Here is a 144,179-nt window from a genome sequence, read left to right as displayed (position 1 = left end):
TACATAGAGAGATAGATCCCTTATCATTTAGCTACAAAATAGCAGGTCAGCACCTGGAAGCAGTTAATTCCATAAATTATCTGGGAGTACGCATTAGGAGTGATTTAAAATGGAATGATCATATAAAGTTGATCGTCGGTAAAGCAGATGCCAGACTGAGATTCATTGGAAGAATCCTAAGGAAATTCAATCCGATAAAAAAGGAAGTAGGTTACAATACGCGTGTTCGCCCGCTGCTTGAATGTTGCTCACCAGAGTGGGATCCGTAACAGATAGGGTTGATAGAAGAGATAGAGAAGATCCAACGGAGAGCAGCGCGCTTCGTTACAGGATCATTTAGTAATCGCGAAAGCGTTACGGAGATGATAGATAAACTCCAGTGGAAGACTCTGCAGGAGAGACGCTCAGTAGCTCGGTACGGGCTTTTGTTAAAGTTTCGAGAACATACCTTCACCGAAGAGTCAAGCAGTATATTGCTCCCTCCTACGTATATCTCGCGAAGAGACCATGAGGATAAAATCAGAGAGATTAGAGCCCACACAGAAGCATACCGACAATCCTTCTTTGCACGAACAATACGAGACTGGAATAGAAGGGAGAACCGATAGGGGTATTCAGGGTACCCTCCGCCACACACCGTCAGGTGGCTTGCGGAGTATGGATGTAGATGTAGATGTGAGAACAGTTGACTCGTATCCAACTCAACTTAAATAGTAGTGGCGATATCAATGATTTCATGCATTCACACTCACTCTCACGATCAGAAACTTGTGATGAAAATACCAATTTGTGGCGTCTTGGTGACTTTCATAGGGAACAATACTTTACACCAAGACATGACACAGAACACTCCAGCTCTCACTGAACCGACAATTTAGATTATAATCATTTTCTTACTGCTCGTAAATCCAAATTTTTTCGGAATTTTAGCAATGACGTCCACCGCCAAGCCTGGTTGGATCAATTTTTTTGTCACAAACTGGAATTCATGTGTGGATGTCTCGAAAGCGAGTCAGCTGTGAGGATCCCGATTATAATCATAGATTGTCAATGCGAAGCTGATTTTTAGCACGCTTTCCCGTCCAAGCACTGGTCGCAATCCGAGTTCTCTAGCTCAGACTGTTATTTTGAGGAGATGTTACGTAGGAACCAATATCTCACAAACTCATACAGTCCGTCTGAGTTTATACGCATTTGCTGAACAAAATTGCCTTCACATTTGCGTCACGTACTATTAGCAGGAAGATGCAAGGACGACCTAGATACTGTCCAAGGTTTGCCACAAGAACTGGAACTAGACACCGATAACCGTTATTACTAGAAAACATGGCAACAGTAATCGTAACTCGCGACATTCATTTCCGCCGTAGGAAACGAATGACGAACGCTCTCGCAGAACTCGTTATCGCAGAGACAATTATAGACAACAAAACGGGCACCGTCCGTACGATTCACACTGACAAGACTGAAACAATTATCGTAACAGAAGAAATTTCCGTAATAACGGTCATGATCACAGTAATCGACAGAGCAGAGACTATGCAAAGAAGCACAGACACTATCACAGTAACCACAACAACTACAGACACAGTGAAAATTCTAACGGATGCGATTCTGGTAGATTATGCCCACATAACTCATGGCAGAGCAGGAATTGCGGAGGCAGTCATCAAAATGTGCAATATTATAAAACAAATAACAGACAACAATACAGGCAACGTTGGCAAAACGCTAGCAGATCAAGTCCGCCGCGCCGCGTTTAGATAGTTTAAGTGAGACCACCTAACCTGGCCAACAATCAGTGGAGTGTAAATAATACATAATACACTCCTGGAAATGGAAAAAAGAACACATTGACACCGGTGTGTCAGACCCACCATACTTGCTCCGGACACTGCGAGAGGGCTGTACAAGCAATGATCACACGCACGGCACAGCGGACACACCAGGAACCGCGGTGTTGGCCGTCGAATGGCACTAGCTGCGCAGCATTTGTGCACCGCCGCCGTCAGTGTTAGCCAGTTTGCCGTGGCATACGGAGCTCCATCGCAGTCTTTAACACTGGTAGCATGCCGCGACAGCGTGGACGTGAACCGTATGTGCAGTTGACGGACTTTGAGCGAGGGCGTATAGTGGGCATGCGGGAGGCCGGGTGGACGTACCGCCGAATTGCTCAACACGTGGGGCGTGAGGTCTCCACAGTACATCGATGTTGTCGCCAGTGGTCGGCGGAAGGTGCACGTGCCCGTCGACCTGGGACCGGACCGCAGCGACGCACGGATGCACGCCAAGACCGTAGGATCCTCGCAGTGCCGTAGGGGACCGCACCGCCACTTCCCAGCAAATTAGGGACACTGTTGCTCCTGGGGTATCGGCGAGGACCATTCGCAACCGTCTCCATGAAGCTGGGCTACGGTCCCGCACACCGTTAGGCCGTCTTCCGCTCACGCCCCAACATCGTGCAGCCCGCCTCCAGTGGTGTCGCGACAGGCGTGAATGGAGGGACGAATGGAGACGTGTCGTCTTCAGCGATGAGAGTCGCTTCTGCCTTGGTGCCAATGATGGTCGTATGCGTGTTTGGCGCCGTGCAGGTGAGCGCCACAATCAGGACTGCATACGACCAAGGCACACAGGGCCAACACCCGGCATCATGGTGTGGGGAGCGATCTCCTACACTGGCCGTACACCACTGGTGATCGTCGAGGGGACACTGAATAGTGCACGGTACATCCAAACCGTCATCGATCCCATCGTTCTACCATTCCTAGACCGGCAAGGGAACTTGCTGTTCCAACAGGACAATGCACGTCCGCATGTATCCCGTGCCACCCAACGTGCTCTAGAAGGTGTAAGTCAACTACCCTGGCCAACAAGATCTCCGGATCTGTCCCCCATTGAGCATGTTTGGGACTGGATGAAGCGTCGTCTCACGCGGTCTGCACGTCCAGCACGAACGCTGGTCCAACTGAGGCGCCAGGTGGAAATGGCATGGCAAGCCGTTCCACAGGACTACATCCAGCATCTCTACGATCGTCTCCATGGGAGAATAGCAGCCTGCATTGCTGCGAAAGGTGGATATACACTGTACTAGTGCCGACGTTGTGCATGCTCTGTTGCCTGTGTCTATGTGCCTGTGGTTCTGTCAGTGTGATCATGTGATGTATCTGACCCCAGGAATGTGTCAATAAAGTTTCCCCTTCCTGGGACAATGAATTCATGGTGTTCTTATTTCAATTTCCAGGAGTGTACACAGCAGTGACTCGCAACGCCGGGAGCTGACGTCATTATAGACAGGACCGGAAACATCGCAACCGAAACAGTGAACTACGTACGTCTTGAAGACATTAGAGATATTTCATTACAGGAATCAGTTAATACACGGAAAGCTATCGCTCATCCAGCGATTCATGTTCCTTTAGGTAAATCACTTTATTTGCTATTCTTGATTCGCGGAGCCCCATATCTGTGATAAGTGAAATTGCATTCAACAGATTTGCAAAGACGACAGGCTGCTCCACGTTATCTTTACGTTATTTCAGGAAAAGTGTTGACGTACGACATCAAACTTCTTTGGATTTCTCATGTCAAGGCTATAAATTTCTAAAGAGTTTCTTTATTCTATCGCCTTTGTCGACAGAAATAGCATAGCATTTACTAGTAGAGGTCACAAATAAGATAAATATTATGACTAATAAGAGAATTACCAAAAATGAGTGTAAGTAGAGAGGAATATCGTATTTATCCACCGACACTGAGAAAGCGCCTTTTGAGAAATATGTCTCCCCTGTGTGGGAATACACATAATAGATGTACGAGTACAGGTTGCAGGCATATGGATGACGATATATGGAAGTTTGGGTCAGGCCATGAGTCGTGCTCGGACAGCCAAATGGTAAAGCAATCGCTCGCGATAAGCGGGAAATCCGGGTTTGAGTCCCGATTACGATCCGGCACAAATTTTCATTATAGTCATTCCATTATACAGCTGGTAGTTTTCCATATTCGCAACTGCGAATACATTTCATATAAAGCAATTTTAAACTTTAATAATGCTCAGACAATCTTACAAGTTGAAAGCACGTCAGTTATTCTGAAATATATAGGTAGGATCTCAAGACAAGATGAGGAAGTGGTGTTTATGTAGTTGTGATGACATTTATGAGAAAGTAGATACACACAGTTTGATGCAAGAGAAAACAGACGAAGTAGAGAGTTGAGTTGGGGGAAGAGATCAAACAGCTAGGTCATCGGTCTCATCGGATTAGGGAAGGAAGTCGGCCGTGCCCTGTCAAAGGACCCATACCGACATTTGCCTGAAGCGATTTAGGGAAATCACGAAAAACCTAAACCAGGATGGCCGGACGCGGGATTGAACCGTCGTCCGCCCGAATGCGAGTCCAGTGTACTAACCACTCCGCCACCTCGCTCGGTGACGAAGTAGAGCATTGCACAGATACAGACAGGAGGAATCTTTTTGACACTTTGCGTTCACACTCACTTGTTTTTATTCAACATATAGGAACTACAAAAGATTTACAGTACACGTTTCAAGGCAAAGGTCACAACAAATTTTGTGTTAAGCCATAGGTATCCCAGCGTACGACAGATAGCAACTGAAAGTTGAAATTCAGTAAATGTTACAGCCCGGTGTCATAGAACTGGCAGCTAGCCCATACAACGGCCCATTGCACACACTAGAGAAAAAGATGCATAGATCAGATTTGTATTCGATTTCAGCCAAATTAACAACATTATCTTACTTGAGACAGAAAGACCTCAAACCTTACATGATTTACTTCAGAATTTTTATGGTGTTCAAGTTCTGTCTTCGGTCAACTTGAGAGGAATTTTCTGGCAAATAGAATTACACCCATAGTGCAGAATATGTACTGCGTTTCTCTATCAGTTTCGCAAATGACCGTTTGGTCTTAACACTTCTTCTGCCACCTTCATTCGTAGTTTAAACTCCATCTTATCCGAGTACTTGAAGCGACACATTACTTCATACGTTTATGAGAACCTCGCAGCTGAAAGATCTTGATCAAAAAATAAACGTATCCCCAGTAGTTTGCTACAGATTTTTGGAGAATCCGGAATTACCGTCAGTCGGGAAAAATAAGGATTTCGAAAGAACAGAGTGAAATTTCTAGAACACATCATCTCGACTGGAGGGATAGAGCCTGATCCCGAAAAACTTGAAGCAATCAGAGCCATTCAAGTTCCTACCACCCAAAAGATAAGTACGTAGCTTCCTTGGTTTAAAAACCATTTATCGCCGCATCTTGAGTATCAAAGTTCTTGCCACACCATAACTTTCTTCTGCTACTGCTAAAAACACAATATGGCATTGAAAAGAACGGGCAAAAGTAAAGTTCCTAAGTTTGAAGGATGCACTTCTGAATGCTCCTATTCTTGTCCATTCAGACCACTCAAGCGATTTGTGCTTGCTACAGATTCATCAAAGACTAGGTTGAGCCCTCATCTATCCAAAGAAATTGTGTAAAGAAGTATAGCATTCGCTAGTTGTGTTCTAACTAAATCGGAAAGAAATTATTCGGCAACGGATCTAGAAGCTTTAGCAATCATTTGGACATTTTCCAAATTTCGTTTGTTCTTGTTTGGCAAACACACTAAAGTCTACACAGATCATCGTGCACTACAGTTTTTAATGTCTTCAAAACTGCATCGTGATTGATCAAAACTTTGGGCATTGAGCCTTCATGAATTCCATTTTACTGTAGATCATATTCCTGGCTAACAAAATGTTGTCCCTGACACTTTATCTGGTGTAACCATTGGCTTAGAAAAACGTAATACACAAACAACTCTTGAGAACAGATTCAGTATACGGTATATACAGAATGTTGCTTTTGAGAACTTTACTGCTTCCTCTTTAAAAGATATTACACAGTAACAGGTTAAGGACACTGTCTGGAGAGACCTGGAAAATAAGTGGCACGACTAAACAAACATGAAGATAAGACTGTATTGCCTTGTACACAAGAGCATTGTCTTTCAGTAACGTACTATGAGTGACTCACTTTTGGCCTTTTGTATTCCTGGTGATTTCGTAAACAAACTCATTTGGTACACGCATCTCGGTTACGCTCATTTTGGACCACGTAAGTATTTCAAAAAATTCTTCACAGCCTGTTACTTCAGTGAAGTAGAAAAGACAAAAGTTTTATCTGTTTGCAAACTGTGTCAAACAATAAACCCATCTACTGTTACACACCGTGCACCACTATTTCCCATCATTCCTACAAAGTTAAAAGAATTAGCAGCTGTAGATTTTCTACGCCCAGTCGTAAGAACTCAGAGTGGATTTTGGTATGTTTTTGTTGCTGTAGAGCTGACTTCTAAATTTGTCTCACTCACCCCATTATGGAGCGCCACATCACATGCATATATAAAATATTTCCTACGTGAAGTTGGACATGTTGACAAGATAATTTCAAACAATGGTTCCCAGTTTCGGTTAGGCATGTGGGCAAAAGTTGAAGAAATCAAAATGAAACCCATGTTCATCTCTTTCGTTTGGCCACAAGGTAATCCTCCTAAATACCTATTGCGAGAAATCAATAAACGTTGCTGATTGTACTGTCTCTGACAATATCAGAAAAAACAGCCACCAGACCAAATCAGAGAGCTTATGTCATTTTCTAATACACACGAACTACATCATAAAGAGGTAATAGACTTAGCAATAAGTAACATCGGGAAAGCTGCAGAGCGAAAGAAGAAGTTGCAACTGTCAAAATGCTTTACATTGTTCAGAAACTACTTGTAAAATTCCATCCTTTGTCACGCAAAAAGAAGCATATAACTCTTAAGGTCTTCTTGGTGTGCAATGGACTTTACAGAATTCGTCGAATAGCACATGACAATGCAGCTGAAGTGGAAACAATAAGCACTAAAAAAGTAAAGATTTCTTCATACAACAAATATAAAACAATTTGTAGAATAGAGATTTTTGTGTTTTGGTCAGGTATTATCTTCTTCAAAACTACCTCAAAACTACCTCAAAACATTACTAGTATGCCATATCGTTTTGACATACGATGTTCTTTATGATGTTTTGTGATAATTTCCTTTTACTTTGCTGCATATGACATATGAGAGCATTTCCTGTTGAAACACTTTTTTCTTCTGTAACTAACTACACACTTTTTTTATCTTCAATTCAGATTTTGACAAATATGATGACATACACATATGTTAAAACGACTATGGCTATTATGCATATAATCCAGATTTATGAGACATATTTGCTCATGGAACTGCACTGTTTAATGATTTTTTTGCTACTATATGATTACACTGAGCAGAGATGGAAAACACGAACGAGAACATTATTGATTGAAATATACGTGTATTTCTGTGGTAAAATGAGTAGTTTCGTAAACAAAACGCTGCCAAACCATAATGCCTTTTTCCCTTCTTTCCGACTTTTAGTATTGATTAATTTTCTTGCCACGGATTAGGGTAATGTTGTGAAATGTACCTAATTTTGTTGCATAACATAGCTAGTGCCTTATGTGAACATCTGCATCACACTGATATCTTATTGCCATTTTATGATGAGATTGGTGTCTTGGATTTCTGTGACGACTTACTTTGCTTTGGATGCTGAATTGTTTTTATGATGAAACTTTTTGTGTATGATTTGTCTTAGCTTAAGAACATGTACTTCCTTTTGTTTACTGATTTACCATAAAGATTTTTTGCTGCATGTACGATACCATACTTTGCTGTGTTGTCTTTCTGATGAAATATTTGTCGTGTTGACATGTGTATGATAATGTATTTGTTGCATTGCTTTTCTGATGAAGTAGTTTTGTGAATATATGTATATTATGGCGACTCATAAACTTAGGATAAGCATTTACTGTTACAGGTTATAAACAAGGTAAATGTGATGACTAATGAGAGTACTATCAAAATTGGGGGTAAGAAAAGAGCAAATCGACAATATAGCAGGTTCACCCAGAAATGCGAAAGAAATGGGTACAGAAAGATGCATGTAGTAAAATATGTAAGCAGGGAGGTCAAATAAAACTGCATATATGCTTTGGTTGAAGAAAGACGTTGACAGCAATGTGGAAATAAAAATGATTGTAGGTAGGTTGAATAATGGTTGTATTATGTGGTTATGATGATTTGATTGCGAAATATTTGAAGAAAGTTTGAATATGATGTTTTCACAAGCAAATTGAGATAAAAGATATTATGAGAAAAGTACGAGGTTTCAGTGAAAACAAAAGTTCCTAAAGTATGTATACAGTACAGAAGTTAGAAAGCTGATCATTACGTCAGAGTAGTATAATCACAATAGAATAAAATACCACAGAGACTGAGACTTTGACTCTGACGTACACTCAGTTCAATTTCCTTAACCTTTACACGAAGTGTGATCCATTTGTTTGTTTGTTTGTCCTTTATTTCTGATCTATACACCTTCTTGCTCTTACGTTGTGTGTATGTTTTTCATGTATGTATTTTTATTACCACTGTTCCTGTGCTTTATATGTTAATCGTTTGTTCTGTGTAACAAGACATTTTCTGAATGATTAAGTAACATAAGATCTCTTATTGTGTGCACACTAGATTTATCTTGTACATTTTCACGGCCATTTTTTACCATTAGAACATACTAATATTTTGTCAGTTGCTCCACTTGTTAAATTTTACTTTTGTATCTTGTAGAATACTGCGTACTTATTTGTGTATACAAATGTTTTCTGATCACACTGATTTTTGTAATCCATAAATATTCAGGTTTTGTATCTTTTGCTTCATCTTACATTTTCACGCAACGCTCTTGTACTATTTCACATATTTTCTAGGAATAAGGTCATATTTTTACTATACATGATTGCTTCATATTGTTTTGCTTACTTCACGTAGATATTCATAGTTCAGATTTTTGTAATGTATTGTGAAAGAACCACACATTCAGTGAAGTTGCGAGAGGTGTAACTAACTTTAGCACACACTTAAAGAAAATATTAGTAGTGAGTGCAAAGGTGCACACAAGACTTCAAATGGACATAAGAGTTGTCAGTGAAAAAATACTTCCCTGTGTCCACTCGTATTTGATTCTACATTTATAACCAATCTTCAGAGTGTTGCCAGTGGTGGATAATCAATTGCCATTCTGAGTGTATCTCTGATACGTCTTCATAAAACCTTCAAGAAATATGTCAATATTGTGCTAGTTACATTCCTCTTTTTAGCCACGGCATTAATGACAAGATACATTAAACAATATCTTCGTTGGTGCTACGTGATGCAACATTTTGCCTTCAATTGTATTCTCATACTAGCCTCAGTATTAATGAAATGAGACATTAAAGCAAATCTTCGATAGTTATAAGTGCTGCAATATATACCCACAATGTACAAAGCTCGGCAAATAGTGTATGTGCTCCCTCCATCTGTAAAGAAAATCTTCATATATAAAACACAACTAAGAGCTTTTCCTTGCACATTTTGTAACGTAAAGTGCTAACACTTGTAATGTTCTTTATAATTTCATCTTATTTTACACACTTCTTTGTAATTAAAAAAAAATTCGTTGTTCTTGCCTCACCACAGCTAAGACAGTCCGTAAGAATATTTTTCTGGGGAAGAAGGGGTAATGTCTCGTTTTCATATGTTTTCTGCCACTGTAAATAATTCACCTGTACTGTAATGGGACAAAAATGCATGAGCGCGCTGCACGAGTAATGAGTAAGATCCTTAAGTGTTGAATGAAATTTACCGTCTGCTTGCTCACTAGTCACATGTGAAGCGCTGGAGCATTCTTCTTTTTAGGCATACTAGCGAGCAGTTCAGCTTTTAGAAAAGGAGATTTGAGATTTGTAAGTCTGAGAGAAATTACCTAGAATGCTTTACTATGGAGATGAATACCTTTTTGTAAGCAAATGTTACTGATTCTATTTATGGAAAAGATTATTTGGAGAAATTTGTCAACGTAACCAACGCCTGTGCAAGAACGGAATGTCTGTTTGTCAGGACTATTAACTGAAGGGAATCTTTGTCCCTAAGAAATCTATTAACATTCAAGATTAGTGCTAATTTGTTCTCTTTGTTCTCATTACATCATAAATAACACAACTGGTTGGAATGTCTGTGATTTTTATTCTGAGAGAATTTTGTAACTGTTGGGGTCTTCTTGTGTTGTACAATCTTTTTGACAATAATCAGAGTTCAATTTTTTTAAAAAAAAACATCTTTCTTTAAAGTAAAACCCCATCATTCTTAGTAAAGTTTTGAATATTTTGGCACGTGTACGTTGCACTTTAGGCCATAACAGATGGTTCCTGTCTCGTAAACAAATTAAAAAAAAGTAAAAATAAAAAATAAAAAGTATTTGCAGTTTTTGCTTAGCTACTTCATCTGCTGATTTATATTAGCTTTCGAGAACATCACGACACCAGACACAAAACAACATGCTGAGTGCGATGTAAGACACTTTTATTTCAGGGCAGTTCTCACTTTGCAAGCATATGAAGAAACACTTCGCAGCCAGAATTACCAGGTGTTGTGCTAAAGAAGCAGATTAAATTACAGTGGACAGTGTAGGTGATCTCAACAGTTATTTTTCGTCTGAGTAGTGCATTTTTTTATTTTTGTGGACATACCAAGTCAGAAATTGCACTTCACGTCTCGCAGTTTTCGTAATTTTCTTCACTACTGAGTTCCAGTTAAATACTTTTCACTGAGTACACTATTAATTAGGCTTGCCATTTAATTGTATTAGTTTTCATTACTGCAAATCAAGTATTTCAATACGTTTAAAGTTTGGTTTCACGCCACTGTTCACGTGCTCAACAAAGTGCCAACCAGCAGTCCGTATCGCTCAGCGGGTGAATACGACATCTAAAGTACACGTTAGGTGAAAGTTTTTATGTGGAAATATTTGATGGCAGTTATTTAGTAACAGGGATTTCAAGATGCTAAGCTGGAATGATGAATGTTATTTCACCACGATAAACTGAAGGCGGAAACTGAAGATAATATGAATAACTGAAACGGCGTTCGTTCATTGTTCATCTAGGTATTAGTGTTCATCTAGGTATAAGATACACTATGTGAGATAATCCCCTAGGACACGGCACTGATCCTCTCTGTGTTACGTCAGAACGTTCTTTCAGCGTCGTAGAGGCGGATAGGTATAGTATTGTTTGATTACTGAATGAAGGGGCCATTTACAGTAGAATGACCGCACAAAACTAGTCGTACGAAGTCCAATTGCTAGACAGATTCATCGTAAGAAGCCTCATGAAATCTAGTTCGCTCCATAAGGAGAGTCAGTCTGGTACTTGAGTATGGTTCATCATTCTGGGACTCTTACCAAGTGGGTTTCAAATAGGAAATAGAGAAGATACACAGAACACCAACAGGTCTCGTTAGGAGGTGTTTCAGTAAGTGGGAATCCGACACCCAGAATCTCAACCACTTCTGTTGGCAGACGCTGCAGAACACCAACAGGTCTCGTTAGGAGGTCTTTTAGTAAGTGGGAACGCGACACATAGAATCTCAGCCAACTTTATTGGCAGGCGCTGCAAGAAAGACGTTCTGTATTACCGTGTGGGTTAGAGCTAAAATCCCGAGAGCATTCTTTCCTAGAAGAGTCAGTCAGTATATTGCTTCCTCCTACCCGTATCGTGAACGTGAACATGAAATTAGAGCGAGTCGACCTCACACAGAGGCTAACATCAATCGTTTTTACCGCCAACCATTCACGATTGAAACAGTATAGGGGGCAAGAGACATTGATACATAAAGTAGTCTCCGGCACACACCGTAAGATGGGCTGCGGACAATAGATGTAGTTACAGATGTAGTTGTAAAAGTATCACATGCAGACAATGCGAAAGTTACAGGCCTGTTTTAATGTCTGAAGAGCCAACGCAAAAAAACTTTAGTCACGTGAAGCATAACATCCGAAACCAAATTCGGGCATTCATTAAGAGAGATTTAAAAAGGCGTAATTTTGCGAAATGGAAACTTCAGTGAGGCAATGACGCCATTCATCGGTCTATGAGGCTTAGGAATGTAAATGATGTGGGCCGTCGGATCTAAAAGTAATGTATAAGCCGTCAGTTGTTACAAAGCACATCCGCTGCTACCCTGGCACAGACGCCAGTAATATAACGACCCGTCGAGACGCGACTGGACATGGTTTTCAGTTTCGTGTTGCTGCCCAGAAGGTACAGGACGATTGAGTGATGTCGCATCGTGTAGTTCGGTTAACGCAGTCATTGGAAAAGTGCAAAGAAGGTTTATGGATTCATGAGTCACTGTACATAACGCGGCTGCTGTCAGATGGACTTGTGTGATCCATAGTGGATGCCTGCATGTCCTTGAGTGGTGGTGATCTCTATTTAATTATTTACTTACTTTTTTGTTTTGATCACAGGCTGTTTATCTCGACGCCTAGAGAAAAGAAGACATGTACATATAAAACATTTTACATCAAAGCAAACATCTCACAGTACACAGAGCTGGAAATTTTTATTAGTATCATAGCGCTGACGAACAGAATTTAATGATTATTGCTCCACAGTTCGAAGAAAATCAATCTCTTTTTTCCGTTGAGCCCGCAGCATATTAGTTCAAATGGCTCTGAGCACTATGGTCATCAGTCCCGTATAACTTAGAACTGCTTGAACCTAACTAACCCAAGGACATTACACACACCCATGCCGAGGCAGGATTCGAACCTGCGACCATAGTGGTCGCGCGGTTCCAGACTGAAGCGCCTAGAACCACTCGGATACTACGGCCGGCCCGCAACATACTATTCGTCATTATAAGACATAATGAAAATGAAAGTTCTGAACCAACCTGCAGTAAGGTAAAGTTTCGGCTAAATTGCCAATTTCATTCGAGTGATGTCTAGTTTGAAGTGACGAACATATTGTATCTACAGTAAATTTCTTCTGTCGTGGTAAGTGTAACATTTTTTGTAGTTACACAGCTTAAAAATATGTTTTTAACAGATTTTTAAAGTTCAGCATTCTGACTGAACTGTCAATATTTTGATATTAAAGAACTGTCAGAATACTGAACTGTCAAATTATTTGTCAAAAAAGTGTTTTTTTAAGCTTTGTATCTACAAAAAATGTTACACATACTGGGGCTTGACAGAAAAAAAATTACTGTAGATGCAATATGGTCGTCATTTACACTAGATGCCACTTGAAAATGACAGCTCAGCCGAAACAGGGCCGTTGTGTAAAACATGAAATATATTAACTTGTTGCAGCTACTTTTGGAGCTTTCATTTTCATTCAAATCAGTCCCGTTTACTGCAAGGGCTACTCAAGAGCTTTAAATTTCTACTGCAAGGGCTACTCAAGAGCTTTAAACCTTTGTTATTAATTAGAACATCAGTTACGTAGCTAATCAGCAGTTCAAGCAAATCGTGCAACAGTTTCCATGTTTAAGGAAGAAAGGAACATATCTCTGCTATCATAGAATCATAACTACACGGTGATTAACTATTGATATGGGATCGAAAGGAAATCACACACTCTAATTTGTTTCAGAGCTGTCGCCTTTGGTTCTACCTGGTACTACACCCAGAGCGCACAGATGGGATAAGATAGCACCTCTGTTCACGCTGTGATTTGGTGCGCCACAGAGCACCGAGACGGTCCATAACCGAGGCTAACTAAAAATACTGTGCGGGCGTACATTGTTGCCGTCGTTGCCGTCCACTCCACACCGCACCCCTCCCCTCGTCCCGAGTGGCCGGCCATTGACGAGACGACTGTTGGCCGGGTCATCGGGTTAAGGAATCTCCGACGCAGCAGCACAAAAGCCCTGCAGCCCAGCTGGCGCCACGCCGCTGCTACTGCCACCTCCTCCCCACTCCCGCGCCTGTGATGACGTCAAAGTGTCGCCGAAAAACGTTCAGGTATGCCGTTGCGAAAATCTGCACAGGCCAGGTTCAGGTGAGGTCATCAGCGGGATCGACTCTGCAGACTTTGTCGAGGGAGAAACAAACTCTCAAACCTTTCCAACCTTGCACATTTCCTAACTTCTCTTCATAGTATTTCTCTTCAAAGGTCACGTAGTACTAACTCTATTCCCCTTCTGTCACCTCGCAAATACTGTTCAGTTGTGTCATATCAAATCTTTTCTGTAACTCTTCGCTTCATCATCCTCTTCGATTATTACACATCCGCTATTCAGATTAGTGATTCTTCTGAAGTGCATGTCCAACGTCTTGGACCTTATGGGATCACCCAAAGCTACAAAGCTATTATGTTTCATTGAAGTTTCCAACAGCTCTCATTTTATCTCCTTCTTTTTCTTTCTTAAATCCATTTTGTCCCTGGTCTTTTGGTGATGTCACTCTGACACTACTTTTCATTTGCAATCTTTTTTTCCATATTAGTTTCTACTGAAAAGTCTAATGGACTTACATGAGCCGCTTCTGAATCCTCTTGACCCGCTGGATCCAGGTCGTGGTTTTGAGTTGTTCCAGGTATATCGCAATTTTATGAGTGAGTCTTGTTGTTGGGAGTCCATGGACATGCTCTCAAAAAATTTCAACTTTTTCTGATGTCTGCCACGAGGTTCATTAATTTCGCGGTTGTTTTTCAGGATTTAAGTTATAAACATCTTCTTTTCTTTTCCAGCCCACTACCTTTCTTAGAACGTTGCGTTATTCTGTTAGGGTAAGTTCTACATCATCATTTCTCTGTGTGACGTTTTCTAGCACATGAACTTTCAGTCTTGATAACTGTGGCCTGATTTTCGTCTGCATAGACTGTTTTTTGTATTTGTTTGTAGATTTTCTACATTTTAAGGTAAGCTTTCCAACGTTTTCTCATGCGAATTTTCTGCGTCATTTCCTTGTAGGTTCAAGGATTTCGTCTAAATACTGAAATAACGTAATTCTCTCGATTTCTCCATATTTGTGACCAGTTTTTGAATATAATACTTAGAGCAAATGTACTTGGTTTTTGGTAGGGTATTTCGAGGCCAATTCTTTCGACGCATTCCTTGAGAATTTCCTTCTGTTTGATTGCTGCCGTCTCGTCGTCTGCTAGTACTACCACATGGTCTGCGAAACGTAGTCAAGAAATCCGTATGTCATTTTTAGGTCGTTCCAAGTCGCAAAAGTTTCCACTACTTTCGATTTTTCCCCAATCTCGGAAAATTTTGTCCAGCGCCAGATTAAACAGGATAGGAGGCAGATCGTTGCCTTATAGAATACCGGTTTTGATCAGGCATGGTTCTGACACCTCACCCATAAATTTTACTTTAGAGGTTGTATTGGTCAGTGTTTCATGAAATTTAGCGTTTTCTATCTAGATTTGTTCTTCAAGAGGTGATAAAGAGGATCTGACTACCAACTGAATCATACGCCTTCTTGAAGTCCTGAACACTTTGTATTTGAACGTTGTTTTTAAAGTAAATATTTGTTCTATCCAATTTCGAGCAGTGCGGAAGCAGCTTGGTATTATGTGTATATACCTGCAAACGGAAATCGTTTTCTACCTGCCAGAAAGACAGACGTATCTATGAATGGTGATTGATAAACAAAGTTTTGCAACAGTTTGAAGTTTTACTTTTTTAAAAAAGTGCTTTGCTATATCCATCCCTTCCTGTCCCAAGAAATTAACTTCTCCAGTTGGCTCAGATCCTGGATGCGCTCTAGACCTGATGTTAATTTCAGAAATAAAGCTTTCAGTTATTGCCATGGGTTCATTTTGGTTGTGATGCTGGTGACCAAAAGAGATAGATAAGAAGATGTTACATCTATTCTAACACAAAAATAGGGTTAGGAGCTGACTATATATATAACGATGCCATGAGGAAGGTTGGTCCAAATGGCTATGAGCACTATGGGACTTAACTGCTGTGGTCATCAGTCCCCTAGAACTTAGAACTACTTAAACTTAACTAACCTAAGGACATCACACACATCCATGCCCGAGGCAGGATTCGAACCTACGACCGTAAGGGTCGCGCGGCTTCAGACTGTAGCGCCTAGAACCGCTCGGCCACTCCGGCTGGCCCTGAGGAAGGCTAAGTTGTGGATGGTCGTATACGACTTCCATCATTGTTGGCCGAATACTTCTGTGACAGATGCTAACAGAGTTTTTATGCTTAACCTGTCACTGAACTTCGAGACCTTCTTACAAAACTGCAGAAAATACCATTACATTTGCGCCTAATGAAACGTCTCTTTTTGTCAAAAGGAATCTTCAGTCGCACACCGCTCCTAGTTAACAAAAAAAATCAGTCACTTGTATATCATTTGGAAATGCAAACTAATATCATTACATAACAGACAGTTGAATTCATTCCACTAATTACGGAAAATTCACTTATTCACTGATGACAAAGATCTTCACAAGTGTCAGAGAGACGTAACTTCAACCAGTGTTTAGCATCAGTACTCATTCTACCATATTTACTCGGCTTGCGTTGCTGCAGTACTTTCTGTACACACAAAACGTCAAACTGTAGTGACTTTAATAAGTTCTGTAACTGGCTGGATGACGTGTTTCACGTGCTGGCAAAAAGTGTCGACTCAAAAGACCCGTAAAACAAAACCATCTCCTTCCTGATATGTGCTTTACTAACTTCATCGATGATTTATGGAGCCCTGTTCTGACAAATATGTATTTCACTTTAGTCGTGTAGTAGGACCCCACAGCAACATATTGCCGGTGACGAACTCATATGCAAGTGATAAACGTAAGCGAAACTTGCTGTGTAAATATGATTTTCTTCAACGCAATACTGAAATCCATGACATAAACGTTGCTTTAGAGTGCCATACATGATGATAAGAGAACGTGATGGTGGGGGTACTCTTCGACAGTAGTTTACTATCTTGGCTGAACGAAACTGGTACACTGTTATTAATAACCCATCTTCGGGATACATCCGGTGTAAATTCTCAAAATACAATGACTGACAATATCTCTACGACCATTAAGTTTCAAGAATTCTTCGAAGTAAGGAAGGCAGAAGACGACATCAGATTAGACAATAATAGAGCAGTAACTGAATGTCCCGGTTTCCAACGAACCACCGTGACATTCGCCTTAAATGATTTTGGTTGCTGGTAGCCTAAATCTGCATGGGGGTACTGGGACCTGAACTCGAGTGCTCTCGAATATTAGTAAACTGTGTTATACCCAGCGGCCCCTGCTCGGTGATTGTTCCTAATCATACTACACATGTCACTTACCTAACGTGAACCACGAGAGTCCCACAACTATTTCGTTAGCTTGTTGCAGCAGTCATAATTAATGGTCTGGAGACTCAAAATAACCTGGTAGCCAACACTTAAAGACCACATTCAAGCCGATTATCACTCAGTGCTCTTACTGTAGTTCTGCGCCAGTAAATTGGGTGGATTGCTCTGAAAGTTAACTTACTTACTCATACTGTTATACACGTGTGTAATAAATTCCGTGACTCATTCACGATGCCACACTATTCACGTGTTAGTCTGTACTGTATACAGTATATACAATCTAACTTCTTAGTAACCACATGCGCTTTTATAGACCGTTCGGGTTAGTGGAAAACTGTGTTTTTAGCGGCGAGAGTCATTGGTGCGCTTTAATGAACAACAGCATTAAGATAGTGTGACCTATACTACTAAATGCGAACCAGATGTTGTTAACAAAAATTTCGAGAATAGTTCTCAACGGATTTGTTTCAAATATTAACAGGGTGCTCTAACAAGGATTCTGACGGACACACAAAAGTACTTTTCCCAGCATATATATATATATCAAAAAGAAGCTGTTCGACATAAACGAAAGTTGAGAGCCGTGTTTCTACAATTGAAAGAAGATGTCTGTTCAAATTTCCCGCTATTATGAGGATGCCAATCCTTTGTGTTTTAAATATACACTGTAACGGTCGTGAGCATTAGGTACCTTTGAGAGTCGACGTGGTACACCGATGTTAATCACGAAAGCTTCTAAGGCGACAAAAACGCCACTTCACTGAGTCCGAATGGAGTCCCGTAATACGGCTACCAGAAGCTGGAGGTTCAATCTGCGATATTGCAGAGAGACTTGGCAAGGATGTAAACACTGTATATGATAGCTGGCAACGGTGGTCACGAGAACGTACGGTCGCAAGAAGACCGGACACAGGTCGGCTACGTGGTACTACCGAGAGGGAAGACCATCGCTTTCGGCGTATGGCTCTGGCGCGTGCTAGACACACTCGGCCTACATGTGGAGTTATGGTGCAGGGTGAGATTTCATACAACAGCTGAACTCTATTGGTTATCCCAAGTACTCTGATACCAAATTTGTACATCAGTCTGATAATTCTGACTGTAAATTTGTACTACAATCTAATGAGTCAGTCTGTTGTGCTGTCATTCATGAACGGCATTCCAAAGGGTGTTGTCCAACAGAATGACGCTCGCCCACAAAACGCTGTTGTAACTCAATATACTCCACAGTGTGTCTATATGTTGTCCTGGCCTGTTGGATCGCCAGATCTGTCTCCAGTCGAGAATGTATGGAACACGATCGGACTACATCTCCAGCGTTATCCACGAACAACATTAAATGTCCTTGTTTTAACGAAGTGCAACAAGCGTGAAGCTCCATCCTACAAACTGCTGTGTGGCACGGTGGTTACACCAATTACTCATATACCAGCATTTCACATTTCAATGGCTTACCTCGTGCTTGTATTCCCGGAAGTACATTACTCTACATTAATTTGTATTTGGTATTGCGATCTTTTTTCCGTCTGTGTATCTATAGTGTAAGCGTTATTATCAAAACTCTCGTAAGGTTCTGGAAGTCATACTTCAAGCTTAAACATCATGCTCTGAGTAGGTCCTTACAGTCATGCAATGCCTATTACCTATAATATTACAAAAAATCAATCAGAAGACAGTACACATCGTGTCCAAGTTTTCGATAGCCATACTACATAGTGTAAGCGTTACTATCAAAACTCTCGTAAGGTTCTGGAAGTCATACTTCAAGCTTAAACATCATGCTCTGAGTAGGTCCTTACAGTCATGCAATGCCTATTACCTAAAATATTACAAAAAATCAATCAGAAGACAGTACACATCGTGACCAAGTTTTCGATAGCGATACTACGAACTGCTGTGTGGTTGCATAAACTATTACATAAAATTAATCCGAGCATAATACGCATCGTGTCCTTACAGTCATGCAATGCCTATTACCTATAATATTACAAAAAATCAATCAGTACACAATACACATCGTGTCCAAGTTTTCGATAGCCATACTACATAGTGTAAGCGTTACTATCAAAACTCTCGTAAGGTTCTGGAAGTCATACTTCAAGCTTAAACATCATGCTCTGGGTAGGTCCTTACAGTCATGCAATGCCTATTACCTAAAATATTACAAAAAAACAATCAGAAGACAGTACACATCGTGACCAAGTTTTCGATAGCGATACTACGAACTGCTGTGTGGTTGCATAAACTATTACATAAAATTAATCCGAGCATAATACGCATCGTGTCCTTACAGTCATGCAATGCCTATTACCTATAATATTACAAAAAATCAATCAGTGCACAATACACATCGTGTCCAAGTTTTCGATAGCCATACTACATAGTGTAAGCGTTACTATCAAAACTCTCGTAAGGTTCTGGAAGTCATACTTCAAGCTTAAACATCATGCTCTGAGTAGGTCCTTACAGTCATGCAATGCCTATTACCTAAAATATTACAAAAAATCAATCAGAAGACAGTACACATCGTGACCAAGTTTTCGATAGGTCCTTACAGTCATGCAATGCCTATTACCTAAAATATTACAAAAAATCAATCAGAAGACAGTACACATCGTGACCAAGTTTTCGATAGCGATACTACGAACTGCTGTGTGGTTGCATAAATTATTACATAAAATTAATCCGAGCATAATACGCATCGTGCCCAAGATTCAACATTAATATACAGGGTTCCTGTTGAAACCTACTGCGAGAAAGGTGGTGTGTTCAGTGAAAATGTGCGATTTCTCTTTCTTTGTCATAGTCAATTTTAAATACGATTGCATGGCATTTAAACCCCTAGTGTGGATGCATTATTTCTCCGATATATATACTTACCCTATTACAGGATGTTTCAAAAAGAACTTTACAACTTTAAGAATTCTTATAAATTTATCGAAGATATAGCGCTGGGTTTAGTGTTATTTTGTAGGGAAATACGAGTACATCAAGTTTTTTACCTTAAACTAAAGATGTTGTATGTGGTTCCCATTGCTTATGTTGCACACATCCCATCGGAACTCAATTTTTTCGCAAACTCGATATAGTTTGCTGGTGTACCTCGCTCAATGGCGGCGTAAATTCTTGCTCTAAGTTTAGGTAGAGAATTCGGAACAGGAGGTAGAGATGCGATATCCTTGATAAACCCCATAAAAAATCGAGTTGTGTTTGGTCTGGGAAACGTGAGGGCCACGCAGTTGGCGCATCACGGCCAATCCATTAACCTGGAAAGTGGTCACTGAAAAAATCCCGGACGTCAGCCAGGCAATGGGGTGATGCACCATCTTGCATGAAGTAAACATTTTGTTCTAGGCCATCCTCATCGATCTGTGGTATCAAAAATTGTTATAAAATATCCAGGTACATTAACCCGCTGATTGTTCCCTCGCGGGAAAAAATGGGGACGTACACTTTGTTCTTGCTCAATGCACAAAAAACGTTCAGTTTAAGGCTATCACGAACGTGTTGTAATGTCTGATGTGGATTTGCACTGCCCCAAATCCTGCAGTTATGTGCGTTAACCTTGCCACTTAAGAGGAAAGTCGGCTCATCAGAAAAGATGATTTTGTCCAAGAAATGTTCATCCTCAAGTAATAAAATTAACACATCCGCACAGAAGTTCTTGCGAGCAATTTTATCACTGTCATTTATTGCTTTTACGATCGTCAAACTGAACGGTTTCAAATGCAAACGGTTTCTCAACACATGCCAAGCAGTCGTACGTGGGATTTGCAATGCGCGAGATACACGCCGGGTCGATTTCGTAGGGCTGTTGACGAAACGTTGTCTCACTCGCTCAACGACGTCGTCAGATGTGCTTGGACGACCTGATGATTTACCATGTCTTACCGAGCACGCTGTTTCTACGAAATATTTATGCCACTCATAAACTGTAGGCCTACCAGAAGGATCAGTAGCCGTACTTGGTACGGAAATTTTGCTCAACTGTTGTCGCCGACTTCGAGCCTTCAAACCAAACAAAACACACAGCTAGCACGCTTAGGTCCAGTGAAGGCAGCCACTTTCGCTAGCGCTCCTTACGGTGCGATTCGGCACTAGCGAACTAAACGAGACAAAGCTTGATGTATTTCCCTACAAACTGACACTACAGTCATATCTGTAGGTAATACGAATTATTTATATGAATTTGAAACTTGTAAAGTCCTTTTTGAAGCACCCTGTATATGACTTTAAACAAAAGTTATATACACAACAATGTGCTGTTTTGTTTACTTCCGCGAAGTCGGTTTTAACTGAAAACAGGAAAGTTGTATTTATGGCTAATCGGCTTATAATTAAAATATTACTAAGCAATTTCAATCGCGTGAAGCTTTGTAATCCTACCTGTTCACAGATTAAAACTATCTGAAATTCTCTCATTGACGTTAGCTTCCTTGCTGATTCAGCAGCTGGTGCGATCTCTCTCCTGAACACAGATAATGCCAATAGATTTTCCCATTACTCTTAAGTGATTTCAATTCACAACTAAGGGCTCATTGGCAATAAAAATAGACAAGGCTCAAGATCAGATAAAGAGGGGACAGGAGATGGAAAGAGAGGGGGGAAGAAAGAAATGTGCTGAGAGAGGTGGAGGAAGGAAAAGACAGAGAGAGGGGGGGCGAGAAGAGGTATGAGCAGGTGGTGTAGAAAAATCAGAGGGGGAGATGGACAGAGAGAGGTGGGAGGAGGAGATGAATGGGGAGAGGGGAAAGCTGGTGGTGACCAGTGGTAAGAGGACAAGATGAAGAGAGAGCGGAGGAGGAGGAGAAGGACGGTGAGAGAGGTAGGAGATGGGAGAGGGGAAAGCAGGTGGTGGCCAGTGGTGAGAGGACGAGATGGACAGAGAGAGGGGGAGGAGTGGATGGATGGTGAGAGAGACATGGGAGGAGGAGACGAGAGGGGAAAACAGGTGGTGGTGCACAGTGGTGAGAGGAAGAGATGGATGAGAGAGGGGGGAGGAGGAAATGGATGGAGGGAGAGGCAGGAGGACGATTGTTGTTGTTGCTGCATCTGGAGGGCACTCAACATCGCTGTCATCTGTGCCCACAGTGTCCTTATGCTGACTGGGAGAAGAAGGTGAGAGGGGAGAGCAGGTGGTGCACAGTGGTGAGAGGAGGAGACGAAGCCAGGGATGGAGGAGGAGAAGACAGATGGTGAGAGAGAGGCACAGAGAGATGATGGGCAGGGATAGGGGAAAGCATGTGGTGACCAATGGTGGATGGATGAGACAGACAGAGAGAAGGAAGAGGAGGAGATGGATGATGAGAGAAAGGCAGGAGGTGGAGATGAGAGGAGAGAGCATGTGGTGGACAGTGGTGAGAGAAGGGCATGAACATAGAGAGGGGGAGGAGGAAATGGACGGTGAGAGGGGAAAGTTGGTGACCAGTGGTGAAATGATGAGATGGACAGAGGGAGGTGGGAGGAGGAGCTGGATGGTAAGAGAGAGGTGCAAGGAGTTGAGAGGGGAGAGCAGGTGGTGCATAGTGATGAGCAGAGGAGATGGACAGAGGGAGGGGGCAGGTGGAGATGGATGGTTAGAGAGAGGTGGAGGGAGAAGATGAAGATGAGAGGGGAGAGCATGTGGTGCACAGTGGTGAGAAGAGAGGGGGAGGAGGACATGGATGGTAAGAAAGGAGACAAGGCGCTGGGCAGAGGTGAGAGTAGAAGATGGACAGAGAGAGGCAAGAGGAGGAGATAGAAAGTGAGGGGGAGAGCAGGTGGTGGACGAGAGAGGATGAGAAGGACAGAGAGAGAGGGGGGAACAAGAGATGGACAGTTAGAGGAGAGAGAGCAGGTGATAGACAGGGAGAGAGGGTAGGGGGAAGTGGAGACATACAGAAGGGTGTGGAGGAGATCGACAGAGAGATGTCACAGAAGGAGATAGGACGTGTATTCAATCCCCATACATCATTAGCAATTGCGAAGCATTGCTGTTTTCCCTGTGTTATATGGGAGCAAGCTGGTCTTTCCCATCAACTGGTCCACGTTCTCGTACTTGCTAGCTCTTTTTTCAACTTGAAAGTTTGCTTTTCTTGTTAAATAGACGATGCGTGAAACGTTATTCAAATAGTAGAAAACATGTAGTGGTTCAGTGGTCATTCGCTATCAGTTTGTTAGACACATGGGTGTGTGAGACGTCTTATATAACACGCTGCCACACAAAAATGGTGAAGCACCCAGACGGCATGGTCAGAAGTCACTTCTTCGAACACGTCTACACCGGTGGCAGTTATATGACTGGCCAAGAACTGCAATTCTCTGTGACAAACAGAACGGCCACAATAGCACATTAGTGTTGTTTGTCTTTGGTGTTGCTACCAGGTCTGGCAGCATATAGTATAACCTGGACGCTGTCGCTGGCGAGTACAGTGGCGAAGTGGACAGAGGTCCCACTCTTCCAATGGTTTGCGTTTGAGAGCGCACTGTTACTCCTCTCATCATCATGATACGGTCAGCCACTGGATACGGCTTCATGTCACGGATAGTAATGACTAAAGGCCAGTGGCTGTGGCCGAGCGGTTCTAGGCACTTCAGTCCGGAACCACGCTGCTGCTACGGTCGCAGGTTCGAATCCTGCCCCGGGCATGGATGTGTGTGATGTTCTTAGGTTAGTTAGGTTTAAGTAGTTCTACGTCTAGGGAACTGACGACCTCAGATCTTAAGTCCCATAGTGCTTAGAGCCATTTGAACCGCCTGAAGTGACTAAAGGAACTATGACGGCACAGCTATACGTCACGACCATTTTCCGTCTTTACATGTTACCTCCACCGTTTCCAAATATGTTACCAGGACCCTAATGACACAGTTGCTGAACAGTTCAAACAAAATTTTAGTCTCATTTCAGACAGGTACCTCACTCAAGCAATTCCATTTGGTGGTGACTTCAGTATACTCTCGATATGTTGGTCTAAATACTCATTAAAATTGGCGCTAGGCATAAAACGTCGTCCGAAATAGTAATGAATACATTATCTGAAAATTATTTTGAACGATTAATTCAGGAGCCCACTCAGAGTGTGATTGTCTGCGAAAAGGAACTTGACCTCTCAACAACAAATAATCCTGGTGTAAGGTCCTCACCTTCACTTGTCTTCTATCTTCACTCTCGCAGTAAAGAAACACTTTTAATTTAGTCGATATCTTTCAGGTCAGAAAGGAATCTTGTCGTCAGGTTAGCGGATTAGTACCAATAACAGACGGATATGGTTTTCACTGTTAGCGATTAACGTGTTAAATCACAAATACGGTGATTTATTGGCATTTAGCACTCGGTAAGAAACAAATTTTAGATTCTAACATTTGGTTAATCATGTGGCCTCTCCCATTTTATACACGTGACAATTAAGTGAAAGCAAGCTCTTCACCCATTACTGTGTGACTCGTACAATAAAACTCGCAGTCACTACCACGCTGCCTGTTATTACGTTACCCTATGACAGACCTTACACAGAGCAAATAGGCTGCATCATGAGGGATACAGGGATTATTGACAACAAGGTCATTGTAGAAAGACTAAATATCAGAACATCCAAATCCACCAAAAATAAAGGCAAAAGATACCTATTAAAAAAAAAACAGATAAAAAATCGCTTTACGGCTTCCTAAGAGACAGTCGCCACCCCTTCTAACCTCGCTATTTAAGTGTAGACCAGATGTGGTTTAAATTCAAAGAAATACACTGACGGAGAGAAAACGTAGAGCAATGAAATTTCAGGAATATATTTGCCTAGGTAACATTTTTAAGTGATAACTGCGCAAAATCACAGAATAATGAAAGCACCAGATAAGCCATCGCAAATGTGAAATGCTAGTACATTAATAACTTGTGTAACTGCCAGAAGGTTGAATGCAAGCATGCAAACGTACATGCAGTGTGTTGTACAGCTGGCGGATGTCAGTTTGTATGATGAAGTTCCATGCATTTTGCACTTTTTCGGTCAACAAAGGGACGGTTAATGCTGTTTGTGGATGACGCTAGAGTTGTCATCCGATGATGTCCGAAAAGTACTCGAGCGGAGACAGAGCTGGGGATCGAGGACGCCAAGGCAACACGTCGGCACTCTGTAGAGTATGTTGGGTTACAACAGCGGTATGTGGGTAAGCGTTATTCTTTTGGAAAACACCCGCAGGAATGATTATCATGAATGGCAGCACAGCTGGTCGTATCACCATACTGGTTTTGCATGTCAAACGGCCTTTTCCTGCTGCTAGTTACTTTATTAATCCCATACGCGTTTCGCCTTCTCCTGTTCTAAGGCATCATCAGTGGGATCTATAACGATACAGTTTTGTTAGTTATATATCATCAAACAGTTCACTTCGCGATTTTTTGTAAAAATGTAATTACTTACGATTTGCTGATCTGCGTTTCCTCACATTTGGTCTGGAGGTAGCACTACCACGTTTGTCACTGTTCAATATTCACATCTTTGTGTTTTCACCATCCACACACTGTTCACCATGTTTCTCACTCTTTTTTGTGGTGGACTATCGTTCTTCTGTCACTCGATAAAACTATTTCGTGGTACACTTCTTTTCACAGCGTAAATATTGCGACTTCATTAAGTGTTTCATCGTCTTTGGTATGTTTACTGTCCAGTGTAATAATAATAGAACCCAACGTCTTTACACTCACTCATCCATGGCCCCTCCCCAGAATATTGAAACGAAAAGTCAAAACAGCTGTTACCAAAGTTTTCAGCCACTCTCTAACAGCTAGTACAACCGCCACCCCAACAAAAAAATAAATAAATGCTCTATCCCCCCCCCCTCTCTCTCTCACTCATATGCACATCCACGGTATAAACATCATAAACAGAAGTTAGTAACAAACACATACTTCGTTAGGTTGGCAACAAATAGGTAAACATACCAAAGACGATGAAACACGTAATGGAGTGGCAATATTTAAACTATGAAAAGAAGTGTACGACGAAATAGTTGTATCGAGTGACAGAAGAACGATAGGCCACCACAAAGAAGAGTGAGAAACATGGTGAACAGTGTGTGGATGGCGAAAAGACAAAGATGTGAATATAGAACAGTGATGAAAGTGGTAATGTGACCTCGAGACCAGTTGTGAAGAAACTCAGATCAGCAAATCGTAAGTAATTACATTTTTACAAAAAATCGGGAAGTGAACTGTTTGATAATTTATAACTAACAAAACTGTATCATTATAGATCCCACTGATGATGCCTTAGAACAGAAAGCGAAACGCGTATGGGATAAATAAAGTAACTAGCAGCAGGAAAAGGCCGTTTGATTTGCAAAACAAGTATTTATATGCTTTCTGTGGAGGATGCCCACACAAACAAACCTGTTGTTCACCAGACTGGTGTACAAATAAACAGTCAAGGTGCGTACGATAATGACGAGAGTTCTCTTGCTTTCATACGAAATCGCACTATAGGTATAGGTCCGATGTGTATAGAGCGCAGACAGGTTGGTGGGCGACCACCGATTGGCCACCTTCTCACCAACAGAAGACCATCATTGGCACCGAGCCAGAACCAGCTTTCATCAGAAAACACAACAGACCTCCACCACGCTCTCGTTTGACATCACTGACGTCTCAGATGGCAGTGGTTTGGAGTCAGTGGAATGTACGCTACTACAGGGCGACTGACTTGGAGCTGCCCTTGAAGTAACCGGTTTACATCAGTTCGTTGTGTCACTGTGGTACCAACTGCTGCTCAAATTTCTGCTCCAAATGCATTACGATGCGCAAGAGTCATGCGCCGAACACGATGGTCTTCCCTGTCTGTAATGTCACGTGGCCGTCCGCTGCCCGGTGTTCTTCCGAACGTACGTCCTCGTGACCAACGCTGATATCAACCACGTACAGTGGTTACGTTCTTGCCAAGTCTTCCTGCAGTATCGCTGAAGGAACGACCAGCTTCTCGTAGCTCTATTAGATGACCCTATTCTAACTCACTCACATGTTGATTATTGAGTTTTTGTCGCATTAAGGGCATTCGTGACTGAACATCAACTCACCACGTGCAGTCTCCAAGGTAACTAGTACTCACGACCGTGGCAGCGTGCATTTATCGCAAACCTTATTTGCAGCCTCATAATGGCGTTACTAGCACCACTGTTACTTGATGCGAAATTTGAATTGACATCATCTTTCAGATCAGAACTCCTTCTTAGTGTTGCAACTCTTTTCCGTCAGAATAGTATCGACGAAAATTATCGATGGTACTGATCCCCAATGCTACACAAAACAGAGTAGGACTCTGTTGCGGAAACAATGAAGAAAACGTACCAACTTTAAAAGAACGCAGAATCTCCCACGTGGGAGATGATTTACTGTAGGTTGAAACATAGTGTGAACGTCAATTCGAGATGGTTTTAACAGTTCCCACAACGAAACTCAGTTACAGAATCTGGCAGAAAATCCGTAGACATTCTAGTCAAAGTTCACAAGTGGCAAAGCACAGTCGATATTTTCACTGTGTGATAGCAATGGTAATGCTGCTGATGACAGTGCCACTAAAACATAGTGATTAATCACTGTTTTCCAAAATTCCTTTGCCAAATAAAGACAAAGTATGTATTCCTGAATCCGAATCACGAACAACCAACAAAGTGAGTAACGTACAAGTAAATATCCTCGGTGTAGGTAGTGAAGCAGCTTAAACCACTTAGTAAGCCGGCCGTTGTGGCCGAGCGGTTCTAGGCGCTTCAGTCCAGAATCGCACTGCTGCTACGGTCGCAGGTTCGACTCCTGCCTCGGGCATGGATATGTGTGCTGTGCTACAGGTTTAAGTAGTTCTACGTCTAGGGGACTGATGACCTCAGATGTTAAGTCCCATAGTGCTCAGAGCCATTTTAACAACTTAATAAAGGCAAGACCTCCTTTCCAGATTGTAAACTAGTAAGATTCCTTTCAGAGTACACTGATACAATATGTCTATAGTTAACCATTTTATACAATCGCTCTCTCGACGAAAGATTCGTACCTAAGTACTGGAAGTTGCGCAAGTCGTACAAACACACAAAAAAGTAAAAAGGAGTAATGTGCTTAATTATGACCTGCTTCATTAATGTCGATTTATTGTAGGATTTTGGAACGTATACTGTGTTCTAGCATTATGAAATTACCTCGAAGAAAAGAATTTATTGACAAATGGCCAACGTGAATTCAGAAAATATCGTTCTTTCGAAACGCAGCCACCTCTTTATTCACACAAAGTAATGAGTGCCATTGACAGAGGGTCTTAAATTGATCCGATATTTTTTTATTTTAAGAAGGCTTTCAATACCGTTTTTCACAAGTGACTTCTAATCAAATTGTTTGCCTACGGAGTATCGTCTCAGCTGTGCGACTGGATTCGTGATTTCCTGTCAGAAAGGTCGCAGGCCGTAGTCACAGACGGAAAATCATCCTGTAAAGCAACTGTGATACCCGGCGTTCACAAAAGCAGTTTTATACGTCTTCTGCCGCTCCCGATCTATACAAACAGCTTAGGAGACAATCTGAGAATCCGTCTTAGGTTGTTTGCAGATGACGTCATCAGACGATCAAAACCAATTGCAAAATTATTAACACAAGATATCCGTATTGCGCGAAAAGTGGCGATTGAGTGTAATGTTATCGACCTGCCTAATATAGTGTAGGGCCCCAGCGAGTCGCAACACAACGGAGCATGGACTCGACTAATGTCTGAAGTAGCGCTGGAGGGAGTTGACACCATGAATCCTGCGGGGCTGTCCGTAAATCCCCAGGGAAGCGTCCTGGGACCTCTGCTGTTCCTGATCTATATAAATGACCTGGTGATAATCTGAGCAGTTCTCTTAGGTTGTTCGCAGATGATGCTGTAATTTACCGTCTAGTAAGGTCATCCGAAGATCAGTATCAGTTGCAAAGCGATTTAGAAAAGATTGCTGTATAGTGTGGCAGGTGGCAGTTGACGCTAAATAACGAAAAGTGTGAGGTGATCCACATGAGTTCCAAAAGAAATCCGTTGGAATTCGATTACTCGATAAATGGTACAATTCTCAAGGCTGTCAATTTAACTAAGTACCTGGGTGTTAAAATTACGAACAACTTCAGTTGGAAAGACCACATAGATAATATTGTGGGGAAGGCGAGCCAAAGGTTGCGTTTCACTGGCAGGACACTTAGAAGATGCAACAAGTCCACTAAAGAGACAGCTTACACTACACTCGTTCGTCCTCTGTTAGAATATTGCTGCGCGGTGTGGGATCCTTAGCAGGTGGGATTGACGGAGGACATCGAAAGGGTGCAAAAAAGGGCAGCTCGTTTCGTATTATCACGTAATAGGGGAGAGAGTGTGGCAGATATGATACACGAGTTGGGATGGAAGTCATTAAAGCAAAGACGTTTTTCGTCGCGGCGAGATCTATTTACGAAATTTCAGTCACCAACTTTCTCTTCCGAATGCGAAAATATTTTGTTGAGCGCAACCTACATAGGTAGGAATGATCATCAAAATAAAATAAGAGAAATCAGAGCTCGAAGAGAAAGGTTTAGGTGTTCGTTTTTCCCGCGCGCTGTTCGGGAGTGGAATGGTAGAGAGATAGTATGATTGTGGTTCGACGAATCCTCTGCCAAGTACTTAAATGTGAATTGCAGAGTAGTCATGTAGATGTAGATGTAGATGTAGAAGAGTACGAGGGGGTGGAGATCTCTTCTGAATAGCTCGTTGCAAGGCATCCCAGATAAGCTCAATAATGTTCACGTGTGGGGAGTCTGGTGGCCAGTGGAAGTATTTAAACTCAGAAGAGTGTTCCTGGAGCCACTCTGTAGCAATTCTGGACGTCTGGGGTGTCCTTCGGAATGTACATGGACATGAATGGTTACAGGTGATCAGGCAGGATGCTTATGTACGTGTCACCTGTCAGAGTCGTATTTAGACGTATCAGGGATCCCATATAACTCCAACTGCACACGGCCCATACCATTACAGAGCCTCCACCAGCTTCAACAGTCCCCTACTGATATGCAGGGTCCACGGATCCATGAGGTTGTCTCCATACCCGTACAGGTCCACCCGCTCGATACAATTTGAAATGAGACCGACCAGGAAACATGTTTCCAGTCGTCAACAGTCCAATGTCGGTGTTGACAGGGCCAGGCGAGGCGTGAAGCTTTGTGTCGTGCAGTCATCAAGGATGGACGAGTGGGCCTTCGGTTCCGAAAGCGCATATCGACCATGTTCCGTTGAATGGTTCGCATGCTGACACTTGCTGATTTCCCAGCGTTGAAATCTGCAGCAATTTGCGGAAGGGTTGCAATTCAGTCACGTTGAACTATTCTATTCAGTCGCCGTTGGTCCCTTTCTTGCAGAATCTTTTCTGGCCACAGTGATGTTGGAGATTTGATGTTTTACCAGATTCTTGATATTCATGGCACATACATGAAATGGGCGTTGGGGAAAATCCTCACTTCGTCGCTAGCTCGGAGATGCTGTGTACCATCGCTCCTTCGCCGACTATAACGCCATGTTCAAACTCACTTAAATCTTGATAACCTGCCAATGTAGTCACAGTAACCAAGCTAACAACTGCGCCAGACGCTTGTTGTCTTACATAGGCGTTGCCGACCGCAGCGCCGTATTCTGCCTCTTTACAAATGGTTCAAATAGCTCTGAGCACTATGGGACTTAACATCTGAGGTCATCGGTCCCCTAGAACTTAGAACTACTTAAACCTAACTAACCCAAGGACATCACACACATCCATGCCCGAGGCAGGATTCGAACCTGCGACCGTAGCCGTCGCGCGGTTCCGGACAGAAGCGTCTAGAAATGCGCGGCAACCGTGGCCGGCGCCTCTTTACATATCTCTGTATTTGACTACGCATGCCTATAGCAGTTCTTTGACGCTTCAGTATATTTGAGTAAAGAGAGACTCAAATGCTGCTCAGTGCACTTTGTTTGGATCTGGTAGATGGCATAGAATCATATTAGTAGCGGCTTCAACAACCAATACTCTTGCTCATAAACGCTTTGTCACGTACGGCAGTATCAGGACCAAACTATCATATCTTCATGCGGCATGTCAGATTTATATTTGTGTACCCAAGTAGTAAATAATTCAGAGCTGCATCAAATATGCCTGATTCAGTATTATTGCAATTGCTCGGCAGCACATGTTCCTCAATTTTATTGCTCCATGTCCTATGACTTCCGTTTTACTTCTACTTATTCCGCTGTCAATAAAATACGTGTACGAATCTGTAAATTCATCAAAACAGATCAGCAAACAAATATTCATTTCGACTGATGTTTCAGTTATATCACGCTCTTGAAAGCAAGAAGAACTGCTGTCGAGAGGAAAATGTGCGAAAAGGTTAAATATTCCCTTTTTTAAATTGTCTTGGCACGTTCTCAGAACGTAATAACGCACACTGCAGAGCTCTCTCTCAAAAAACCGGAAAGAGTATGTTAGCTTTCGCTTCTGTACGAACTTCTTTTTTTCTCAGTCATGAGTGTTCTGAACGGTTTGATGTGGCACCCCATGAATTGCTCTCCTGCGCCAAGCTCTTAATTTCAGAGTAGCACTTACCCCTCAGTTATTTGTTGGATGTAATCCAGTTTCTGTCTTCCCCTTCACTTTTCATCCTTTCCTTTCTTCGCCGATTCTGCGGAGTATCTGCTCATTCCATATCTTACCCATACACCTAACTTTCAACATACTTCTATAGCACCGCATCTCAAACGCTTCGAATCTCTTCTGTTCCAGTTTCCCCATTGTCTATGATTCACTGCCGTTCCAATGCTGTGCTCCAAACGTAAATTCTTAGAAATTTCTTGCTCAAATTAAGGTCTGCTTTTAATACCAGTAGACTTCTCCTGGCCAGGAATGCTCTCTTTGTTAGTGCTAGTCTGCTTCTAACGCCGTCCTTGCTTCGTCTGTCTTGGGTTACTTTGTTTCCAAGGTAACAAAATTAGTTAACTTCGTCTGCTTCATGACCACCGATGTTGATGTTAAGTTCCTTGCTGTTCCTCATTTCTGCTACTTCTCATTGCTAGATGACAGTTGGGTTTTTGACTTGAAGTTGGGAAAAAGTGGCCCTATTAATCTGACATCAATAAATCGTAGCCCATCCAAAATAATGAGGTAATCTTTATCTATGAAATTATACAAGATTCACAATTAATTCAGTTAATAAAGTCAAATCATCTGACAAACATTAACAATATCAAGCTATTATCTTGGCATATCTGGGTAAAGGGTTGTTGGTCTGATTCTAATAATCATGTCTTGGCATAAAATAATAATATTCTTGAAGTCATACTGTGGTTGCTGAAATGTTAGTATCAAAAGATAAGTAGCGTTATAGAAGGGTAGGCATCTGAATCTGTGACCGGAATTGAAAGCGTATTGATCGTAAAAATCTGTAGTGAAGTCTTCAGAGGGAAGCTTGAAAATTACTGAAACTCACTAGTAATGATCTGACTGTCGCTACTGTTCATCTCACTGTCGCAGCAAGATCTCACCATCTTCACCTGCAGTTGAAGGCTGAAGTGGCTGCAAAATTAGTTTCGCTCAAATAACCTGCATCTGCGGCTAAGTGCAACTCAACCCGAAATATACTAAGTCCCCCAACTCATCTGCTGACCGCGACGCCTGGCTGCTCAGTTGATAAGCTGCAAAGAAGAGCCCTGCCGTAGGTGTCTGGCAAAGAAGATGAACTCCAGCGATGAAGTCTGGCGATGAATCGAATTTGTTCCGTCTGCTTCTTAAAACAAAGACTCGGGTTTCACATTTTCGTTCTCCATGTCATTGTTGATTGGCTGAGTTACGGATATTCGGAGTGCCGACTAGCAAAAGCATGCCTTACAAGAAGCTGATCCCGTCTCTGTTTCTGATATCATGCAGTTAACGAGTAAAATGTTTCTTAACACTCGGTGCTGCGTTTCTCTCTCTCTCTCTCTCTCTCTCTCTCTCTCTCTCTCTCTCACTGTCCGTCTAATTTTCTATGGCCAATGAGGTGGGTCCTACTGGGTCTTACACAGCTCAGCCATGTCTCTCTTTCTATCTCCTAGTTTATTTATAACATTAGAAGCCAAGATTGCTTAATGTGAAATAGTTTATTTCGTGACCAGTTCCGAGAGTAACTAGCTGTTATCTTCAGATTTCTCAGATATCCCAAAAATATAACAACATATCTGTCTTGTCGACATAATGAGAACATGATACAATTACAATAATACGGCTGCACACTGGTCTGCCAAACATAAAAACTTGCTAAATAAATTATCGATAACACCAGTTGGGAGCACAGGAGCAAAAACGTCTACATCAGTAAAGATGATAAGTCGGCATTTCAGGAAGACACAAGGAGTCGCCACACGGGCTAGCAGCGTGGTCTGCGGCGCCTTGCCTCGGTTCGCGCGGCTCCCTCCGTCGGAGGTTCGAGTCCTCCCTCGGGCATGGGTGTGTGTGTTGTCCTTAGCGTAAGTTAGTTTCAGTTAAAATAAGTAGTGTGTAAGCCAAGGGACCGATGACCTCAGCAGTTAGGTCACATAGGAACTTACCACCACCACCACAAAGAGTGCTGGCAACACTTACATTGCGTTAAACACCTATGGGGTGTCGAAATGGTTGCCCACTCTCAGGAGCTACAGCAACCACGAGGTACTTCCCAGCTGAACAGGTATCGAAGTCTCTTACAGGAGCATTTTTAATGCACATAATAGAGGCGCATGGGTGGCACCGAAGGTGAGATCCATTGCCATTTCATTCACGATAATGTGAATATTGCATCCTTCTGAGATCGCGCCATAGGACGGGGGCAAACAGGATGACTGAAAAAAGCACCAACACCCTTTGCTGTTTCGGATCACGTTCAAATTTGTTCGAGTGCTTTTAAATGGACCCTAGTAGTTTCATCCGGCATACCAGCCCGACTATACATCAAGGGGGTCAGATCACATTCATGGGATTTCAGCACCACGATGTCCCTATGGTAGGGTTGAATCGTCTGCGACACGTCACCCGTGTCGAACGTCGTACTGTTGCTCATCGTACTGTGAACTGTAGTTTTCGACCGCGAAATGTGTGGGAATCAACACCTCAAGGGAAGGGATGGTTTCATTGACGCCTTTTATGCCATCTCCTGAGGGTTTCTCGTGTCGTTTCTGATTGGTGGAGTATCTGAAACGGTTTTCTCGGCCACTCATCAAAAAATCTCTTGTTTCTAACGCTGGGGGCCACGGTTCTGACCTCCATAGCAGAGGTGCGAAAGGAAGGGTGAAATGTAAGAAGTGCTGCCACGATCTTCCAATCGTGACATGTCCACGATGGCATTGGGTACAATTGTGCTGAAATTTGGTGCCTTGTGACATCATTAATCCACATTACACTTCGCATGAACTTCTGAGCCTTTCTTTTCGCACCTTTTGATAGACTGATATTTGAAGCTTCGCAGAGCGCAAGGCTGCTGCAGGACACCACGCCTTTGCACCAATACAGAGGGGGTTTGTAGGTACCTTTGAGCCACATTTCAAACTTATGCGTCGAAGTGGAAGAAAATTACAAGATCTCGCAAAAGTGACAACATTTTCACTTTCAGTAGTGTATTTCACGTACGCACATGAAATCTAAAGAAATGAGGAAAGGCAAACTTCCTTTAAAATGATGTAGATACCGATTACATCTTACATTCGTTTCTGTTTAACTTGGAAGGTAGATACTCAAAGAACAAGCAACAGGAAGTTGAAAATCGACCCAAAAATTCATCGGAGAAAAATACTATCGCTACAGTTTGCTGATGTGATTATCGTTCTGGCTAAGATAATAAAGGGTGCAGAAAAAAATGCGCACTTGGTGGTCGCCAAATGATCCCTCATCCAGATTCAAGACGAAAGTTTATCTAGCAAAGTCAGATCGGGTGCATTCTGAAAGCACATATATGAAACATCGTGTAATCAATCGGAATGTGCAGTGGAGCGTGTATGAACCAGCCGTACCGTACCAGTCGTCTGTGCTCAGTGAGTAGACTTCTGGTACATCAAACTTATATCCAATGGAGCTATAGTTCGAGTCCGCGTTAAGTTCCCCTTTTTTTATTTTTTAGACATCCGTTCCCTAGTTCTCTTTGTTTATAAGCAGGACGTCATTTTGTTACTTTCAATAACCTATAACCATGACGATGGGATCCATGAAATTGGATGCAAGTGTCTACTAACCGCGCAGTGCACAACCATAACTTGCCCTGTCAAGTTCATGTAGGGCGGCTTCCCGCTGGAGTACACAAATGACGAATGCTCAAAAATGGTTCAAATGGCTCTGAGCACTATGGGACTTAACATCTGAGGTCATCAGTCCCCTAGAACTTAGAACTACTTAAGCCTAAATAACCTAAGGATATCACACACATCCATGCCAAAGGCAGGATTCGAACCTGCGACCGTAGCAGCAGCGCGGTTCCGAACTGAAGCGCCTAGAACCGCTCGGCCACAGCGGCCGGCTGACGAATACATGGATATGCTCTCGCTACTGAGTGCATCCGATAACCAAGCTGCTGTTGCTGTACGGTACCCTCAAGAGGCAGCGTCCCCATGAGAAAGGTTTTCGTCGCCTGGAGTACCACCTTCGGGAAACCGGTAATCTTCGTTCACAAGTCATGGACAGAGGTTCTCCAAGGACTAGACGTACTCCACAAACAGAGGACGCGATTCTTAAAACCGTTCACCGTTCACCTGGACCGAAGTACCAGTGATATTGTAAGGCAGTTCCACATATCTCAAGGACTGGTTGCCGAGGTGTTTCCCGATGAAGAACTGCATCCATATCACTACACGTTTACTTAACAACAGCGTCCAGAAGAGCGCATTCGATGAGTACACTATCCTGAATGACTTTTGTACCAAGTGGAAGATAACGAACGTTTTGTAAATAACGTGACATGGACTCTCGAATTTAGCTTCTCGTGAAGGTATTTTCAACCTCCACAACAGCAATTATTGGTCGGGACACGGCCGACATGTCACCCATAAATGTAGGTTTCAGGCGCGCTTTGGCATACACCTGTGGGCTGGACTCGTGTTAAAGTCAATGTTGCTCATACCTGTGCGTACCGGATCTGTGAAGATATAAGTCACGACGTCAAACAAGCTACCTATTGTGTTTTTTGTTTCACAATAGATACAAACGACGTTACTGTTTCCACTATTACTTTCGGTTGGCTTTATTTGTGTCATGGACGAAACAAAGCGGCCGTTTACGTCTGTAAGAAGTTCATGTTACATCTTAATGTTTAAATAGAGGTAATATCAAAAGAATTATGCACGAGATACCCCATTATGAAGGTGTAAATTGTGTTAACTGAAAAAAATGGTGAGCCCGAACGCGAGTCGAATATCGGCCAGTCTGCACATCGTTCGCACCGGCACTGCCTCGTCTCACTTTTTTTTCTGATCTCATTTTGTTCTTTAAAGTTCGTTGCATTTGTCCGTGGCGGTCGTCGTATTAGACCTGAACAAGTTCATAGTTGATCCGTTCGTTCGGATCATTACAGAAGTTAACTAATCCTCTGACCGAACACGCTGAGCTATGGTGCCGGCTAGCTCAGGTAATGGGACAGCTCCGACAGAGCGCAGAGCTTTTGTTACCTCTTTGCCACGTTTCTTGGCCACGCTCCACGCATTTACAGCGTTGCCAGAGACCCGATTTTTAAGTCGCATTTCGCCTATTGGCGGGACAGGCTTTACTAAATACAGTTTTGTCTTGAACTGAGATAAGGATCCGCACGCCTGCTGTCAAGTGTGGCATTTTTTCTTCGCCCTAACAACTATAATGCATTCACTATACACAGACAAATTCGGATTAAATAAGAATAAAATGAAAGTGATGAATAATAGCAGAAATTAAAATAACGATCTATTGAATATCAAATCTGAGGAACATACGAGGGTAAGTCAATTATTATCCGCAATTTAGTTATATTTTTGTTTATTTTGGTAGTACTGTCGTTTTACGTTGATGACGCATGCTTTGCTTATTTGTTGTTATATATTTGCAATTTTCAAGCTGCTGGGTTAATTTCGTTGTCGCTGCCGTGCTGTTAATCATGGTTCCTCCGCTGTCTATTTGCACCAAAGAAGAGCAACGTTCAGTGATCCGTTTTTTGTGGTCGGAAAGCATATCAGGAGCCGAGATTCATCGAAGACTTTCAGTACAGTACGGGAACAGTGTTTTGCCACAACGAAATGTCTACGAGTGGAACGAAAAATTCCGAAATGGTCACACAAGTATTACGCACGATGAAGGAGCCGGACGACCGTTTACCGCCACAAATGAAGAAACCATTGAGCTTTCACGTGAAATGATTCTCTTAGACAGACAATTAATTATTGACTAAGTGGCACATAGTCTGAAAGTTACTCACGGTTCTGCCTACGAAATCATCCACAAAAGACTTGGTTTTCTTAAAGTTTGTGCAAGATGGGTCCCAAAACAACACACACAGTTGCATAAACAAACGCGCTTGGACATCTGCAAAAAACATTTAGATCGCTATGGTAAGGAAGGGGACAAATTCTTAGATAGGATCATTACTGGTGACGAAACATGGATCCATCATTACGAGCCGGAGTGTAAACGGCAAAGTATGGAATCGAAACATCCAAATTCGCCGTGCAAGAAAAAGTTCAAGACCCAAACGTCCGCAGGAAAACTAACGCTTACGGTTTTTTGGGACGCACAAGGTCCAGTACTGGAACATTATGTGGAAAGAGGTACAATACTAAACAGTGTACGTTACAGTGAAATGTTTACTGCCAGGCTAAAGCCTGCAATTCGAAGTAAACGCCGAGGATTGCTGTCAAAAGGTGTTGAGTTGTTGCACGACAATGCCCGTCCGCATACTGCTGCCCACATTGCTGAAACGCTCCAGAAACTCAAATTTGAAGTACCGGATTATCCTACATATAGTCCCGATCTTGCCCCTTCTGACTCTCAATCGTTTGGTCCTCTCAAACAGGCATTAAGGGACCGTCGATTTGCTTCGGATGAAGCAGTGAAAGAAGTGGTTCCTTCCTGGCTGACAGCTCAACCGAGAACCTTCTTTTATGAAGGCATCAGGAAGCTTGTACAACGATGGACCAAGTGCGCTGAAACGCAAACAGGCTATGTCGAAAACTGATGTTCCAGTAAGGTTCCTATTTGACTACAATAAAATGTTATAACTACTTTGCTCATAATAATTGACTTACCCTCGTAGTTGCGTCAAAGTTTTTAACGCAACTAGTGTGTTATTTCTTCACATCAGCATTCTTAAAAATCAGTTGCTGAAAACAAAGGACAAAAATCTAAATAACAAAATCGGTCTTTACGGTGGGTGTAGATGTTTGAGGGGAAATGCTGACGCAATCGGCATTCGTTGCTACCAACAAAAATTGAAGTGTTTAATTTCCTCAGGCAAATTTGACACCACAATTGGTAGGTCGCTGGCGTTTGTCAGGGAAGCATGGAAGCTGTAGGGAGAGACGGTTAATATGCAATAAGTACAAGAGCCAAGAGGGAATAATAAAATTGGACGACCAAGAACGAAGTGCTCTGTTTAAAATAGATATAAAATAGGAACGTAATCTTTCGCCCCTATTGTTCAATGTGTATATCGCAGAAGCAATGACAGAAATAAGAGAAAGGTTGAGGAGTGGAATTAAAATTCAAGGTGAAAGGGAACCACTGGTCCGATTTGATGATGAGATTGTTATCCTGAGTGAAAGTGAAGAAGAATTACATGACCTGCTCAACTGGACGAACAGTTTAATGAGTAAAGAGTATGGATTGACAATAAATCGAAAGAAAGACGAAAGTAATGAGAAGTAGCAGAAATGAGAACAGCGAAGAACTTAAAATCGGGATTGATGGTCATGAAGTGGACGAAGTTAAGGAATTCTGCTACCTAGACAGGAAAATAACCAATGATGGACGAAGCAAGAAAGACATCAAAAGCAGACTAGTACTGGCAAATCTGGCATTCCAGGTCAAGAGAGATCTACTAGTGTCAAACATAGGTATTAATCTGAGGAATAAATTTCTGAGAATGTACCTTTGGAGCACAGCATTACATGACTGAGGGCAGGAATATATGAAAAACACTGACAAGGAGAAGGGACAAGATGATAGAACACATCACGGAATGACAGCCATGTACTAGAGACAGCTGAAGAGGGCAAAAACTGTAGAAGAAAACAGACACTGGAATACATCCCGCAAATAATTGAGGTCGTAGGTTGCAAGTGCTTCTCTGAGATGAAGAAGTTCGCACAGGAGTGGAATTCGTGGCGGATCGCATCAAAACAATCAGAAGACTGATGACTCAAAAAAAAAAAAGAGCCCTGAAAGGTACATTCCTTCCAACAGGATTATGCAGCGATAGCGCCTAAGTCCATCTAATGAGATAGCAGGCTACAGACTGACTACATCACATGTTTTCAGTGGGATGGAAGAAAGGAAGGAAGGGCGATTTAAGGCCCATTGATGGCAGAGTCATGACAGCAGTGTTTAACAAAGTTCAGTGGAAGACGCTGCAAGAAAGATGCTGTACTTCCTGAATGATCTTACGCTGAACGTTCCTAGGTCAATCTAAAAACAAATTATTTTCTTGACCTCAGATATTCCGTCACGATGATGAGAGAAAAATGCATCCACGAATAGAAGGTAAAAGAAAGAAACCGAGAAAATGATTCTGGTATAGAATGTAGCCGTCACCTCATGCAGTACAGTGGATTGTGGAATACGTATAAGTGTATTAGAAAAGTAATGAGACTGATAACACACTGAGAGATCTCGCAACGCTATGTTGTTCTACTTGCGCTGACCGGTGTGGTCATTCCTTTCAGATGCCCAGTCCGAATTTCAACTCCGCTGGGAAACCTCCCTTACCAGGAGCACAAGTTTTTCGATGGCACAAATAATTTTTGGAAGCCCGAGAACGTGTTGAAGACTGACCTCGTTCAGGGAGACCTTCAATTTCAGAAACTGACGAAAACGTAGAACATATGCCTGTTCTTGAGAGATCAGACCTACTTTTAAAGGTGCTGGGTGATCTGTTAATCTTCAACACTTTCACCGTACGCCAAATTTTGGCCGACAATTTGCACAAACAAAAGGTTAGTGTCAAAATGGCGCCGAAACAACCCTCAAATGGGCAGAAGGACAGTCGAAGAAACGTGTGCGTTGATCTTCTTGGGAGGATTGCCAATGATCACGAATGGTTCAGTCGCGTGATCACAGGTAATGAATTCTGAGATAAAATGGCGAAGTGACGAGACATTTCCTCGACCGAAAAAAGCCCAAATCAGCAAATCAAAGCTCAAAACAATGCTTATTTGCTTTTTTGACAGTAGGGATATCATGCATTGAGATTTAGTTCCTACAGGGCAAACCGTTAAGCAAGTATTTTACATAGATGCACTTTAAAGGCTAAGGAAAAGGGTAAACCGAGTGAGACCAGACGCTGCAGACAAGTCGGTGCTGCATCATCACAAAGCGCTATGTCACACGGACATTTCAGTCACGGAATTTTTTACCCAAAACGAGTTCACGTTGTTCCACAGCCCACGTTTCACCTGATCGGAGTCCTTGTGACTTTTTTTCTTTTCCCAAAATTGAAAAACGTCTTAAAAGTCAGTTTGGGCTGTGGAGAACATTCAAAAGAATGAGGCCGACAAGTTAAACTTTCTTTCTTGTTAGGAGCGGAATAAATGAAAGTAAGTTGATCTCAAGTCCTATTCAAACTCCGAATCCTTTCGCTGCTGCTATCAAGACTGGGAACAACGACTCAACCAGTGTACAGCTGCCAAAGGGAACAGCTTCAAAGCGCATAATATTGTTGTTTCAGTAAATCTTTGATAGATAGAAATTCAGTCTCATTAATTTTCTCACACAACTCGTATGAAGAAGTGGAAGCTTGGTACGAACTAGGATGTGTTCTCCTCAAAGGAAAGAGAACAGCTCGAAACAGGCCGGACCTTGTCGGTGGCGTCAATGTAGAGAGGGGGATTAGTAACCATGATGTCATCATAGCAACCGTGGTTGCGGAAAGTTAATAAATCAGTCAAGAGGGCTAGGAGAGTGTTTCTGATAGAAAGAGCAGATAAGCAGTTGCTAGTATCTCACTTAGATAATGAACAGCAATCATTTAGTACCATAATGATGGTCAAAGAAGAATTATGGGCAAAGTTTAAACAGATTGTAAATCCTGTGCCTGGTAAATGGATTAAGGATGAAGAAGACCGACCGTGGTTGAATAACAAAATTCGGAAAATGCTAAAGAAGCAAAGGCTGTTGCACTCTCGATTCACAAGAGGATGCGCAAACGACGACAGACAAAAATTAGTAGAGATTCGTGCATCTGTCAATTGATATATGTGCTTGGCTAAAGATCTGGAGGAGAGCCCGAAAAAATTCTGGTCCTATGCAAAATCTCTAAGCAGGTCTAATTCTTCTGTGCAGCCACTCGTTGACCAGTCTGGTTTGACACCAGAAGATAGCAAAAGGAATACCGAAGATTTAAATTCCACGTTTAATAAAACGTTCATGCAGGAGAATCGTACAGACGTACCTCGTTTGACTATCGCACAGAGACCCGTGTGGATGACATAGTAATATGCACCTCTGGCGTAGAGAAACAACTGAAAGAGTTGAAAACAAATAAATCGCCAGGTCTGGATGGAATCCCATCTCGATTTTACAAAAAGTATTCTACGTCTTCGGCCCCTCTCTTAGATTGCATTCATCGCGAATGTCTCAACCAGCGCGAAGTGCCAAGCGACTGGAAAAAAGCGCAGGTGGCTCAAGTGTACAAGAAGGGTAAAAGAACGCACCCGCAAAATTACAGACCAGTATTCTTAACATCGATTTGCTGCAGAATTCTAGAGAATATTATGATTTCAAATATAATAAACTTACAAGAGACCGAAAAGCTCACAGTCGCTAATCAGCACGGCTTCATAATTCCACTCATGCGAAACCTAGCTTGCTCTTTTCTCACATGATGCACTGCGGACTGTGGATGAGGGGGAACAGGCAGAGTCCATACTTTTAGATTCCGGAAAAGTATTCGACGCGGTACCACACGGCAGTCTGTTAGCGAAGGTACGTGCATAAGGAGTAGGCTTCCAGATATGTGACTGGCTCGAAACTTCTTAAGTAATAGAACACAGTATGTTGCTCCTGACGCCGAGTGTTCATCGGACACAGGGATAACATCAGGATGCCCCAGGAAAGTGTGATAAGACTGTTGCTATTTTCTGTACACATAAATGATCTGGCAGACAGGGTGGGCAGCAATCTGCGGTTGTTCGCTGATGTTGTGTAGTGTACATGAAGGTGTCGGAGATAAGTGACTATACAATGATACAAGTTGACCTAGATAAAATTTCTAGTTCGTGTGATTAATGACAGCTGGTTCTAAATGTAGAAAAATGTAAGTTAATGCAGATGAGTAGGAAAAACCAAACGGTGAGGATTGTGGTAGGGAACGCGAATGGTTGAGTTCGGTTTATTGGGAGAAATTTAGAAAAATGTGGTTCATCTGTACAGAAGACCGCATACAGACGCTAGTGCAACCTGTTCTTGAGTACTGCTCGAGTGTTTAGGATCCACATCAGATCGGACTGAAAGAAGACATCGAAGCAATTCAGAGGCGAGTTCCTACCGGTAGGTTTGATCAGCATGCAGGTGTTACGGATATATTTCAGGAGCTCAAGTGGGAATCGCTGGAGGGAAGAAGGCATTAATTTCGAAGTACACTACTGAGAAAGCTTAGAGAAGCGGTACTTCAAGCTGACTGCAGAACGATCCCATTACCGCCAGCATACATTTCGCGTATGGTCCACGATGATAAGATCGAAAAATTAGGGCTCATACATAGGCATATAGACTACTGGCCATTAAAATTGCTACACCAAGAAGAAATGCAGATGATAAACGGTTATTCATTGGAGAAATATCTTATACTAGAACTGACATGTGATTACATTTTCACGCAATTTGGGTGCATAGATCCTGAGAAATCAGTAGCGAGAACAACCAACTCTGGCCGTAATAACGGCCTTGAAATGGCTGGGCATTGAGTCAAACAGAGCTTGTATAGCGTGTACAGTTACAGCTGCCCATGCAGCTTCAACACAATACCACAGTTCATAAAGAGTAGTGACTGGCGTATTGTGACGAGCAAGTTGGCCGGCCACCATTGACCAAACGTTTTCAATTGGTGAAAGATCTGGACAATGTGCTGGCCAGGGCAGCAGTCGAACATTTTCTGTATCTACAAAGGCCCGTACAGGACCTGCAACATGCGGTCGTGCATTATCCTCCTGAAATGTCGGGCTTCGCAGAGATCGAATGTAGGGTAGAGCCACAGGTCACACGACACATCTGAAATGTAACGTAAACTGTTCAAAGTGCCGTCAATGCGAACAAGCGTTGACCGAGACGTTTAACCAATGGCACTCCATACCATCACGCCGGGTGATACGCCAGTATGGCGATGACGAATACACGCTTCCAATGTGCGTTCACTGCGTGTCGCCAAACATGGATGCGTCCATCATGATGCTGTAAACAGAACCTGGATTCATCCAAAAAAATGACGTTTTGCCATTCGTGCACCCAGGTTCGTCGTTGAGTACACCATCGCAGATGCTCCTGTCTGTTATGCAGCATCAAGGGTAACCGCAGCCATGGTCTCCGAGCTGACAGACCATGCTGCTGCAAACGTCGTCGAACTGTTCGTGCGGATGGTTGTAGTCTTGCAAACGTCATCTGTTGACTCAGGGATCGAGACGTGGCTGCAAGATCCGTTACAGCCATGCGGATAAGATGCCTGTCATCTCGACTGCTAGTGATACGAGGCCGTTGGGATCCAGCACGGCGTTCAGCGTTACCCTCCTGAACCCACTGATTCCATATTCTGCTAGCAGTCATTGGATCTCGACCAACGCGAGCAGCAATGTCGCGATACGATAAACCGCAATTGCGATAGACTACAACCCGACCTTTATCAAAGTCGGAAACTTGATGGTACGCATTTCTCCTCCATACACGAGGCATCACAACAACGTTTCACCATGCAACGCCGGTCAACTGCTGTTTGTGTATGAGAAATCGGTTGGAAACTTCACTCATGTCAGCACGTTGTAGGTGTCGCCACCGGCGCCAACGTTGTGTGAATGCTCTGAAAAGCTAATCATTTGAATATCACAGCATCTTCTTCCTGTCGGTTAAATTTCGCGTCTGCAGCACGTCATCTTCGTGGTGTAGCAATTTTAATGGCCAGTAGTGTACATTTCGCGCATGGACCGCGAAGATAAGATCGCGAAATTAGGGCACACACAGAGGCATATAGAAAATCGTTTTTCCCTCGCTCTATCTGCGAGTGAAACGGGAAAGGTAGCGACTAGTTATGGTGAAGTCACCCTTAATCTTTATTTTACAGTTTCCATTCCCCACTTTGGGCCATATAAACAGGTACTCATCAGCATTTAATTTCTTCTTCTTTCTGGTACTCAACACAAATGGCATACTGGCAATAAGTGTACAGTATGGAACTTTAGATAAGAGTCTTGTTGTCTCAGCTATACTCGAAGTTTTCCAAGCTAAAATGTTAGCATCTGGAAATGCTTCAAGGCCACCATAATCACAATGATTACCCCACACTACAGCAAATGTCAACCATGTACTACCTCCAAACAGAGCTTGTACATCACATGTGAAGTTCAGGCGGAGTCCTCGAAACACATTTGGACCTCCAATCAGTTGTTGTTTACTAAACTGTCCAGCCAAGTCAATATCAGTAGCCTTCAAAGCACGATACACAGGAACGCTGCGCCGCCAGCGACGTCGCCATGCACGTCGCCGAGGCATTGCTGTGGCACGTTGTATGTAGATTTAGATGTAGATGTAGATGTAGATTTAGATGTAGAAAGAGAGTGTGCAGGATAGAGGTCAGTATGGAATGGCGTGGACGTTCGCCTACTTGGGAATCGTAGTGAACCAAAGAGCGAGTGAATGAGCAAGAGACGGTAAGGCGCAACGGAAGAAGTCAGTCCGAGTCGGCAGGTAGCCGTGAAGGTCGCCCGCGCTGGAATAACCGGGCGTCGCTTGTCGCAGCCGCATACATTGCCTCCAGGAGCGTTTCCTGAGTACCCGGGGTTATCTCCACCGATGATGCCGGAGTGGGGGTCAAGAAAACTCACGGTACCGAGAGCCAGCCGGGAGGAGGAGCGGGTGGCGTCCGCAGTGAAGGGGAGGCTTCGAAATAGGCCCGCGGCCGAAGCTGCTGGACCTATATAAATGCCGGCAGTGGCCACACGGTGGCACTCGCGTCGCACTGTGACCGCTCCGCCCGCTTCTGAGGACCGTGTCGTCGCTCACGCACATCACTCCACCGGCTCTGCCCGTCACGCCCAAAGGTAAATAGCCCACAGCTTGTCTACTCGGTAACCACGTTACGTGAGCTGTCATCAACAGTTTTTGTGAAATCTCAACCATACAAGCCGCTAGCGTGTGTTAGCCACGTCGCAGCACAGTCTGGGAATCGATTCAAATCTCTCCTGGTACATTATCAGTCACTGCAGATATTACACGCGAACATGTGACGAAGCTGACGCACAAATGTTTTTATAACTGAACATGATTTTCATCATTAAAGTCAGCAGTGTACGGCGTATCGCAGAATTTTAATAATACTGTGAAGATACATTGGATTCAGTGAGTTACGAAATTCTCTACTGTTACGAAGATGTGTAACAGCCAGAGTGAGGTATCTGAAACCTTAAGGTAGTATTTAAAATCTGGAACTTTCTGACAAATTGAAACTGTGTGCCGGACCGAGACTCGAACTCGGGACCCTTGCCTTCATCACGAACTGTATTTAAAAATTGTGTGCAAGAGATAAATACTAGTGACTAAGAGGGCAATGTACCTACATTTCGTTCATCAATGCGTCAGACACACGACAATCATCGTGTTTCGTTTTCAACGTTGATACAAAACATGTTTTATACAGTGACACACTTGTAATATGTTCTTGCTAATTGTAGCCTCCCCTACTGTCACTGTTAAGGTTAGTCTTTTCATTTCACTCTTTTACATGTATAATGTTGACAATAACGGTTAGTGTAGGTGCGTAGCCGGCCGAAGTGGCCGAGTGGTTGTAGGCGCTACAGTCTGGAACCGCGTGACCCCAATTGTCGCAGGTTCGAATCCTGCCTCGGGCGTGGATGTGTGTGATGTCCTTAGGTTAGTTAGGTTTAAGTAGTTCTAAGTTCTAGGGGACTGATGACCTCAGAAGTCAAGTCCCATAGTTCTCAGAGCCATTTGAACAATTTTGTAGTTACGTAACAATCTCACCATTAACATTAAAAAGTAGACACCTCCCTGAAGTTCTGAGAAATAATGTTTGCTTGAGCACGAACGATGACCTAAGAAGCCGATAGGTTGTTCGTGATCAAATTAATAATATTTTCAGAATATCAGGAAAGTGATTTCTATTTAATATGATTGTTTAGTTCTGTCTAGGATCGATGGAAAATTTAGTTACATATTTCGTTACAATTTTAGACTGTATACAAATAAATCTGCAACAGATAGCCTCTTTCCAAAGGGTTGTTCGTGAAGAAAGACAATGCGTTACCGATTAATTATATTTTAATTTCGTGACTTACAATGTACGTGGTGAACGATATCCCAGTGTGCCAACCAAATTACAAGGAATGACTTTACTCTCCTACTTACTGTTACAAGTCGCATCAGTCCACTAGTTACCGACACGATAGTGTAATCGTCCTAATGGAAAAACGAGCATGGGATAATGCAAGGGCCGCATTTTTTAATTTCTACAAAAACAATGAAAGGAAACACTTTTCTGTACAACTCTTTTTCTGTTTGATGTTCACCGTGCTTGCAAACCAATTCCGGAAATGCTTTTCACCTTCAATGCTGATTCCTCAAAAACATGGGTTTAGAGGAACTCATCAGTTTCTTGAGGTGATGAAACCTGCTGTTCATGATTGGTTTGTTTTGCATGAGGGAAAAAAGAAGTCGTCATGCGACATATTTCGTTAATACGAAAAATGAGGCATTAGTTCGATGTTCGTAAATGATCGATTGTGTGACACACTGTCTGATAACTGGCATTTTCACTGTGCAGAACGATATGGTATTTTCGTTACTTTTTCTTAATCTATGATTTACAGGAAGAAAATTGGTTTCCATTATCCACCAAAGCTGTTCTCTGACGGTTCAGAGAAATGGTAGCGACATGTCCATTGTAAGCAAAGAAACAAACAATCATTTTTTGACCGAGTTTCCCGAACGAACTACTTTTTTGTGTAGATTCATTTCGGAACATCCAAACAATCTCCGTTAGTATATGGCTACCCGGTTCATGGCAACCATTAGAGGTTGCCTATCTAGCCGCTTCCAACGACAACAAAAACTTGATTTTCAATTTTCATATAATTATTAACCGATTTTAAAAATTTAAAATGGCATCACAATCTACTCATTAAGAGGGATAATCTTATGTTAAAGGTTTCGCACGGAAAGACAGGTATCAAAGTTACAAACTATGTATATTTCTTGAAGCATCGCCGGCCGCTCTGGCCGAGCGGTTCTTGGCGCTTCAGTCCGGAACGGCACTGCTTCTACGGTCGCAGGTTAGAATCCTGACTCGGGAATGGATGTGTGTGATGTCCTTAAGTTAGTTTGGTTTAAGTAGTTCTAAGTCTAGGGGATGTTAAGTCCCATAGTGCTTAGAGCCATTGAACCATTTTTTGAATCTTGAAGCATCGTAAATCAAAGTGTGCGAATACCCAGACTATATTCGTCCAGTATCTGTGAATGAGAGCATTTAGTGACTTGGATAAACTTTACACAGAATTTCACTCCGTTACGAAACTCTTTCTTGCTGGCACCCCCACAAAATGAAACGAACAAAAGTTTGTCGCTTAATACATTTTCGCTGTTTATGCATTAAAACTGAATCGGACATGGCGTTTTAAGCATTACTTGTTTGCTACCATCTATATTCACAATTCAGTTTGCAGGCATTATCCGAATATACCACTGAATGTGCCTGCAAATTTATATCACTGTAACATACGTAGTTCAGAAGATATGACGTCATAAACTTTGCGATTCATGAAAAACTAGATTTTCAGTTGCCAATTTTCTCCCCTGAATGCGAAAATATTTTATCGTTGACAGCCTACATAGGGAGAAATGATCATTGTAATACAGTAAGAGACATATGGCCTCGTAGAGAAAGTTTTAAGGGTTCATTTTTCCCGTGTGCTTCTAGAGAGGGGAACGGTAGAGACATTTTTAAGACTTTGGTGTGAATTGCAGAGTAGTCACGTAGATGTAGATGTACATATAGATGCTCAAACGGAAGCGCAAATTATCCAGTATAAACTTTAAACATAATCTCAAACGTTTTCTAAACTTTTTCTCACTTTTATGCATAATGTCGAATATTTAACACATTAACTTATTTGTAAAGTAATCAGAAATTTGAAGCCGTTTTACACATGAGAGTTCTATGGAATCGGAGAATTACTGGTTAACTGCTACTTAGTTTCACGCTGGTACGAATACATTTATGTAATGTCCTCTGTTACTGTATTGTACACGGGGTTTTCATTATCTCAGTCGTATTGTTTTACCATTTCTTTAAACCAGTTCACATGAGCTATTACTGAAATTTGCAAGACCTTTGTGGAATCTGTCGGCAACAGGTCCTTTTGCACAGTTAAATATTCGTTTTATTTTGAATGCACTGCAGCCCTTTACTTAAATAAAGATGCCTCTGTCTCACGATAAGTCAATGGCTAATCCTCTCGAGTCGTAGTATACATAGAGAATCGATGTTTTTTGAAACAGCAACCGAATTCCATCGATGGTCAGGCTGACGGAAGCACGATCAAGACGAAACTCCACAAACCAGCTCTAAGAACTTGTTTCTGAAGGTAAATGATTTTCTGTTTACAAAAATCGTAAATTCATACGAGAAAAACATCACGTGAAATGTCCTTTTTTTTCACAACACAGGTTGCTTAAACACTCACTATAGACAAACTACTCTGCCAGTTCATTGATTTAAATATAGAAAATAGCTACAGTGATGAAATATGTCAATAACGTCATCTTACGACCGTTAATAAAATGTTTATAAGTTGCTCTCATAGCATTCAAAACGCACAAGGATAGATTGACTACAGAGTATTTAAACTTTCCACGACTAGGCTGGATGATTCATAACGAAAAAAAAAAATTTCCCCAAATTGCATTTAAAAAGTCATAATTTTATTATACGATACAAAAGAACCCGGCACATGTGCGGGACGTTCCAACTATGGCTCAACAACTAATTTCGTTACTGTAATTTTCGATCTCTTTCTCCCTAACCCAATAGTTGTATAGTATTAGGTACTTGACGAGATCGCATTCTCATTTGTGCGCTGCAGCCTTAACGAACATGTAAATTACGATACCCTTTATAACTGATGATGTCTCTTCTGTTCTCTAGAATCTAAAATTGAACTTCATGAAAAAAACTATGTATGCAAATATCTATCGTATTTCGAACACATTCACGCCTTTGTTGAGCGATGAATCAGTTCCCCCGACCGTGAACAGGCGTAACATAGAGACACCTGAAGTTGTTCAGCGTTTCCACAAATAGCTGTGACGTCTCTTGGAAATTCTTAGAAAACGCTTTGGTGACCCGAACGCCCAAACCGTGAAACTCGAAGTATCCCAGACTAGCTACTCGTTCATTTCAAGTCATGGATAAATTTGAAATCTTTCTTTCCGGTTCACGAAAACGTGCTACAAGGCCAGCGTTGCATTTGTGTTTTGTCATACGGGCATACTTTCTTTATGTTCTCCAACTTCCACAGTGCATCATTTACAGGACCTTAAAGTGGAATCACGCTGATAGTCAACGGAACAGAAGGGAATGTACGGTAATGTCACGGTCAAATGTAGGTGTGGAGAACATCAGCTGAACGTCACTTTGATTAGAATTGTACCGAACGGTGAAAAATGACATTATTAAATCTACTTATGATACAGAAAGAAGGACTATAACATAAGAGTAGCGGAAAAGCAAAGATAGAGTTTATTCATGGCAAAAAAAAAAATTCATAGCGGGTATTTGTATAGAATAGGCAGTAGGGGCTATGACTCCGGGTTGCCTACTTCCAGGAGTAGTGCTGCGGCAGGACAGGAAGGAGCGTAGATGATAGTTTAATGTCCCATCAACAGCGCGGTCATTAGAGACGGAGTACAAGCTCGGATTACGAAAGGATGAGGAAGGAAATCAGCTATGTCCTTTTCGAAGAAAAAATCCTACCATTTTCTTAGAGTGGTTTAGGGAAATCACGGAAATCGTAAATCCGGATGCCCGACGGGGGGATTTGAACAGTCGTCCTCCCGAATGCAAGTCTATCATGCTAAACACTGCGCCACCTCGTTCACTGGCAGGAGAAAGGCGGGTTGCTTTCTTAGCATTCGCCGAACCCACAAGGCATCGTCAGAAACACACATATATATACACACACGCACACACACACACACACACACACACACACACACACACACACACAAGAATGTGTGCGCACATAACATGTTAAATGGGTGTCTTCGTTACCTCAAGCCTTCATTATCTCAAACTTTTGCAAAGGAATCCAGTTCTTGTAATCATTGTTGAATTACCAAAGCTTTGTAATTTTTGTTACGAACAATTTTCTCAGCAACACAGGTTGATGGATATTTCACTTTCTCGAGAGCTGCTGCATAGAAAGCTTCTTCTGCAGGCTGAGAATAATAATCTTCAAGTAGATATGATCTCAGATTGCTTTCTTTGACTTTACAAATTTTTGACTTTACAGAAGCTGAATTTTTGAGTAGAACAGTTTGCAGTATAATTTTTTCCAAAACAGTCTTCAATTCGACATCTCCAACGAAATCTCCTGCTTTTAATTTAAGTAGGTGAGATTCAGTCATTTTTGTTTTTTTATGCGGAGAAGATTAAGGGCTATTATTCTTTACACCAGGTGGTTTTATTTTTATTGTCCTGTGTTCTGTGCGACTTTATTCTCGTACCAAACTTTGTACAATATTAATGCATTTTAGGAAGTTTGAATAGTATTTACTTAAGAGTTTTGTTGGAGCGATCAACCATGGGAGCTACCATATATGAAAAAGTGCAGTAATGATTAACTTTGATATATTGCATTATTTTTTTAAACTAGCATTGCAAAATTCCTTTCCTACATCAGCCTTTGTAAATGTGATGATATTCGTCAGTTTTCGCTGTATACATTTTTAAGTGCATCTGCTTCTACTGTACCACGTTTATAATTCGTAGTAGCAACCCATGTGTTTTAAGGAGTAAACATTGGTCACTGCTGATAAACATTTACAGTCAGAATTCCATGTGAAATAAGGAATCATCGTCTCCTAAGTCTGTTTGGTGAAAATCGTCAAAACCCTTTGTGAAAACAGATGTTCTTGGACATATCCTGTATAGCAGGAAGATGCAGCTCAGCCGGTCGGTGTGGTCGAGCGGTTCTAGGCGCTACAGTCTGGAACCGAGCGACTGCTACGGTCACAGGTTCGAATCCTGCGTCGGGCATGGATGTGTGTGATGTCCTTCAGTTAGTTAGGTTTAAGTAGTTCTAAGTTCTAGGGGACTGATGACCTCAGATGTTAAGTCCCATAGTGCTCAGAGCCATTTGAACCATTTGATGCATCTCAGTAGCGATGGCAGCTTGAATTTCTCATGCTTCTTCAACTAATGATGTTATTTGAAGCTAAATGGTCTTGCCATGAGGATATTGGACTAAAATGTTCGACTATATACAATACAGGTCATAGTTTCAATAGAATGTAGAGAAATGAATAAAAGGTTCACGATATTCTACATTCCAGGCTGAACTATAATTTTCAAAGTAGTGTTAATCTGGCTTATACTAAGCACTCATCCTCAGTTACGCTGCAGGATCTTGCCAACGTATTTAAACGAAACAAAATACAAAGTGTGTTTGTATTTACCAGTAGAATGAGATCTACATCTGATTAAGCCAATTCTCATTCAGCTTTCATTTCTCTCATAACAATAATAGTCACTATCTCTTCGCAATTCCCACAACATTTTTCTTGCAATAAGCAGAGATTGAAAATAACATTTTATTAGCAGTCGCACGTTAGCTTCGGCCCCAAAGTCAATCATCAGTTACAATGCAAAATTTTTTCTCCATATTTTTCGGCAGTGGACAACCTGATATTCCCGTCACTTTGAAAAAGAGAAAAGATGTTTTTTACTTAATGTGCTTTTTAAACAGTTTAAATGGCATTGAAATAACGCGTTGTTATAATGCTCAGGAAAGAAAGCCTCGTCTTATTTGCAAAGGGACGCTGCAAGGATTTCTAAAATATGTAAGAAACGGACATATACAATAGTTACAGTTACCTAATATCGGCAACTTTTCAACGTCCAAATTCAGACAGGTAGGCGGATATACAGCTCAGCTGACGTGCTTCGGCAAGACAACACACGCACACGACGGCCGACTGTACTTTAGACTAAGCCAACGTGCACCTGCTAACCTCTCAAAGACACCAGGGAAGACGAATGGAATATTGCAGAATTTGAAACACGAACAGCTGCTAGCATGAGTTTCTTAGAAGTAGATACCTTAGGGGTTGCGAAGCAACTCAAATCGCTTGATACGGGCAAGTCTTCAGGTCCAGATTGTATACCGATTAGGTTCCTTTCAGATTACGCTGATACAATAGCTCCCTACTTAGCAATCATATACAACCGCTCGCTCACCGATAGATCTGTACCTACAGATTGGAAAATTGCGCAGGTCGCACCAGTGTTTAAGAAGGGTAGTAGGAGTAATCCATGTAACTACAGACCTACATCATTGACGTCGGTTTGCAGTAGAGGTTTGGAGCATATACTGTATTCAAACATTATGAATCACCTCGAAGGGAACGATCTATTGATACGTAATCAGCATGGTTTCAGAAAACATCGTTCATGTGCAACGCAGCTAGCTCTTTCTTCGCACGAAGTAATGGACGCTATCGACAGAGGATCTCAAGTTGATTCCGTATTTCTAGATTTCCGGAAAGCTTTTGACACCGTTCCTCACAAGCGACTTCTAATCAAGCTGCGGGCCTATGGGGTATCGTCTCAGTTGTCGACTGGATTAGTGATTTTCTGTCAGGAAGGTCGCAGTTCGTAGTAATAGACGGCAAATCATCGAGTAAAACTGAAGTGATATCAGGTGTTCCCCAGGGAAGCGTCCTGGGACCTCTGCTGTTCCTGATCTATACAAATGACCTGGGTGACAATCTGAGCAGTTCTCTTAGGTTGTTCGCAGATGATGCTGTAATTTACCGTCTAGTAAGGTCATCTGAAGACCAGAATCAGTTGCAAAGCGATTTAGAAAAGATTGCTGTATGGTGTGGCAGGTGGCAGTTGACGCTAAATAACGAAAAAAGTGATGTGATCCACATGAGTTCCAAAAGAAATCCGTTGGAATTCGATTACTCGATAAATAGTACAATTCTCAAGGCTGTCAATTCAACTAAGTACCTGGGTGTTAAAATTACGAACAACTTCAGTTGGAAAGACCACATAGATAATATTGTGGGGAAGGCGAGCCAAAGGTTGCGTTTCAAAGAGACAGCTTACACTACACTCGTTCGTCCTTTGTTAGAATATTGCTGCGCGGTGTGCCCGCATCTCGTGGTCGTGCGGTAGCGTTCTCGCTTCCCACGCCCGGGCTCCCGGGTTCGATTCCCGGCGGGGTCAGGGATTTTCTCTGCCTCGTGATGGCTGGGTGTTGTGTGCTGTCCTTAGGTTAGTTAGGTTTAAGTAGTTCTAAGTTCTAGGGGACTGATGACCATAGATGTTAAGTCCCATAGTGCTCAGAGCCATTCGAACCATTTTGCTGCGCCGTGTGGGATCCTTACCAGGTGGGATTGACGGAGGACATCGAAAGGGTGCAAAAAAGGGCAGCTCGTTTTGTGTTATCACGTAACAGGGGAGAGAGTGTGGCAGATATGATACGCGAGTTGGATTGGAAGTCATTAAAGCAAAGACGTTTTTCGTCGCGGCGAGATCTATTTACGAAATTTCAGTCCCCAACTTTCTCTTCCGCATGCGAAAATATTTTGTTGAGCCCAACCTACACAGGTAGGAATGATCATCAAAATAAAATAAGAGAAAGTTTGAACACAAAGATTTAGGTGTTCGTTTTTCCCGCGCGCTGTTCGGGAGTGGAATGGTGGAGAGATAGTATGATTGTGGTTCGATGAACCCTCTGCCAAGCACTTAAATGTGAATTGCAGAGTAGTCATGTAGATGTAGATGTAGACATTTAACTTAGGTAACGGGTTCGTACTGCCGGCTCTTGAACTCTGCCTATGCTCTATCTGATCAAAAGTATACGGACATCACTATGTATGAAGCTGATCACTGTACGTCATGAGAGGCGCAACCTCCTGTACCTCCTTGGTACACAAAACGGGTCAGAACACTGTTGCAGAAACAACGAAACAAAGACGCCAAATTTAAACAGGCGCAAAATCCCCAAGAATGGCGATCTTTTACAGAAGCTCGAAATTTAGCGCGGACTTCAATGCGAGATGCTTATAACAGTTTCCACAACGAAACTTTTTCTCGAAACCTGGCAGAAAATTCAAAGAGATTCTGGTCGTATGTGAAGTATGTTAGCAGCAAGAAACAATCAATGCCTTCTCTGCGCGATAGCAAGGGAGATACTAGCGAAGACAGCGCTGCCAAAGCAGAGTTACTAAACACAGCCTTTCGAAATGCCTTCACAAAAGAAGACGAATCGAGAACAGCTGCCAACATGAGTAATGTAGACGTAAATATCCTCGGAGTAGTGAATCAACTTAAATCACATAATAAAAGCAAGTCTTCTGGTCCAGACTGTATACCACTTAGGTTCCTTTCTGAGTATGCTGATGCATTAGCTCCAGACTTAACGATCATGTACAACCGATCGCTCGACGAAAGATCCGTACCCAAAGACTGGAAAGTAGCACGGGTCACACCAATATTCAAGAAAGGTAGTTGCAGTAATCCACTAAATTACAGGCCCATATCGTTAACGTCGATATGCAGCAGGATTTTGGAACATATATTGTGTTCAAACATTATGAATTACCTCGAAGAATACAGTCTATTCACACACAGTCAACATGGGTTTAGAAAACATCGAACTTGTGAAACACAACTAGCTCTTTATTCACATGAATCGTTGAGTTCTATTGACATGGGATTTCAGATCGATTCAGTATTTCTGAATTTCCAGAAGGCTTTTGACACTGTACCACACAAGCAGCTCGTAGTGAAATTGCGTGCTTATGGAATACCGTCTCAGTTACGTGACTGGATTTTTGATTTCCTGTCAGAGAGGTCACAGTTCGTAGTAACTGACGGAAAGTCATCGAGTAAATCAGAAGTGATTTCTGGCGTTCCCCAAGGTAGTGTTATAGGCCCTTTGCTGTTCCTTATCTATATAAACGATTTAGGAGACAATCTGAGCAGCCGTCTTCGGTTGTTTGCAGATGACGCTGTCGTTTATCGACTAATAAAGTCATCAGAAGATTAAAAAAAACTGCAAAACGATTTAGAGAAGATACCTGAATGGTGCGAAAAGTGGCAGTTGACCCTAAATAACGAAAAGTGTGAGGTCATCCACATGAGTGCTAAAAGGAACTCGTTAAACTTCGGTTACACGATAAATCAATCTAATCTAAAAGCCGTAAATTCAACTAAATACATAGGTATTAAAATAAGGAACAACTTAAATTGGAAGGAACACATAGAGAATGTTGTGGGGAAGGCTAATCAAAGACTGCGTTTTATTGGCAGGACACTTAGAAAATGTAACAGACCTTCTAAGGAGACAGCCTATAATACGCTTGTCCGTCCTCTTTTAGAATACTGCTGCGCGGTGTGAGATCCTTACCACATACGACTGACGGAGTACATCGAAAAAGTTCAAAGAAAGGCAGTACGTCTTGTATTCTCGCGAAATATGGGAGAGAGTGTTAGATAAATAATGCAGGATTTGGGCTGGACATCAGAAAGGCGTTTTTCTTAGCGACAGAATATTCTCACGAAATTCTAGTCACCAACTTTCTCCCCAGAATGCGAAAATATTTTGTTGACACCGACCTACATAGGGAGGAACGATCACCACGATAAAACAAGGGAAATCAGAGCTCGTACGGAAAGATATAGGTGTTCATTCTTTTCGCGCGCTATACGAGATTGAAATAATAGAGAATTGTGAAGTTGGTTCGATGAACCCTCTGCCAGGCACTTAAATGTGATTTGCAAAGTATCCAGGTAGATGTAGATATAGAACCCGCCAGGATAAAAGTAAGCTGTGAGCGATGGTCGTCAGCAGAGAAGCAGTCACGTCAGGAGAGTTCACTGATTTTGAATTTGGACTAGTCAAATGGTTCAAATGGCTCTGAGCACTATGGGACTTAACTTCTGAGGTCATCAGTCTCCTAGAACTTAGAACTACTTAAACCTAAGCTAAGGACATCACACACATCCATGCTCGAGGCAGGATTCGAACCTGCGACCGTATCGGTCGCGCGGTTCCAGACTGAAGCGCCTAGAACCGCTCGGCCACCACGGCCGGCTGGACTAGTCATTTGATATCACATAATTAACAGATCCATCTGGGACATTTCAAATCTCCTAAAGCCGCCAAGTCGGTTGTCAGCGATGTAATTGTGAAATGGAAACGTGAAGGAACAACCACAGCCAAACAAAGACCAGGCAAAACCTTATGCAGTGATGACTATGGACCGTCAAGCATTGCGGAGGGTGGTTGTGTAAAGTCGCATGAAATCAGTGGAAGAAATCACGCGTCGGTTGAAAAGCGCTACCAGTAGTTCAGCTGGCTCAATAGCTGTGTGTAGGGACTTCAAAAGAATGGCGTAAAATGGTCGAGTAACTCCTCTTAATCCACACATTTCTGTAGTAAGAGCTAAGTGATACTGGAAGTTGTATAAATAGTGGGGCCACTCAACAGCGGATGACTGAGAACGTGTGCTTTAGAGTTATAAATCACACTATACCCTGCGGCAAGCCGATGTGCCATCCATCATCTGTTGTGCCAGCAGTGAAGTAGAGGAGATGGTGTTACGTACGGGAGGGTTTCTCATGGTGAGGATATAATCCCCTTATTGCGCTTCGGAAAACGGTTAATGGTGAAATATTGAAACATATTTTACGGGACTGTGTTCTGCGTACACTAGAAAACAGTTCAGAGATTATGGCCCTGAGCACTATGGGACTTAACTTCTGAGGTCATCAGTCCCCTAGAACTTAGAACTACTTAAACCTAACTAACCTAAGGACATCACACACATCCATGCCCGAGGCACGATTCGAACCTGCGACCGTAGCGATCACGCGGTTCCAGACTGAAGCGCCTAGAACCGCACGGCCACATCGGCCGGCGTTCAGAGATTATGGTTGTATCAGCATAACAATACACCTTGTCACAAAGCTGCGCCTGTAAGACAACAGTATGTGCACATCAACATTCCTGAAATGGACTAGCCTATCAAGAGCACCAACATTAACTAAACGGAACAGCTTTGGTATGAGAACGTCGATTTTGCTCCAGACTTTAGCATCCAACGTCACTACCCTCTCTGATCTTTGCTCTTGAGGAAGAATGGGCCGTCATTTCTCCACAGATATTCAGACATTTCATTCTGTCTCGCCAACATAGTTAAGCCATCATTAACATGAAGGGTGGACACTGCCCATATTAATGTCCACTAATAGGTGTCCGAATGTTTTCCCTCAAATAGTACATCTTCAGTCCTACTCTGAAATAGAATACGATCTCTCGCTTCATGTTCTAAAGCTCCGAAGCATACTGTTCCATATGCCAAATTCCACGTAATAATTTCGTGAACTGTTTCCAAATCTTTAGAATTTGCGAATAGAACCTTTTATGGCTGAGTTTTTAACTAACTGAGTTTAGTTGAGTCTTCATTTCCCACGGCCATCATAAACTTCAGGTAATAATCACTGCTTCCCGAAATTCCTCCAACAGATATTATTTCATTATCCTGTGAATTATTGCATGCCGCTTTTGATGATGCAATAATAATCGGGCTATCAATTCATCCGGGTTATTCCAGTGGACATAGCTGATATGTGTTGACGATTCAATGGAGACCATCTTCCAATATTTAACGTTAAGTTCGTTTGCTCCATGCCTGTACATTCGCATGACCATATGTAATTATCTCTCAATGACGATCCAACACATTTAACTCATTATATTACAGAACTGAATAACATCTCCAGCTTCAAAAGATAGTGAGTAACATACCTACTGAACCAAGAACAATATCTGTATTCCAGAATGAAATTCTCACTCTTCAGTGGAGTTTGCGCTGTTAGGAATCTTCCTCGCAGACTAAAACTATGTGCCGGACGATGTTCGATCCCATAACCTTTGCCTGTCTCGAACAAGTGTTCGCTACCTACGACCCCTCCTCACAGCTTTACTTCCGACAATACCCCGTCTCCTAGCTTCCAAATTTCATAGAGGTTCTCCTGCGAAACTTGCAAAACTAGCACTCTTGGAAGAAACGATAATGCGGAGACATGGCTTTGCCACAGCTTGGGAGATTTTTCCAGAATGAATTTTGCAGTCTCCAGCGGAGCGTGCGCTAATGTCTAGTCTTGTCCTTGAACGCATTCGTTTCCCCCCAACATCCTTCCTTCCATCCAGACCTCCCCCTTTCCCATTGCTCTTGGCTGATGCAGTCTACCTAAATTTCCCTCTCACAGAACTCGCGACATCAGAATATATTACTTTTGTACACCTATAAATACTTTTAAATAATTTTACATCTGTGTGTGTGTGTGTGTGTGTGTGTGTTGGGGTTTATGGGCGCTCAACATCGAGGTCATCAGTGCCCTGACACACATTAAAAGGAACGAATGTGGACGACCTAAGAAAACTGAGGCACACACGCAAAGAAAGCAGGAAAAGAAAGAAAATGCTATATAAGAAAGTAAACCCGAAGGAAAGGGATAACAGAGCAACAAGAATGCCACTGAAATTGTCACTGGCTGGCTACTTACATAAAATATGGGCGAGCTTGTCACACAGTGAGCAAATTAAAATCCTCTCCCTAAAATCTTTGTAAAAACATTTGACATGGCACAGAACTTTAAAACTTTAACCACATTCGTCCGAGAGTTGCCTAAAAGAGTTGGCAGGTCCGCTGGCAAGTCAGCCGCGGCCCGCTGGTCAGAAAATAAAACGCAATCCAATAAAACGTGGCGCACAGTTACCTGGACGCCGCAAGCACCACACATTGGAGGGTCTTCTCGCCGGAGATTTACATCTGTCAGTGTCACAACTATTACTAGTGACAATAGCAGCAACAGCACAAGTAGTAGGAATATTAACTCGACTACTTCCTAGTCAGTACTATTTATTCGCGTTGTTTCTGCATACACCCATCTCATTTTTAATTTCATCAGTTCTATTTTATTATTATATTTCATATTAAGATCATTGTTATTTTACAGGTAACTCTCATGTAAAAAAAATACTTTATCTAAAGGCACAAACCTTGTCAGGTCAAATAAATAAATAAAAATGAATAGTTTCTTGCGAATTTCAAACATATTGTACCATTTTACATTGTCTAAAGCTTTTCCTAGGTCGGGAAATCCTATTTATGTGTTTAGATTTTTCTTAGGTCTTGCATCAATCGCAAGGTGCAACGACAGAACTGCCTCTCTTGTACTTTTACATTTCCTAAGCCAAACTGATCGTCATCTAACTGCTCCTCCATTCCTTTTCAATTTTTCAGTATATTATTCTTGTGAGCAACTTGGATGCATGAGCTGTTAAACTGATTGTACGATGAAACTTCCTGGCAGATTAAAACTGTGTGCCGGACCAAGACTCGAACTCGGGACCTTTGCCTTTCGCGTGAAAGTGCTCTACCATCTGAGCTACCCAAGCACGACTCACACCCCCGTCCTCACAGCTTTACTTCCGCCAGTACCTCGTCTCCTACCTTCCAAACTTTACAGAAGCTCTCCTGCGAACCAGTATTTTGAGGACACTGGCTTCTCGTTCTCACTTTTTCTTCGATAACTTCCGAAATGCCGCCCCACTAATTTTTCACGTTTGCTTTTTTCACTGTTATTCATGTTATGGCACTTACAGAATTTTCAACCAAACAGTCAAAACAAAAGAAAAAAAATCTTTAAATACGGAGCGATGAACTAACCAACTCGGATTACTCGACGTAATTGTGGTGTGAAAGAATTACAATACAGAATAATTTACTGCAATTTCATGGTCGCCTGTTCCTCCGTTGTCAGCGAACAGTAAAAGCACAGCTGCCGGCTGGTATTCGTCTCTTAAAGAAACGGGACAGTCCCTTCTTTGGCTTCTGTTTCCCGCGTCGCCGAAATTTTAGCTGGGATGCAAATATTTTCTGAATATTCTTGACAATGTCTTTCTAATTTAAAGAGCAAATAATTTTTGCAATGTCTTGCCGTGAGGTGTGCTGGATCGACTCTTATCCCACTTATTCTCATAACATTTTAGCGGTTTCTATGGGCAGAGAAGACAGACTACAAAGTGTAAGTAGTCTTGTTGACAGTTGATGTGGCGTGTTGTCATATGTGTGAACACTGCTGTTATGTCTACACCCGAATGCACCTTTTGTTCCAACATAAAATAAAAATAACCTTTCCTCTAAGAAAAAAAGCTTAGTTAAGTAGTTTAATATAAAATTTCCAATGCCACGTACTATTCGATTGTACACAGTGTGAACTTTGATATCGCGCAGGCTGCAGCACAATAAATGAGACAAACGAAAGTTGGTTACTTCTCCTTTTTGCGCCAAAAAGATAACAAAGTAAATAAATAGACAAAGTTTCTAAACTCTTGTGAAGCATATTTCACTAATTATTAGGTATTCTGCTTATGTTCTTTTCGTATAAACATGTATATAAAAATATAAAACATTCCCTGGACAACATGTTTTGTTAAACGGGTGTCATTAAATCAAAGCTCAGATACTGAAGACTACACAGCTTTGACATTAATTACAGTAATGGAGGGTTGACTTGATACTTCCTTGTAATTTCTACAAGAAATTTAAACAGAGTTGGGTTTTACATACTGAGGCCGGTATTTTCACGAAGAAAATAATGGTAGGATTGAGTAGCAGCCGACAATTCTCGGAATAATAACATTTCAAACATTGTATTGTACATTGCCATCCTGACAGCTTACTTCAAAATATTTTGAACAATCATTGGAATCCTGACAGCTTACTTCAAAATATTTTGAACAATCATGAAGATGATACCAGACAGAAACCCAATGTTAAATTTCCATTCAGTCACTAAGTAAACTATGTATATTTCCAAGCTTGTATTGTCGAATTTCGTTCTTAAGGCTTACTTACACCAACAAGTTGTTTAACAATATTAAAAATGTTTGTCGTTTGTAATCGCAGTTATTTCAAAACGTAATAGGTTAAAATGAGTACAGAGCAAAAAATGCCACCCCCTTAAGGTGCGACCCCTAGGCCCGTTATTAGTGGGCGTATATGTAAATCCGCCACTGGCTTGAGTACTAATTATTCTTCATTTATCACTGTCCAAATTAAAAAATATCGATAAAACGAACATTGCACTAGACTAATTTAGAGTCTCCCTATCAAATGGGAACATAAAGTTACATTTTATTATTTTTTTAATGGAAAACAAACTGACAGTTTCCGTTGACACTGAGTGTTGAATGAAAAATGTAATGAGCGGTATAAGTTTGCGGTAACTCCAGTTATTGCAAATATCTGCCAGAATACCAAAGAAAAAGCGCCAGACGACTCTTAGAAGGGACAAACTGTATGTGAACAACAGAAACAGCAAGGTGTTTCAAAAGCAGAAATTGAAAATTTAGTGTTGAACAGCTAATTATATGGGAGGTAATTATATGTTTGTATGTATTTGCCTCTAAAAACGAAGTATTTATCTCCTAAAATTCAGGTTGATCACATCTGACACTAGTTTGTATGCATTCTGGATCAAATGTGACACCTGATTGTCAGATTTCCCGCGTGTAAATACAGGGCAAAAGCATCACGTCATCATGATTCACCCTTCTCCTGAACCACGCTCTCTTCAATAGGCAAATTAGGCAAATCCCTTCCATCCCATCCTGAACATCCATTTCCCCTCTCCCCTTACCCCACCCCATTCCTAAGCCATGTCCAGTTCTTGGCAATACACATCAAAGAGATTCTACACAAATGGTGTTACACATACTTAGCCCCCTTAATAACAGCTCGATATTTTAGTGCCGTATTAGCTCGTCCAATCACATCTTTCAACTAATACTTAAGCTAGCCTTAGAAACAGGTTAGAAGTTCTCTGACTGGCCTCTTCCCAACAAAGGGACGTCGTTTAGAAAGAGAAGTGGAGTAGGGAGAGGCGATGAAGGGGTAGGGGAGAGGGGGAGTGGGAGGGCTAGACGGAGGGAAGATTTGTAGCTATCGAAGGTTTAGGAGAGAAGTAGGGTGTAATGGCGTCATGCATTTGCCCCTGCCCGTGAATACAGGCAAGCTGACAGTCGAAGGTCAAATTTGATCCAGAATCCACAATTAAATTGTCACTCTGCAGTGGAGTGTGCGCTGATATGAAACTTCCTGGCAGATTAAAACTGTGTGCCGGACCGATACTCGAACTCGGGACCTTTGCCTTTCGCGGGCAGTTGCTCTACCAGCTGAGCTATCCAACCACGACTCGCGCCCCGTCCTCACAGCTTCAATTCTGCCAGTATCTCGTCTCCTACCTTCCAAACTTCACAGCTGCCGCGTTCGCAGGAGAGCTTCAGTGAAGTCTGGAAGGTAGGAGACAAGATACTGGCAGAATTGAAGCTGTGAGGACTTCACTGAAGCTCCCCTCTAACCCGGCAGCTGTGAAGTTTGGAAGGTAGGAGACGAGATACTGGCAGAATTGAAGCTGTGAGGTCAGGGTGCGAGTCGTGCTTGGGTAGCTCAATTGGTAGAACACTTGCCCACGAAAGGCAAAGGTCCCGAGTTCGAGTCTCGGTCCGGCACACAGTTTTAATGTGCCAGGAAGTTTCTTGATCCAGAATGTCCATCACCCTACCCGCCACCACAACCTGCCATTTCCACTGCGATAGGTACTCCCGATACACATTTCAACGTTAGTGTGTGGATGGCTCCTCATAAGATTTTACCTCCAATTCGTCTCTATGTCAAGGCTGGCGAGACTATAAACAGTTACTTCTTCCTGGTGTTTTCTGGCTTCCCCTTTAGTCTCTCGTGGGGCAGTCGCAATGGACAAGGCGGAGCTGTACTCGCGGTCCAACGGGCTCCAGCGGTGGGAGGCGTCGGCGGCGCTGGAGGCGGCGTGGCCGTCGCTGCGGTGGCCGGCGCCGCCCCTGCGAGTGCTCGACGTGGGCTGCGGCGCCGGAGACGTCACCGTCGACCTGCTACTGCCCAGGCTGCCTCCACACACCCAGGTTCGCATCACAGATTTGTCCTTTCCTCTAAACTCAACTGAGCTTATCTCCAGCAGTATGAATCCTCCAGGTCCAACAGCCCAATACCTCAGTGGGTTTCTTCCACCAACCCCCCCCCCCCCTTTAACCGACAGGAAGAACATGCTGTGATGTGCAGATGATTAGCTTTTTAGAGAAATCACACAAGGTTGGCGCCGGTGGCGTCACCTACAACGTGCTGACATGAGGAAAGTTTCCAACCGATTTCTCATTCGCAAATAGCAGTTGACCGGCGTTGCCTGGTGAAACGTTGTTGTGATGCCTCGTGTAAGGAGGATAAATGCGTACCATCACGTTTCCGACTTTGATAACGGTCGGATTATAGCCTATCGCTATTGCGGTTTATCGTATCGCGACATTGCTGCTCGCGTTGGTCGAGATCCAATGACTGTTAGCAGAATATGGAATCGATGGATTCAGGAGGGTAATACGAAACGCCGTGCTGGATCTAAACAGCCACGTACCACTAGCAGTCGAGATGACAGGCATCTTATCCACATGGCTGGTACGGATCGTGCAGCCACATATCGATCCCTGAGTCAACAGATGGGGACGTTTGCAAGACAACAACCATCTGCACGAACAGTTCGACGACGTTTGCAGCAGCATGGACTATCAGCTCGGAGACCATGGCTGCGGTTCCCATGACGCTGCATCACAGACAGGAGCGCCTGCGATTGTGTACTCAACAAAGGACCTGGGTGCACGAATGGCAAAACGTCATTTTTTCGGATGAATCCAGGTTATGTTTACAGCACCATGATGGTCGTATCCGAGTTTGGCGACATCGCGGTGAACGCACACTGGAAGCGTGTCTTCGTCATCGCCATACTGGCGTATCACCAGGCCTGATGGTATGGGGTGCCATTGGTTACACGTCTCGGTCACCTCTTGTTCGCATTGACGGCACTTTGAACAGTTTACGTTACATTTCAGATGTGTCTTGTGACCCGTGGCTCTACCCTTCATTCGATCCCTGCGAAGCCCTACATTTCAGCAGGATAGTGCACGACCGCATCTTGCAGGTCCTGTACGGGCCTATCTGGATACAGAAAATGTCCGACTGCTGCCCTGGCCAACACATTCTCCAGATCTCTCACCAACTGAAAACGTCTGGTCAATGGTGACCGAGCAACTGACTCGTCACCACACGCCAATCACTACTCTTGATGAACTATGGGATCGTGATGAAGCTGCATGGGCAGCTGTACCTGTACAAGCCATCCAAGCTCTGTTTGACTCAATACCCAGGCGTATCAAGACCGTTATTACGGCCAGAAGTGGTTGTTCTGGGTACTGATTTCTCACGATCTATGCATCCAAATTGCGTGAAAATGTAATCACATGCCAGTTCTAGTATAATATATTTGTCCAATGAATACCCGTTTATCATCTGCATTTCTTCTTGGTGTAGCAATTTAAATGGTCAGTAGTGTAAATAATATAAATATAAATAATATAAATAAATAAATATAAATACGTATGTATTACGAAAAGTCTTTAGTGAGCTCTAACACCAACACAGTTCCAGACGTGGCTATTCTAACTGCTAAAATATCTAACAAGCGTAAAATAGGTCGCATCTGACAGTAAGACGTGTATTTGGAAGGCCGCACCATTACTATTTTGCTGCTGAAAGTACTTCAGAAATTCCGTAGCAGCAGCAAAATTAAGTGACTTTAGATCTGCCACTAAATGTGATGCAGTACTACTGTAACAACTAAGACACAAATACGCGACCTGTACTCATAGCATATGTCATAGCATCCACTCTGGATAAAGGTGCATTACTGAAGCTGCCAGTCACGCCATCATAAAATTCCGGTATTCTCAAATGTGCCTCCCATCCGTAGCATGCTCACGACGAAGATCAGCACAGGTACTGTGTGAATGTCTCTCGTCAGGAAAACGGTGGCCGTATATTCCAATATCCGTCGCGTCACTGGAACATAAAGTCATACCGAATCCAAGACCAAAGTCTCACATGCCAACAACAGCTCGTAGGGGAGAGTGAAAACTTTGATGTAGACGACACTAATTGTGAGTTGGCTACAGAGGACAGCGATTCACTCACGCATCTTTGTCATAAAGGGTGGATGAAAAAGATACGTTCACAAGGGGGAAAAAGAAGATCTGTATTTGTCCTTTTGTTTCTCATAGTTTGTTGGTGATATGAAATCCTGTAATAAAAGTTCTATGAAGAGAAATTGGAGTTAACAATTGGCCTTGAGTAACTGAGGCATCCATCGTACATCTTTATAACGCAAAGTGGATGAAAAACCTTTTACGCTCGTTCGCCTTTCATTATCGACATAATCTGCTACACTTGCAATCAGATTCATAATCAGTTCTGATTTTAGAAAATTAACTATCTTTAATAACAATTGCTACACAGCGAAGAAGAGATGCCAATGAAGTATCAAGTGCATGACATGCTTAAACTACTTGAATAACTTAACAATACACTACGATTCAGATTTCAGTAAACTGAGACCCTCGTAATATAATCACAGCATTTGCTGTAGTATGGCTTCAACGTGAGCGTGGTTATGTTAGTGTGGAATCTCCTCTGCGCGCGTCTCATGTACTAAAAGTGATTACGAAGCGAGTGTGACGAACAAATTTCCGACCAAGGATGTAATGACTGTGTTATGTCATGTGAAGAAGACTCCAGGGAAGTAGAGGTACTTGCCGATTTTCGAAGAAGGCTTCTCCGTTCCTTGCCACATGCAGATGAACACTGAACTGCTTAATTAATTTATGGAGCATGTTCACTACTCTGGGGTTAATACCTCGCTGGTGTGGATGTTTATGTTCAGGGAGTCTGAGTATGTACGAGTCGAGACCGGTTATTGTTTCCACTAGTACCCCATACTGTCACATCTGACATTTATCGGCTATGCCGCTCAACAGTGCACTGTAGTCGACAACCTGTATGCATCTAAAATTACGGACCTTGAAAGCCAGGATTCACCAGAAGACATTATATTTTGCCAATGCCCTCAACAATTATATTGATGGACTGGGAAAAGGGGCGCAATTGGACGCGTGTGCGAACCGTCGACACGGATTGTACACAGTGCTCCAACTCAAGCCAAGACTTTGACCAAAGCTGTACGTCAGTTAGCGATATGCACATAAGATGGCGGCCATCCCGTGTCGCCATCACATTGCATGGTCGAGTACCTGCTCAAAGCTTTGTACGACTCGTGCGGTCGTGGCACTTCCCTTCACAAGTAGGACTACTCTTCGCTGGCGGTTAGCTTACCGTCAGGCCAACATTCCCGCTCACTCAAGAGAATGTGGCGAGGATCCTACATTTACGCCATGGTCATCTTTTTATATTGTTCATACTTTTTGCATAGCACTGAAAGACCTAAGTCGAAACAAGGCCCCAGGAGTAGACGACATTCCATTAGAACTACTGACAGCCTTGGGACAGCCAGGTCTAACAAAACTCTACCGCGGGACTGCTACGGTCGCAGGTTCGAATCCTGCCTCGGGCATGGATGTGTGTGATGTCCTTAGGTTAGTTAGGTTTAAGTAGTTCTGAGTTCTAGGGGACTGATGACCACAGAAGTTAAGTCCCATAGTGCTCAGAGCCATTTGAACCAACCAAAACTCTACCATCCAGTGAGCAAGATGTATCAGTCAGGCGAAATACCCTCAGACTTCAAGAAGAATATAATAATTCCAATCCCAAAGAAAGCAGGTGTTGACGCATGTGAAAAGTACCGAACTATCAGTTTAATAAGCCACGGCTGCAAAATACTAACACGAATTCTTTACAGACGATTGGAAAAACTGGTAGAAGCCGATCTCGGGGAAGATCAGTTTGGATTCCGTAGAAAAGCTGGAACACGTGGGGCAATACTGACCCTACGACTTGTCTTAGAAAATAGATTAAGGAAAGGCAAATATACGTTTCTAGCATTTGTAGACTTAGAGAAAGCTTTTGACAATGTTGACTGGAATACTCTCTTTCAAATTCTGAAGGTGGCAGGGGTAAAATACAGGGAGCGAAAGGCTATTTACAGTTTGTACAGAAACCAGATGGCAGTTATAAGAGTCGAGGGGCATGAAAGGGAAGCAGTGGTTGGGAAGGGAGTGAGACCTGGCTGTAGCCTATCCCCGATGTTATTCAATCTGTATATTGAGCAAGCAGTAAAGGAAACAAAAGAAAAATTCGGAGTAGGTATTAAAATCCATGGAGAAGAAATAAAAACTTTGAGCTTCGCTGATGACATTGTAATTCTGTCAACAGACAGCAAAGGACCTGGAAGAGCAGCTGATCGGAATGGACAGGAGGATATAAGATGAACATCAACAAAAGCAAAACGAGAATAATGGAATGTAGTCGAATTAAGTCGGGTGATGCTGCGGGAATTAGATTAGGAAATGAGACGCTTAAAGTAGTGAATGAGTTTTGCTATTTGGGGAGCAAAATAACTGATGATGGTCGACGTAGAGACAATATAAAATGTAGGCTGGCAATGGCAAGAAAAGTGTTTCTGAAGAAGAAAAATTTGTTAACATCGAGTATAGATTTAAGTGTCGGGAAATCGTTTATGAAATTATTTGTATGGAGTGTAGCCATGTATGGAAGTGAAACGTGGACGATAAATAGTTTAGACAAGAACAGAATAGAAGCTTTCGAAATGTGGTGCTACAGAAGAATGTTGAATATTAGGTGGATAGATCACATAACTAATGAGAAGGTATTGAATAGAATTGGAGAGAAAAGAAATTTGGTGCACAACTTGAGTAGAAGAGGGGATCGGTTGGTAGGGCATATTCTGAGGCATCAACGGATCACCAATTTAGTATTTGAGGGCAGCGTGCAGGGTAAAAATCGTAGAAGGAGACCAGGAGATGAATACACTAAACAGATTCAGAAGGATGTAGGTTGCAGTAGGTACTGGGAGATGAAGAAGCTTGCACAGGATAGAGTAGCATGAAGAGCTGCATCAAACCAGTCTCTGGACTGAAGACAGCAACAACAACTTTTTGCATATTCTTTTGGCTCTCTCCATATTTTCTTTAATGGAGTTCCAGTTTAGATGGTGGCTTTGATGGTCAACAAATGGCGTAGAGCACACGGCTCTGTTATGCGGAACAGATATAAACTAAGTGCAACAACCCGTTAAACTGATTTTGTATGCATAATGCATCTCCCATATGTGTATAAGACAACACGAATAAAAACGTTTCTCCTAAAAGAGTCCTCCATGATAGATATTGTTTCGACTGCTTCTCTTCTGTCGGAGGCACGGATTTTCCGCAACGGTCAGCTACTGTTGTTGTGACCGAACGAAACTATTTCCGCCCGACCACAATCGTAGGTTCTTCGATTGCTCTGAGAGCAGGTGCACCGAACTAGAACACAAGAAATATTAGCTCACTTTATTACAGAAATGAATAAAAGATTGACTTAACTTTGACATACTTCTTTGTCACATGAGTACTAGATAATTTACAACTATCTTCGATCAGCAAAGCATTACTTGATCCACTAATTAAGTAATTATTCTCTTGAAGTACAATTTTCAACATTAGCAACAGAATAAGATCATGTGAAACTTTAACTACTCGTTGGTCCTAGACGATGGTCTTGTCTGCTGTAGCTGAGATCTCTAACTGGGCTGAGTTCTTCCTGGCTCAGCTCTATATTGACCCCAGTGCGAGAGCACTGCTGTTGCTGAGAAGGAGGCGAGGTCTTCTGGACCGCCTACCATATATCGTTGCGGATTGCAGCGAATTCTCGGTGATGTCTGTAGTATCGATTCGCGTTGCCAACTCCGATGTGGCGCCGCGATCTCAGGACGATACCACAACTGTAATATTTAGGCTGCAGCTCCATATGCATAAAGAGATTTTACTCGCCACTAACGAAAGACCGTGTGGTAGTGATGATGAGCACTAAGACGCATTACAGCGGCATCGCTCTTGCAGCTGGTGGGCACAGACGTGTCGGCTGCCATGGTGGAGCACGCCGCGGAATTGTACGGGGCGGCGCACTCCGGCCTCAGCTTCCAGCTCCTCGACATTGCCGACCCTAACATCGACGCCTCGCCCGTCTACCAGCTGGCGCCATTCGACAAGATCTTCTCCTTCTTCTGCTTGCACTGGGTTCCGGAGCAAAGGTGAGGCCAGGCAATGTCGCTGCAGATATTTATGCAAATTATTTCTTGTTCTTTCTTCTCTCTGTACAAAGTAGAATTCCTACAAACTGTAGCAACCCTCTTACAATTTTTGAGCCTCATTAGATGCAAAGTGTGTATTGAATTCACTCTTCTTAACACCAAACGTGCGATAGTTTTATCTATTACGCATTCTACTGACTTTATCTTCCACATTCAGTCTCGTTTTCCGACCCACCAAGTTAGCTGAGAGCGCTAATGCGCTGCTCCTGCACTCGGGTAGGCGCGCCAGCCCCGGATCGAATCCGTCCAGCGGATTAACGACGAGGGCCGGTGTGCTGGCCAGCCTGGATATGGTTTTTAGGCGGTTTTCCACTTCCTACTAGGTGAATACCGGGCTGGTCCCCATGTTCCGCCTCAGTTACACGACTTGCAGACATTTGAACATGTTCGCACTATTCCATGGCTTACACTAGACGCAGACAGCTGGGGTACACTCGTTCCATCCCGAGAGGTGCGTGGTGGCGACAGAAAGGGCATCCAGCAATCCCTTAAAATTAACCATGCCAAATCTGACTGTAACCATGCCGACCCTGCGCAACATGTGGGACAAAGGCACTAGCAAAAGAAAACAAAGAGGTCCAGAAATAGAAATTTTACCAATCCCATTTCTAAATTTCAGTTCATGATGAAATTTTCTTTATATTTTTACAAAATTAACTTTAAATAATTTATTCCTTTTTGTTTTTACATAGGTTGACGACAAGCTTGTTTCAGCATTTGTGGCTTTTTCTGGTGTTACTTTTGACTTTACATTTGTATATCATTTTAATTCTACATCTATGTAAAAGCAGTATAAGATTTTTATCACGTATTATACTTATGTCTAGATGCAGGACTTACATAAAACATCTTGGAATGTAACTTCTTTTATTTACTACATTGTTAAAATAAGCAATGTATTTACCTTCTATAGAAACTTCATGTCATACACTGAAGAACCAAAGAAACTAGTACATCTGCCTAATATCGTGTAGGGCCCCCGCGAATACGCAGAAGTGACGCAACACGACGTGGCATGGACTGGTGCAGGAGGGAACTGACGCCACGAACCCTGTAGGGCTGTCCATAAATCCGTAAGAGTACGACGGGGTGCAGATCTCTTCTGAACAGCACGTTGCAAGGAATCCCACATTTGCTAATTAATGTTCATATCTGGGGAGTCTGGTGGCCAGCGGAAGTGATTAAACTCAGAAGAGTGTTCTTGGAGCCGCTCTGTAGCAATTCTGAATGTCTGGGATGTCGCATTCTCCTGCTGGAATTGCCCAAGTTGGTAGGAATGCACAATGAATATGAATGGATGCAGGCGATCAGGCAGGATGTTCACGTACGTGTCACATGTCAAAGTCGTATCTAGACCTATCAGGGGTCCCATGTCACTCCAACTGCACACAACCCATACCATTACAGAACCTCCACTAGCTTGAACTGTCCCCTGCTGACATTCAGCGTCCATGGATTCATAAAGTTGCCTCCATACCCGTACACGTCCATCCACTCGGTACAATTTGAAAAGAGACTCGTCCGACCAGGCAACATGTTTCCAGTCATCAAAAGTACAATGTCTGTGTTGACAGGCACAGGCGAGACGTAAAGCTTTGTGTCGTGCAGCCAGCAAGGTTATACGAGTGGGCCTTCGGCTCCGAAAGCCCATATCGATTATGTCATTTGTCCCGTTCTTGCAGGATCTTTTTCCGGCCACTGCGCAGTCGGAGATTTGATGTTTTACAGGATTCCTGATTTCACGATACACCTGTGAAATGGTCGTACGGGAAAATCCCCACTTCATCGCTACCTTGGAGATTCTGTGTCCCATCGCTCGTGCGCCGACTATAACACCATGTTCAAACTCACTCAAATGTTGATAACCTGCCATTGTAGTAGCAGTAACCGATCTAACAACTGCGCCAGACACTTGTTGTCTTACATAGGCGTTGCCGAACGCAGCGCCGTATTCTGCCTGTTTACACATCTCTGTATTTGAATGTGCATACCTATACCAGCTTCTTTGGCGCTTCAGTGTATTTGACAGTTTCCGATGCATTTTGCTTGCAAGTAAATTATGTCTTAGGTAGTCAGAGACATTTTTGACAGAGATATTTTGCGTTATACAGACGTGCAATCTTCATTTTATCTATTGTTTTTTGTTTATTGTGTTGTGTTCATCCCTGTTGTTTATCTATTATGTAAGTAAAGCCCAATGCCGACAACGTAGGATAACTACACATGAGATTCATTTGCGTTTTCAGGGTTTCTGGATCTGCTACTTATCTTTTGAAGGTTAGTAATCATTCCACGAAAGGAAAAGGGAGCGAGGCAAAAACGACTATCTATACACCTCCGTGCGAGACGTAAAGTCTCTGTCTTGTCCTCACGGTTCTCTGCGAAATGTACAGGGCTATTACAAATGATTGAAGCGATTTCATAAATTCACTGTAGCTCCATTCATTGACATATGGTCACGACACACTACAGATACGTAGAAAAACTCATAAAGTTTTGTTCGGCTGAAGCCGCACTTCAGGTTTCTGCCGCCAGAGCGCTCGAGAGCGCAGTGAGACAAAATGGAGACAGGAGCCGAGAAAGCGTATGTCGTGCTTGAAATGCACTCACATCAGTCAGTCATAACAGTGCAACGACACTTCAGGACGAAGTTCAACAACGATCCACCAACTGCTAACTCCATTCGGCGATGGTATGCGCAGTTTAAAGCTTCTGGATGCCTCTGTAAGGGGAAATCAACGGGTCGGCCTGCAGTGAGCGAAGAAACGGTTGAACGCGTGCAGGCAAGTTTCACGCGTAGCCCGCGGAAAATTGGCTCATGCCACAACTGGAGACCGACAGCGCCGACTTCATCTTTCAACAGGATGGTGCTCCACCGCACTTCCATCATGATGTTCGGCATTTCTTAAACAGGAGATTGGAAAACCGATGGATCGATCGTGGTGGAGATCATGACAGCAATTCATGTCATGGCCTCCACGCTCTCCCGACTTAACTCTATGCGATTTCTTTCTGTGGGGTTATGTGAAAGATTCAGTGTTTAAACCTCCTCTACCAAAAAACGTGCCAGAACTGCGAGCTCGCACCAACGATGCTTTCGAACTCATTGATGGGGACATGCTGCGCCGAGGGTGGGAGGAACTTGATTATCGGCTTGATGTCTGCCGAATCACTAAAGGGGCACATATCGAACATTTGTGAATGTCTAAAAAAACTTTTTGAGTTTTTGTATGTGTGTGCAAAGCATTGTGAAAATATCTCAAATAATAAAGTTATTGTAGATCTGTGAAATTGCTTCAATCATTTGTAATAACCCTGTACGTTGGCGGCAGTAGAATCGCATTGCAGTCAGTTGCAAATGCCCATTCCTACATTTTCTCAATAGTATCTCCCAAAAAGAACTTCGTGATCCCTATATCGACTGCCGTTTGAGTTCACGAAGCATCTCTGTAAAACATGTATGTTGATAGAATCTACCAGTAACTAATTTAGTATTGCGTTCCACAAATGATGCAAACCAGCTAACTAATGATTTCTCGTGCTCTGGTTGGAATTGGCGAACCTCACCACGCCAGCCAGTGATGCTGGCATACGTCACACGGCATACACCACATCTCGCCGTATTGCTCCCTCTCCCGGAGAAACAGCGACCTTCTTTCTCAAAAGCTCTCATTGAAGCCAACTATCGATCTCCTAATGTACATCTTGTCATGGTCCTCTGTATGACGCATTCGCGAATCCTCGAGTTCTCGTCATGTTGTTACACTGTCTTCAATATGATGAGCGCGAAGGTAGCCGCTCCTGTCTAAGCTTGCCACCGTCCATTGGGTCTTCAGTTTTCTCGAACCTTCCATCGTCAATCTAGGCCTCTGGACTGTAATAGGGCTTCATACGAAGAACATGGATGACGTATCTGTGCTTTTGCCTTATGAAGGATCATAATCCTCGACTAAATATGCGACGTCCGACGGACGACGAAGGGTACGATAAGGCCCAAAGTAGCGCTTTGCTAACATTTCCGATAGTCCTACTTCCCACAGAGGCGTAAAAATCCAAACCAGATCTCTCGAGCTGTATCTCACTTGGCCGGTGCTTGGCCTTATAGCGCTCGCGCTCGTTCTCCTGGGCGCCCAGGGTCGGTACACGAACAAGCTACCTTGTTCCTTTGGTGATATGTTTCATGTAGACATCGTGAGTAACGTCCTGCTCCTACGGGACCAACGTATCCATTGGAGCTTCGGCCTTGCAAGCAGGTAGAAATAACGGTGTAAAGCCTGTAGTGTCTTGCTTCGCCGTATTGTATGCGAATGTCACTATGTGCAGTATTGGATCCCAATTTCTCTAATCCAAATTATTGTACATCAAGAACTTACCTGCCAGCATCTTATAAAGCGTTGTGTGAGAGCATTCGTCTGTGTACGGTGGACAGTTGCCGTTCTATCACTAAACTGACATGTCGCAATGTCATCCATAAAAATTTTTGTTTTTTAGGACAAAATAGTCTCCAAGTAACCGAACATAACCATCTCCAGTCAATGATAGGTTCAGTTGGACGAGAGAAACCAGCCCTTTCCATGTAAACACAGCCCACACCATTATGAAGACACGATCAGCTAGCACAGTGCCTTGTTGACAACTCGGGTCCATGGCTTCGTGGGGTATTAGCCACTCCCGAACCCTAACACCAGCTCTTATTGACTGAAATCGGGACCCATGTGGTCAGGCCACAGTTTTCCAGTCATCTATGGTCCAACCGTTGGCCACGAGCCCAGGAGAGGCACTCCCGTCGCACGTCAGCTGTCCTAGCCCATTAACCTCTATTTTGCCGAACTGTCCTAACGGATACGTTCCTCGTACGTTCCATACTCATTTCGGCGGTTACTCCACGCAGTGTTGCTTATCTGTTAACACTGACAACTTTCCACAAACACAGCTGGAAGTTTGGAAATTTGTGGTAAGTTCTGTGGGACCAAACTGCTAAGGTAATTGGTCCCTAGTCTTACACATTACTTAATCTAACTTTAACTAGCTTACGCTAATGACAACACACACACCCTTGCCCGGGGGAGGACTCGAACCTCCGACAGGGAGAGCCGCACGAACCGTGGAAAGACGCCCTAGACAGCACGGCTACCCCCGCGCAGCAAACGCAGCTGCTCTCAGGCGTTAAGTGAAAGCTCTCGACCAATGTGTTGTTCGTGGTGAGAGATAATGCTTGAAATTTGGTATTCTCGGAACACTCGTGACACTGTTAATCTCGTAATACTGAATTCCGTAATGATTTCCGATACAGAATGTCACAAGCGTGTAGCTCAAACTACCATTCCGCGTTCAAAATCTGTTGATGGCCATTGAGCGGCCGTAATCACGTAAGAAACCGTTTCACATGAATCACCCGAGTACAAATGACAGCTCCGCCAATCCATTGCCCTTTTATATCTTGTGTACAGGCTAGCGACACTAACCACTGTGCCACACTGCATACACCACAGCTCGCAGCAGTATCTACAAGTAATGGCAATACACATTCTAAAGACAATTTTAAATAGGAAAGACTAAATTAAATTTTTCAAGAAGAAAAAATGGTGCAGAGCATAAAAAACTACACACCCTCATCTATATAATGGAAGTAGTAGAATAATGAAAGTATTCTGCGAACGCGACATAACGACAAACATACCAAGACATTTTCAGACAAGCAATAGCGTTTATGAAGATAAGAATCGAGGATGATTTGTCAAAAATTTCTTCATTTAGCACCTACAACAGTACTCAAACAGAATCATGAGTGCTACAGCTGAATTATTTGTAGTGCTTTTTGATACTCAAGTAGAGACGCCTCTGTGTTTCGTATTTTTGTAAACATCCAATAGTTCGTAAATTACTTTTCCTATGCATCAACAAAAAACAAACTTCGAGTGAACTACCTACACGCACTCCCTCAGGGATATGCATACTTGCTCGTTTTCTGTCATTGCTGAAATGTCGAATTTCCACTGTAAAAATTCTGTAATTTGTAGTAACATGCGAATGTAAAGAGTTGTACATAAATTCTGAATTCTGAGACTACTGTGTACACGAATTGGCAGGCAGGCAGCTGAAAATCTACACCGGCTGCTGAAACCAGGCGGTGAAGTGGTCCTGTCACTGCTGGCCCACTGCCCCATCTTCAGCGTGTACGAAGGACTGGCGCACAAACCCCAGTGGAAGGAGTACATGCAGGTAGGTACACAAGATCCAAAACATTCGACTAAAACACTCCGTAATCCAGTTCGCATGTTTCCTGTGAAGCATTATTTGTAGCTACTATAAAGAGCAACTAGAAATGAGAAACAACATATGGTATTCAAAGCTTTCGCAGCAAGACTTATACATTTCTGTGTTATCAATGACAACAAAAATAAAGTTTTACAACTAATCAGAGGCTTCTGAGTACTGCTGTAAAAGCAGAATGACAATGCCACATAGCTATCACACAATGGAGCTATGGTGTACATCAAAGTAGGAGTTACCACAACTTGTATGCTCATTGCCCGTAAACATGTTCCAAATGGTGGCCTGTGGTAACTGGATCACTGTCGTACCCTCCTTCCACCACTTTCCTAGTTATGAAGTGCAGAGAAAAAAGAACATTTACAATGGGGTGACAGAAATCGTGGTATAAAATCGTGTCCGACCTCCTTTTCCCCAGCATAGTGGAGAAACTCGACGTGGCATGAAATCAACAAGTCAATGGAAGTTCCCTGCAGAAATATGGAGGCATGTTGCCTCCTTAGCCGCCCATAATTGCGAAAGTGTTGCCGGTGCAGGATTTTGTGCAATAATTGGCCTCTCGATTACGTCCCATAAATGTCCAATGGGATTTATAGTGGACGATCTGGGTGGCCAAATCATTCGATCGAGTTGTCCAGAGTGTTCTTCGAAGCAGTCGCGAACAGTTGAGGCCTGGTGACATGGTGCATTGTCATCCATAAAAATTACATCTTTCTTCGGGAAAAATTAGCCGAACATAACCTTTCCTTCTGATTATCGCTTCTGTTCGACCAGAGGACCCAGTCCGTTCCATGGAAACACAGCCTCCACTTTTGAAGTCACCACCAGTTTCCACGGTGCCTTTTTGGCCACTTGGTGCCATGGCTGCTTGGGGTCTGCACCACAATCGAACCTTACCACCAGCTCTTACCAACGGAAATCGGGACTCATCTGAACAGCCCACGGTTGGTCAATCGTCTAGAGTCCAACTGATATGGTCACAAGTCCAGAGGAGCGCTTCAGGCAATGTCGTTCTGTTAGCCAACGCACTCGCGTCGGTCGTCTGCTGCCATAGCCCATTAACCCCAAATTTCGCCACACTGTCGTAGTGGATACGTCCGTGGTACTTCTCACATTTCGGAGGGTTATTCCACTCAGTGTTGTTTGTCTGTTATTCACTGACAACTCTACACAAACGCCCATACGCTCGATCGTTACGTGGAGGCCGTGGGACAATGCAACGTCCGAGGTAAGAGGTAATAACCGAAGTTCAGTATTCTCGGCACATTCTTGACACTGTGCATCTCGCAATATTGAATTTCTTAATGATTTCCGAAAAGGAACGTCCCACGCGTGTATCCCCAACCACCATTCCCCGTGCAAGGTCTGTTGTTAATTTCCGTCTTGCGGCCATAATCACGTAGGAAACCTTTCCACACGAATCACTTGAAGACAAATGACAGCTCCGCGCTGTAATGTAATAAAATAAAAATTATTTGTGACTCTTTTTCTTTGCTGTCAGTGTAATGTAACAGAATGAATATGAGCCGTGACTTATGTAAAAAAAGAAACACACATTAATGCAATGGCTCAGCATAAAAGAGAAATAACTAATGTAGAAATGTTATTAACAGTGTAATATTTTGTTTAATTTAGCCAGACGTGTATAAGCACTCAGAAAACTAGCTCAGTTCTCAGGGTAGTAACGTAATCGTCGATAATTAGCTGTCCTTTTCTTATTTAACCAACACTACAGATATTATTCCAGGCAAGTGAGAAGTCGTGTGCTTATTGCACCAGAGAATATTTGCCAAGTCTGTTCGATGTACACTACTACAATACGTAACTTAACCTCGTGGTTTCGTCTCAATTCCCCAATATAAGATAACAATAGTAGCATCTTCAAATGAAATCCTCTAAAGGAACTGGAATCCTGTGGCCAGACCTTTTCTGCCTGGGATGTTATCTCGTTATATAAAGAAAATCTGTACGTAAAAGTGTTAAATTATTAGTAGCTGCCTCCGGTCTCGTGGGATCTGAAATAAAGTTAGTTGTCCTAACCGACGGCACGTCTCGTAGATGAGCTAAAAGAAAAAAGTTAAAGATTTTTCTAAGATGGCGCCTAACAACGAAAATTCTTTGTTAATTCCCATATCTACGTAAGACAATCCAGGTATCAGACTACCAATTGATTGACAAAATAACCATTATATTTTTCGGGACTTAAGTACAACTTACATTATCAGCTGGTACAGCAAGATGAGCTTTACACAAGAACGTCCTCTTAGGTCCGAATCCAAGCAGATAAGATAAGTGAAAGACAAAGGAAAGAGTTCATGCATATAAGCGCAAGAGTCCATGGAGTAACATGTCCATTGTAGTTCTATCTCTTCTTCTTTGGCGTACTTGTCGATTATTTATAAAATTTATCGTAATATTTCGTTTACATTTTTTTTAAAGCCCAAGTCCACCCAGAAGAAACAGTACTGCCTTTTCATACTTTCTCTACGTTATACTACCGCCATCTGTATTTGTGCACATCACCATCCCATGACTTTTGTCACCTCAGTATATTCTATACTTCACCTCAAGAATTGAAAACAAGTGGAATGTGGCATCGACATCGGATGTTTCAAATTAATTGCGACGAACGTGTAAAGATGATATCTTACGTAATGGGGACCAACTTCTCTTACAAACAAACTGTTGACTGACACTTCACGGCGACGCCAGGAGTCGTTCTATTCAATTCGTCGGCCCTGGGACGTCGATATTTCACCAAATTGCAAGGTCTACTAACCACGTGTTCTGCATCTGCATACTAGCTACACCGGAACACTGTAACAGATTTTCGACAAAAATTAACTTTTAGAATGAATGCGTGTAAGCAAAGAAAGATATTTTAGAAACTCGGGCCACAGCCTTCAGGTGATGAAGATGACTGGCTTAGGCAACACACACTGCATACGAATGCCACTGAGTGCCTCCGACCTGATGCCTTTCAGGGCATATGCAACACAACAGGAAACTTAACGTAGCCGAGAAACTTGGAGAAACATCGTGACATGATCTGCTAGTCACAGAAGTTTGTTGTAGAGACTTTGAAATACTCCGTACGTTCCTTCATACAAGGTACCACTAACGCCACTTACTTCAGTGGTCCTGTCAGTGCAGACTGGCACAAACGGTCATTTTCCAAGTCATGTTTCACACTAGACTACATTTATGGCTGAGTACACGTTAGATACTATTGACACGAATGCGGCCAACTAATCACAGCGGACGAATGCCTGGCGTGATGTTACTGGGTCACTATTAGTCGTCTCAGCTGCCGGTAATTAATCATACTTTCAACAGTATCTCTACATCAAGCGATATGTAGAGCTCAGAAAGTTACATATCGTTCTGGGCATTCCTGCAGCTGCAGAATTCTAGCAGAACGATACGAATGCGAAGTTCGGTATTTTCTCTGCACTGGAACCACCGCTCCTCCTCCTTCGACAGGTCCTCTCACCTCACTGTCGCCGGCTGTGGGATTCCGCCAGATATCCACTCACTCGTGACTTCACACAGTAAATCACAAATGTGAATTCCGAAGACAGTGAGAAGTTATTTGGACTGCCAACATATTCTTCACTTTATTCTATCACCTGTACGCTGTCCAACTGTCCCATGACTAAGTAACGAATGTGTGCATATAATACTGTGTTATTTGTTTACGTACGTATAACAGAGTAACTCAGTTGCTGTAACAGGACGCAAGCCGCTTCATTTCGCCGTACCATCACAGCGAAGACCCGGCGCGCGAGATGAATGAACTCCTGTGCCGCGCCGGGTTTCGAGTCAGGCTCTGCACCCAGCAGCAACGATCCTTCACTTTTCCCGGCCACGGCGCCCTCATAGGTGAGTTACCGAAACTGAAGATAATCACTACATCTCAGAGTGTTGTTAAGAACGTTCTGGAAGTACGAATCTCCAGGTTAAGATGCTGCCCAATTATCAACAATTCTCTCATTGCAGGTTCCCAAGTAACATATTCCTATTTTGTAATAATGCGCACTGCCTGTTATTAAAACTCCATTACCATGAAGGCACAATACAAACAAACGTCAATTTGTCGTGAACTGCACCAACTGTTTGGATACGCTACTGATTAGCGTTTCCTCGACTACATTCCCATCCGGCCGCTGTGGCCGAGCGCTTCTAGGCCATTCAGTCTGGAACCGCGCGACCGCTACGGTCACAGGTTATCCAATGCACCTTTGTGCGTCAGTCTGGTGATTCGACTCGCGACCGCTAGGGTCGCATGTTCGAATCCTGCCTCGGGCATGGATGTATGTGATGTCCTTAGGTTAGTTAGGTTTAAGTAGTTCTAAGTTCTTGGGGACTGATGACATCAGATGTTAAGTCCCATAGTGCTCACAGCCATTTGAACCATTTGAAATACATTCCCCCACTATTTGAAAATAAGAGCATTCAAGAACTTTCAACACCCTTTAAACATCATTTCAAGACTTTTCTAAACTTTTTCTCCCTTACATGCTTAATATCCAACATTTAACACGTTGTCTCATTTGTAAAGTAAACAGACGTTTGAAGCTGTCTTGTGCAAGGGAGTTCAGTTCTTTAAAGAATCAAGGATTTACTGGTATCACTACATACTGCAATGTCTGTGTATAATAACACTGTGGATGATGCTAAGTGGTATTTCCTACGCACAATTTTCTTTAGCACCTTTGATGTCAGGTTCCGTCTGTTGGTACATCCAAAAATATGTATGACTTGCGCCTTCCACTTCGCCGCAATGTAAAGACAGAGATGCTTGTATTTTTATGCGCTGTTGGTGCTGTGCAAAGCGGCCCGGTTGAACTTCAACAGTGTCATGTGTAACTGCAAATTTACATATACATGACAGCCTGTGCCACCTAGGCCGGACAGAAATCGTTATAATTCTGACGTGTTGAGGTTGGTCGTGTTATCCATTTTCAATGTCTCCGTGGCATCATCTTTCAACAAGTTACTGCAAGATGGCCTGTTGCGCATGTTATCCTGGACAACATAGATACAGGGGTGCCCTGAACTACATGTACTCATAATCAAAATTTAATCATGGGTTGCCGAAGACTAACACGCCACAACTAACCAGGAACTACGACTGGTGAAATGAGGTATACGGTTGAAACAGCACGGAACGACGTACCCCTCTTTTTAATCAAAGCTTAGTTCGAATCAATACATACCTTCTATCCATTTTTGCTACCAGTTGTGGAAGCTCTGTGTATTAAATTTCCACATTAAGCACGTAAGCGAGAAAAGATTTAGAAAAGCATTAAGATTATTTCTAAAAGTTGTTGGAAGTCGATTTTCTCTCATGATCAAACACTGGATCAGTATATTCTGGGTAATTTGTGCTCCGTTTTAAGCAAAAGCTTGTTCTTCACGCATCTCAGTGCCGTGACCGTCATACATCCTGAACCGTGGACAACGATAAATGCAGACCTGATCTTTCCAAAAAACTCGCCAGACGTCTTTGACCAAACTATTTCACTGGAGCTATCACACACGATTGGAAAACTGTTCGTAATGGATGCCGAACAGTTAATCGCCTGTACAATAGTAGATGTTAGTGGCGACTGCATTTCTTGAAAAGAAAGAGAAATGGAAATGAATGTGGATGAAACCGTGGATAGCGAGCATAAAAGCTAGATGTATTCGCCAGAACTTCCTTTGCGAGCTACAGTGCGAGGACACAAAGAAAAACGAAATTTTTTTGCGAACACGCTAACAATCTAGTCTGCCCCCACGAAAGTGGCCCCTCGCAATTTTATTCACAATACTCATTTAAGAGACGCTGCTTTTTAAGTTCATTATAATAATCGATGTTTTTGTAAAGCCTGCAGCTCTGTCATTTAGGATTTAAACAATGAAACGCCGCACCAGGTACCTATTTTTTTCTTGCTTAATATGACGCGTTTCGAGAATTTACTATTATCAAGAGTATGTACTCATATAAGTATTTTATGGAGTGTTTGTACAGGGTGACAATTATTGAACTATATGAAATAAAATCGTCACGACTTCTGAACGGTTTGCGTTAGGATGTTCAGACTGCAGGCCGCGGGGCATGATGGAAAATAGTGTGAGCATGTATGGTTTGGTTTAGCGACAAAACCCACTTTCTTTTGGACGGGTTCGTCAGTAAGACAAATTTGCGCATTTGGGAGACCGAGATTCCGCATTTCACGATCGAGAAGTCTCTTCACCCTCAACGGGTGACAGTGTGGTGTGCAATGTCCAGTCACGGAATAATCGGTGCGATATTCCTTGACGGCACGGTGACTACCGAACGGTACGTGAAGGTTTTGGAAGATGATTTCATCCCCATTATCCAAAAGTGTCCCTGATTTCGTTAAGATGTGGTTCATGCGAGACGGAGCTCGATCCCATTGAAGCAGGAGAGTGTTTGACGTCCTGGAGGAGCACTTTGGGGACCGCATTCTGGCTCCGAGGTACTCAGATGCCACTGGCATGGGCCTCGATTGGCCACCATATTCTCTGGATCTGAATACATGCTACTCCTTTTTGTGGACAATTACATTAAAGACAAGCAATAACCCCAAAACCATTGCTGAGCTGAAAACAGCCATCAGGAGGTCATGGACACCATCGATGTTCTGGCACTTCGTGGGTCAAGCAGAATTTCGCTATTCGTCTGCGCCACATCATAGCCAATGATGGCAGGCAAAGAATTTTTTTCTAAAGGAATTATGAACTTTGTAAGCGCTGGAGGACTTGAATTGAGCTTGGGGGAGATTACGTTGAAAAGTGATACAGCTTTGTACCACTTCTGCACAGTAAATAATATTTTAAAAAATATTGAAGGTTTTCATTTGACTCACCCTCGTATGTTTACAATAACCCCCATTAATAATTTTGTAGCTATTCTCATGGCCCTTTTCTGTTGTTCATAAACACATGGAAACATTTCTGTACGTCTTTCTTGTTATGACAGCGTCTGAGATTCACCTGGGGGTTGAAATTGGAAGTAATTTTTTCCAGAGTAAATCGGTTCCGCATTAACGCATTAGCATATCTACCAAGTATCGGTGCCATACGATAATTACAGCCCACATTGCACCTCCGTTAGTAGCTTCACTTTAATTATAAGCACCCAGTATGTATTGAGGCAAAACAGTTGTTACCTTTCCGTAGATTAGGAACAATCATTGTAATCAGTACTGCAAGGTTTGCATTTCAAAACCAATATAATATATAAATCCACGTCTCATCATTTTTAATATATGCAAAGTAATTAACAACTAGAATGATCTATTACTCTATGACAAACAAGCATTTACTGTTGGAGGCATTTAATCAATACATTTAAGTTTCGCCACATTCTCCAGTTCCATAACTATCTGCATGAAGGTTCCACTAACGTTTTGACTATTTGTCCACATGAATTAGTCTCCAATCTTCTCGTTCTTGGAAGTCTTTTTTCGTATTCAGCTAACCGTCACCTATCCAGGCACTCTTTTAACTTGCCGCAAGGATTAAAGAGATGGGCCGTAGCCAGATTGCTTCAGTATCTGCACTTTATCTTAAAATTTAAATGACGATTTGTACACCTTAAAAGTAATGTTTCTAAAACAATTTAAAAACATGTACAATGCTCAAGGCTGCTTAGGGAACTAAGATACCAGATTTTCTATTGTGAAACAGCCTGATTGTCTTAACTGGTTTGTTACGTCTTGATAATTCGGTTCTTATAAAAAGTTGTAGAACGTGAATAAAAGATTAAAGCAGGTATAAATGTCTATCGCCTTAAGTTATGAGGGCCACATAACTAACACGAAACCCAGAGAAACAGGTTTGAATTAGCTACTAGTCTTTCTTTACTCTGACGTTTGGTACTTGCCTCTGTTTCAAAAACAACTCTGCTTTGTTCCACACAGAAGCCGTGACAGCCGTGAACCCGTTTGTGGAGCGCTTGCCAGAAACGCTGCAGCAAGAGTTCCTAGAAGACTGCATGAGAGAAGTTCTGCGACAAAAGCTCGTGTCGATAGAAGACGATGCTGACAGCAACAACAATAGCAACGGCAGTAACAAGAGCGGAAACAACGCAGTCGACGCCAACAGCAAGAAGTTCACCACGCGCTATAGCGTGCTCACTGTCGTGGCAACGAAGGCTGCAGCACAGAACGGAGTTCGAACTGTACGTTGACTAGGCCGGAGAACACAACAATAAGCGGTATCTGCAGCCATCAGGAGTAGAATGTGGTAGTTGCGGCTGGATGTTCGTAGATGTCCCGCCAAGTTCTTCCCCGTAGTCCTCAGTACGCTACGGCAGTCGGAGAATAGTACCACAGGTTATTTCACCACCTAATCCTGTAGGCAACTTCCTGTGTCTCCATGGTCTGCAAAGGACCAACCTCATGGTACTTGAGATGAGTAAAACACCTTGGATAGGAAAGTTCTCGTCAGGTGTAGAAACCACGACAGGATTGTCTTTCATAGATCTGTGTAGCTAATGATAATTAATTAACATTCACTAGCACATCTTAAAAGAGGCACTGAAGATTAAATAAACAAAAGAGGCACTGAAGATTAAATAAACAAAAGTTAATAGCGCATGGACACTCCTATACTCATACACTGCGATCCCATGTGCAATTCATACATTTTCCAAACTGTGTACCTATAACACTTCTACCAAATCATCTCCCAAAAAAACCATATCTTTCTCAGTAAGAAAACTGTAATGAAGATATTCATCATTATTATTCTTCCATATTCTGGAGTGCAAGTGGCCTTTTGTATTCCGATACAGTGTCAAGCTCTATGTTAAGCATAGTTTATGCAGATATGCACAGTTTATAAAGATATGCACGACATAAACACATCGTAATGTTGATAGCGAATTAGGCTTTCAGACAGAGTGTACAAGTTTGCGAGATTGGAGGTGGTATGATGGGAACAAAATGTGACTGTTGACACATGAATAAATTAACAGAATGTCTTACGACATCAAGAATGGATGGTGTAGTATAATCATTTATAGTTTCCCTGTGATCAGTCTTCTCTGTAGGATTGTCTGATGACTACATAGTCACATGTATACCTTTTTCCCAGTACATGTTATTGATCACAATAAATATTCTAACGCAGAGATACTTAACCTTTTTTGCCTACCACCCACTTTTGTTTGTCTGTCAGTGGTAAAACTTCGTAACTGCCTCCCAGTTGGACAGTAATGGTTATTTATAAAGCAGGGAAGTAACTTTACTTACAAAATTTATGAAGATGACTTATAGCAAGTTAAATCATATAATAATAACTACGTACCAAATATTTTGTGTCAAAGTTTTATGAAGACTTAATGAAAATTTTTTAAAACCCCTACTGTCAACCGCCCACTATGAAAGCTAGAATGGCCAGCAGTTGGCGATAGGTATCAGGTTGACTACCACTGCTCTAACGCTTGGAAGAGATTGTCCTAAGAAGAGTACTTACAACTTAAAGCTCCTACTACATCTACCACGTTAATTCAGTTCGGAGTACAAAACCAGAGTAGATAATTAATGACGTTTATTTCCAGATGAACCACGAATATTATAGCCAGAAGCTGCAAAGATTGTTTTCCCACAAAAATTAAATAAGCGAAGTGTAAACAGAGGCTGGCACTCGAATACAAAAAAAAAATCTTCATTAAGTAACATTAAAATACAAATTATTGTCAATGAGAGGAAACACTCTTAGAAATAAACAGATGTACTGGCTCGCAACATAACACGAAAAGTAATTATCACTCAGTTATTCTAACTGAAAGGTCTCATGTTACACCACAACATTCAGTAGGCAGTAACATCTCCGCTCAAATACAGACACATATCTCTGCCAGAGCTGCAGAAACATGGCAACTCTTGCACAAGTAAAACGAATTCCATGACCTGCTGACAAATAGGCACACTACAGTTACAATATGTGAGGGCGTCGCATTGTTGCCGCACAGTGCATAAGATTGCATTCAAAAAGGGCGAAGTTCAAGTCCTCTCCCCTCATCCAGATTTAGATGTTCCCTGCAGCCTGCAGTTTCCCTAAGATGAATTTGCGGCTTGTCCCTTTGGAAATGAAATTTTCCATTTTGTTATTCATCGTCGTCCACTCAAAGTTTAAACTTTACAATAACCTCGTCGTAGTCAGACGTTAGACCTAACCATATTTATTGACAAACAGCTTCGTTCTCTAGTCAGAATCAATACTTCTTTTCTAGGTTACTGCCTTCTATTTGTTATCATTAATGCAGAAAAGTGAAACTGTTTCAACCGCAGAACTGATTGGCATAGAAGCTAAGTTCCATTAAATACACAAAGGTTTCACTTTTATGTGTTCGTTTTCTTGTTTTATAGTTGCATTCTATAAAGTCAGGTCTTCGATCACCAGATAAGCACATGTGAAATTTACGATTCGTGGAAATGTCTTCTAGCAACAAATACTCAGAAACAAACAGCAATATTGGAAGATTTGGCTATTAGAATCATATTTATTTTACAAATTTTTTAGTTTTATATTAAGTAAGTGTGAAAAATTCCGTAAGTGCACATACACAAATAGACAATCCTCCACGTCTGCGTGGCTCACATGTTCATACCGTAATGTAATCATGCGTACGGAAAAAGCAGAATCGAAAGTTTAATCGCATTAGGTATCTGACTAGAATTACACAACCGCACTTTCGGAATATATATTGGTAACCAACGGTTAATTTTAAACGGCTATAATTGTGAAAAAGTAATTGTGCCTTTGTTTTCTATAGTCTTTGTGAAGAATTACGGCAAACTATTTTGCTAAAGCACACAGCAGTACCAGTAGCATGTACCGATGTGACTGCGAGTATTTTCAATCGTTAAAGTGATAGTTAGCTTTTACATCTATTTAAACAGGACTGGTTTCTTACAACAGTCCTTTTCTGAAAAAGACGTTCTTTTTTTTCATCTTTAGAGGATCGAAACGGATATACATACAAGCTGTATTTACTTCTGTTCTTCTACGCGATCCTTTATGTAAAACGCTACATGAAAGATCGCCTAGAAGTACAGCCATCCATTTCTGTAAACATCATTTAATGTGTTATAATGCAGAAATTAAAAGGTCGAAATGCAGTAGTAGTCGTTACTGCTCCATTTATTCAGGACTGCGTTGTACGAGCAACATTATCATTTAAAGATGCAATCATGAAATGGCCATTTTCAGTCACCTGCTCAGCAATTAGACAATGAAAATTACGTTATTCTTCTGTGGTAGCTAAATGTCAAAAGTATATGTTCCATATACGTCTACATTATGAAGTTGTATGGCAATTTGCGACCTTAATGTACTACCAAAGATCAATAAAAGAAGCAGAATATAAAAAGACTTTTATAACCACTCACATTTTGTCATTTCTTACAGTAGTGAAGGGTAATTGTCATAAACTTTGTTTGTGTAACGGATTCCCTGTAATCACTATTCCAAATATCTCTACCCAGCTACATCACTGCTACAGCCTCCCATCAATAACACTTGAGTTTATGTCACGTCCTTCTGCCTTATAAACACTCAGTTATGAAATAACATGTGCGTGCTATCATATAAGCTATGTTTTTCCTAGTTTCAAAAATAAAATGACGGCTTTCCTTTTGGAATAATGACAGCTCTATCTTTACTCTTCGCTGAATCCAAATACACCATAATCTACATTCTCAACACTTTTACCCAGAGTCTCAAAACGACAGCAGTAGACCACCCCCCTCAAGCGGATTTAGCTGAGAAGGAAAAAGTTCAGTTTCACTGAATGGTAAAAGCTCAGATAGCACGATTCAAAGGACGTCTGCTGTGCGGGTAACAGAAAGAAGTTTATCAAGTTCACAGAATAAATAACAATTTTAATTCTTCAAAACAAATTCCTTCAACAGTCAGCCCAGTTCTTCTTTAGAGGAATTCAAGGAGAGTTAGAGTCTGGAAGTTGAGAGGAGTCTACTGAGATAGGAACAGAAGTCTTTATTTAACGCAGTGGGCTCACTTTGATCAAGACTGAACGGTACACTACAAGTAACTGGAACAAAACAAAGGCATTTCAGTAGATTACTAGGCATCAAATGAATAAACAAAGTAAGCCACATGAATTCAAGCCACAAACGAAAGGAACTCTAAGGCAGAGGATGCTAAGTTCAAATTACTGGCCTCTAGATTTAATGAATTCATCGTAATAACATTAGTAAATACTGGGAAAGAAAGATTCGTTTAGGCACTGAATACTCCTCCAGTAGACAGATTTTTGCCAGCTCAGCTGTTAGAGAACACAAAAGTCACTACGTCACTGTATAACAGTTACTCTTCAGGCTATGATGGTATATTTCAGTCATGTTGCTGAAATCTTAAGCTAATTTGGTAGCGTCTCCCTCCAGTTGCCTTTTTAATCATTCCATGAGTCATGGTGTATTTTCTGAAAGACTGGTACAAGTGACAATAATAGCCACTTATGAAAATGGAGACAAGGGAGTTATGTCTAATTACATGACACTCTGCTTCACCACCGAGTTCTTCTGAGAAGTCAGCTTGTAATACAGTAATGAACGACTGTTGTGATAGTAACTTCTTAACTACTGCGCAATTTGGCTTCCATAAACGATACTCTACACAGATAGGGATATAGAATCTCAAAAAGTCACCTATAGTATTATTATACAAAAGAGCTACCTCTGTTAGCATTTTCTGTGACACTTACATACTTTCTGTTGCGTAGATCACAGAATTGTTCTGGAGAAACTTTTATGTTATGGACTTCAATACATCACCCACGCCTTTACGTATTCATCCCTCAAAAAACAGGTAATACATTAAATGATACTCTAGGAATAAAACTAAATTCTGAGTCAGTAAAATTAAGTAGTGTGTCCCAAAAGGTTCAGTACTTAGATCAGACCCGTTCTTGAACTAGATAAATGATATACCAAAGGAAGGGGAGAACTCTTCTAAAGCTGTGTTGCTGGAGTATACTGACAAAGGGATCAAAAAGATGCATTGGTTTTCTTTCTTTCTTCTTTTTTTGCAACCAAATAAATGTGATTTATATGTACCAGAGATAGACAGATATGGACTCACTAAATGAGCCTCCATGTGTGAAATTCCTGGACATCTGGGTGGATAACGAACATTTAGATAGGTTAATCAAAAAGCTCAGTTATGTCTTTTGCACAGAAATCTCTCCCATTATACAGACCTGCACACAGAATTGCTAGCAAACATTGTATCCATACACATACAAAAAAATGGTTCAAATGGCTCTGAGCAGTATGGGACTCAACTGCTGAGGTCATTAGTCCCCTAGAACTTAGAACTAGTTAAACCTAACTAACCTAAGGACATCACAAACATCCATGCCCGAGGCAGGATTCGAACCTGCGACCGTAGCGATCTTGCGGTTCCAGACTGCAGCACCTTTAACCGCACGGCCACTTCAGCCAGCCATACACATACACTATTTGGTCAAAAGTATCCAGACACCTGGCTGAAAATGACAAGTTTGTGGCGCCCTCCATCGGTAAAGCGGGAATTCAATATGGTGTTGTCCCATCCTTTGCCTTGATGGCAGCTTCCACTCTTGCAGGCATACGTTCAATCAGGTGCTGGAAGGTTTCTTGGGAAGTGGCAGCCCATTCTTCACGGAGCGCTGCACTGAGGAGAGGTTTCGATATCGGACGGTGAGGCCTGGCAGGAAGTCAGCGTTCCAAAACATCCCAAAGGTGTTCTATAGAATTCAGGTTAGGACTCTGTGCAGGCCAGCCCATTACAGGGATGTTGCTGTCGTGTAACCACTGCGCCACAGGCCATGCATTATGAACAGGTGCTCGATCATGTTGAAAGATGCAATCGCCATCCCCGAATTGCGTTTCAACAGTTGGAAGCAAGAAGGTGCTTAAAACATCAATGAAGGCCTGTGTTGTGATAGTGCCACGCAAAACAACAAGGAGTGTATGCCTCCTCCACGAAAAACACGACCACACCATAACACCACCGCCTCCGAATTTTACTGTTGGCACTACACACGCTGGCAGATGACGTTCACCGGGCATTCACCACACCCACATCCTGCCATCGGATCGCCACATTGTGTACCGTGATTCGTTACTCCACACAACGTTTTCCCACTGTTCAATCGCCCAATGTTTGCGCTCCTTACACCAAGCGAGGCGTCATTTGGTATTTACCGGCGTGATGTATGGCTTATGAGCAGCCGCTCGACCGTGAAATCCAAGTTTCCTCACCTCCCACCTAACTGTCATAAAACTTGCAGTGGATCTTGATGCAGTCTGGAATTCCTGTGTGACGGTGTGTATAGATGTCTGCCTATTACACATTACAACCCTCTTCAACGTCGGCGTTCTCTGTTACCCAACAGACGAGGTCGGCATGTACGCTTTTGTGCTGCACGTGTCCCTTCACGTTTCCACTTCTGTATCACATCGGAAACAGTGGACCCGAAAAAATGGAAATGAGCATTTGGTGTCATTGGCCGGGAGCCCCTTACGGGGCAGATCCGGCCCCCTTGGTAGAGGTCTTATTACATTCTACACCACATTGGGTGACCTGCGAGCCCTGATGTGGATGAAATGACGATGAAGACAACACAACGCCCAGTCCCTGAGCGGTGAAAACTCCCCGACCCAGCCGGGAATCGAACGCGGGCCCTTAGGACGGCAATCCGTCCGCAGACCACTCAGCTATCGGGGAGGACACAGTGGACCTAGGGATGTATAGGAGTGTGGAAATCTAGCGTACAGACACCCAATCACATGACCACGTTGGAAGCCTGCGGAGTGCCCCATGCTTACTGCACTTTCCTGTAGAATACTTTATTTGACCGACCTACTTTGCTGCAGAAGTCATACACTATGTGATCGAAAGTATCTGGTCACCCTCAAAAATACACATTTTTCGTATTACGTCAACTGTGCCGCCACCTAGGGCATCTTTCACAACTACTAACGGCTGCTGAGGTCGCTGATATGGAGTACCTCGCTGATATCGAGTACTATACCTGGCAAGTAGGTGGCGGCACAGTTCACGTAATACGAAAAATGTGTATTTTTGAGGGTGTCCAGATACTTTTGATCACATAGTGTATGACCGTCCTACGGCATCATCTTCTGCAGACAGTATGTCAAATAAGTATTCTACAGGATAGTGCAGCAAGCATATTATGTGAAGTTGGTAACTGAACGTCTTCCAGAAGTCTGTTCAGGAACCTTGGGGTCTAGGTACTACTGTAATCACTCGCTACCCAAGAACACGGTACCAGTTTTAGGTTGTCTATCTAACGGCGTCCAGGGGCACAAAAAGTTAGTTTTCAATATTTCGCGTTATTACTTAAAATACTGTCATAATCTGCTCATTTAGAATTGAAAGTTTTAGTAAAAGTGTTACTGTTAGAAACTGTGTGTAGAGCGAGGCAACGTAACTGACCGCACTTAAATACCCGGATTTTATTCATCCAGCACTTGAGAATAAGAGCTCTTAGCAACTTACAACAAACTTAACACATAATTTCAAATCCTTACGAACATTCTCTCGCTAACACCCCCACAAAATGATGAAATGACAAAAGTTTATCGTTTACTACATTTCAGTTGTTCACTAACTAAAGCTTCAGCAACAGACATGACGTTTTAATTTATTACGCCGGTACTACCGACTCTGTTCATAAGTCTGCAGCAGTATTCAGACATATGACTGAATGTAGCTGCAAAATTATATTACTGTACGACACTTAGTTCAGAAGATATGGCTCCATAAACATTGCGAGACGTGAAAAAATAACTTTTTCTTAAAATAAAGTGCAAATTAGTACAAATTACCCAGACTATATCTAGCGATTCATGATGAGAACACTTAGCGACTTCCAGCGAAATTATATCGTAGTTTCAAACTTGTTCTACATTTTTTCTTGCCTACGTTCTTAAGGTCAAATATTTAACTCATTCACATATTCGTCAAGTAATCAGATATAATGATAAACTGTGAAATCTGCAACGACAACATTAGAAATAAAAATAATGCATCCCCTTATAGGATACAGAATAGAGTTTTATATTCTGCTGCAAAAGTTTGAAATAGGTCACTGACAAACATAAGGCAGGAAACGGGGAAATCCTCAAATGTTCAAAGCTAGAGTTAAAGAGTACTTTATTAGCAACTCCTTCCATAATTTATCACTGCACCTGGCCTTGGTGATGTAAGCTTATGTTAACCATTTTAACTTTTGCAGTACATAGACAGCGAGTGGAATTCTCGGAGACCAGTAAGCCTAAGGTACTTTACAGAAGTCACCTGCAGTGGCTGTTCCTCCCAGTTAATGTTTACACTGACTTATTCGATGTCCCTGAAGGCTCTTACTCATGATGGAGTTTACAGAATATGATATATGAATGAATGAATGCACTGTCTTAACTTCTTTATCCTTTTTCCTGATATTTTTGTGATTTCATATTGCATGTGGTACAAGTACTACGGTTACTACATTCTAAATTATCTCTATACCCCATGTTTCTTTTTTCAACGATAACATAAAAAGAAATACGTCTGCACTGTAAACTGCAAGTTCTGTGGTCTGCTGTGAGTGTCTGAAAGCCCTAATATAGTTAGAATATACAAGCTAATAAATAAACGTGATGCGGATAACTTCAAAACAAATTTGCTGGGACACTTTATCACTACCTATCATCTGACACTGAGGGCCAAACAAGTACCAGTAAAGCCATGTTAATCTCTTCTCTTTTAAAATTGGATAATTTATTGACTGTTACAGTACCAGTTTTTTCTTTGTTTAGACTGGATTTAGTTTTCTTTTCCACACATATTAATTTAATTTGCTGACAATCTTTCTATACTCGTTCTTTTTCAGATTTTTTGTATCCTCTCATTTTCTTGTGTACTGGCACTACCCAGTTCTTTCTTAATGCTATACCAATTATCATATGTTTGAAATCGTCGGTTTACTTGTGTAAAGCTAGGAAAAATTTATTAAAATTTTAGTCTCAAATTTTTATTGTATACTTTTGTGGTTTGTTCTGTATATCATCCTGAGCTTATGCAGTTTGTTTTGTTGAACCTTGCCATGTTTATAAGTCACTACAAACTGAAATCCATAGTTTCATGTATTTTGGAGTTCACAACATAACAGTAATACAAAAGCATCACTTCATCCAACAACTTTTTTATTTCTTACAGGTAAAATTTTAGGCAATGACAGTTATTAAGCACAGCTGGAATAAATACTTCCTTTTGAAAAAAATATTTATAATTATCAGACATCCACCAAAATACCATTTCATAAGGCGAAAAAGGTAATAATTTCTGAATCCATGCCGTAAATGATTTGAAGTCCGCCCCAATAGCTGAGTAGTCAGTGTGACGGATTGCCGTACTACGGGCCCGGGTTCGATCCTCGGCTGGGTCGGGGATTTTATCCGCTCAGGGACTGGGTGTTGTGTTGTCTTCATCATCATTTCATCCCCATCTGGCGCGCAGGTCGCCCAATGTGGCGTCGAATGTAGTAAGACCCGCACCAAGGCGGCTGGACCTGCCCCGTAAGGGGCCTCCCGGCCAATGACGCCAAACGCTCATTTCCATTTTTCCAATGATTTGAAAAGTCTTGAGAAATTATTATAAAGATAAGAATATACACATGTTCCTCCTTCAGAAACATAATCATCTGACCATAAAAATAAATCATGTGATACATGTAGTAATTCCTGTGCCAGTACACTGATCTGTTCAATTTATCTGAATTTTCTTAAGAGTTTCCACAAAAATTTATGGCTGCAGAGTAATAGTACACTTGCAACCAATGTTAACTGGAAACATACTGAACTGTTGAGAGAGATAGAGACAGAGAAGCGAAACGATAAGCCATCTGGTTACCAGAAGCAGCGCGATTACAGCAACTTGACTAACACTGCTACCGAGTATTCCAGCGTCACCAGAAAGTGAAAAAATCTGTGCTGAGTAGTACTGATTCAGGTAAGTCGGTATCGAAAGGCTGCGTATCTGGGTGCACAGTTTAGTGGTGTTAAAATCATAAAATATGATGGTTGGACAATATGGGAGATTAAGGAAGATGACATTACGTCAGTGACGTATCCTTGACTCAGGAAAGGCTAAACCTCTAGAGAGATACGAGGGTTGTACCAAAAGTAAGGTTCCCAATGAGATACAGCCTCGAGGGAAAATGCTAGGCTAAAGCTTACAACAGTGCCATGTGCAGTTGTTCCTCCACTCTCCAGCCCACCCGTCGGCGATTCGCTACGTCGCTCAGTGTTAGCTTAGCAGCCATCTGAGATGGAAGTGTTGATCGCCGCGCCCACCAAGTGTGAGGTTCGAGCAGTACTCCGGTTTCTCCACGGAAGGAAGTTACCACCCGTGGAGAGACATTGGCAACTGACTGAGGTTTATGGTGAAGAGTGCATGTCCATTCAGCACTCCCACAAATGGTGCAGGGCTTTTGCTGAGGATCGCACGGAAGTTCACGATGAAGAACGGAGTGGAAGACCGCCGCTTTCGGATGCGATTGTTCAGAAGATCAACAGTGAGCTGCTCAAAGATCAGAGGGTCACTGTCCGTGAACTTGCTGAATGCATTTCTGAAGCTTCCCACAGCACAATTGAAAGAACTTGAACAGAAACGTTGGGTTATCGCAAGGTGTGTGTGCTTGCTAGGTCACCCGTATGCTGACTGACGGACACAAAGAGCAACACCCTGACTGTGCTCGCTAGTTTCTTCAACAATGTGAGGGGGAAGGCAACAAGGAGAAGCTGTTGGACTCTATCGTCACAGGAGATGAAACATGAGTGTTTCATTACACTCCTGAAACAAAACAACAATCTCATCACTGGCGTCACTCCAGTTCACCACCATCAAAGAAATTCAAACAAACGCAGTTGGCAGGAAAGGTTATGGCGACTGTGTTTTGGGATCGGAAGGGGGAATCCTCATTGATTTCATGCATCCAGGGACGACAATAAACTCAGACAGATATTGTGAAACATTGACCACACTCCATTGAGCAATCCAGAATCAGCGGAGAGGACGACTGATGGAGGAAGTAGTTCTTCTTCACAACAATGCTCGACCCTACACCGCTCGTCAAATACAGGAGCTTTTGAAGAAATTTGCGTGGACTGTTATGACCCATCGTCTGTACAGCCCGGACTCAACCCCCAGCAATTATCACCTCTTCCCGAAGCTAAAGAAACATGTAACGGAACTGAAATGATGGTGGGCTGACAGTAATTTGGAGCCCGCGCGTCGGAAACGGGCGCGCTTGTGAGACTGCCAGGGAGTGCACCCTGATACCATCTATTGGCGAAACTGGGAATTAGCGCTGCCTGTCAGACAATGCACTAAGCTCTCGGAGTCAAATGTATTCTTTTTCTTGGTAATTATAAGTTATTACTGTATAATTTAATGTTGTAAAGCGCTAGTAGTAACTTATTATGACTGGTATGGACTCCAGGGTAGTAAATATAAATATTCTTAAATACTAAATGATTTCGGTAAAAAGGTGGTAGGGGAACGCCCCCACTCTTGGTGATACGAGCGTAGCTAGGGGTAGCTGGAGACACAGGGACTGAACAATGGAATGGCCTGGGGAGTGTTGACGTGATTGGACGTGCGTAACTGTGCTCACGCAAAAGTGATTGTGCAACAGCGAAGAGGTGAATATCGTCGCCGTTTTTGGAGTAAAACGCGACGAATGGTTGTTGAAGCCGCCTTTATGCCACTGGGGCTGATTGTAAGAGTTCCTGTGCCCAGATTTTATGGCGGACGTGCAGTAGCTTATACGAGTGCTACAGCTCATAGTTCCAGCCGCCATTAAGGGCATGAGGTGTGAAGAGCTGCGTTAGCCACATGCATCTCACCACCAGCACCGACACGTCTACCCAAGGCAAGACTGCTTGCAATTGTTAAGTCGAACTTTGTATACATGTAAAAGGAGAATACCAGTTTTCTTTTATGCAAGTGCAGAGGACAGAATATAGTAATGAGTAAAATTACGACGCATGTTGTTCATTGTGATGTGTAGTAACCTCAAACATAGTATAGTGAAATCAGACTGAGGCCACCATCGCCTCTTTCATTTACAATCTTTTGGTTGTAGAATACTTTAGCGTATAAGAATGTTGAAAAGAGCAATGGTCACACCAGAATGAGTCGCCTATTTATAGTTACTTAAATTTTTCAGAGCAACCTTTCAAGTAAAGTCACTTAACTAATTCTGTATCAATGGTCCAAAGAGTAATATCCAAAATCATTAAATAAGTTGAAGGATAGAATTTTGTTAACCAAAGTTGCATAACCTGTCTTGGTAGTAATTACCAAGCCAACTCACAGAAATTGAGAGAGTATTTGCTTCGTAGAATCATCTAGAATGATCAGAAATAGTAACATTCAGAATTAAGTTTAAATTCAACTCAAGCCATTTCACTTTGAAACGAACCCAAAAATTGATTTATTCTTTTGCTCCTTCAGAGCTGGCGACCGTAGTTATAAGTATTTTCAGGAGGATTCGACGGTAAGTCTGCTGCTCTCGTCGTGCTGATAGGATTATCCACTGCTGCTAGCAGTGGTGATTGGATACATAAGCTCACTACCAAGTTAAGTGGGTCAGGTAGGCAGTGTTACCGTGTGAACTGTAGGGCACTGTAGGCTTTGGATCGAACCCGTTCAATCATCACAGCTCTTAGGGAAATAGTCCGGTTAGGAGTGTACTAATCATTAGGTAAATACTGGCGAGTAACGGTCAAAAATGTATACGCAAGTGAATTTAGCAAGGTCCATGTAGCACCTAGTTAATGTGGTGCAATGGCGAGGGTAGCAGTGGAGTAAAAGTGAGCTGAGCTTGTGGCAGCTGTGCTGGATTCAAATATTAACTACGTGAATTCACTACTGCCTCTTACCATTGGGACTGAGCTACTTACAGTTAAAATACGTAGCAGTAAGCGCAAAGGCGTGACAGCTACAAGTCCGTATTGGTTTTATACATACGGAATTGGGAAGTGGGTCATTCCGTCAGTGGAGGGGGTTAAAACAACCGAGTCAGTGGAGAACATACCCCATTTACTGACGGAAAGATTCAGCGGTTCGGTCGCAAACACTTAGGTGCCAGACGCTTCAAGAGCGACGATAAAGTCCAGTCAGAGGTCACACGCTTCCTCAATAGGTTGGTGCGAGACTTCTTTGACTTAGCAATACAAAAAGCTGGAGCATCGTCTTCAAAAGTGTGTCGAAAAAAATGGAGACTATGTCGAAAAATAGACAAAAATATAAAGTTTTCAGCGATGTATAAATTAATAACAATAAACAATGTCTTCTATTTGTAAAAAATATGGGAACCTTACTTTTGGTTCAACCCTCGTAGTAAGAATATACTGTGTGGCTATTGTGGGCTGTAATTATCGTATGGCAGCGAAACTTGGCAGATATGCTAATGCGCTAACACAGAACCGATTTACACTGGAAAAAAATTAGTTCCAATTTTGGCCATCAATTGCAAGTCCGGCGCTGTACACAGTTTGTACCTTGGTATGACATCCACACTGTCATTTGACAAGCTGTGACATGAGTGAACAATGTAGCTATCGAGAAGAGAGACTGTGCGCTGTTAGTGAATGTTTTATGTCAATGGCAGCAATTACAGAGCTGAACTGAGAAAGTACCTCCGACTGTAAGTTCTGATGAGAGTTCCAATGTCATTAAATGCTTTACAGAAGATGATTATAAAATTCGAAAACACAGGTGCGTTTGGTGTGGCACCTGGAAGACGAAGGCGTGCTATCTCGGTGGAAGTTATTGACGAGGTTGTTTTTGCTGTAACTGATCATGCAACACGGGCCCAGGTAGTGCTAGTGCTCATTCAGTGTCATGAGAATAGTCCACCCCTTAGTAAACAGTGTGGAAAGATTTTCAGTCTATTTTGGACTGGTACATGTGCAAGATTCAGATGGTGAAGCAACTGAAACTTCATAATCCGCAGCAACATTCTAAATTTGCTCTTCGGTTTCTGGCACCGATAGAAGTTGATAACATATGGCAGGGCAACATTCCATTGAGAGACGAGGCACATTTCATAGTGCACGAACAGCCATTGTAATTGCCGTATGCGACTGTGTACTGTGCATTCAAAAGCACCTTTATTATCGCTCCGTTCTTCTTTCAACAGCATACACCCAGAGAGCATGTCAGATACTCGTGACGTTTACACATTGTCGAAATTTGGAAACCACTGTTCTCATGTAGGATAGGGCAACTCCTCATGTCGTTCGCCCAGCGAAAGATCTGCTTAACGTAAGCATCCACGAATGTCTTACCCCCGGAGGTTTTCTAGATGTGTGGCCTGCAAGATCACCTGATCTGTATCCATTTATGTTTTAGCTATGGGGATATCTAGGAGAACGTGTTTATCAGGGACATGTTCGGACTCCACCTGATCTGAAGGCCAGTAGACAGGAACACATTTCTTAAATTCAACAGGACTTCTGCGAGCAACTGTTGATCACATCGTTTTACGGATGTAGCAAGTCGTCGACGTCTCCGGTGCTCATATTGAATGAAGTGTGAAAGAGACGGTTAGTAACAAAATAAACTTTGTGCCTTTCTCACTTGTTTGATCTTTTCGGCCCACATCAAATGGTTCAAATGGCTCTGAGCACTATGGGACTTAACATCGGAGGTCATCAGTCCCCTAGAACTTAGAATTACGTAAAGCTAACTAACCTAAGGACATCGCACACATCCATGCCTGAGGCAGGATTCGAACCTGCGACCGTAGCGGTCGCGCGGCTCCAGACTGAAGCGCCTAGAACCGCTCGGCCACTCCGGCCGGCTCGGCCTACATCCCATTCCTAAATCATTACATATGGAAACATTTCCACACGTCTTTTTTATATTCAAAGGTCCAGGTTTGGACATGGTGACCACAACTGGAACTAATTTTGTCCACTATAAATCGGTTCCGCATGAATGCATTAGCGTATCTATCAGGTTTCACTACCACACGATACTTACAGCGTTTATTGAACCTCTGTGAGTAGAGTGCATTTTACTTATAACCACCCCGTGTGAATGGCGATGGTTGATGACCAATGGAGAGATAGTGAGGACTGATGGACCATGGAACTTGATAGGTAAATCACGTCGAACTGCGATATTAAGAAGAAAAAGGTTTGTTAGATGGAGCTCAAGTCCAGCCATGGACGGGGTCATCGGTGTTACAGCACTGCTGCTGTAAGACAAATGAGGGGGAAGAATTCGACCATGAGTATTTCAACTTAACAAATTTACGAAAACCGCTGATAACCCCAGCCATCCAAATTATGAGTGCAGTGCTCTAACCCTTTGACTACCTCGATATTGAGGGATGAATAACACTTAGGCGGTTTTTTGTTCTACTGATAGGTTATCAGAGCACCAATTAGAATTTCTGGCATATTATTGTTATGTAACAGTGTTCCATTGGTAAAAGCGAGGCTACTCACGGTTAGCAGAATTCTCGCAATTACAGACTGCATATTGAATAAAAGCGAAGAAAGTGGATAGTTACAGAAATTACGAAACAGCACAAACATTTACAAGTTGCAGCAAGATTCGTTATCTGGAAGGACAATCTACATAAAAAAGGAAGAGAATGTGCGAGTAGTAACGACATATAAAACGTAATTCGTAAAGCGCTACTTGTAATATTTTCTAGTTTCGAAATTAGCACTCGTTTTCAATATTTTGTCTTGATCATGTCTACAACAAAGTAACATGGTTCAAATGGCTCTGAGCACTATGGGACTCAACTGCTGTGGTCATAAGTCCCCTAGAACTTAGAACTACTTAAACCTAACTAACCTAAGGACAGCACACAACACCCAGCCATCACGAGGCAGAGAAAATCCCTGACCCCGCCGGGAATCGAACCCGGGAACCCGGGCGTGGGAAGCGAGAACGCTACCGCACGACCACGAGATGCGGGCAAAGTAACATGATAAAAGTGGTCACAGGAGGTTTATCTCGCACTGATTCATTATTAGACGAAATACACTGGTGGGAAATGAAAACGGCTAAAGGTGAGGCATAGGAACATCAAAATTGTAAGGGGCACTGAAGGAGAACCTAGCAACCACAAAATGACATTGTAAATTCTACGTCCCTGACGCAAGCATCTGATGCAATAAAATGGTGAGCTGATATTTCGATCTCGAAGTGGATGAGAAAACAGTGTTCACATATCAGTAAGCTATCGATGAACGTAATTACTGCATTTCACTCACTTTGGGTCTGTGGGAGGTTAGATCCTTTCGGAACTTTTGCCCACCACAATGAACGTGAAGTGTCAACTCTGAAGTGGAGATGGATCTCCGGAAGTACCATATACGTAAGTTCACACTTGGACCGCCGCATCAGATGAGAAACCGGTACCGAACGCACGACGACTGCAGCACAGATCAGGACCTAGACAGCGTTTCTCATTTCTAAGATTATGACGAATAGCTACTAAGATCTGTCTCGCGAGTATGGGTGCCGCTCGCCAGACTCTTTTTCATAACCCATAAACGCCCTGCTAACATCTGATGGTCCAGCGAAAGACGCAGCTGCAAGTATGAAGACGGTTTTTTGTGATTATTGATAAGAACAGGTTTGCGTCATTGAAGATTGCGTAATCCAAGAGACTGACAACTGTCAGTGTGTGTGTGTCAAGGAGCTATACGCAGGACCAACTCCATGTTAGATGATGTGGAGACTCACTGCCTAATGTGACTATATATCTCTGATATTTTGTATGGAGGACCTGCTTGGTGCGTCGTATGACCAGAATACCATCCAGCACATTTTGACACGGTGTATGAAGTGCTTTTCCACCAACACAATAGCCGGACCTGCCCCTTCCCTCCCCCCCCCCCCTCACCATTTACTCCTCCCCCAATTACGTGTGGGACATGGTGGTGTAGGGGCTCTTGTCTAGTTTGCATTTCCAGGGAAGTCCCTTGAACATTTGCAACAACAGTTGGAAACTGTGTACAACATTATCTCCTAAGATAATATTCGCCGACTTTATGCACGCTTCCAGATCTGACTCGTTGCTAATGTAGGGTATAAATGATAATTTAACTGTTGACAATCCGTCCACAGGTGTATGAACCATTCAGAATGTGTAATATGCGGACGAACGTCATTTGTGTCAAACTATTCGGTATGAAAGTTGAATTATTTTCCTGTTTTTCCTGTGTAATTATGCAGAAAAACCGGGCCACGCTTTTTCAGTAGTTACGTTCCCAATATCTGTAGTTCAAGGGTCATGGGAAGAAATATCGCCTCCTACAGACAGACATAATTGAGAATTGAGCAACTGCAGGAGAAATATAGTGGCCAGCTAAATGCTAATCACACCTACTATGCACATGCCTGCCTGTTGTACAGTTATTCTTCTGAACATACCATAGGCCTGAGGATGTGTGCAGTTCCGATGTTTGCTGCGTATGTATGGTCGATCAGTGCATTGTGCATTACGCAAGGTAAAACTTCCAAACATATAAGTTCATCATATGTTGAGGAATATGAAACATCGAGGCTATTTCGGAGATAATCCCTTTGTCCAGTATGTGGTCTTCAATTCTGCGACCTCTTTTATAAGAAGCATGACCTGTCCTCACTGGGAACCCGCAAACAACAGCGACATTTGTGGATTTTTCCGACTAGCTGAAAGTTGTAAACATTTAGCGCCGTCACTTCACTGGCACAAGTTCACTGCTTGCTCCAAGAAGTGAAGACTTTTGTCAACTGTCTCTATTTGCGTAAGTACAGTACATCTATTGAAAGATATCTTGTGAATGGAGTTTTGCTCACGTATCAATGTGACAATCATTGTAGGAAAGTTATACATTCTGCACTGAAGGCCTAAATAAAACGTGTTCTACAAAAACCTGTTTTGCTCGTTGTGCACACGCGTCGATCTTGCACACTGTGCAAATCAAAACAATCGTCAAAAAATGAATCTAGAAACGCATTATCGTTAAAAAATTACGAATAAAAGTTTTGAAGCCTGACAAACAAAATGTCTACTCTTGAAAATGTTTACAGCATAACTTACATGTTTGGCTCTGTAAACAGAATTATATCTACAACATTCCAACCTTACATTTCCTGGAAATTCTAGCGTGTCTAAAAATATCCACCCTTCTTTTATTCTTCTGACAATTACGGAGACTCTTTTATCGATTTTCGAGGTTGTACATGGGGTACATTGAAACTGTGAAAGACAGTATCTCCCTCTCTCTCCTTTTTTGTGGTTTGTTATCGATATGAGTAAGCTACACGCTTTCTCCCGAGCCTTCGAGCAGAAAATTCCTATTTGATCACTATAAACAGTGTCACCTAACCTCCTTTTGGACTTAATCCGAGTTAAAGGCACACAGTTTGGCAATCGTGAACCTAACGCCACCTCCTCTCCATACCTTGATACTGTTCCACTTGTGTTGGAAATTTCTTCGACCAACAGTATTCGAATTACTTACATCAAACAAAAAACGCAACATTTCTACTACGAGTTTCTACACTTTGCAGCAATTCACTCCTCGGGTATTTACAGTCACTATGCTTAGGTATAGCTTAGTGACTCTGTAGTTAAGTGAGTGGTTTTCACACGACTTCATGTAACCCCACAGAGATAAATACACTGAGGGGGAAAAAAACGCAACACCAAAAAGTAATTAAGTAGAGTAATGAAATTTCGGGGATAAATAAGTCTACGTAACATATTTAAGTGATTAACATTTGCAAGATCACAGGTTAATGTAATTGTGAGATAAGCCATTCCAAATTTGAAATGCTGGCACATTAATAGCGGTGTAACTGCCAAAATGTTGAAACTAAGCAAGCTGACCCGCATGCCTTCTGTTGTACAGGTACTGGACGTCAGTTTGTGGGATTGAGTTTTATGCCTGTTGCACTTGGTCGTTCAATACAGGGACGTCTAATGCTGGTTGTGGTGGACGCTAGAGTTGTCGTCCAGTAATGTCCAATATGTGCCTTATTGGAGACAGATCTGGTGATCGAGCAAGCAACATGTCGACAACGTGTAGAGCACGTTGGGTTACAACAGCAGTACGTGACTCAGCGTTATACTGTTGGTAAACACCCACTGGAATGCTGTTCATGAATGACAGCACAACAGACTGAATCACTAGATTGCCGTACAAATTAATATTCAGAATGCGTGGGGTAGCCATGCGAGTGCTCCTGCTGTCATATGAAATCGCACATCTGACCATAACTCCTGGTGTAGGTCCAGTGTATGTCGAAGCAATCTGTGCAGTGAATTACGTTGGCAATCAGTGACAAAATACAATGTGCAATAGTGTAATGTTAATCAACAGCTCCGCCATTGCACCAGTGATGCAAGTGAAGCAGCAAGATGATGAAATCGTAAATCATCAACTGTCATGTAAAAGCCTTTCACACTATTTTCGCAACACATAACTGATGCAAATATATCTGCATCCTATACAGGCTGTGATATCATACATAGTCAACCACAAGAAAGGAAACCAGCAGAAGACATCACTGACTTCGATTTATAGCCATCCACTGCCCCCCTCCTCCCCCCCCCCCCTCCCAATGCCACACCAGCCGCTACAGCAACAAACAATGGACAAATAGAATGAGATTTTCACTCTGCAGCGGAGTGTGCGCTGATATGAAACTTTCTGGCAGATTAAAACTGTGTGCCCGACCGAGATTCGAACTCGGGACCTTTGCATTTCGCGGGCAAGCGCTCTACCATCTGAGCTACCGAAGCACGACTCACGCCCGGTACTCACAGCTTTACTTCTGCCAGTACCTCGTCTCCTACCTTCCAAACTTTACAGAAGCTCTCCTGCGAAACTTGCAGAACTAGCACTCCTGAAAGAAAGGATATTGCGGAGACATGGCTTAGCCACAGCCTGGGGGATGTTTCCAGAATGAGATTTTCACTCTGCAGCGGAGTGTGCGCTGATATGAAACTTCCTGGCAGATTAAAACTGTGTGCCCGACCGAGACTCGAACTCGGGACCTTTGCCTTCCGCGGGCAAGCGCTCTACCATTTTTTTTTTTTGTTGCATTTTGTTCGTTATTGATCGTTGTGTTTGGTCGTTGCGGACGTCGCAAGACATCCCGTTCAAGTTCGGTGGTTGATCGTTCCACTCAGTTTTTTATTACAGAGGCCAACCGGCTCTCTGACCGAACACGCTGAGCTACCGTGCCGGCTTCAGGAGTGCTAGTTCTGCAAGTTTCGCAGGAGAGCTTCTGTAAAGTTTGGAAGGTAGGAGACGAGGTACTGGCAGAAGTAAAGCTCTGAGTACCGGGCGTGAGTCGTGCTTCGGTAGCTCAGATGGTAGAGCGCTTGCCCGCGAAAGGCAAAGGTCCCGAGTTCGAATCTCGGTCGGGCACACACTTTTAATCTGCCAGAAAGTTTCAATGGACAAATAGTTCTAGATTAATTTAGTTTTAAGACCGTTTATTTTTAAGCAACATTTCTCTGTATGTATGTACGTATGTATATACGTACAAACGCCGGAAAATGAACAGAACATATTCGAAACGCGTTGTATTATGTTAGATTAAACATAAAATAAAAAAGTGACTGGTGGCAGAAGTCAGGAATAAATAAGGTCCAGTGTGGTTAGCAGCCAGACACGTTGGTTGCAGGCCCACAACGAGCCTCGTTCTAATGAATACATGGCCGTCACTGGCACCGAGGCAGAACCAACATTCATCAGAAAACACAACAGACCTCCAACCTGCTCTCCAATGAGCTTTCGCTTGACACCACTGAAGTCGCAAATGGCGGCGGTTTGAGGTCAGTTGAATGCACAATACAGGGCATCTGCTTCAGAGCAGTCCTTGAAGTAACCAATATGAAACAGTTCGTTGCGTCAGTGTGGTGCCAAATGCTGCTTAAATCCCAGCTACAGATGCAGTACAAAGCGCCAGAGACATACGCTGGAAACTCGGATCTTCCCTCGCGGTAATTCCACGTGGCCGTCTTGTGCCCGGTCTTCTTGCGACTGTACATTCTCGTGACCACCACTGCCAACAATCACGTACAATGGCTACATTCCTGTGAAGTCTTTCTGCAATATCGCAGGGTGAACATCCAGCTTCTTGTAGCCCTGTTACATGAACTCATTCAAACGCAATGAGCTGCGGATAATGGCGCCTATGTCGCCTTAAGGGCATTATTGAATAACACAACACGTCGAATCTCAAACGTAACTAACGCTCACGAGCGTTACAGCGTGTATTTAAAGCAAACCTGATTTGCATCATCATAGTGGCGTTACTAGTGACCCTCTCACCCTACTGGTGCGGATTTTGAGTAGACATCGTCTATCAGATGAGGAACACGTCTACCAACTTTCGTTTATGTCGCACAACTCCTTCTTGGTGTTGCGATATTTTTTCGTCAGTGTACATTTGAGTGAAATCTGGTGGTCGCGCTGACTATGAGATGGGACATGCCCTTGCAGTCCAATGGAGGCAGTTTCTGTTGTTCATAGCCGGCCGAAGTAGCCGTGCGGTTAAAGGCGCTGCAGTCTGGAACCGCAAGACCGCTACGGTCGCAGGTTCGAATCCTGCCTCGGGCATGGATGTTTGTGATGTCCTTAGGTTAGTTAGGTTTAACTAGTTCTAAGTTCTAGGGGACTAATGACCTCAGCAGTTGAGTCCCATAGTGCTCAGAGCCATTTGAACCATTTGTTGTACATATGCTCAAAGACAACCAAATCAGACCAGGGTTTTGCACCGACGTGTTGAAACCACGCTGTCTTCCAGGCAACATGATTTACGAACTCCAGTAACTGTCAGGAAATTTAGAGTTACAAGTAATGTGTGTCGCTCAAACGGAGTGCCAGTGTCATTTCAGTTGATCTTCAAAAATTTCAGATCACAAGCTGATAGAAATTGTGGTTGTTAATGGGGCACGAGAGTGACGTATGAATTTTCGTCTCTCCAGACATGGCGGTTGCAGTTGATGAAAGCATCATTACAGTTGATACATACCTCATCCTTCAGCAATACCAACTGTAGATAGTTCGGCAGTGCAGTACAGTGCAAAATAATCTTTTGGTAGAATTGAATTTGGTATTCAGAATCTTTTTACCCCATAGCTTAAACACACGTTTTATAATAAGGGCTGTAGTGCTGCTTCGTAAGTACTCTCCGCATTGTACTTTTAGAAGCCTGCATTTTCCTTGCAAGTTGCCGATTGCTTATTGATGAATCTTCCCCTACATGTGCTGGACACGCCCCCTCCTTGAATTCTACAATGTAAACGGCTCTTTGCTGAGACCCTCAGATATCTTCTGGCTTCAACGATCTAGTCCCTCGTAAAATTCTTCCAACGGCCACAAATTTCTAAATCTGCTACATATGCTGAAAATCATTGTGAAGTGCATGGAAGAGGATACGTCCCATTGTATCATGTATTAGGATTTCTTCCCGTTCCATTCGTGAAGGGAGCGCGGGAAAAATAACTGCTTATGTATATTTGTGTGCACGGTAGTTAATCTTCTCTTCTCGTCGTGGTACCTACGAGAGTGATACGTAGCAGGGAGTAGAGCATTCCTGTATTACCTATTCAAAACATGTGTTATGCTCCTCGCAGTAACACTCAAAACACGTGGTAACTTCACTGATAGTTCAGTATCTTGCTGTTCAAGCAAACAGAATCTACAAGAGTTCTTTTTGTTACTATAGGTAAACTTTGTGTTATAGGCAACACTATGGAACGGGGATTTTGGGAGGAGGCGAGAATAATTCAACACCCCACTCGTATGTGAGCAGAAGCAGGCCAGACAGTCGACTCCACTGTCACGACTAATCAATCCCCACTCCCACAGACTCATTATCATCTGGGTAAACAAGGTAACAGCTCTGTGGGGAATTTACAAAGTATCAGAATGTTTCTCTGGCAGGCTTCTTCCTATTCTATCATTTCGCTCATTTCCTTTGAAAAAAGTCCCTTCTGGCTTCCTTCAGAATTCCACCCACTTCCTCTGCCACTGTCAGAGGAACAAAATGTTTTGGCTAGTCTTTAATAATTTATTTGTGAGATACATGAGCTAAGCTGCTTGTAACACAGGAAGGGAAACTGTGAATACTACGAATTCGCCATCGCTATGTGTGGGCACACAAAGATAACCAGTAGTCTGCATACCAACGCGCTGTATTGTCCACCACAGTTAAACCCGCTTACGGACGCACGTAGAGAATGCTGGTTAGCCAGTTAGACAAGGTGCAGCAGTGTCAGTATGAGTACAACGTTACGCACATTCTGCCGTGTCTGCGGTCTTTCTCACACGATTTTAAAGAAATTATTCGGTAAAAAATAGTTTTCTCCTTACCTACAGCTTATACGTCAACTCTATGACGAAGCGGCTATCGTTTCATTAAGGGTCATAGGTACTGTAAAATATCACATTTAAGTAACACATTGGGCAAAATTCGAAAAGTTTGCAATGAACAATAGGGGTTGAGTTTGATTCATTTTACGGGTTTGCTCCATATGAAATTTAGCTAACATACTAAATGTTTCCTTAGACTTTGGAGGAGGTCTATATGTATCTACAATCTCGAGATAACGGATTATATGTAGCGCACTGCATGTGCCACAGAAGAGCAAAGGAGAACTATCTGTAACTTTTTCAAAAACTTTGTAAGACATTAAAACAAGTTTTTCGGAAATGACAGTACATAAAGAGGAGAGTATTTTGCCATATGGTTAACAAGTGGAACTTTCTTTACGAGTCACTACAGACGTTTTCAATGGAATAATGTAAGTTTTTAAGATTAATCGATAGTTGATAATATTAGCATTAGTGTCACTTTTGCAATAGCATAAGCGAAGAAATTACATGTTTATTTTTATACTGATGACGTGCTTTTTTATAAGCTATTGACGTGACAACGTCTCTAGTTCCTCATTTAAGAAACCACTGTTCAGAATTCTGTCGCAACAGCAACTGAACTAGTATGTTAGTGAAGTGAGATTATGTAAACCCTTCTGTGTTTTGGCAAAAGAAGAAAATTTAAACATCAGAGCACAAGATATGTAGGCTTTTAATCTAAATTCGCCACTGATAATGCTTCTGTGAAGAAGAAAAAAGTAAGAAGTCTGGGGCAGTAAAATCACTCCTTTCGTTGATATTTCAGCAGGAGCCTGTGACCCAAGTGTATTAATAATGAACAACTAGGATTGAAACATACCCAAGGATTTTCTACCTACACTTCAATAATCTTTGAAATATGAAAAAGTACAGTAAATAGCGTACCATATTTCCATTCCTAGCCCTGTACAGAGTGAGGGAGTGAATCTTCTTCACTTGAAATATCTTTTATTTCATCAGTGATATTGGCTATGGCAAACAATTGGCGAGGTTCTTAAAAACCTCAGTATGTTCAGAGCCTCAGATTTATGAAAGGTTTGTATTACCTTAGTTCTAATCTGCAGCGAAAACGCAGTATCACAAATAAGAATATTATAACATTACAAGTAACATATTTGATTCCTGTTTATCTGTGAATAATAAGGCTACAAAAACATGATGGGATTCCGCCAATACTGGATAAGAACTGGTAATTTATTTTTGTCTGAATTGTTAACCTTTTTCCTTTGAAGAAGCATCAGGAAAATGGCCCACAATGACATACTAAAAAGTTAATTATCTTTCACAGCTCATGTATACCAAATAAAATTATATAATCGTAATTTTGCATTATAGTAGCATAGGCATACAGAATTCACTACAAAATAACTAGTTACACTATGAATTAACAATTTGAAAAAAGTTGTGAGCATGTCATTTTAGGCTACTTGGCACAGCAAAATGACACACATTTTCTCTTAGCAGAGTCATCTGTTTATTTTTACTGTTACAATGTTAGTATAAGCATAAATTATAGCATAAACAAATTTTATACCTTAATTAAGTGTTAGAACTGTATCCTAACAAATTAACGAAACATATACAAAAATTTATGGCAAATTATTTCTAGGACGGAGAATCTTACAACCTGTGTTAAAAAAATTACTTTTTGTGCTTGTTACTGCATCACTTTCTAATAGGCTTTTCAGAAACAGATACGCTGCATTTCAGCGATCGATAAGATATGTAACACAGCAATGCAAAGTGATGTGGTCATATGTCATTTTGCCTCTTCAACACAAGCATAATCTTTGGTCATAACCTCAAAAAATAATAAACACACAATCAAAATATTTCTACACATTTAAAGACTTACCTTTAAAAGATTTTCCTCTGAGTAAATCTTCCGCACAGATAATCAGTTTTAAAAGATTCCTAACGGAAATGTTGGTTTCGTTGACTTTGAAAATGGTTTCTCGCGTTTCACCAAATGGGAACAGGCAAAGTGTAATGGCTTGTGCGGTGTAGCCACAAGCAATTAAGTAAACCAACGATTATGATCCGGTTAAAAAAGCCAATACGTGATTTTGCCTTTCTGTGTCATTTGGGACACGGCTTCTTTGATCAAAAGATAGTATAATTTATGCAGTAGCTATTGCATTGAATCCTGAAGTAGAGTATCTTGTTAAACAAGCAATTGGCAGCCAGAGACGCCAACAGCATGTGGAAAAACTCGTGTGTCGGTTTCAAGTAACATATGTGAAGAAACTGCATGTTCATTTTCGTATTAGCAAAGTCTCTTTTCAATAACTATCTATGACTATTACAATCATTGCAGTGCTGCACTGAAAAAAAAAAAGCTACCACTCTATCGCCGTAGATAAGGAAGTTTTGTATTTTAAGTGTACGGCACAATACTCAGATCTTTGCGTACTATAATCAGACAAAATTCTATATTCAAATGCAAAAATCATAGTGAACCGCATTTTTGATTGCAAGCTATTCGAATTTCGTCTAGTGCAGTACGTAAATGTGAAATATCACAATAGCTACGACCATTAACGAAATGATAGTCACTTCACGTTGAAGCTGACATACAAGGTATCTCAAACCTTTTGGGTCAAATTGAAGCAGGTGATTGTGAGTCCACAACCGATTGTATTGAGATATAAAACCAATGGTCGGAAATGTCTGTGTATGTTATTTGGACACACACAGTACATATTGCATAACAATAACGTAGCTCATAGAAAGTGTTCGAAGTGACAGCCACCAATCTCAATGCATACATGGTAAGGGCTCATAAAGTTCACTTGCACACTCTCAAAGGTCCCAGGCGTCTGCTATACCAGGAGACAGGCATCTTGGACCCTAGGAAGCAGGTCTTCAGCCATGTCTACGGGAGTTTCAAATACCAACGTCTCGACGTAACCCCAGAGGTGAAAGTCCAGATGAGTGAGATCCAGCACTGTCTGTGGGACAGGAACTCCTCTTCCAGTCCAATGATGAGGGTACATGTTCTTCCAGTGCTTATGAACATTAACATTGAAGGGGCTGGTGCAGAATCATGTTTGAAACAACATTCGTGTGGACAACATGGGGTACATTCCCAAAGAACTGTGGCAGTACATCTCACAGGAACACCAGGTAATATTGTCCTCACGTGAGAAATGGCTGTTGCAGCTACTGAAAACGCCATCACAGTTGAATGTAGGCGCATCTGTAAACAATATAAACTGTACGAAGTTCAGCATCAGCACTCCAGTGGATAATCCACTGAGAGAAGTGAATGTGGGGCTCAAAATTTGTTGGTCGCAGTCCTTGCACATGTTATTTATGATAGGAGTGTAATACCTGTTCCATCAGTACTATATCCTTCAAAGTGTGCGTTTTACAGGTAAGTTGACAGGTGCTTATTGCATGTTGGTCGACCACATTATATAACACCATCTCCTCAAACTCTAGTGTTCAGACACGTCTTTGACAGGAGTCTTGGCGTGTCGTCTGTGCTGTGAAAGACTCCATCTCTCGTAAGTTGATATCCATGGAGATAAACTTCTTCCAGTTAAGATGACACCTGTGATAAAAGCATTCTCTGTACATTTGTGCTACTTTACAAGCACTATATACTGCCACACCATTAATTTAATGCATGTTTGCCAAATCTCATGATGGGGGTCTCACTACGTTTTATGCAGTAACAGCCCTTACCGTGACTATATCACAAGCTAACCCATGCAATGGACAACTGACAGCAGGGATAGTGGTGCGCGTGCAACACGGGTTAATGCACCAGTGTGATGCACGCGGTCATCACATGACACATGTGCTATGAGCTAGGTTGTGTACAGCATGTGTGTTTGATGTTCAGAGGTGTAAATTGTTTATCACCTGCTGCCTGTTCCAATGTAAAACAGACCACCGGGCTCATTGCGAGAGTGCAACAGAACTTCATCTGCTGTTGCAGTACAGGCACTGAGACTGTCGGTTTTCGCTTTGATTAACTGCTATGAGCTACTCTGTTGTTGTACAGTGTTCACTGTGTATGTCCATAACACAACAAATGTGTGTTTCCGAGCATTGATTCGCTATATCAGTCTAATCAGTTGTGGGCCCACTACTATGCCTTTTAATTTTATCCAAAACTTTTGACACACTCTGTATAGAGCTACAAGTAAAGAAAGAAGAAATTTTTTACCAATTAGTTTCTATAAAATCGTTTGAGAAAGATTTCAGGGCAGCTGGCATGTGTCCGCCTCAATTCTGTCATAGGCCACCATTGGCGCCAGAGCAAGAAAACAATGTCCCATACATTCCAGTGCACCGGCCGACGCCTGTTCGCGCCAGTCAGCACTGCCATCTAGCTGCCATTGTGTGCTGCTCCATTGGATAGAGAGGGGATGTTGCCAGTACTGGTTCAGGCCGCACTGCACTGGCGTGTGCTACACTGGTATCTTGCTTTCTTTGTGTGTGTGGTGTAAGACTTCGTATCGGCTCCATCGTCATCTGACCAGCTCACAGGACAAACAGGTAACTGAATGGGGCAATACAAAAGAACAGAATGAGGAAATACAACAAAACAATTAACAAAGCCATTTGCTTGGGCACAACAGTGAACACTGGTATGTTAGCTTCGTTACCTTTAGTAGCTGCTCTTTGTCATTCACCAGCCATGAGTGGACAGACAGCGTCAATTTTACAACAATATTATCACATTAAAATTAAGAAATATTTGTATTTTAATCTATGATACTAAAGTGGATACTACAAAACATATATTTAAGAACTAGAATATAATCTACACAATAATAATAAGAGAATTGCTGCTGTTTTCATTGGCATGGAGTTAGAGCTCTGGTAGAGACAATTCTATCAATACAGAAATACTCTTCTATACTACATACTGGCTGCTCTTTTAGTATACACAAAATTTTGGTCTACTGGTAATGATCGAATTTCTTTAGGTAGAGCATTAAATAACTTTAGGGCCACCAATGGAAAGCTGTTCTGCATCTTGGCCTGTCTGTGCTGCCTTTATAGCGAATGCTCTATTGATGAACTTCATTTCTCTTTCTGTAGGTTTCATGATTTGACTTTGTGTGAACAGGGCAGTTGAAAACGTATTGGCTGAAAACAGCCAAAACTCCTAATCTGTAAATAAATTAGTTTGCAGTGGTCAGTCTTTCTTTTTTCCTTGGGGTTATGATCTTCATTGCTTTCTTTGGTAATAAAAGCATATTCTTGCAACCTGCAGAATGGCCCCACAGCCCATAGCTGATGTGATTGTGGAACATCGTGTAGCAGTATAGCACACTGTTAATATGTACTGGTGTGGTATAACACTTTTTAATTTTCTCAAGATGTGTAGGACCTGTCAGAGTTTGGAGCGTACATGTTTAGTCTGCTGTTACCACTTTAACTTGGCATCAATAAAAAAAGCCCCGAAACTTAACAACTGCTGTGTCACCCAATGTTCCAGTATCACTTACGCTGCATGTCATCCTCTGTGTTTTGTCTCCATTAACTTTCATCTTTTTCATGATGAACCAGGCCGTGGCCTCACTCAATAGGACTTCTACCTGTTGAACAATAGTTAAATGAAACATTATAAAGGACGTATTAGTAATACTTTCTGAGATACAGAGTTTATTGTAGCATCTGTGAGGTTTTGAAGGATGGAGCGAATTACTGGCTGAATCTGACATGTGAGGGAGGCTCACGAGTTACGTGTGGATAGCTTAATCGTATATGTTCTGTCTGTGAAAGATATGGTTACGAGTGTGGACCTACACACAATTTAAAACTGTTATGAAGTCTCACACTAGTGTACATTCCACGGCATAGTGAATTACTCATTCTGATTGTGGTTTCTGATTATGGATGTTTACCAACAAACTCAATGTAAGTGTCGGCCAAGTTTTCAGTCACAACACACACCAAAACTGTTCTAAGCAACTAAAAACAATTTGTTTCATATACCCTGCGCAGCATTATGACTCAAGGAAATGAGGTTGCTTTGTGTGCAGAAGGCCAAGCACCAAATGTGGGAGAGTGATACAGAGAAACACCTGGCGGCGTTAGTGACACGGCACTATCTGTAGTAACATCTATGAGCCGTGCACGGCTCGCACTTATCCTATTTGTTGCTTGTCATCTTCTATTACGGTACTGCCACCTCGTTTTCTTATTCCTTTTACTGGCGTCAACTAACTTCCTGCCTTACTTGCCCGTGAGCAGCAGCAGCAGCAGCAACGCGTATCGATAAGTGCACTGTCGTACCATCTCTGGAGCGACCGATAGTATTTCCAGGTCATCTTGTGTCTGGCAGTCAGTTCGGGATGGACCAGAAGTGCAGCTGGGACGCAGCAGCAGTGAAGTCGGGGACGGAGCGCCAGTGAGGCGCCGACAGCCAGTGCTCGCCGACCGCTGGCGACACACATGAACTGTCCGACGGAGGGAGATTGTAGCAGTACGATAGTTGATTGTTCGTTCGGTTGGTGGTCTCATCGCCGATGTATATTTGGTCCTTTCACCGTTTCTGGGCCTGGGGAGTTGTTCGATTGGCATGGAGCAGCGAGGAAATCTCCGCAGCGCGTAGTTTGGCCGAGGCCGCTGGCAGCGTCCACGCGCGGTCGGTGTGTGTCGTGCTGTTCCCATTGCTATGACGTCCGTAGCTCACCGATCCTGGACACGAAAGTTGAGTTTTGACTTAATCTACCAGAAAGTCTTAACTGTTCACATTATGTCGTTTGGATTTCGTTGTCTGCTGTTGGGACATTCCCGCAAGCAACAACTTGTGTTTTCAAGTTCGCAAATTTTAGCCACCCTCCAGTGGAGTTTAACTGTATTTGGTTATTTTGAATTGAAATGCACCAGCAGAATCTTCTGCCTTATGGCTGTTAACGTTCCAGTTACCTGCCCTGGCAGTTGACATAAATTCAGACAAAATCTGCAATCTCTGTGATAACTTTACGTGTGTGTGTGTGTGTGTGTGTGTGTGTGTGTGTGTGTGTGTGTGTGTGTGTGTGTGTGCGTGTGTGTGTGCGTGATGCTTTGCACAATATGGTGGTGATGTACAAGTTACGTAAGTGCTGGATATATTTAGGAATATGCGAAAAATACAATCCTGCAACTTCGCAACAAAAATCACGCGGAATTTTCGACGGCAACAACACACCAAAAATACTTCGCCACAGTGGAATAATAAAAATTGAAAACGGACGATAATGTACAGTGTATCTTGAAAATCATGTGAACAGCCGTCTGATGATGAACTTGCCAGTTCGAAACCGGTAACGGCGCTATTTACCTACATAAATAGCAGTATTAATATGGGCTGGTTGCTGTCTTCTTTGTAAGAATTAACCTACATTAAATGATTCCCATCTTATAAAAAAGATTTCTCTAGGCGTTGTCTCGATTTATGCAGTTTTCCAAGTCATACATAGAATTCTGCCAAATTTATAACACATATTTAAGCAATAGCAGGCATTCATATGGGAAATTTACGGAAATCTTTTTGGTTAAATTGTTCTGCAAGATCACAGTAAGAATGTGGCTCAAACAACAGCTGCTAGATATACAGAATGCACTCAGTATTAACAAATTAACAGTGATGTACAATATCAAATGCCTTTTTATTTGACACTTTCATCTGTGCATTGCTCCACGTGCAAATACGCGCCAGTAAAAAATACACAAGGATCAAATTATTAAGATAGGTGGTCCTCCACAGCCATGATTCTTATTATGGAACTCTTAATTAAAAACACGCCATTACATTACCAAATGAATCTCTCTATCATACTACCAGTTCCCACCTACAATATCATTGGTAGGTCACACAACATCACTCTGCATGTGTGTATAAAGCAAGATAATCTTTCTGTCTCATCTACATTTATTTCATTTTACGTGTCTACTTCTGTAGCACCAAACTGAAGGGCAAATCTCCCGGTCTTCTGAGTGGCTTGATGTGATCCACGACAAATTTCTCACCTGTGCCAAACTCTTCACCTCAGACTAGCACTTGCAACCTATGTCATAAATTATTTGCTCGATGTATTCTAGTCACTTGTCTTCGTCTACAGTTTTTACCAACTATAAGACCCTCTAGTACCATGAAGGTTATTCAATGATGTTTTAACAGATGTCCTATCATCCTGTCCCTTCTTCTCATCAGTGTTTCCCACATATTCCTTTCCTCTCTGATTCTATGCAGAACCTCCGCATTCCTTATCTTATCAGTGCACCTAATTTTCGACATTTATATAGCATCACATCTCAGATGTTTCGATTCTCTTCTGTACCAGTTTTACCACAGTCCATGTTTCACTACCATACAATTCCAAACGTACATTCTCGACCTTTGTTTGATACTAGTAGACATCTCTTGGCTAGAAACGCCCTTTTTGCCAGTACTAGTCTGGTTTTGATGTCCTCCTTGCTCCATCCATCATTAGCTATTTTGCTGCCTTGGTAGTACAATTCTTTATTTTGATCTACTTTTTCAACATCAATCCTGATGTCATCTTTCTCGCTTTCTCATTTTTGCTACTTCTCATTGCTTTCGAGTTTCTTCTATTTTCTCTCAATCCATATTCTGTACTCATTAGACTGTTCATTCCATTCAGCAGATTATCTAACTCTTCTTCACTCTCATGTAGGGCAGCAATGTCATCAGCGAATAGTATCATTGGTATCCTTTCACCTCGAGTTTCAGTTCCACTCCTGAACCTTTCTTTTATTTCCATCATTGTTCTCCGATGTATAGATTGAACAGTAGAGGCGAAAAACTAAATCCCTGTCTTACACACTTTTCAATCTGAGCACTTCATTCTTGGTCTTCCACTCTTATTACTCTGCCTTGGCTCTTGTACATAGTGTATATTGCCCATGTCTCTCTATATCTGTGGTGGAGGGGTAGCATTTTTGTTTGGTTATCAAAACGTCCTCATTCCAGGTTCGATCCCCACCACTGCTTAAATTTTGAATAAAAATCAGCATAAGCAGTGAAAGACTTACAGCATAAGAAGTCACCGTTATTCTGCCAACGGCCTTGTCAAAGTGGGTGGAGCAGTGGACAGAGGTTCAGGGCATACTCTAGCCCATGTGGTGTGAAACTGACCCTGAAGACAAAAGGAGAAGCTATGATCAATGGCATGAGGATGCAGAAGACAAAGTAAACCACTGCATTAAAGACTAATATTGTATATCCACATGACATGTGGCCTGTAATTGAAAAAAGTGTCATGATGATCTTCCCACTGGCAAAAGATTCTGGAATAGTCCCCCACTCGGATCTCTGGGAGGGGATTGCCAAGGGGGAGGTGACAATGAGAAAAAGATTGAATAACTAACGAAAGGATAATGGTCTACAAGTCGGGGCAGGGAATTTCAGAAGCTTGAACGTAGTTGGAACGATAGAAAATCTGAAAAGGGAAATGTAAAGGCTCTGTACAGAAGTAGTGGAGGTCAGTAAGGTGAAATGGAAAGAAGACACGAATTTCTGGTCAGATGAGAGTAGGGTGAAATAAACAGCAGCAGAAAATGGTATAATGAGAGTAGGATTCCTTATGAATAGGAAGGTATGGCAGAGAGAGTGTTACTGTGAACAGTGCAGTGATAGGTTTAGTCTCATCCAAATCGACAGCAAATCGACACCATCAACGTTGGTTCATGTATACATGCCAATGTCATAAGCAGAATATAAAGAGGAAGTATATAAGGACATTGTACACCTAATTCAGTATGTAGAGGGAGATGCAAATCTAATAGTCATGGCAGACAGGAATGCACTTGTAGGGGAAGGAGTAGAAGAAAGGGCTATGGGAGAATATGGGATTGTTGCTAGGAATGAGAGAGAGGAAAGAATAATTGAGTTCTATAATAAATTTCAGCTTGAAACAGCGAATGCTCTGTTCAAGAATCACAAGAGGAGGTGGTATATTTGGAAAAGGCCAGGAGATACGGGACGATTTCAGTTACATTGTATCATGGTCAGGCAGAGATTCCGAAGTCAGATACTGGATTGTAAGACATATCCAGGAGCAGATATAGACTCGGATCACAATTTTGTAGTGACTAAAAGTAGGCTGAAAGGAAGAAACTATGTCCCAAGGAGTGGGTTACAGAGGTACTAAGGAATGAAGAGATACGCTTGAAGTTCTCTAAGCTTATAGGTAATACAATAAGGAATAGCTTAGTTGACAGTTCGGTTGAAGAGCAATGGTCATCTTTACAAAATGCAATCACGGAAGTTGGAAAGAAAAACATACGTACAAAGAAGATAACTACGAGGAAACGATGAGTAACAGAAGAAGTACTTCAGTTGATCGATGAAAGAAGGACGTACCAAAATGTTCAGGGAAATTCAGGAACACAGAAATACAAGTCGCTGAGGAATAAAATAAACAGGTAGTGCACGGAAGCTAAGATGAAATGGCTGCATGAAAAATGTGAAGAAATCGAAAAGGAAATGATCGTCAGAAGAACTGACTCAGCACATAAAAAAAGTCAAAACAATCTTAGGTGCAATTAAAAGCAACGGTGGTAACATTAAGAGTACAATGGGAATCCACCGTTAAATGCAGAGGAGAGAGTGGATAGATGGAAGAGTACACTGAAGGCCTCTATGAGTGGAAGATTTGTCTGATGCGATAGAAGGACAGGAGTAGATTTAGAAGGTATAGGGGATCCAGTATTAGAATCAGAATTTAAAAGAGCTTTGGAAGACTGAAGATCAAATAAGGCAGAAGGGATGGATAACATTTCGTCAGAATTTTTAAAATCGTTGGGCAACGAACTACTATTCACGTTGGTGTGTAGAATATATGAGTCTGTGATATACCATTTGACTTTCGTGAAAATATCATCCACACAATTCTGAAGGCTGCAAGGGCTGGCAAGTGCAAGAATTATCGCACAATCACCTTAACAGCTCATGAACCCAAATTGCTGAGAATAATAATATACAGAAGAATGGAAAAGAAAATTGAGTTTGTGTGAGATAACTATCAGTTTGGCTTTAGGAAAGGTAAAGGCACCAGACAGAGAATTCTAACGTTGCGGCTGATAATGGAAACAAGACTAAAGAAAAATCAAGACACGTGCATAGGATTTGTTGACCGGTAAAAAGCATTTGACAGTGTCAAATGGTGCAAGACGTTCGAAATTCTTAGGGAAATAGGGTCAAGCTATAGAAATTAACATTAGAAAAGTTAATAACAGATAAAATAAAATTTACACGAATTCTATGTAGATGACAAGCTGCTTTGTATATATAGCATATCAATATAAAGTAGAAATTTGCTTATTTTTTTTTCAGAAAACTCCCCAACGGAATAGAAGACTATGAGGAAAGTCTTCACTAAGTGCGTGGATTGCTGTTAAGATTTTTAATTCGTGTGGTATCTTTTGAAAATGGATGCAGAAGAATACTGGATGCCTTTCTGCATGAGAGTCAAAGGTGTTCAATCCAAATACAGGCTGGATTTCTGCCTAGTATTAACTGTATGAAGGCTGCTAATTCTCGGGAGTAAGCTCATGTTGTTAATGACAAACGACATTATAGAAAATGTATACTGAGGCCAATGTCAGACTTCCAAGACTCCTGATCAGGAACGGACAAGATATTCGCGAATTTGTACTGTATATTGCTCGAACTGCCCGTTTCTGAACCAGATATGCCCTTTGGAAATAGGAAAATTTATCCCAGAATATTACAGTGTACCTCATAACAGAATGAAAATAAGCAGTGTAGACTAATGTTCGTGTTAGACTACCACTTATTGGAGATATTGTTCTGGTGGTAAATATAGAAGCATTCAATTTTTTAAACAGGATACTAAACATGTGATTTCCACGCCAGCTTACCGTCTATCTGAACACCTAGGAATTTCGGTAGTTCAGACTCACTAACGATATGCCATTCTGTGTAGTTAAAAAGTCAGTTTTAGTTTAACTGTGTGTTAGAAACTAGAAAAAATGATTCTTGCTTTGATTTAGCATCAACTTATTTTGGAGAAGCCAAGCACTGCTGTCTTGAATTGCACAGTTTGATATGTTGCACTCAACATCGTTCACTACCAAGCTAGTATCATCAGGAGTCAGAAATATTTTACGATCACCTATCATGTTAGAAGGCATATCATTTACACAGTATATATTAAAAACAGTATAACCCCAGCACTGACACCTGAGGCAATCCCTCTTAACCATGACCCAGTCAAACTCCACATCATACCTATTCTCCTTACTGTGGAAAATGACCTTTTGCTGTCTAGTCTTAAAGTGAGAGAGAAACCAGTCATGAGCTACGCCTCGTATTCCATAATGTCTCGGCATCAGCAGTGAAATTTTGTGATTAACACAATCAAACGCCCTGATTAACTCAAAGACGCTCAGTGTTTACAATTTTTTCTTTAATATGTCCATTGCCTCACCGAGAAAACACAATAAATCAAATTCAATTATCAAACCACTTCTATTGAGAGCAAATTAGGTGAACTGAAATTATCAATTACTCTTATATAGACAGTATTTTCTATAATTTTAGCAAATACTGGTGGCACATAAACCGGTTTAAAATGGTCCCTTCCTCCTCTTTTACAAAGGGATTTCACTACTGACTAGTTTAATAGTTGAGGAACTGGCCATTCCTGAAGGAAAAAATTACATATGTGGCTAATTACTGAACTAACATATGCAGCACAGTGGATACCAAATCATATGTATGAGAATCCTTAAACTGCAGTGGTTTAATTATTGACCAAATTTCCCCTTGCTAGTATCACAGAGGTGTATTTCAGAAAGCAGTCTTGGAAAATCTTCGAAGAGAATTAAATGATTCCCTGTGGAATCCACGTTTTATTTAATTCATCTATTTTATTCACAAAATTATTGTTAAATATTGTACATACAGCTGACTTATCAGCAAGAAAAACATATTTGCTACATATTGGCTTATCCTCGAACTTCACAGTTGGCCAGACACTTCCTTCACGTCTGACCACATGATTTCAACTTTATCCTGAGAATTAACTACTCTGTTTTAATATCACGCCTTTTGCCAACCTAACAAAATTTTAAGCATCTTACAGTACTGTTTGTAATGGGTTACTGCACTTCGAATGTGACTATTTGTGATGTTTTGATGTATTTCCGTGTGATTCTACATGAGATCCTTATCCCACTAGTCACCTACCCAGATTGTCTGGTTTAGCGCTACTACTCTGTTTTAAACGTTCTAATGGAATGCAATTTTTAAAGGGCATAATAAATGTGCTGAGGAAAGCAGCATATTTATCGTCTATATTATCAGCATTGTGAATATCCTGCCACCACTGTTCTTTAACGAGGTTCAAAAAAAGTATCTGTTGTCACTAGATTAACATTTCTAAATATACCATACATGTGCGCAAAACTGAAGGACGAACGTAGCTTTCGTGTCATGTGTCATTACCAATTAACACAGTTCGATAAAACATGGACCACACACAGAAAGAACTGCTACAGTATAGTACAGCTGAAAGAAATACGCAATGAAACGAACAGAATGACACTCTTATTCAAAGACAATAATTATAATTATGTTACCGTGATTTACGATAGCTCCCTGGACATTTTAAGGCAGGGTATGGTTCTCCATAGGGTGCGCGATCACCATGGACAGCAATGCACGCTTTGCAACCTGCTCCCATGTTGGCCACAAGTTCTTGTGGTACGGCGTTCCATTCATCCATCAGCAGGGTTAAGTGATGTATGGGCGGTGGTGCATGTGGACATACGTCTCCCCCACGCATCCCATCCGTGTTCGATGGGATTTAAGCCGAAGGAACAGGAAGGCCAGTACATTCGCCGAATATACTCTCATTCCAAGAGCTCCTCCACCTGCTCTGTTCAATGCGATCGGGAGTTGTCATCCATAAAAATACAGTTTGCCTCCGGGCCACGTTGATATAAACACCACCACCGCAGTGCACCATACCTGCTCGCTGATTGACACACACGGTCTTCTTCCAGTTCCTTCAACTTCCTCGTCTAGCTGCACCAGCCCCATTTGGCGCTATAGTCTTGCTGGCCTAAAGATAACTATAATTAAAAGTTCAGTTTCACTGAATTCAACTATTCCTACATTACATTCAATGATATGTTCGGTGCACTACTTTGATACCTGAATAGACTGAATTGGAATACTATTTATTATGTAAATGGCCACTCCCCTACTCCACAAAGAACTCCTTCAAAAATAGCTAGCTAATGTGTACACCAGTATAGCAAGCCACTGAAACGTCATATTGTTTTTGTGGTGCTTGATATGCCAATAATACCACAAAAAAATGTGATTCACATCGATATTCTGCAAACCATTGTTAAGTGTATGACAGAGGGTACTTCCTTCGCACTGTATCAGTTATTTTGGCTTTTTCCCATTCAGTACAAATACAGAGCGAGTGAAGAACGATTGCTTCGCGACCTGCACAGGAGCGATACGTAATGGACTGCAGTACGTTCCTAAATCCATCACTTAACCCTAGAAGTGTACACTGGGATGAAGACCCTGGGGTTTTTGTTTGTTATTATGCATGCGCACTGCACACTCACAGCTCGCTGCCACCAATGCAAATTCAGCACTCAGTGAGACCAAGTACAGGACGGACGTTCGAAGTCGTGAGACACTGCTGTTTACTGAAATCGACAGCAGTAGTTTTTGAAGTAGTACACACAATGTTTAACTGTTCTGTCGCTGAGTATGTAGTTCATTTATGTCAAAACAGCACATAGGAATTACATTTTACTATTGGAAGAAGCTGTGAAAGTGACTTTCGAGATGAAAGTGATTCTGAAGCTGATGCTCCTGCAGCAATTGTGGATAAACGTGAAACTGGTAAGTCTGCCGAATCTTCTGACAACGATGACGAAAATACTGGCGTCCACGGTACGAGCTATTATTGATGGAACACAGCAGTCCCTAGTAGAACAAGCCTGCCTGCTGCCAATGATATTATGGTCCATATTCCAAGAATGTGGAAATAACGAATGAACGGAATTATGAATAATTCATGCAATATGCGCATTTCATTAAATGAATAGCATATTCGTCTAAGTAATCTGCAAATAAAGTCCTTAGATCCGGATCATTTGTAAGTTTTTTCATTGAAACGTTTCTGCTTAGTCTCGAATCTTGGGTACAATCATACTAATAATGTATTGATTGAAAAAGTAGACTACGCAAGAGGTGAAATAAAATTACAAGTTTGCAAGTCCTGTTTTCTCAGTATTTACGTCAAATTGATTTTAACATGGAAAGTGAAACAAGTATTTTAAAAAAACAATGTTCAATGAGCAGTGTGAAAACACCTGCGTAGTTACTGTACAGAGCAGATTACAATTGCTGAAACACGTCCAAAACGTATAAACAGTTGTTAGTCTTGCCTTTTACTCTTCAATACAAGTACTTATTTGGTCAGATCTATTCTTCTGCTACCACTGTTTCCGAGAAATCTGCGAGGCATGAAAACAGAAAGAAGCGTGTCGTATTTGTGGGGAAACCAACAGCACAAGGAAAAAAGCACATGAAATTGTGAAAAGTTATTTCAATAACGAGGTAATAATTTAAATCATGAGGAATACGAACTGTTTTAGATACGTTTGCAACAATTTCAGATAAAGTTAATGGATGCCAATATTCAAACGTAGATATAGTGAAAAGGAAATTTTTGAAAATGTATCATTTTCATAGGTATATAAACATGTGGTCTGAAATTGAGTGTACATAAAGGTAACGTAACAGAGATATTAACGTTAAATTAAATGATAAAAATTTTGGAGGAGCTGGGATTTGAACCCAGGACTTTCTGCATGCGAAGCAGACACTCTACCACTGAGTTACACCCCCACACAGTGTATTAACGTATACTCTGTCTACACTCTGTGCATGCTGTTTGTTTTTCTTTTTATCTTTAGGATTTTTCGAAAGAATTTTAATACTTTATTGATTGTTCTGGTCGTTAAAGATAATATTTCAGCTTTCGTTCATCACAGTAAGCAGTTTTCCAATAGCAGTTCATATGACTTTTAATGTTTCCCACATCAAATCGAGGTTAAACTGCTAAATACTTCTGCGAAATTACTGTAAGCCCAATTACTCATCCGAAACCTAAGCGACGATTAATTGTGTGATTTCACTGATCACTAAGCGTAGAAACTAACTTTCGATAGTTATGGATGTTACTGTAAATAGTTTACTCTGCACAGGAATGATAACATCGTTAAAATATTTGGTTTATTTTGCGTCAGTTGCCTTTCAAGGCTTATACTCTCTTCCATCAAGTCGACGTGTTTGCCTTCTGTTACGTTGCATTAAATCAGATCCCGTATTAATCGCAGCGAGCAAAATGTATAATCTGCAAGATAAACATCTACTGTTAAGTGAAATACTAGGATTATGAACCAGCTGCAAGACTAAAGGCAAGCACTTTGTTTGACTAGAAGCGCTGAGACGCAGGCAAACATACATGATGAACGAGATGAAAGCAGGAACTGAGGACTAAAAAGTTTTGTGCTTCGCGGGATTAGCGTACCTCGCATCTGCGCAATTTCGAAATAGTTCATAAGACAATATGAAATAAAGCGTTATTAAAGTACTTTGAAAACCAGTACTGATATACCAACAGTTCGCAGAAAGTAGCATTTTTCCAGCCAAGGAGTTTTAACTATTAATGTCATTATATACCACTATGTTGGTAAAACATAATACACTTTCAAAACAAAGGAAAAAAAAACATATTTTTAAGCCTTAAAAGTATGACACTGATAAAAAAAACCATCAAACATCCAAAGTGCAACTGTTTCCAAACAATGTCGTTACAACATTCAAAAAAAAAAAATTAATGTATGTCATGACACATAAAACTGATAGTTCCAGTATTTATTTCCTGTACGGTACGGAAACAATACCAACAAGTTCCTTCATTATGTGTATCTTTCCAAACACAAAGTGATGTGAAAGCTTCACTTGCAGCCATATATTCTGCCCCCTCTGAAGAAAGAGATGCAATTTACTTTTCCACATCGTTGCAGCTCAGTGAAACTCGAGTAGATCACAATTTGTTGATTCTCATGTACATTTGTTGCCACCAAGATCAGCAGCACTGTAAGTTTCAATACTACAGTATTTATTCTTCTCAAATTTAATGCTAGCTGGTATCTACTCTGGTTCAGTTGTTAAAGATAATGGTTTTGTATCCCTCATACTGGTGCAATACATTTCTACAACTATCTTAACATATGCTGACTGATTTATCTGAACACAGTTGTCAAGCTTCTTGATCCATAAACCCAGCAAGAAATCAAAATTTTTTACAATGATCTGAAAACATTTATCCAACCGTTCAATAAATTTAGTCGTTGCACCAATGAAGCCCAGAGCCAATCCATCATAAACATAAAAGAATAGTACCAGGTTTCCACTACTGAACAGCTCTCCCATAAATTATATTCACTAATAAAGTTTACAAGTAATTCATTCAGCATCTTGAGATATCTGTTTTGTAAATAAAAACCACCTATTTCCAAAAGAAATATTTCTGTGCTTGTTTTAAACCATATAGACTCCTCAGCAACTTACATACATATCTTGTATGATCATCATAGCCCTCTGGTTGATACGAAGATACATGTAAATTTACTCTTTAAAACTAACATTGAGAAATGCTGTCTTTACATCAAATTGCCTTATCCATTAATCACGTGAAATTGCAACACTCAACAAGATTCTCAGCATCTCGAAACTTGCTACAGGACTAAATGTGGCTACAAATCTATTCCAGATCATTTAGTGTATAATTTTGCCAGCAATTAAGCCTTACATTGAACCATGTCATTATTTACATTTAATTTTGTAGCAAAACCCATATTTGCTTCAGTTTTGTAAGCTAATTCTCAAGTTTCTTCAAAAGCTGCATTTATTCCTCCACTACTTTCTTCTAGTCACCAGGATTTTCTGACTACACAGCTTCTTTTAAATTCCTTGGTGTCTCACAAAGAGGCATCACTGTTGGTTAATTGGCAGAATCTCCCTGGTTTCATGTTCACATAAATTGTGACTTGCTTTGTCTTCATTTATTGCATCCAAGCTGCTCTCATGCTTTCTGTCAGCATCACATAAATGGTTGCTGCTTATAACTACATCTTGATTTATAAATCCCATTGATTATCCTCTTCAAAATCAAAGTTTTTACGTTCAGTTTCTGCAACATCATTTTTTCATCTATATCTGAAATATCAATAATCCTTTTAGTCTGTTGAGTCAATGGACATTTTTCCAATAAAATATATCCTGATGAAGATTTACCATCAAACTACTTCTGTTTTTGTGTGGGAGCCTATACAGTTTAGAAGCTTTTATAGCAACAATGTAAACAAAATTCAAAGTAACTGCATTACCAAGCCTACCCCCCCCCCTCCCTATGTGAAGTGCTAAAAGATTGTGGGGCATACATTAAAAAAAAGGGTTCAGAATATGTCATTACTGGTGGAGGAAATGGCATCTACAGGAACAAAAGTAGTGATGCAACCAGTGCTCTAAGGGAAATTTTAGAAAGAATCCCACATCCATATTTTCTTTTTGTAAGCATTCCACAGAGGCACTATCTAACCGAAACCTCATGTGTAAGTAAGGAAATTATCAGCATGAACAAAATTCAACAAGATATGTAGCTATTTTCAAAATGTCACATTTATTCAAACTACAAGCTCAGTGAGAGAGCATTTCATGAAACATCGCCTGCACAAAAACAGTTTTGCGCAAAACAATTATGTGCAAAGAAATACTGGAAATTATTAACTACCCAAGGCAAGACAAGGCCAGCCACACTATCAACAATGAATGAAAAAGACATAGCAGTGCTATCTCCAGTGAAAGGAGGACCATTAATGACTCAAGATGAAAATGATCAAGATGAAAATGAAGAAGAAGAAACTCACTGTGCAATGAAGAAGAGGAAGAATCAGCATTGTATTCTCAAAAAGGAAGAAGGATCATCATTCTCTCCTGAAAAAGAAGGACACTCACAGACTCAGGATGAAGAAAAAAGAAAGACTTGATCTACAAAGGAATACACATCACTGATCCCGCCATAGGAAAAAGCATTGTCAGCAGAACAGAATGCAAAAGCAAAATTGGGGAGAGGAGAAAGAACCAAGAAACACAAACACCTGAGAGACTAGGATTTTTTGTACCAGCAGCTGGGAAAGAAGGCAACATAAAAAATTTAGATGTAAATATAAATATCTTCAACACACCAGTGGAAGATAATACACAGGTGGGAATTATACCTACAGATACGGTCCAGCAATAAACAATGTACTTTTACGATTATCCACAAAAACTTCAGAAGCCTTAGTAAAAAGCACAATGACCTGGACATCATAGCATGCATTAGTAAACCAGGTATGTTAGTTATCACTGAGTACTGGTATCCTGAAGAAAAAATTCTCACCACACAGCCATTAACAATTAATCTTTGCTCAACTTTCAGTACAGAAATCGAGGTTCGTGGTGGTGGTGTTGCGTTATTTGCAAAAAGGGATACTGGTAGTAATTACTGTCCTGCAGATGTACCGTTAAGTTCTTTAAGTGTTGAAGGTGTCATTGAACTGTCTGTGGTAAACTATAGACAGGAAAGGCAAGGTATTATAGTTGTGGGTACATGCAAAGCTCCATGTGGAAGTACAAGTATAATATTTATCTAGCTGATCTCTATCAAATGCTTGTAGATATAGACAGTAAATACTCTGGGAAGAACAACTGGGTAAATAATTTGTATTTGGTGACATAAATATTGAAACTCTACGCAATAATTCCCCCACAAAAAGTTTTCAGAACTAATTACAAGCATTCAGCTTAACTTTACTCTCGATAATATTGTCACTAACATGGACAAGTTTACTTGTATGACATGGAAACTGCTATCCTCAAATGTGCTCTCAGTATCTTGTTGTGGAATGTCAATAATATATACTCTCCACCACATAAAATGAAAAGACACATAACAAAAAGAACAATATGTGATAAGAACATCAAAACCCACAACCACGTGTAGGATGTACAGCATGGGCTGAAACTCTTACACTATCAAAATTTTGCTAGCGACCTTTCCTACTATTAGGAATGTTCAATAAGTGCCGCAACACTCTTTTTCTTGAAGCTGTTTGGTTTTATTCACGATTCCAATACACCATATGTTTCCTCACTCTTTTGGCTATGAAACAATATTTTTCAATGAATTTTCGATGTAATCTCTGTTCAGTGCAACAGCCTTATATCACCATAAACTGGAAGGGCCTGTATGCCCACATTGTACCACTCTACAGATTGACTGCAGAGCCAACATCTTGCTGCGTCAATAATCTTCCCATCATCAATGTACTGCTTCCCATAAAGTCCATCCTTCCTCGGACCAAACAGATGTAAGCCGGAAGGTGCAAGATTCGGGCTGTAGGGTGGATGAAGAAGAACAGTCCAATGAAGTTTTGTGAGCTTCTCTTGGATACGCAGATGTGTACATGGCCTTGCTTTGTCAAGGAGAAGGAGTAATTTGTTTGCTTTTTTGTGTCGTTATACATGCTGAAGTCATTTCTTCAGATTTCTGATGGTAGCACAATAAACTTCACAGTTGATCATTGCGCCATAAGAGAGGCTGTGAAACAGAATAACTCCTTCAGAGCCCCAGAAGACTGTCATCATGAGTTTACCAGATGAACTTTTTCTTCAGAGGAGAGATGGTGTAGTGCCACTACATGGATTGCTGTTTTTCTCCTGGCTCAACGTGATGAACTCATTTTTCATGACCTGTGATGATGTTCAACAAAAAATTGCCACAATCAGCCTTTTAATACACAAGCAATTCACATAGATGGTCCTTCATTGTTCATTATGGTCTTCTGTTAGGCACTGAGGACCCCGGTGGGCACACAAATTTGAGTACCCCAACTGGTGGATGAGTGTGTCAGCAGTGCCAATGGGCACATCAAGTTGAGCAGTGAGGTGTTTGATTTCGACAGAGAGAGTTCACACGTTCCAACATTGCTGGAGTCACAGCTGTGTGTGGTCAGCCAGCAAGCACGAGGCTGGACAGGTCAATGCAACTTTGTCACGATGATGACAGATGCCTTGCTCAATGACTCATCATGCTTTTGTTCACTGCCATGTCTCTGTAGACATTCTGAAACTGCCTATGAATATCTGTGACAACAATCTGCTTGGAATGCACATTTGTTACTGTTCCACTATGCCCCACAACATATTCCGCATTTTTTTAACCAGAATTGGCTGAGGAAAAAAAGTATTCATTACTTATGGAACACCCCTCATAGTTTCAAATCACAAGCCCAATAAAAACCATAACAGTAAAAAATAATCAAATATGCAGAAAAGTATCTGGACAGTGTGTGAAGTTATACAAAGAAGGAAAAGGTTAATGTTGGGCCAATGAAAAATGTTAGAAAAATGTGCGAATGTAAAGGTGAAAGAAGCATTCAGTAGATATCATGAATATCATAAAAACTTATAAGCACACAAGAAGCAAATGTACGTCACACATTAAATAATGGAAGCAATACTGCTGCTAGCATTTGGAATGCTATAAATAACTTCCAAGTTAGAAATGATAATTTCATTAATAACCTTATTATCAAGCACAATGGTACTATAACAGAATGTCAACAGAATATTGCAAATATTTTTAATGAATATTTCTCTACTGTTGGTAAATCTATCAATGATAACTTCAATAACTGTGAATATAACCTTAAGGGAAGTGCATCCACATACAGCATGTACCTCTGTCCAACAGACATCAATGATATAAAAAGCGTAATAAAGGCATCACAAAATTCTAAGTCTGTAGGATATGATGGGCTAAGTACTGACATCCTAAAATTCTTCACTGATAACGTACCTGGACACCTGTCCACTGCAGTTAATAGCATCTTAACACCAGGATGTTTTCCTGACCCATCAAAAGTAGCGCCAGTTTTCAAGATAGCAGACAGACTGGAAAGATAAAACTATAGATCAGTCCCAATCGTTCCTGGCTTCTCAAAGATCATGGAAAGGTATTGAAAATCAGAATGGTTTCATTAAAGACAAATAAACTGTGGTAGCTTCCACATACTTTACTGATGAGGTAATAACTGCTGACAGCAACAAGGAAAGCATTACAGGCAAGTGGCACACACAGATCTATTATTACTGATATAAACTGTGGGGTACCCCAGGGCTCAGTACTGGGACCCCTTCTTTTCCTGATTTACATAAAATTATTTAAAATACTGCTCCCCAGCTTCAAAGATAATTCTGTATACTGATGATATATCTACTGTGTGCAAGCATACAGATTATGACCAATTAAATTAGAAATATTGTGGATCCGTATTACAAATGAAATAATTCAGCAGATCAGTGGAAGTCATTATACAATTAGTGTAAGCACAAAGAAAACTGCAATAATGAATTTTAGCCCCACAACAAGACAGACAGATTTTTAAATTAAATTGCACATTGGAACTGATATTGCCTTCAAAGTCAACTATGTAAGATGCCTTGGGATATCAATTCAAATACACCTGGATACACATATTCAATCTCTGGAAAGGGAACTGACTAGAAATATATGCTATGTGATCGAAAGTATCTGGACGCCCTCAAAAACATACGTTTTTCATAGTAGGTGCATTGTGTTGCCACCTGCTGCCAAGTACTCCATATCAGCAACCACAGAAGCCATTAGACATTGTGAGAGAGCAGTATGGGGTGCTCCGCAGAACTCAAGGACTTCGAATGTGGTCAGGCGGTTGGGTGTCACTTGTGTCATACAACTGTATGCCAGATTTCCACACTCCTAAACATCCCTAGGTCCACTGTTTCTAATGTGATAGTGAAGTGGAAATGCGAAGGGACACACAGAGCACAAAAGCATACAGGCCGACCTCGTCTGTTGACTGACAGACTGCCGACAGTTGAAGAGGGTTGTAATGTGTAACAGGCAGACATCTATCCAGACCATCACACAGGAATTCCAAACTGCATCAGGATCCACTGCAAGTACTATGTTAGGCGGGAGGTGAGAAAACTTGGATTTCATGGTTGAGCAGCTGTTCATAAGCCACACATCACGCTGGTAAATGACAAACAACGCCTCACTTGGTGTATGGAGCATAAACATTGGACGACTGAACAGTGGAAAAACGTTGTCAGGAGTGAAGAATCATGGTACACAATGTGGTGATCCAATGGCAGGGTGTGGGTGTGGTGAATGTCATCTGCCAGCGTGTGTAGTACCAACAGTAAAATTGGGAGGTGTGGTGTTACGGTGTGGCTGTGTTTTTCATGGAGGGGGCTTGCACCCCTTGTTGTTTTGCATGCCACCATCACAGCACAGACCTACATTGATGTATTAAGCACCTTCTTGCTTCCCACTGTTGAAGAGCAATTCAGGGATGGCGATTGCATCTTTCAACATGACTGAGCACTTGTTCATAATGCACAGCCTGCGGCAGAGTGGTTACACAACAATATCATCCCTGTAATGGACTGACCTGCACAGTCCTCACTTGAATCCTACAGAACACCTTTGGGATGTTTTGGAATGCTGACTTCGTGCCAGGCCTCACCGACTGACATTGATACCTGTCCTCAGTGCAGCACTCCATGAAGAATGGGCTGCCGTTCCCCAAGAAACTGTCCGGCACCTGATTGAACATATGCTTGTGAGAGTGAAAGCTGTCGCCAACACTAAAGATGAGCCAATACCATACTGAATTCCAGCATTACTGATGGAGGGCACCATGAACTTGTAAGTCATTTTCAACCAGGTGTCTAGATACTTTTGATCACATAGTGTATTTGCAGTAAACATGCTTACCAAATATTGCAATGATGCCTATGTATTGTAGACTGCTTATCATGCATTGATGTCATCCATATAAATTACAGAATATAAGTACGGGGTGGCAAAACTGAAGCAAATGTTACAGGATTTTGAAGTTATAGAAGAAAGCTGTAAGAATAATTTGCGGTGCCAAGTAAAAGACTTATGTTACAATTTATTCTCTAAAGCTTGGCTATTAACTATTAGACAAATTTGTATTTTTAAATCAATCATGTTAGCCCTTAAGGCTTAAACAAAATGCTGAGTCTGACCTGCACAAACACAACACCAGAAAAAGATCAGTTTCAGCTCTTATACCACAGGACTGCACTTCATGAAAGAAATTCACTGTATGCAGTACTGCAGCTTCTCAATACATTACGAATTTCAGTCACATCTCTCCCCACTGAAATATTTATACTAGACTGAAAAGAATATTGATTGCCAACCTACACTACTAACAAGATAAGTATCTTCATTTTGCACAGAATAAAGGCAACTTTATTTAGGCTTCATCACATATGTTTAGTATCATGTAATATAAACATGTGATCACCCAGTTTTTGCTGTCATTTCTTAGTTAACTAATCTAAAATAAATCTTAGCTGCGAAGGTGAAATGATCTCTACCTTTAAAATCAATTCTAGCTATAAGTAAATTATTTGTAATGCTGTCTTCTTATATCACTGTTTGTTGAGGAATAAAAGTGCGTTTGTATATTCACTTGTTATGAACTAATAAATTTAGAAAACAATTATCCTCATATGATTTGATGTTGAATAAAGTTATAATTATAATTACAATAACATAGCTTTCTATTCCAAATATCAACAAATTATCGAACTGACTTTCCTTCTACAAATATAAGTAAATTGGAGTTTATCTTTCATGCAATCAGTTTGATTCAAAGTGTATGTTGCTGCCAGAATTGCCTCACCCCACAATGCCTTTGTTATATATTCAACAGAGCAGAGACAAGAACATGTCATCTCTATTCTATTTTCTTGCTCAGCAACTACGTTCTGTTGAGCAGTGTATAGAACCGTAACTTAGAGTCCAAGTGAGTCAGCAAACAAATCTATGTACTACATTTTTCTTATGAAACTCCTTGCAACCACCTGTGTGTAGCAATTTCACAGTAACTACAGTTTGAGCCTTTATCATTTCAATAAGCATTGGTATCTCTTCTTTATTTTGTCTTTGTGTGGCAAAACAAACTGAAAAAATAATTCTTAAAAACAGCAAAGTATCAAAGACCCTGTAAATACTATTCTTCCATTGGTCTGCAAGCATCCGCATTAAATATAGTTCTCTGTGTTTAGTGATTTTCTGCACTCTTTCACCAAATGCTAACCAATGATGTTTAGCACGGGGGCACCCCTCACAAAAGCTGCTGTCAACTGTTGTCTGTATGCGTACACCACAGTCCTTTAACAACTGGCGCAAGTACTGTTTATTTGGATGAATCATTTTTGTGCCGTCTCTGTAAGGTATCATCAGTTCCAGCAAAAACACAAGACTTTTCTTTAAAAAAAGAAAAAGGACCAAACAAAAAAGATCATTGTTTTCATCACTGGATGCAGCAACAGCGATTTCAATACTTTTTTTGAAAAATAGCAATGACTTGCCATTAATTTCAGTTATTTGATCTATTCCTTTTTGACCAGCTAAGCTACAAGATCCATCTGTACCAAACATCTTCAATACATCACTTTGTTCACTGAGTAACTTAATATTAATGAGGTACATACCAAACATTTCAATTTTTTCACCAGTTTTGGCACTATTCTTCTTTCGTTGAGTTTCAAATGCCTGATACATGGCATATCAATCACATGGATTTGTTATGTGGTGCATCACACCACTGTGAATGTACCACTTGTCACAGTCCAGTATGTTTATATCTGTAGAAAAATGGCTGCATCTCATAATTAAAATTGTCTTTTCAGTTTCTGTAGTATCTATGTGGCGGCAGTTTTTGTTTAACTTCACATTGATGTTGCACAAGTTTACTACATAACACAGTCCTTTCATTTGTCTACATCTACACCTATACTCTGCAAACCACCACGATGTGGATGGCAGAGGGGCACATCCCACTGTGTATGTTATTAGGGTTTCTTCCTGGTCCATTTACAAATGGAGTGTGGGAAGAATGATTGACTGAATGCTTCTGTGCATGCAGTAATTATTCCAGTCTTACACTCACAATCCCTACATGATCAATATGTGGGGGATTGAAGTATATTCATAGTCTCATCATCAGCCAGTTCTTGAAACTTTGTTAATAGACTTTCTCTGGATAGTTTCCATCTACGTCCAAAAGTCTGCCAGTTCAGCTTCTTCATTATATTGATGACATTCTCCCAAGGATCAAACAAACCTGTGACCATTTGTGCTGCCCTTCTCTGTATATATTCAGTACCCCTGTTAGTCCTATCTTCTATGGGTACCACACACTTGAGCAGTGTTCTAGAAGTGGTTCATAAGTGATTTGTAAATAATCTCCTTTGTAGATTGATTGCACATCCCTAGTATTCTACCAATAAATCAAAGTCTACCACCTGCTTTACTTATGACTGAGACTACGTGATCATTCCATTTCATATCGCCACAAAGTGTTACACCCAGGTATTTGTGTGAAATGGGTGATTCCAACAGTGACTCATTGACATTGTAATCATAGGATACTACATTTTCTTATTTTTGTGAACTGAACAATTTTACATTTCTGAACATTCGAAGCAAGTTGCCGATCGTTGTACCACTCTGTAATGTTATCAAGATCTGACTGAATGTTTATGCAGCTTTTTTCAGACAGTACTTCATTAAACATAACTGCATCAGCTGCAAAAAGTCTGAGGTTACTGTTAATATTGTCAGCAAGGCCAGTAATATACAACATGAACAGCAAGGGTCCCAACACACTTCCCTGGTGCCCACCTGAACTTACTTGTAAATCTGACAATGACTCTCCAGCCAAGATAACATGCTATGTCCTCCCTACCAAAAATCCCTCAATCCAGTCGCAAGTTTCACTCAGTACCCCATACGATAGTATTTTTGACAATAAGCCTATGTGTGCCCTTGAATCTAATGCTTTTTGAAAATCAAGAAATACTGCATCTGCCTGGCTGCCTTGATCCAAAGTGCTCAGTATGTCCTGTGAGAAAAGTAAGAGTTGGTTTCACATGATCCATGTTTTCAGAATTCATGTTGGTTAGGGTTGAGGAGGTCATTCTGTTCAATATATCTCATTAGTTTGAGCTTGAAATATGTTCTAAGATACTGAAAGAAATTGATGACAAGAACACTGGACAGAAGATTTGTAGTTAACTTCTACTACCCTTCTTGTAGACAGGTGTGATCTGTACTTTTTTCAAGAACCAGGCATGGCTTTTTGCTTGAGGGTTCTACATTATTCTATAGATGAAGACGGGCTAACTCATCCTCAAATTCAGTGTACACTCTGACATGGATTCCTTCAGGCCCTGGAGCTTTGTTCAGTTTTAATGATTTCAGATGTTTCTCAACACCACTGAGATTAATATTTATTTCATTCACGTTATGGAGCTAAGCATTTCAGCTTTTGCTTTGGTGCCCTCAGTTTCTGTCTCATTTACTAGAGACTGGACTCTATCTTTGGTGCCACTAATAGCACTTACATATGACCAGAATTCCTTTGGGTTTTGCAAAATATCATTTGACAATACTCTCCTGTGGTAGTCTATGCTAGGACACTCATTTGATTGACAGCCTTCTTTCTTACATCTAACACAAACCAAACCTGTGCCATGTTTTTTTGTCACATGCAAAGCATTTCATATTCTCATTCCTTCTATAATAATATGTTTTTGATACATCTTTTCAGATATAGTTTGATCATGCCTTTGTTACTGTTTGTTAACCTCCGTTTTTAACATCACTGCTATAGCAACACTTTCGTCATCATGATCTGTTAGTCTCCACTCATAATTTAAGACACTTATTCCATGTTTTCTCTTCAACAAACAAATCATGCCATTTAGTATAAATATAAACAAACTGTTTGGGCAAAGTTTGCTGAAATTATGCACTAAGGTCACCAACATTGATCAGCTTGTCTAACATAGGAAGTTATGTTTGTATTTCATCTAATCTGGATGGATGGCCTTGCATACAATCAGATGCTTCCGAAATGATTATGAAATCCATGTCTAAGCAGATCAATGTTTCTGGATGAGTGAACATAATAAATCTTATGAAGCTTATCCCCAATCTCTTTAGTGGTCGCATATTCCCCTAGGCAAAGTAAAGGCTTTGTGTTGAGGGGCAGAACTAGGCATTTCCTTTCCTTTCCATTGGCCTTGTTCCATGTAGCAAAACTGGTCAAATTTTCATCATACTCTAACATAATTTTCATTGTAAAACTCCAGGTTTCCCAATTTCATTCACAAGTCAATTTTTGAATTTGCTGTCTTGTGTGCCACTGTTTTGCTTTTGTACTTCTATAGCTTTGCGTTATCATCAAAATCAGTTACAACTGTCACTCTATGAAAGTTTTATCAACCATGCAACTCTACTATGATGTTGGTAAAACATCATAGGCCATTTTTAAAATAAAGTATTTATTTCAAAATCTCTTGTGTGGCAATTGCCCATCCTACATCCAATGCACAACTAAGAGTTTCTATAATGTCAAATCAAAGTCCTTCTATATAATATTAATATATACGAGACGTGGCCCAGTTATTTAACACCTGTGATTTTTTCCCCCTCAGGACTGGAAACAGATAGAAACTTGCACATTTGTTTTAAAATGTGTGTGCACTTATTGAGAATGCATGAGAGAGATGGCAGCACTGTATGGAACACACAAGTTTAGCAGCAGTGGTGAGAGTGAGGACTGGTTTTGATACTTAAAATGACAATGTTTTCATTACTAGAACAGCATGTAATCATTCGTTTTCTGCCTTTTGTGGTGGGATACCAATTGAAATTCATGACCAGTTGTGCGAGATATGTGACAATGGTATCATGGGTGTGTCTGTGTGTTTGTGGCTACAACATTTAAAAGAAGGCAGAAATGTCATGTGACATCAAACCAACACAATATCACCCTCACACCACTCAGTCTAATGACATGATTAAGTGAGTGTAGAAGTTGTTTTGAATGATCACTACCAAAATTGGCATTTCCATGGGATCTGTACACACAATCCATCTTGAAGACCTGAAAATGTGAAAAGTGTCCTCTAGGTGGCTGCTACAAATGCTGACAGACACCCATTAGATTGCATGTATGGCATACTGCCAGGCAATGTCGATGCATGATGCTGGCATGAATGGGGCTCTTTTTTCATCAACTTTTTTTTCTACAGTGGATGAGACGCTGATGCCATTTTTTAATCTTGAATTGAAGTGCCAATCAGCTGAAGGGAAGCATACACACTCACTGCCAACAAAAAAGTTTCAGATAAGGACCAATGCTGAAAAAATGGACATGTTCTGGGACAGCAATGGCTTAATCCTTACTCATTGCATTCCAAAGGATGATACGGTGACCAGTCATCCTAAGAAGGTTTTTGGGAGACAAGTTCCTTTCAACATTGCATGAAAACTCTCTGGAAAATGCTGTGTGTGTGCTCTTTCACCAAGAAAAGCACCAGTACGTCAGACGAATGCGATCCCGCAGTTTCTCAGTGACAACAACTTTGAAATGATTTCTCATGCTCTCTGCTTTCCTGACATGACACCTTGTGAATTGTGACAGTGATGATAGGGACTCTCTGTGGTCAGACATTCACTAGCTGCACTACTATTACATCACTGGTTCTTCCAATGTCAAACCAGATTGCTAAGAAGCATGTGCAGTGGCCATGGAATCACAGCATCAACATTGTGAAAAACGTGTACAGCTCAAGTAAGATTACATCGAGAAGTGACACAATTTTCACATTAATGTTGTATAATCCTTTTGTGACGAATAATTGAAGGTGTTTTAACTTGAGCAAACCTTGTATAATAACAACAATGAAAATGCTGATACTTTCAAACAATCAGCTATATCTAGACTGGCCACATTGTGAAGGGGAATCATCAGGGATGTGGACCAAGACAAGAAACAAGCAGCCATTGCTGGCTATTTCTGTAAAGTATACTAACAAGCAATTGCAACTACTGGTATGGTAGTGTTAATCTTACATTATTAACAGAGAGAATTACTTCCATACTGCTATTTTTACATGCATTATAATTCAAGGTACAATTTAGGATTACAGGGAAAGGAAGCTATTTTGAAGAGCAAAGCTACTGCTCTTCGTTGTACACTACTCACTTCCTGCTTTTATTCAATACTTTGTAGTCACCATTTATGTAACTTGATTGATTTCAGAAAACACTGTCATATCAGTAAACAGTATACTGGAATAGTTATTTCACATGTCTTTTGAGTATCTTTATAAACAGCATCTATATAGTGAACCTGAGGAGACAGTAGCTTATTTCGAAGCAGCATCTATCTTAGTAATTTATTCAATTAAATTTAGATGGCATAACTGTGAATAGTATCAAGCAGGTAAAAATTATATTTCTATGATTTCTATTTCCTTCTCCTTTGCCCATGTATAGACCCCTATCTGGACTCATTTATTTATTTTATTTATCTACAAATGCCATAGGTCCTGTTATGCGTATGACGCTAGGATGTAGAACGACTTGAGTAATATATGTTCACAGACCATGGTATCAATTAGTTTACAAGAGCAGAACTAGACATAAATTACATAAGACTTGCAAAAATAATAATGAACTAAAATAAGGTCATAGGAATAATACATTATGCAAAGTTTATCACATTGCAAAAGCCTATTTGTCACAGTAAGTGTATGGTTACAAATAGGAACAAAAAGAACATAAACAAACAACAGTAAATATAAATACATACAAAGACTACTTTTCTCTGTTGAAGCATTCATCAAGTGAGTAAAACGTTTTCTCGATTAAATATGTCTTTAGATTGTTTTTGAATGATGCACTGTTACTACGTAGGCTTTTTATATAGCTCGGTAATAAGTTAAATATTTTGTCACTGGATTAATGCACTCCTTTCTGTACCCGAGTTAAACTTTTTAGTTCAAAGTGGAGGTCAGCCTTCTTTCTTGTATTGTGATAATGGAAGCTTTCATTGATTTCATAGTGGGCAGGATTGTCAACCAAGAAACTCATTAGGGAAAAAATACACTGGCAGGTTGTGGAAAGTATTCCAACTTTTTTAAAGAGCGTACGGCAGGAGGTTCTCGGGGGTACTCTGCACATTATACGGACTACTTTTTTCTGCACGAGGAAGATTTTTTAGATGAGGGTGATTGCCTCAGAAGATGATGCCATAACACATAATGGAGTGGAAGTATGCAAAGTATGTGGACTTCGTGGCATTTATGTCTCCAAATTGTGAGATTGTCCTAATGGCAAAAATTGCTGAGAACAGCCTTTTTACAGTCTCGAGGACATGGTGGTCCCAGTTGAGCCTACTGTCTATGTGGAGGCCTAAGAATTTGGTGCAGTGTACCCTTTCTATCTGATTATTGTTATTTACAACAGGTTTACTGTGAGTGAGTTCACTTGGAACCAGGTTAATAGTATTGTAAGTAATTTGTTGGCATCAACCTCTATATCAGTGAGCTGTTTGTTACTAATCAAAATGCTGGTGTCGTCAGCAAACATGGTGAACTTGCATGTATTGCATGAAAAAGGTAGGTCATTTACATATATCAGAAATAGCAACAGACCAAGGACGGATCCCTGGGGTACTCCATGGAGTACAGTGCTCCAGTCTGACTCTACTACCTCTCCCTCTTTATTGCTCCCATTGAGAATTACCTTCTGCTTCCTGTTTTGGAGGTAGGATTTCAGCCAGCTTCCCAGTGCCCCAGTGATCCCATAGTGGCGTGCTTTGTTGAGGAGTATTTTGTGGTCCACACAGTCGAAGGCTTTGGACAGATCACAAAATATTCCAACTGCCTTCATTTTATTATTTAGGGTCCCAGTATATCATTTGTGAAAGAAAATATGGCCTCAGTTGCGGACATAATTTTCCGGAAACCGAACTGTCTATCAATTATGATGCCGAAGTTTTCTAGATGCCTTACAATTCTGGAGTGCAGTAGTTTCTCAAGGACTTTAGCGAAAGTGGACAGGAGGGAGATTGGACGATAGTTTGAGACTTGCGTTGTGTCTCCCTTTTTGTGGAGAGGCTTCACTATAGCAAGTTTCATGCCCTCTGGGGAAACACCCTGGTACAATGAGGCATTAAATATATGGGCTAATACTTTGCTTAATTGGTCAGAGCAGGTTTTTAGCAGCTTACTGGAGATATTATCTACACCAGATGATCCCTTACATGTTAATGAGGCAATGGTTTTTTTAATCTCATATCTGGTTATGGGGGATGTCCTTATCTCGCTCACTGGAATGGGAAAACTGTGCTTCAGTAGATCCATGGCACTTTCTAAGGATCCATTGCAACCTATTTGCTCTGCAGCACTTATGAACTAGTCATTGAATGCATTCGCAATAGTCTCTTGGTTGCTTACAGTACTGCCATCAATGTTTAATACAATGTCTACTGGTTTACTGGCACTGTTCGTACCAGTCTTGCTCCTTATTATGTCCCAGATTGCTTTAATTTTATTACTGGATTGGTTGATTTTGGATCTAAAATATATGCTTTTTGAAAGTTTGATTACCTTACTCAAAGTTATACAATACTTATTATAATGATTTATTTGACTGGGGTTTCCTGATTCTTTTGCTGTTATGTAGAAAATTCTTTTTCGCTTGCAAGATGTCCTAATCCCATTTGTTATCCAAGGTTTTTTGTGTTTTCTTTTGTTACATTCCTATAAACTTTTTTTGGGAAGGAGGTTTCAAATATTGATGCAATTTCTTTACTAAACAGGTTATACTTGGAATTTACATCTGTTTCGGAATATATGTGACTCCAATTTACATTATGGAGGCATGATTTGAATGTTTTGATTGTTAGTACATTTATAGGCCTGAATACCTTCCACATTGGCTCAGTTTTATTCTGACAAACATTTATATTTCTGATGGTAAGTCTTTGACCATCATGGTCAGAAAGACCATTTATTATTTTACTAACGCTGATACTGCCCAATTTCTCTTGGTCTACAAAAATGTTGTCAATTGGTGTGCTTGAATATGAAGTTACTCTGGTGGGAAAACTGACCACTGGCAGAAGGTTGTAGGTGTACATCAGATTTTCTAGGTCTGTCTTCCCACTACTATGTGTAAGAAAGTTGATGTTGAAATCTCCAAGTAGTACAACATCTCTTTTATAGTTGAATAAGTGCAGTAAAAGCAAATCGAGCTGCTTCAAAAAAAGGTCAAGATTTCCAGAAGGTGCTCTATAAATAGCCACAATTAATAAGGTGGAATTACTTACAGAAATTTCGAAGGCACATGATTCAAAATGTTGCTCTAAACAATAATTTTGAACATTCGTGAAGGTATTTCTCCTTGATGGGGGTCTATGGAACACAATGAATTAAATAAATGAACTTAGACATTGGCAGATCATACATAATATTATAATTAATGGTTTAACACTGTGAGGAATAAAATAAAATGAACCAAAAAACTGTTGGTAGCAGAAGGAATTGGCTTGTCCACTGCACCATGGCACTGATATGTCAGCTACAGCTCAAAAATTCCTCATACTCTACACATAAACAGGGTGTGTTTCACTATGTCATCAAGATGAGCACGACAATGTTGTTGCAATATTAGGTTTGTCTAATGCACTAGGATGAGACATTTTGTTTGTATGTTTATGATTTCTGCTACATTTTTTTATTAATGCATTGGTATGTCCCAGATCTTTGACTCGCCCTATACCCCACATTACCGTTTCCAGATAACAAACATGGAAAAAAAGTGCAGTGCAAACATCAGACTCACAGATTCAACTCTTTTCATACACTTTCATACAAAATTTCTTTGTACACTCACTTTTTTAATCACCACCTATAGCCTTTTGACAGACAAGGATGGTAATCGTAACTAAATTGAATATATTAATTTCACTTACATAAATTAAACTATTTAGATGTATTTAAATTGTATAACTAACATTTTAACATTGTGTGGGATGAAATACAATTAAGAAAACAAAATTCTGGTAGCAGCAGGCATTGAACCCCAGCTGATGAATTGTCAGTTGGTGCACTTGACTCGCTCACACTTTATGCATAAATCTTTAGAGGGCATTTTACTTCTTCCTACACCTCCCCACAAGAAATACCATAGGACCTTGAAATGGGCAGCTACCTGCTTCTACTTACATAGTTTGAAGCAAATCATTGAGTATTGTCCATGCTCTTCCTTGTCACATTTAAATGCACTTTCAAAGAGAAATACTGAACTGATGCTGTGAGTAACATAGCACTCATAGTGCCAGAATAATGACGTCACATCATAGCATGCACAGTCAAAAAGACAGCTACGTCCCTTCTCCAAGTTCATCAAAGTGCGGCTGACATCATTTCAGCTGTCAACACTGGTTTCCAGTTATTACAGAGAGATAGCTACAGAACATGTTTTCATCCAGCACACATTCAAAGAGAAATGACATACTTTTAGTATGATTTCTGGCTCACCTTTGAAGAGACATGGCATAATTTAAAAGAGATATTCACAATGTGCTTTAGCACATTACCATGTGATCACTGGTCACCACTGAAATTAGATGCTATCAGTGTCACCTAATAAATAATTAAATGGTTATGTAAAAGAATATACAGTGAACCCATATTTTACATGTTTATGTGGTCCAGACTTTAAAAAAATGTGAAATTGAGGAAAATGCAGAAGTGAGGAAAATGATAAATACTGCCTAAGTGAAGGAAATTAAATGTACAATACAACATTTGTACAATGATTTGTGTAATGAATTTCATAAGTTCTTAAAAAATCACAGATGTGTAACAGCAAGTAAAAACTCACTAAAAAATTGAAACTGGTATCGTGGTACACGGTAATCGAGCTGTTTTCCAGCATGCTATGACTACAAATAACACATTCAAAATATTTGTTATTGACAGATCATGCTTGGTGCTCACCCACAAAATTAGCATAAATTGATGAATATGTTTGAATTAAACTACAAACGTCACAGCAGCTTAGTTTTTAAACCATAAGCACAAATGAAGATATCTGCTTACTGACATACTTTGTCACCATTGCTGTTATTGCTTAATGCTTTTCTTATGTGCCATACTTCATATGTTGACCACTGCTAAAGTGTTATTTTAGGCCTGATGAGGGAAACAGAGACATGAAAAAATGAGTTTATTTCCCCAACTCACTTTACAAGCTTATTAGAAGTTGGCTTATTGAATTTCTGCACACAATGTAAAACGTAAATTTGGAAGAAAGCTCAGGTGCTACAGTTTTGCTTCCTGCCCTCTATCATTGCTGCCAATCTTTAGGATCTATGGTGTGTGGTGTGTTCGCTGCAAAGTAGGTACATGAGTAGTGTATGTAGTTGTTGCAACTGTATCATATCAAATTTGAACACAAAAGTCTTTAAAATGTGCTATCACAAAACCCTTGTTCTATTTCTATATGACATCTCTGTCATGGCACATCATCTACATGAAAAGTATATTTTCAGCACTTCACAAAATGCTTTAACCCCTCCCTGCACTTCCATCACTGAAGGGCCACTCCCCCTCTCCACACATCCAGTAGATGAGCTCATTTTACATGTGTTGTGTGGTGTGGTGGCTGCGCTGGCTGTTAATAAGTCGCCAGCCAATAAAAAGTTCACTAGACAGAAATGGGCAAATTTTCCTCAATTATGACTGAGCATATTCTTTGAGACTCAGTGTTTGGATTTAAAAGGTTGATGATTGATACTGTTTCTGAATTTGTACATCAGAAATACATGCAAAAAAATGAGACTGAGTTGTAAGTGGCACAAGAAAAGGTGGTGGCTGGGTCCCTTCATCACGTATTGGCTCAGCCCAGAACACTTCATGTCAATTGTATTGTTTTGCCATTACTGCTGCAACCTATCAGTAGTTGTATCATAATTGCATGCCGAAGCTAAATGTTGCAAGTCATGTTGGCAACAGCGATTGTGGATTACATCAGCATTTCCTCTCTCACATATCCCCTCTCCATGACCTCAAATATTCCCTGATTTCACCACCACCTATGGTGTGAACCATCTGTCTTTTGAGCCACTTCTAACTTTTACAATCACATCAAATGTCAATAAGAAAAAAAAGGAGGTGAAGTCAAGCAAGATGTCAGAGAAGACTTTAAGATCGAGGTAAACCTTATTAGGAAGAACTGTAAAA

General features: G+C 41.4%; 1 protein-coding gene and 1 non-coding gene across 2 annotated transcripts; one reads left to right on the top strand and one right to left on the bottom strand.

The window, feature by feature from the left end:
- The first annotated feature begins 45,595 nt into the window (after positions 1 to 45,595).
- Positions 45,596 to 86,409, top strand: LOC126092142 (juvenile hormone acid O-methyltransferase-like). Its single transcript, XM_049907609.1, has 6 exons — positions 45,596 to 45,684; positions 63,695 to 63,900; positions 69,892 to 70,082; positions 76,232 to 76,364; positions 80,150 to 80,297; positions 84,350 to 86,409. Exons 2-6 carry the CDS (start codon positions 63,715 to 63,717, stop codon positions 84,616 to 84,618), a joined length of 927 nt encoding a protein of 308 aa, XP_049763566.1. The 5' UTR covers positions 45,596 to 45,684; positions 63,695 to 63,714; the 3' UTR covers positions 84,619 to 86,409.
- Positions 86,410 to 123,704: 37,295 nt separating this feature from the next.
- On the bottom strand, positions 123,705 to 123,776 carry Trnaa-cgc (transfer RNA alanine (anticodon CGC)). Its single transcript has one exon. It is a non-coding gene; the product is annotated as a tRNA-Ala (tRNA).
- Positions 123,777 to 144,179: the final 20,403 nt, after the last annotated feature.

This window comes from Schistocerca cancellata, chromosome 7 (assembly GCF_023864275.1).
Source record: "Schistocerca cancellata isolate TAMUIC-IGC-003103 chromosome 7, iqSchCanc2.1, whole genome shotgun sequence".
Lineage (NCBI taxonomy): Eukaryota > Metazoa > Arthropoda > Insecta > Orthoptera > Acrididae > Schistocerca > Schistocerca cancellata.
This window is presented reverse-complemented; position numbering and strand designations above follow the sequence as displayed.

Coding starts and splice junctions, on each gene's coding strand:
- LOC126092142 (XM_049907609.1), top strand. CDS start 63,715: ATGGACAAGGCGGAGCTGTACTCGCGGTCCAACGGGCTCCAGCGGTGG. Junction 76,365..80,149: donor AGTGGAAGGAGTACATGCAG/GTAGGTACACAA, acceptor TTGCTGTAACAG/GACGCAAGCCGCTTCATTTC. Junction 80,298..84,349: donor CGGCCACGGCGCCCTCATAG/GTGAGTTACCGA, acceptor TGTTCCACACAG/AAGCCGTGACAGCCGTGAAC.